This window comes from Theropithecus gelada, chromosome 10 (genome assembly GCF_003255815.1).
Source record: "Theropithecus gelada isolate Dixy chromosome 10, Tgel_1.0, whole genome shotgun sequence".
NCBI classification, from domain to species: domain Eukaryota; kingdom Metazoa; phylum Chordata; class Mammalia; order Primates; family Cercopithecidae; genus Theropithecus; species Theropithecus gelada.
In genome coordinates, this window is record NC_037678.1 from 73,845,899 (window position 1) to 73,988,984 (window position 143,086).

A 143,086-nucleotide genomic window follows, 5' to 3' on the forward strand; every position below is an offset into this window, starting at 1 on the left:
TTTAACATAAGCTGCTTAATTGCATTTATATTTACTCCGACTCATAATAAGAAGTTACTTTTAAGATCAAAGTGTGAGGTCAGGCATGGTGGCTCACACCTGTAATACTTTGGGAGGCCGAGGCAGGTGGATAGCTTGAGCTCAGAAGTTCGAGACCAGCCTGGGCAACATGGTGAAACCCTGTCTTCACAAAAGACACAAAAAAGTTAGCCAGATGTAAGTAGCTTGTGCCTGTGGACCTGGCTACTTGGAGGCTGAGGTGGGAGGATTGCTTGAGCCTGGGAGGCAGAGGTTGTGGCAGCAGCATTTGATCCAGAGCAACTCTGTCTTGAATAAGGGCTGGGCAAAATAAGGCTGAGACCTACTGGGCTGCATTCCCAGGAAGCTAGGCATTCTAAGTCATAGGATGAGATTGGAAATCAGCACAAGATACAGGTCACAGAGACCTTGCTGACAAAACAGGATGTGGTAAAGAAGCTGGCCAAAACAAAAATGATGATGAAAATGACCTCTGGTCGTCCTCACTGCTTATTATACACTGAGTATAATTCATTAGCATACTAAAAGATGCTCCCACTAGCGCCATGACAGTTTACAGATGCCATGGCAATGTCAGGAAGACCCTATATGGTCTAAAAGAGGGAGGAACCCTCAGTTCTGAGAACTGCCTATCCCTTTTCCAGAAAACTCATGAATAATCCACACCTTGTTTAGCATACAATCAAGAAATAACTATAAGTATAGTCAGTCCGGCAGCCCATGCCACTGCTATGCCTATGGGGTGGCCATTCTTTTATTCCTTTTTTTTTTTTTTTAATAAACTTGCCTTCACTTTATGGACTCGCAGGGCATTCTTTCCTTTTTTTTTTTTTTTTTTTTATACATTCAGAATTTTTATTTTAAAACAAAGAATCAGAGTAACATTAATAATATGAAATCCATATGGAAATATTCACAATCTTCTCAGTGAGAAATGGGAAAACAACTTCCCTGCCTTACTGCCAACCTACTGTTTGAGGAGCCAGAAGTTCACATGAAGTTGCAAGGTCACCTTTTCCAGCTAAACCCTACTCCATAGCTATGTGGGTTTTTTTTCTTTTTTGAGACAGTCTTGCAATGTGGCCCGGGCTAGGGTGCAATGGTGCGATCTCAGCTCACTGCAACCTCTGCATCCTGGGTTCACGTGATTCTCCTGCCTCAGGTTCCCCTGTAGCTGGGATTACAGGAGCCTGCCACCACACCCGGCTAGGAATTCTTTCTTTCTTACACACGATCCAAGAACCCTCTCTTGGAGTCTGGATGGGACACCTTTCCCGTAACAGTTGCAGTGAGCTGAGATCGTGCCACTGCACTCCAGCCTGCTGACAGACACCCCATCTCAAAAAAGAAAAAAAATCGAAGTGTGATTCTGAGCCTCTTTTAAAATACTGCTTAGGACAGCTGGGGTGGCCCATGCCCATAATCCCAGCACTTTGGGAGGCCTAGGCAGGAGGATCCCTTGAGCTCAGGAGTTCAAGACCAGACTGGGCAACATAGTAAGACCCTGTCTCTCTACAAAATAAAATTAGCTGGGCATGGTAGCATGCACCTATGCTCCTAGCTACTTGGGAGGCTTAGGATCTGCTTGAGCTGGGGAGGTCGAGGCTGCAGTGAGCCATAATCATACCACTGCACTCCAGCCTGGGGGACAAAGGGAGACCCTGTCTCAAAAAGAGAGACAGATAAATTATACTGCTGAAATTCATCTGAAGTCGCTCTAACTCACAACAAATGCTTACCCTTGCAGAGAACGCGTGATTTTGAGGTTGCTTTCACATATACCTGCTAGTATCCACTACGTCTCCACTTCCCACCGTGAGGCTGGGTTTCGTGTTCTGGTTCCAGGCTGTTCCCACACTGCCTGCCCCTGCAGCGAATCGCAGGTTTTGCCGCAATGCCAAGTCCCCAACTTGGCCAACAGGGGGCGCCCGGCCGAACCGCTAGGACCGAAATGGGCGAGCTTCCAGGCCCAATTCCTCAGGTTCAACGCGGGCGAGAGCTGCGGGCCCTGCCGGGGGAGCCCAAGGGGTCTTCGCAGAGGGTCTGGAGGCCTTTCAGGAAGGAAGCCAGGTGCAGTGACGACCCGAAGCCCAGACCCCAGGCCCGGCGCTGCAGCAGGCCCGCCTTCCCTGCTTGGCCCTTCCCTCTTACTATTTTTATTTTGAGCGAGGTTCTCGCTCTATCACCCAGGCTGGTCTCGAACTCCTGACCTCAACTGATCCGCCCGCCTCGGCTTCCCAAAGGGCTGGGATCACAGGCGTGAGCCACCGCGCCCGCTGGCTCCCGATCTTCCGCGGGGCCCAGAGGCCAAGGTCCCGGCCTTTCATTCGAAAGCGGAGTGGCCCTCTCCAGAGTCGAACGGAATCCCCGCCTCTCCCTGAGGGGCTCAGCCAGATCCAGAGGCGCATCCCGCAGTTTTCACCCCAGAAAAGGAATGCGGCATTTTTGATCCTAGGTCTAACCTGGCCTTCCGCTCCGAGACTAAGTGACTGTCTACGCCGCCGGCGGCCGAATCCCCACCAGCCCCACCAGAGGCTAAGCCCCCACTTCGCGCTCAGGGGAACGAGTCCCGATTTGTCGCTGTAGTGCCGACCCAGGCTGCCAGCCGCAGAGTCCCCGTTCCCTCCCCACCCGCCACCCTGCGGAGGCTGAGTCCCCACTTGTCGCCCAAAAGCGAAGTCCCCATTTTTAGCTTTAGTAGCCTCAGAGACCTGACTTCTCCAAGCTTCCGTAGGGAGGTGAGGATGGAGAGCATCTGGCATCCGGAGCCCCTGGCCCTGCCACAGCCCCGAGGCCTCTGGGGGGGTCAGGGGATGGGGGAAAGGGTTCGGGGACAGCAGGGGCGAGAAAGCCCCAAACCCTGAGCCATTCGCCCTGCTTCTGGCTTTAGAGGGACTTGCGCACACGTGGCTGAGAACATTCACCAAAAAGGTGTTACTGTTACCGGAACGGGGTCCCAATTCAGACCCTAAGAGAGAGTTCTTGGACCTTGGGCAAAAATGCCAGGCGATTCCATAGAGTAAAGTGAAAACAAGTTTATTAAGAAGGCAAAGGAATAAAGAATGGCTACTCCATAGGCAGAGCAGCAGCGTGGGCTGCTCAACTGATTACAGTTACTTCCTGACTATATGCCAAACAAGGGCTGGATTATTCAGGAGTTTTCCGGGAAAGGGGTGGGCAGTTCCGGGAACTGAAGATTCTTCCCCCCTTTTAGACCGTATAGGGTAACTTCTGAACATTACCATGGCATTTGTAAACTGTCATGGTGAAAAAAAAGAAGACACTTTTGTCATGCTAAAATATTATAATTAGCACATAATGAGCAGTGAGGACGACCAGAGGTCACTTTCCTGGTTTTTGGTTTTGGTGGGTTTGGGCAGGCTTCTTTATGGCATGCTGTTTATCAGCAAGGGGTTTGGCTTTTTGTTTGTTTGTTTGTTCTTTTCTTTTTTTCTTTTTTTGAGCCGGAGTTGTCACCCAGGCTGGAGTATAGTGGCACTATCTTGGCTCACTGCAACCTCTGCCTCCCAGGTTCAAGCGATTCTCATGCCTCAGCCTCCCGAGTAGGTGGGACTACAGGCGCGTACCTCCACACCTCGTTAATTTTTGTATTTTTAGTAGAGACGGGGTTTCACCATGTTGGCCAGGCTGGTCTCAAACTCCTAACCTCAGGTGATCCGCCCACCTAGGCCTCCCAAAATGCTGGGATTACGGGTGTGAGCCACCACTCTTGGCTAGTACCTTGTGCCTACCTTCTATCTCATCCTGTGACTTAGAATGCCTAACCTCCTGGAAGTAAAACCCAGTAGGTTTCAGCCTTATTTTACCCAGCCTCTATTCAACCAGTTGTTCTGGTTCAAATGCCTCTGACATTACCAAGAAAAATGTAGGCTATAATCACAGTCAGCACCAAATTAGAAAAACTTAATGAAACAGTCACCTGTGAAAACCAGAGACAGATGTGCAAATATACTAAAAAACACAGAATTGTTCACTTTAAAAGGGTAAATTTTGTAGTATGGTCATTATACCTCCATAAAGGTGTTCTTAAAAACAAACACATAAACAAGACTAGTTAGACCCCAGGTTTTCCCACTTCTTTCCCACTTCTGCAGATTCAAGGTTGGCTCTCTAAGAGGCTGACGTGGTGGAAAGCTCTGGGCTGAGGGTTCGTAGACACAGCCAAGGGCAAGATGAGAAACCATATGAAAACAAGAGAACTGAGTGAAAATTTGCCTCCTGAAGAGTAGGACTCTGAGCTGCCTTCTCTTCCTCAGCTCCCCAAACACTGGCAGCCAAGGTGTGTTCTCTGAGAAAATGGGAAGATTTTTCTCTGGGAATTCTGCCCTGCCCAGAAGAAATGGCCCATAAACACTGGGAGTGGGTGTCTCTTATCCCTGCCTCATCACCCTACAGCAGTGGGTCTCAAACTTGAGGGACACCCCCTACCCTCGCCCCACCTTCTCCTGGTACGTTTAACAGTGCCTGGAGATGCTGTGGGTCATCTCACCTGGTAGCAGGTGGGTGTTACAGGTATCTATCACATAGAGGTCAAAGATGCTGTTAAACATCTTACAACTCAAAAGACAGCTCTCACACAACAAAGAATTATCTGGTCCAAAATGTCACTAATGCTGAGATTGAGAAACACTGTCCTAAACTGAGGCCCACCCATCAGCAAGGCCTGCCCACATGCAGAATTCTTCCACATAGCTTTTCAGCACCTCACAATGAAATATGAGCAGATAGCAAAGTGCCCCCAAACAAAAAAACAAGGGTAAGAAGAGTGATGATTTAAAAGAGTTTGCCCAAGTGACAGGGAGATCAACGTTGTCCCTGACAAATGCATCTCAATGGTGAAGTCTCCCTGCATCCATTCCAACTCCCTTTGCCAAGGTCAAAGCTCACTGAGCAGTGGTCCAACCACAGGACTACTAGTTTCCAAGCAATCTTAAAACAGTGGGACTTTCTGGCTCAGCGGAGGTCTTCTCCACTCCAAACTGTATGCATGAATATTCTGACATTCTAGGATCTCAGATGAGCTGAGTCTTGCTAGAGAGAGCGAGCTCTAGAAACAAAGTAGGAGGAAGAATTCAAAACATCCAAGGAGAGGTGTTAGGGAGGTAATTCCTATGGCAGAAGTGGCTGAGAAACTTAAAGCAATTAAGTTGTCTCTGCTGGGGACTTTGCTGCCCTGGGCTCTGCTACCACGACACCAGGTTATCTCCAAAGGGTTGGTGATGAGCGATTGCACATCATAGCCTGGCTTAGTGCTGCTCTGTGGAATAGAGAGAAAGCCTAGAGCCCAGTAGGGTAGAGAGAACACAGAAGAGGCTGGAGGTGGAGCAGCTGACAAGGCGAGGGCCACACCTCTACCACCATGTGGCCGTATCTTCTTGAGGGAGTGAAGTAAGGAACTTTGCAGCAGGTGCATCGTGGAGCAGAAGAAAAGGGCAGGCTCATTCGTGCCCTGGCAAAAGTGGGGCCCAGATGCACTGCAGGCCTAGGCAGTGAGGCTGGGAGCAAAGTGATGGTGAGCAGGAATCCCACAGAGCTCTCTCCTAACTCTTCAGGGCTTTGGGGTGTTCTGGTTATGACCATAATATCTCACTCAGTCCCCAAAGGGCTCTTGCAGCAGAATTACCTCCACCCAGCAGATGAAAAAATGGAGGCAGAGAAAGCTTCAATAACTTGCTTATGGTAGTGTGGAGTGAAGAGGGGCTTGTCACCCTTTTCAATTAAGTTTTTAATTGGGCCAGGTGTGGTGGCTCATGCCTGTAATCTCATCACTTTGGGAAGCCAAAGTGGGCAGATCATTTGAGGCCAGGAGTTCAAGCCCAGCCTGGCCAACATGGTGAAACCCCATGATTTCAGCTGACACCTAAAAATGGGGGTTGACTTGATTTGTTTAACACTTCTGATTTCAGCTGACACCTAAAAATGGGGGTTGACTTGATTTAACACTTTTGCTTTGAGGAGCGTTCCAGTTGTCCTTATCCCGCATGGGCAGAAGTAACAGAGCCCCTGAATCTAGGCTCCCTACTTTCTTTCCCTGAGTCTGCCTCCTGGGGTGGTGGGGGAGAAGCAGAAGAATAAAAAAACTATGACCCATAGTCACCAGCTGGCTGCAGTTTTCCTTGTGGGCTGTGTAGACTGTGCCTCTCAGTCTGTCTGGCTTATATCTGGCAGTAATTCTCCCCTGCCCTTGGAGTAATGGGCGGGGCACCCTCAGGTCCCAGATACCTGGATGTGGGTCCAACTTCCTGCCTAAGAGTCTGAGATGGCAGAGACAACCTCAGCAGTTTCTCGAAAACAGGGCCTTTCTGCCCCAACATCAGTGCTGATGGAGAAAGGTCAAGGAACCAAGACTCTGACCAAACAAACTTAGGAGCACTGTTCATATTACACCACCCAAAGCTTTCAGGGACACGCTGCTACCATCCAGATCCCTATGGCCTCTCTCCCACCCTGTGCCACAAACTACCCCAGCACCAAGCTCATTGGTGTGGGTTCATAAGTGGAGGGCAGCATCCTTGAGATAGCGCCAGCTCACGTTATCCAGCTAGGGTGTTATCTGGCGTAACTGGATCCTCTCCATTGTGCAGGTTTACAACGTTCTGTGAGCAACACTGGATGTTTTGTAAGCAGATACCCACAGCTAATTATATATATATGTATATACTTCTAATTGGAGAGATAAATTAACAAGATGGCCCAAGAAGCTTCCCCAAATAAAAGCTTTGGGGACAAAAGCACCCCTGGATTTGAATGCCCTGTGACTTTTGATGGAGATTGCACATGTTATTTTTGTTGTTGTTGTATTGGGTCCTGGGCTTTTATTTTCTCTGAGCAAGCCATAACCATGAAAGATAATTAGTACAGAGCTCACCCTCCTCAGCTCTAGCAATAGGGACGTTCACTATCCTGATAACATTAGGGCACAACACTCTGTTATTATTACTCTTCAGAATAATGTTTGAGTTGAATGTCCAACAAGTGTTATTCAAATAGTATTAGCTAACGTATTGTGTTAAGAAGAATGAAGAAAAAGAAAAGGAATATTTCACAAAAAGTTAAAAACACATTTTTGTGCCACTTTTCCCTTAAAAGTTGCAAATGTGTGAACTCAAGAGGTTTCCAGTTACAGACATGTCAAGACCACCACGGAGAAAAGGCAAATCTTGATGAGGCAAAACCCAAGGGCAGAGCAGAGAGGGAATCTTCCCGGAGGCCGGAATGCTCTGCTCAGACACCAGACCCCACCTGGCAGTTTGTTAGGGTTATAGCTCTGCTTGGAAACATCATTACAAGTCATATTGTAAAATGCTGGGTGGGCAGTGTGCCCAGGGCTCTGCCACATGTCCTGAGGTCAGCAGTCTTCATAGTTGTGCCCCAGGCAGAGGGGATAGTGGGAGCAAAGACAAAGAGAAGTTCTAGTACCTCGAGTGAGAGCAAGTCACATTAGTGGGTAGGAATGGCTGCACTGAAAGAAAGAGGCAGAGGGGGCTGGAGGGCGTTGGAGCTCTCCAAGGCCTTAGATGGCACATTAGAGAGTCTGGGTTTTACCCCTAGGCCATGGAGTCCCAGTGAAGGGTTTTAAGTAGAGGGCAGATGAAGTCAGACCTCTGCTCTGGGGGCTGCCTTGGCTGCCATGCAAGAGAGAAACTGAAGGGCAGCAGCCCAGTGCCCAGGTGGGAGGAAAACACGGGGACCTTTGGAAAGGAGTATATGGTGTGGTCCAGGTTTTTCCCAAGAGGTCAGAAAAGTGTAGGGCATAAAAGCCTGGGCTTGGGAGTAAGAACAGTCAACAGGGCTGAATCCTGTCTCCAAGGACTGCTGGGCTACATCACACCTCAGCCTCCATTTTTTCATCTGTAAAGAAAGATAATAAGACAATCTGCCTCAAATGGTTGTTGTGATGATTCAGTAAGTCATTTGAAGGGGTTGGCAAGTGCCTGGCAGAAAGGCAGTGACAGGTAACTCTCAGCTGTGGCTGTCTCGAAGGGTGGGTTTCCTGAGTGTGCAGCCTGCGCGTGGCTGCTCATGGCTTCGCACTCAGAAGCGCCCTGTACTTGGTCTAATACTGTGCTGACACTATAGTGAAACTCTTTTTTTTTTTTTTTTTTTTTTTTGAGACAGAGCTGTGTCGCCAAGGCTGGAGTGCAGTGGTGTGATCTTGGCTCACTGCAACCTCCACCTCCCAGGTTCAAGGGATTCTCCTGCCTCAGCCTCCCGAGTAGCTAGGATTACAGGCATATCCACCCAGCTAATTTTTGTATTTTTAGTAGAGATGGGGTTTCACCATCTTGGCCAGGCTGGTCTCAAACTCTTGACCTCTGGTGATCCACCCGCCTCGGCCTCCCAAAGTGCTGAGATTACAGGCATGAGCCACCGTGCCCAGCCTATAGTGAAATTCTTAAGAATTTTTATCTTTTGGGCTGGACACGGTGGTTCATGCCTGTAATCCCAGCACTTTGGGAGGCTGAGGCAGGAGGACTGCATAAGCTAGAGAGTTCACGATCAGCCTGGGCAACACGGTGAGACCCATCTCTAAAAAAAAAAGTTTTTAATTGGGCGAGGTGTGGTGGCTCCTGCCTGTAATCTCATCACTTTGGGAAGCCGAGGTGGGCAGATCATTTGAGGTCAGGAGTTCAAGCCCAGTCTGGCCAACATGGTGAAACCCCATCTCCCCCATCTCTACTAAAAATGCAAAATTAGCCAGGTGTGGGTGGCATATGCCTATAATCCTAGCTACTTGGGAGGCAAGAGAATCGCTTGAACCTGGGAGGCAGAGGTTGCAGTGAGCCAAGATCATGCCATTGCACTCCAGTCTGGGCAACAGAGTGAAACTCTGTTTCAAAAAACAAAACAAAACAAAATTAGCTGGCCTTAGTGGTGCTTGTTTGTGATCCCAGCTACTTGGGAGGCTGAAGCAGCAGGATCATTTGAGTCCAGGATGTTGAGGCTCCAGTGAACCATGTTCATGCCTTTTCATTCTAGCCTGAGCCTGTGAAGAAGAAGAAAGAAGAAGGAAGAAGGAAGAAGGAGGGAGACGGAGGAGGAGGAAGAGGAGGAGGAGGAGGAGGAGGAGAGAAGGAGAAGGAGGAGGGGCAGTCATTGGGACAATGAGGTGTGTACATGAGCAGTGGAGATATGAACATATGCTGCCCTGTTTGCATATCCCATATATGATGCCCCATGAGCACAAAATTCCAGTGTGCCCATGATGCATGGGCTCAAAGCAAGACTCAAAGCCAGTACAAGGCAGTGGTGTAATATCTGTGGTTAAAGATGTAGGAATGCTTCCAGCCCGGAGGGGCTACACTTCCCATTTAATCCAGAACTTGCTTCAAATACTAAAAGAAGGCAGTGGTGTTCTAAGAAGCATGACAACTAAGGGACCCTACCCTATTCTTTTTCATTCAAGTTACTTCCCTGGATTAGCCAACCACATAGGCTGACAATAATGACCCGGAAGAAAAGGAAAAGATAGAGCAACCCATAATTCCTGTTTTTTTTCCAGTTATTTTTTACTCATCAGTAAGCCAAAGGCAGAGAACATTGGTAGAATATGCACGTGTCAAGATGTGAAGTAAAACCATTGAGTTAGCTTTGTGCAGCATTTCTACAGTCCTGATAAGCCTGAAATCCTGCACATGTACAAGCTACAAAATACAAATTGCGTCATTTCAGTGATTCCACATAGGAGTCAAGTACTCTTATACTTGCACTGAAACCTGGTTATTGCTCAATGTACAGTGAACAATGGGATGCATGCAAATAATTTAAAATTTTGAGTTTTCTCAAAATGACATTAAATAGCAGAAAGAGAAAGGCTTTATATTTTAGTACTTTAACTGTTTGTTTTTCTTGCTTTTTGGACAAGGGACCCCACATTTTCATTTTCCACTGGGCCCTGCAAATTATGTAGGCCTCTCTGCTGCTTGTATTATTAACCCCTGGGGGTGGGTGAGTGAGGACTGGGGAAAAAGCAGTAGAATCCTAATAGTCATTGGAGGCTAGAAGGACAGACATGTTATAGAATCCTTGCATTTGTTTCAGAGATACACCTTGGGTTCTATGTCCAAGCAGATGGGCCAGCCTAGCGGTGCTCAGGCCTGTCCCACCCTCCTCTTGGACCTTGTCTCCCCTTTGGTCTGAGTGAGCATCAGCATCCCTGCCCGCCCCCTGCCCCCGCCCTTCATCCCCACCAGCCTGGCTCCCTCAGTTCCTGCCCCAGCCTATGTGGGAGGACGAGTAGCTGCCTTTTTAGAAAAGCCAACATTAGGCCTGGTTCCCTAACAGCAGAGCCTGAGATGGGGCAGGCAGGGGGTGGGGGTGCTCTCAGGAGAAGAGGCAAGAAGCAGGACAGGGCAGGGGAAGGGGATGAGCAAAGACCCCACTGGAGTCCAGCTTCTGGCTGATCTCACAGGAAACTCTGGGATGCAAATGACATCAATAAATTGTTCCCTTTTTGACAAAGGCTGGGCTGTCATACCTCCTTGTCCATCCATCCGTGACTGTAGGCTAACCCGGGGATGGTGACGGGGTTACCTCAGGGTTCAGCAGCCCCTGCTCGGCCAAGGGCAATTCTCCTCCATAGAAGGGGTCCACTATGTGCCTTAGCCCTGGGGGATGGGTGCACTTGCTCTGAGAGGAATCTGGGCAGATCACCGGCAGTATCCACCACAGAATCTAACCCAGAACAAGGAAACCACAGCCCAGAAGTGACCTTCACAAGAAGGCACTTGGGGATTGAATGGTCAACTCAAGTCAAAGCCACATATCTCAACTTCCAGACCCAGACTCAATTGATCTCTTGTCACAGACCTGTCCAGGAGACACAAGGGCTCTGCATTTTTTCATTTGCTCCATCTGATACATGGCAGTGACAACACTGTCTCATTGGGCTGTTGTGAGGAATAGAGAGGTTGGGGCAAGAGTGCCCTGGGCAGGACCTAGCACAGAGCAGTGCGTAACACACATGCCACAAGGACAATAATTTTAAGACATCACTGTCATTTTCTTTCTCTTGCTCTCCGATACGAGACCTGCTCCCTCTTGCCTGAACATGTATTTATCTCAGGAAGCATTGGAATTGATCTAAGTGGCGTGTAAAGGAAAAAGCAAAATACTCTGTGTTCAGCATCTGACTTCCAAACTTGAATTTCTGAATTCTATAGAAATAATTGTGGAAAGCAGGGTTTGTTGTGAGAGAGAAGAAATCTGCCAATTCCTAGATCACTCCTTCAGACACTAAGGGCTACACCCAGCCAACAGACAGCAAAAACACATCAGCCCCTGAGGACAGGGGTCTCTGTTTCATTTGCTGATGAATCCCCGGAACCAAAAACTGGCTCTGACCCTAGTGGGTGCTCATTGTTATCTGTGAGAAGGAGAAAAGTGGAGTTATCGACAGCGTGGACAGTCAGGTACAAGGGAATCTGATAGTCCTATCTGGAGGGAATGTCTCTCCAGAGATGAAGGTGTTGTAGAAAGTCTTGCTCCTCTGGCAACAGAGAACAAGAGCAGGGCAAAGGGCTGCTGGGGGTCCTCACTCATCAGAGGAGAGGACTTGGGGCACCCCCAGCAGGAACCTTGCTCACCAGTCCTCTGGGCCAGGCTGTCCTGTGGCTGCACAGCTGCCCATGCTGCTTCTCACATGAATGGGGGCCCTGCACTGGGATGGCCCTGGTGGGGACAGGGATTCGCTGCTGCCGTCCTGCAGTGTGGATGCCAGAGAATGCAACTGAGATCCTCTCACTGCCTCATGCCCTGGGGACTGGAGAGGCCCTGCAGGAACCAGTTGGGTCAGAGACCAAGGTGAGGGACAAAGAGAAAAGCTTAAAAGCTTGAGATGAACTGTTGCATGTGCATTTTAGAGGTAGTTCCTTTGCCCCTTCCCTCGCCAAGGTTGCATGAGGACAGGCACTCCTACTCCTGACCCCTGAGAAAGTACATGGGCACGATCAGAGGCCAGGTCTGTCCTTGACAGCCATAGGAGACTTGCCCTGCGGCAGGCTCTTGATTCTGTTGTGTCATAAAATCCTTTGGCATCCTGGTAAGGTCCGTAGACCCCTTTTCATATTTACTTATTTATTTATTTATTTATTTATATTTTTGAGACAGAGTCTCACTCTGTCACCCAGGCTGGAGTACAGTTGTGTAATCTCAGCTCACTGCAACCTCCACCTCCTGGGTCAAGCAATTCTCCTGCCTCAGCCTCCTGAGTAGCTGGGACTACAGACACATTCCACCACACCCGGCTAATTTTTGCATTTTTTTAGTAGAGATGGGGTTTCAACATGTTGGTCAGACTGGTCTCGAACTCCCAACCCTAGGTGATCCGCCTGCCTTGGCCTCCCAAAATTCCGGGATTACAGGCGTGAGCCACCGTGCCCAGCCACAGACCACTTTTCAGAACATAGACTTTAAATCCATAAAATAAAACACTAGGATTACAAAGGAGACCAATGATCCTGAAATAGGCATCAAAATCACTTTAAATATTTTTCATATAATGACAATATATGCTTCCTAATTAAATAACAAGATTTCATGGCAGGTCTCTTATAATTTTGAAGCTGTGATAACATATAAAATATTTTGAGGCAACCTCATTGGTTTAATGGGGCAATAAAATATCTGTGACTCGCTGGCACAAAAATCACATGTCGTTCCTTACATTCGTGATTGAGGGAAATGCTAAATCTCAGTTGAGACTAGGAAAAGTGAAGGTGTAATATTTTCTCCATCACTATTCACAAACTCACGGAATTCCATCCACAGCTCTGGGGGTTCCAGGGACTCCAGGTTAAGAACTCCACACTCTGAGGCCTTGTGAATGTCTTCCAGAGGGTCCCTCTGATGCTTTGGTGATGGTTTTCAAAGCAGCCAAATCTGTGCCTCCCTGAAGCCAGGGAAGGAAAAGCTACTGAGGGAGGGGGTGGGAGCTGAGAGGGAACATTCATCTGTGTGGTCTCGGGACTCCTGCAGCAGGATTCACAGTGCAGGCTCCTGGGGACCGGCACAGACTGACTGATTCCAACACCCAGTGCCACTGCTGGGAATATGCATTTTATTTTTTAAAATATATTATTATTGTTTTTCTTTTTGTGGAGATGGGGTCTTGCTATGTTGCTCAGGCTGGTCTTGAGCTCCTGGGCTCAAGCAATCCTCCTGCCTCTGTGTCCCTAAGTGCTGAGATGACAGGTGTGAATGACCACATGCCAGAATCTGCACTTTAAACAGAAGCCCAAGTAATAACTTAAACAAACATCCAGAATTTCCCTGGTGCTTTGTCCCAGTTAGAGACTCAAGATAATGGGAGAGGGCCTGGGATGCTCCTCACACCTCTTCTGGCTAGAGTGCCAGTGGCATCATTGCTGGGAGATAAGCCTGCAGCTCCTAGCCCCTCCAGGGCCCCTCATGTATAAGTGATGCCTGAAATGTGAGGCTACGCTGCTTCTTTGCTGGGAAACCTGAGAAGAGGAGTGTGTGGCCGGATTGATGGGCCGGGAACTCACCGCCTTCCTTCACCCGTCTCTCTCCTGCAAACTTCATCCACCTCTACATTCAATCTCAAACCAAGAAGCCCTGGCTGCTGTCAGGTCTAGGAGGGGAGGCCAGCCACCATGAGGGAGGAAAGTGGCCCAGGCTGAAGGTGTGCATGTGTAAGCACGCTGCGTAAGCCTGTGCGGGACCCCGGCAGCCCTGCTCACCATGAGCCACCAGGTAAAGGGCCTGAAAGAGGAAGGTGAGTCCACGTCTTGATCCTGCATGTCCCGCCCACAGGGTTCCTGGGCAGCAGCAGGGGATGGGGGAAACACATGTGGTCTTTAAGAGGCATAGGGAGGAGCTGGGTTTGACTCCAGGGCCTGCCCCCTGCGCGCTGAGCAACCTCGGCTGGTTATTCAACCTCTCTGGTCCTTGTGCATGAGATGGGGATAGTCATCACCTCCTTGCAGGGCTACTGGAAGGATTCAAGACAACCTGTGCACCGCGCCTGTGTTCAGGCCAGCACTGGAGACTGTCCCGGCCGCTGCATGTTCCTCAGAGCCTGCTGGGGCCTCTCAGCTTTCTGTTGTCTCAGTTAGGGTTGCCTGTTCCGAGCCAGCCCCTCAGCAGATTTCTATCTGTCTCTGTCTCTGTCCAGGGCAGGGGGTGGGGGATGTTCTGACCTCATGACTGACAGTATCAGAGAAATGTCACAGGCAGGGGACTCTATAATTTGCTGAGCAAAACCACTGGAGCTGGGTCCCAGTTTGAGGCAGCCACAAACCAGCTGAGGGGTCCCACAGTGACAGAGAGGCTGCAGGGAGGGGGACTCACTGGAGGTCAGCCATTTGTCAGCAATCCTGTCTCTTACAGCACGAGGTGGAATGAAAGGGCGGGCGAGGAGCGGCTCTCCACGCAGAGGTGAGACGGGGTGGTGGGTCTCTGGGGAGCCTGTTGTGCCTGGGTGCCCTCTGCCCAGCCCAATAGTCCAGCTACCCATCTGACATTCTCCTTCATCTCCTTCCCTCTCCTTCAACACCCTGCATGGAGCCTTCCTGGGAGGCAAGCTGTTTAACATGGGAGAGGGCAGAGTACCACTCAGAGAAGGTGCTACTTAGCACTCGGTGTCAGGGGAGACTCCCAGGGTTAGTGACACTCTGAGCTGAGCCTTGGGAAGCAGTGAACCTTCACCAGACAGAGGGCAGGGAAGCTCCGTGCAGGCTTCTGGTGGGTGGTGTGGCCAGACCCACATCCAGGCTGCCAGACTCCAGGGCGAACACTCTTAACCTCCAACAAGTAGCTGCCATAATGGGTGCTCCATCACCTTCCCGTTGGGAATGTGACCACAGCTCTCCCGTGAGCTGGTGAGGGAGCCAACTTGCTCCAAGAGAAGCGGGAGAGCCCAGGGAAGCCACAGGTGGAGAGAAAACCCTTGGTTGAGACTGAGGGTTCAGAGGAGAGGGGCAGAAGCCACACTCACAGGCTGGGCATCTTCATATCACAAAATATTATGGATGTGGTGCTGTTTGCTTCCCCTTCACATCCCAGGCAGGGCTGGGTCCTGCACCCAACCCTAGTAGGCAAGAAACCAGAACCTCGGGAAGCAATGGGGTTCTGGGGGGTTGGAAGAGATCTCCCTCCTCCCCCATTCTGGGAGGGAAGGCCCTATCTGGGAGGGAAGGCCCTATCTGGCACGCCATCAGTGGGGAGCTGGCCCCAGGAGCCCCTTCGTCTGCCCTTTCCCCTCCTGTGACCCGCTGCTGCCTGGTTGTCAGGAGCCTGAGTCTCAGTGAGGCAGCTCTGTTACAAGGGGAGAGACCCAGGAGCAGGAGACATGGAGGAGCTGGGCAGAGGCTGACAGGGGATTCTGCTGTGGCATCTCAACAGCCCTTCCTGGCCCCCATCCCGGAACTTGCCTCAGCCACTGTCCCTTCTTCCTACCCCACCAGCCTGCCTCATCCATTCTTTATCTCAATCCAAAGATGTAGGACCAAACCTGAGAAAGTTCCATGCCCCAGGGTGGCCAGACGAGAAACCTTCCTCCCGGGGGTCGGGCCGCGGTGCTCCTGTGGTGACCACCGCCTGTAGGATGCTCGGGCTGGTTCTCCACACTCCACTCCTCTCGTTGTCATCCAGATGTTGTCCCTTCCGCGCCTAGCCTGGCCTCCCTCTGCCTCCGCTGCAGGGCTGTGCCGTGCGGGACTCCCCTGTGAGCAGTAGTCCTTGAGTAGGACTGAAATGGAAGACCATTTTGCCTAACACACAAACCCTTTCCTACTGAAATATTCCACGTCGCCTCTGCCATTTTCCCTTTCCCATAGAACACAGGAAATCGGTCAGAATTTTCACTTCACAGATCTAAGTGGTGAAGGGGTGCAGTAAAGTTAAATATTGAGAATATATTAAATTAACTGAAACCCAGCCCCATGAAGCTTTCCATTTTAAATCTCCTCTGGAGTCACCTGCGACGGGACCTGATAGCCTCATCCTTCCGTTTATACTCTACCAGGAGGGAATAAAAGTTTAAGAATACAATGTTCTTTTCTCAGAATAGCTACAGTTTGTTACTGTGTTCGTTGAAAAGAAGGATGAGAACTCTCCCTCCTCCTATATCATTTGGTAAATGCACTGAACTGTTGAAATGACTGGACTGGAGGGCGGCCGCAGCCTCTCCTCAGCCTGTGTTTTGCACTGTGAATTCTCTGACCGAGTCAGGTGCTACACAGGAGGAGGCCTGTTACGTTTAGGAGAGCGTGTCCTGGGCTTGGACGCCTTCCTAGCAAGACAGCTGCCTTTCCAGCTCCTAAATTATGCATTATGTGGAGTCTGCTGAAAACTGATTATGAAAGAGGAAAAAGCAGCTGATTTTCTATGTAGAAGTGGTCTGGGGAAGATTGAAGGGCAAATTCTGGTTTGTTTTCCACATTGCATGTGAATTTTGTTCAGTTGGAGAACTAAATTACAGTAGGAATTACAGCTCGGAAAAAAAAAAAAAAGTGTAACACCAAATTGTATCTACGGTTCTAGGAAGGGTGCTTGGTGTAGTTCATTATCACAATGAAAACCATTGTCTTAGCTGACTGAGGACACAGAGAGAGCTCACAAGAGGATGCAAACAATGACATTCCCATTCAGTCCTTTCAAGCAACACAGAGCTGATCTTTATGGGAGCCCAGGGAACCCTTTCCGTGATCCCTTGCCTTGATCTCTGCTTCTCTGCCCTTTCTGGGTGTTGGGCTCAGTCCTAGAGCTCTCTTAGGGGTCATGGCTGTGATAATATTTGTTTTGCTCTGTCCCTTTTCCAACAGGGGGAGGAGCATTTGTAAGACAAATCATCCCTCACTGGCTAACACTAACTAGCTTCCTACCTTGGATGTTATGCAAAAATAGTATTTCTTTATGTTGTCTTATCAAAGACTGGTTTTCCATAGGGAGTGAGAAGAAGGAAAAGGTTGGGGCAGGAGTGGGCTAAGGAAACCTGCTCTATGATTAATACAGGACAGGTTCTCTTAGCTCACTCCTGCAAATAGCACACAAAACTTTTCTTTTCTTTTCTTTTCTTTTCTTTTCTTTCCGTTTTCTTTTTTTCTTTTTTTTTTTGAAATGGAATCTTGCTGTGTTGCCCAGGCTAGAGTGCAGTGGTGTGATCTTGGTTTACTGCAACCTCTGCCTCCCGAGTTCAAGTGATTCTCCTGCCTCAGCCTCCCAAGTAGCTGGGATTACAGGTGCACGCCACCACGCCCGGCTAATTTTTGTGTTTTCAGTAGAGACAGGGTTTCACCATCTTGGCCAGGCTGGTCTCAAACTCCTGCCTCATGATCCACCTGCCTCAGCCTCCCGAAGTGCTGGGATTACAGGTGTGAGCCACCACACCCAGCCGCAAGACTTTTCAATGCACCTATGCCAGTTGTCTCATCAATCCCGGCAGTAACCTCAGCATTTAAAACTGAGTCTCAAAGACATGGAGATGGCCAGGCACAGTGGCTCATGACTGTAATCCCAGCACTTTGGGAGGCTGAGGTGGGCAGATCACTTGAGGTCAGGAGTTCGAGACTAGCCGGGTCAATGTGGTGAAACCTCGTCTCTACTAAAAATATAAAACTTAGCCAGGCGTGGTGGTGCATGACTGTAGTCCCAGCTACTCGGGAGGCAGAGGTGAGAGAATCGCTTGAACCCAGGAGGCGGAGGTTGCAGTGAGCCTACATGGCGCCATTGCACTCTAGCGTGGGTGACTGAGAGAGGCTCTGTCTAAAAAACAAAAAAAAAAAAAAAAAAAGGAGATTATTAATGATGGCTTCACACCCGTGTTGGTGCCTCTTTTTGCCTTTAAAATAAGTGCAGCAATCACAGCTAATATGCTCACAAGACCTTCCCTGTAGCAACTGCGGTGCACTGTTACCCTCCCCACATCACCTTCTTCCATGTTGCTAGTGTGACCCTTTGATGCAGACCTTGCCCCAGCAAACATGCTCCGTTATCACACCCTTACCCTCCGGATTTCAACCCAGTTCCCTGTGGGTGCGTTCCCCTCTCCTCCTGCCTCCCACACCAGAACACACCTGGGACACAGCTCTGCCTTGGTCACCTATGCCCCAGACTCCCTGGCATTTCTGCTGGGGCCCCTCAATCCCCTGTTTCCTCTGCCTGGAATCCTCCTAACTTGCTACCACAATCACCCCCTCCATTTCTCTACCCACTTCTTCCCTTGGCAAACGCCTATTCATCCTTCAAGATTCAGAGTAGCCCCTAGGTATGTATTAAAGACTTCATGGTAATTATTTTTAATTGAGCCATAAAATATTTCACACAGTAGATAAATCACAGGTTAATCAAGCATTATTCTATTACTGAATATTTAGGTTATTTCTCATTTTTATAATAGAAATAATGTTGCATTGAAGATTCTTGGGCTTGGGTTGACTCCTACAGGTGGAATTAATAGATCAGAAAGTATTTTTAGGCTGGGCATGGTGGCTCACGCTTGTAATTCCAGCACTTTTGGGAGGCCGAGGCGGGCAGATCACTTAAGCTCAGGAGTTTGAGACCAGCCTGGCCAACATGGCGAAACCCCTTCTCTGCTAAAAATACAAAAATTAGCCAGGTGTGGTGGCGCACACCTATAATCCCAGCTACTTGGGAGGCTGAGGCACAAGAATCTCTTGAATCCAGGAGCTTGAGGTTGCAGTGAGCCGAGATCGCACCACTGCCCTCCAGCCTGGGCAATAGAACAAGACTCTGTCTCAAAACCAAAAAAAAAAAAAAAAAAAAGAAAGAAAGTAAAGAAAAAAGAAAGTATTGTAAAGCTCTTGTTACATATTGCCAAACTGCATAAAGAGCTGCATTACAATTTTTATTGCTACCAGTAATAAATATACATTTTAACAAGTCTCATTAGTCCTGGATGGAAAATTTTAAATACCTAATACCATAAACAAGACTTGAAATCTCATTATTGATTTATTTTAAATTTGTTTTGATCATTAGTAAAACTGCATTTTCCCGTTTCCTAGTTGCATTTCCCCATTAGTAACTTACCTGTTCATAAGTTTTGCTTAACAGTCTTTGTGTCCTCCCCCATATTGATATGTGAGTTCTTTCCATTAGTCTCATGTTTGATTAAAAATTTTTCTTATTTGAAAAAAAAAAAGATTCAGAGTACGTGTTGGAGAGGAGAATTTTTTTCCTCTACCTTCCTAAGTTCAGTGACTACAGGCTCTGTGAATCAAACTGACAAAAGACAGATCAACAAGAGGGGGAAAAAGGATTGGATTATATATGTACAAATGAGTGTTCACAAGGAAGATGACTCAAGGAGGTGGTTAGAATTTGGGGCTTATATACCATCTTAGAGGTAAATGTCATCTTAAAGGGTGATAGAGTGTGGAGAAGAGGCTTGACAAAGGAAAAGCATTTTGGGGCTTCTGGGTAAGTTACGGAAGGTGACTAGAAAATGTATGGTAAATAAATGTTACTTAGTAAGGTTTGTTAAGCAGGTAAGAGTCTTCTCAGGTGCTAAGAGCTGTCTCTAGAGTAGTTATCTTCCAAGTATAGGAGAGGGAGACCCCTTCCAAATGGAAATATACGTCTTGCTTTTAGTCCGAAAGGGGAAAGGAGCGACACATATGTAATTACCTTCAGCTTCAAATAATCTTTATGCCGAAGAGGCATATTTTGGGAAGGTATCTTCTAGTCTCCTTCATAAACATCAGTTCTTTGTGAAGCATTTCCAACCATCCCGACGATAATTTATCACTCCCTTTCTCTTTCTGTATTTTTACAGTCTTTTCTCTTTAGTCCACCATTTTCTTCCTTCCTTCCTTCCTTCCTTTCTTCCTTCCTTCCTTCCTTCCTTCCTTCCTTCCTTTTCTTTGACAGAGTCTTACTCTGTCACCTAGGCTAGAGTCAGTGGCGCATCTTGGCTTACTGCAACCTCTGCCTCCCAGGTTCAAGCAATTCTCTTGTCTCAGCCTCCCGAGTAGCTGGGACTACAGGCGAGCACTACCACGCCTGGCTAATTTTTGTATTTTTAGTATTTTATACTTAGTATATTTAGTAATATACTAAGTATTTAGTATTTTGTGTTTTTCTTTTCAAAAACAAAATACAAGGCCAGGCACGGTGGCACACACCTGTAATCCCAATTACTTGGGAGGCTGAGGCAGGAGAACTGCTTGAACCTGGGAGGTAGAGGCTGCAGTGAGCTGAGATCTCACCACTTCACTCCAGCCTGGGTGACAGAGTGAGACTCTGTCTCAAAAATAAAATAAAATAAAATAAAAACAAAATACATTTATCTACGTTATTGTCCAAAGCTGGCTCCCTAACACCCCACAACCTGTTGATAAGACAAAGCTGATTTATTGCCTATAGCAGGCAAAGCTTTGGCAGTATCTAACAAGGGGAAGGTAAGGCCAGAACTTACTGAGAATTGGAAATTTGATCGAAGGCAGGTCTTTCAAAGTGAGAACTGGAATGAGATTGGGTAAGAATCACAACATAATAGTCCACAATAAACAGCATGGCCAGGATTTTGATGTGAGGCATTCGAAGAATCTTAGAGCCCAAATTGAAGAATTGACAGGTCTTTGGGAAAATCCTGTAATGAACAATCAACATTTGCCTGGGTAGGAGATGCCTAGAAAAATAAAGACACGCTCATGAAGCAGAGACGTAGCACAAAGTCATCTTAATACAGACACTAAGGTGTAGCTGGGCTGTCTGTGTCCAGACTCAGTGTGAGGGAAGATGGTTTAAGTTCTCAATTTCTCCTTGTGGTCATTCTTCAGCCCAAGCTGAAGGAAAAGCCATCAGTATGTCAATCTAGATATTCACCAGTATTTGAGGGGTCATCATTTCATATCAATTGTCTGTTAACAGTTGTTTCACATCCAGCTTCTGGTGGCAACTGTTTCAACCTGCATGTCAGATTTTCCAGTTCTATTTTTTTTTTTTTTTTGAGACAGAGTCTGTCTCTGTCACCCAGGCTGGAGTGCAGTGGCATGATCTCGGCTTAGTGCAATCTCCGCCTCCTGGGTTCCAGTGATTCTCATGCCTCAGCCTCCCAAGCAGATGGGACTACAGGCGCTCGCCACCATGCCCAGCTGATTTTTTTTTTTTTTTTTTTTTTTGGTATTTTTAGTAGAGATGGGGTTTCACCATGTTGGCTAGGCTGGTCTCGAACTCTTGACCTCAAGGATCCACCCGCCTTTGCCTCCCAAAGTGCTGGGATTACAGGCATGAGCCAACGCGCCCAGCCAGATTTTCCAGTTCTCTTTAGTGGATAACCCTTGCTGGATGATTAGAATAATGGCAGCAGTGCAGCAGCATTTAAAACTCTGGAGATCCCACCTCTGAATGCTGGCACACAGACAAATACTAAGAGAAGGATTATCATCAGAGTTTGTATAATCTACTTCTCAGCTGGGAGCTAAGAGTGCCCCGACTAAACAAGAAAGTAGATCTCATCCCGAATCTGGAGTCCATGTAACCAAATATGAGGTTACTCATCAAATTACCCAATTTCTGATTTCTTTGTTTACTTCCTAGATCTTTTTAGTAATATTAAAGATTTCAGAGAGGTCTGCAGGAATGTAAGTACAGCATTCTTCCTCTAAAACAGCACACATTCCCTGCCTTGGGAGATCAATATCTTATCTAAGGCAGCTCTGTTCTGGACCACCACCCACCCAATCTCATAAACCTCTTAACAAATGAGTTTTATGGCCTTACTGACATTGTCTAAATCATCTGCTATTCTCTCAACCACAGTATGCTACATTTACCCTACTATCCAGATCTCTTGTAAATTATGAAATGAAGGTTGGGTGCAGTGATTCACACCTGTAATCCCAGCATTTTGGGAGGCCAAGATGAGAAGATCACATGAGGCCAGGAGTTCAAGGCCAGCCTGGGCAACATTGCAAGACTCCATCGCTACAAAAAAATTTAAAAATTGGCCAGGCATGATGGCGCACACTTATAGTCCTAGCTGTTCAAGAGGTGGAGGCAGGAGGATCACTTGAGGCCAGGAGTTCAAGAGCAGCCTGGGCAAATAATGAGACCCCTGTCTCTACAAAAAAAAAAAAAAAAATGAACTAGACATGCATGGTGGCACACACCTGTAGTTCTAACTACACAGGAGGCTGATATGAGAGGATCTCTTGAGCTCAGGAGTTTGAGGCTACAAAGAGTTATGATGGCCCCATTACACTTCACTCTAGATGATAGAGCAAGATCCTGTCTCAAAAATAAATACATACACACATAAAGGCATGCATACATACATAAAGTATGAAAAGAAGTGTCTTGAGGGGAGAAGAAAGAAATCTAGAATATCCCTAGGGTACTTAGGATTTCAGTTCTCAAACCAGGGCCCAGTTTTTCTCCTTCTTCAATGAACTATCTACTGATCTCATTTTACTAGAGAACAAATTAATAGATGATATCATAGACAATTCTGAGAGTAGGTATTAGTTTACAAAGGTAAGAAGTTCCTGTCTTGTTTGTCAGTAAGTCAAGAGGCTTCTGTTCCTTATCCAGTATCCATCACCGGGGGCCATTCAGTCATCTGGTTTTGGCCAGAATACTCCTATGGGATTGTCATATAATGTTGTAAACTGTTGGTACCATTCATCACGAATAGTTTGGTGTCAAGCAGGTAATTGTGTAGTTTTGAGATCACTAAGTAGATCTAAAGCAAACAGAAGAGGAAGAAGAAGAAGGAGGAGGAGGAGGAGGGGAGGGGGAGTAGGGGAGGAGGAAAGGAAGAAGGAAGAAAGAAGAAGGAAGAAGAAGGAGGAGGAGGAGAAGGAGGAGGAAAGAAGGAAAAAGGAAGACAGTAGAAGGAAGAAGAAGGAGGAGGAAGGAGGAAGAAGGAAGAAGAAGAGGAGAAGGAGGAGGAAAAAACAAAACTGATGTCTTACTTGTAAGATCTTTGAAAGTAGACAGTCTCCAAAAATATACCACCTATTCCTCAATCCGCTTGTAATTCTGTCAGTGAAAGTCTGGTCACAAATACTAGCTCTCACAAAAGGTCCCCAGGTAGTGTTTCATGGAGGCAGGGCCCTTCTAGGACATGACGAAGCTTTTGGATTTCTCCCCGCCTGACCTGTTGCAGAGTTGCCATCTAAAAAGTCATCCAGTGGTTGAGTCCAGTTACCCAGGAAACCAACTGATTTCTTAAAAGGAACTGGAACCAAATTCAACTGGGTGGCTCCTGAAGAAAAATGTGCACTCTAGACAGTTCATGGGTTAACTGTAGCTGGGTACTAAACTCATACCAACGAGTGATTAAGGATGTAAACAGAAATATTAAAAAATAAGTCTTGTAAGTTACATAACTAAAGTAGCCTTAAGTCAGGGAGAGGACAGGAGGTAGGTAAAAGAATAGGAAACAGAGGAATATCGATTATAGAATAGCAATCTGCAGACTTGGCATAAGCTGTAGATCTTCGGCATAAGCTGTCTACATCTGAGGCTGTCTGCTTTGGGAGGTCTCCTAAGAATCTTTAGCTTGAGGTCACCAATATGAATGGTTTTCTAGTAATTTTAGGATGTAGCCCAGGCTGGAGTGCAGTGGCCGGATCTCAGCTCACGGCAAGCTCCGCCTCCCGGGTTTACGCCATTCTCCTGCCTCAGCCTCCCGAGTAGCTGGGACTACAGGCGCCCGCCACCTCGCCTGGCTAGTTTTTTGTATTTTTTTAGTAGAGACGGGGTTTCACCGTGTTAGCCAGGATGGTCTCGATCTCCTGACCTCATGATCCGCCCGTCTCGGCCTCCCAAAGTGCTGGGATTACAGGCTTGAGCCACCGCGCCCGGCCGGTTTATGTCTCTTGAGTTGAAGGACCTGATCAACTCTTTAAGAGTTTCGCCAGCATGTTAGTCGTTACCTAACAGAGTCCTTCCAACTAGGGTTCTGAAATAGTTCTTTGTTGAAGACAAAAACTCTGGAGGGTTTAAGAAAGCATTGGAGGCAAAACAAATAGTATCTGTAGGTGACACAGACTTAAACCGGTTGAGGGTAACTTATTCCTGAAAACTTTCAAAAGTGAAACATTTCATAACAATGAAACTGACAGGAAAATTTGGATGCTTCCATAGCATGCAAAACAAACAATGAAGGCATTCTAAAAGCTTTGGGTAAAATGTCTATAATGATTAAGCATGTTTTAACAGATAATGTACACTATATCTAATTTATAAAGATGGATAACCATAATTTTTACAGAGAAAAAATCTTGAAGTATAACATATAATTATCTAAAAACATAATGTACATGACATACCAAGAAAATATCAAACATATAAGAAAAATATATCAAGACTATATGAAGAATGTCAAGTAAAAAGATTCAGTAAGTAAGTATGGAGTAGGTCCTAAACATCTACATTTTAATAAAAGTCCATAGATATGTCTGATGTGCATCTCCAATAGAAAAGCACTGGCCTGAAGGAGGCTAGATTCAAATTAAAGAGGAAACATTGTGTCCAAATAAACATTTTAAATGATAACTGAATTATGACTGAGGATTCCACCGTTGTCTAACATCAGGCAGAGCACCACCAGGACTCTAACGAAAGCAAACAGACCATAGACAATGGAGGAATTAACAAATCTCTGAATATAGAACATATAGTTGCTGAAATGTTTGAACATTTTACCTACACAAGTTAACCTAGAGAAGGCTAAGCATCTCTTCTGATCTGACAAGCTTCCCGCAAAATCCTAACAACAATGTATCAAATCATCCTAATTGTTTCTGGCTCCTGTATTTTAAATAAGGTGAAAGAATAAGTCTTGTGGCCTTCTAGGGGCCCTCTGGGAAATCTCAAAGGTAGTCTAGGTAAAAAGGTATTCTGAAGGTTATTCAACTTCATTTGAGAGTCAATCTTGAAAACAAACAAAATTGTCTGGAGAATTGAACACAGGAATAACATTTGGCTACTCATTTGAAAGTGGCGATAAAACATTTAAAATATTTAAAAACAAGCATAGAAGGTAAGGTGATCACCCGCTAAGAACCTTAACTCTTTCATAAGTGAAGAAGCTTTATTATCTTAAATAAAATTTCCTTTCTGCAAACCTTCTGCTATTTCCTATTTCCATTTGGGTTTTGTCCTTCACAGATGTCTTTACTACTCTGGAACAACTAGGCATTTTACTTCAGGACAAAACTGTTCTTTTTTTCTTAACAAAAACACATTTTGTTACTTTGCATACAAAGTTGTACCTCTCTATCAAGATTGATCGTAATAGAGTGTCATTTAATTATAACTTTTAACCAAAGGATCTTCTGTTTCACAGAACAAACTGGGAGGATGGAAAATTGTCAACTGTCACACATCAGCATTTTAGATTAGCAAGGAACCTATGTAAGTCTAGAAACAGCATATTCAAGTAGAATTAAAAATGTAAGCTAGTCTTTTACTTAATGCTGAAAAACCAAAGAAGGCATAGTGGTTTTTATTAAATTAAACATAATAAATTAGTTCATTTGCCAAATTTTTACCTGATTTCCAGGATTTTAAAAATTTATTTGTGTTTTTTGGTTTTTTTGTTTTTGCATTTGTTTAGAAACAGGGTCTTGCTCTGTTACTCAGGCTGGAGTACACTGGTGCCCTCACAGCTCACTTGGGCAATCCTGCTATCTCAGTCTCCCGAGTAGCTAGTACTACCAGCACTTACCACTATGCCTGGCTAAATTTTTAGTTTTTTTGTACAGCCAGGATCTCACTATGTTGCCCAGGATGGTCCTGAATTCCTAAGTTCAAATTATTCTCCCTCTTCAGCCTCCCAAAGTGCTGGGATTATAGGCATGAGTCACCGCGCCCAGCCTAAGCACTTAATATCTTTTCAGCTAATTAAATGAGTTCTTTTATTTTGTTGTCATTGTTGTTGATGACTTTTTTAAAGAATATTTTTCAGTCAGGCATGGTTGCTTACGTCTGTAATCTCAGCACTTTTGGAGGCCAAGGTGGGCGGATCACTTGAGGTCAGGAGTTTGAGACCAGCCTGGCCAACACAGTGAAACCCTGTATCTACTGAAAATACAAAAATTAGTCAGGCATGGTGGCACATGCCTGTAATCCCAGCTACTTGAGAGGCTGAGGCAGAAGATTCCCTTGAATTTGGGGAGCAGATGTTGCAGTGAGCCGAGAGCACGCCACTGCACTCCAGCCAAAGAGGAAAAATATTTTTCCTATCCTTCTACAGTTTGCAACTCCTTTATCTTCAGAAAAACTTACCCTTGAGTTTCCTCAGAGCATTTCATTCAGTAATCATTTCATTTTTAAAAAATAGACTTCATTTTTTACAGCAGTTTTAGGATTAGAGAAAAATTTTGCAGAAATTATGTAGAGTTTTGGCCGGGTGCAGTGGCTCGTGCCCGTAATTCCAGCACTTTGGGAGGACAAGGTGGGCAGATCACCTGAGGTCAGAAGTTGGAGACCAGCTTGGCCAACATGGTAAAGCCCTGTCTGTACTAAAAATACAAAAATTGGCCGGGCGCGGTGGCTCAAGCCTGTAATCCCAGCACTTTGGGAGGCCGAGACGGGTGGATCACGAGGTCAGGAGATCGAGACCATCCTGGTGAACATGGTGAAACCCCGTCTCTACTAAAAAATACAAAAAACTAGCCGGGCGAGGTGGCGGCGCCTGTAGTCCCAGCTACTCGGGAGGCTGAGGCAGGAGAATGGCGTGAACCCGGGAGGCGGAGCTTGCAGTGAGCTGAGATCCGGCCACTGCAACTCCAGCCCGGGAGACAGAGCGAGACTCCGTCTCAAAAAAAAAAAAAATACAAAAATTAGCTGGGCATGGTGGTGTGTACCTATAATCCCAGCTACTCGGTGGCTGGGGCAAGAGAATCACTTGAACCCTGGAGGCAGGGGATGCAGTGAGCCGAGATTGCACCACTGCACTCCAGCCTGGGCAACAGAGCCAGACTCTTGTCTTAAAAAAAAAAAAAAAAAAAAAAAATAGCTCCGTGCAGTGGCGCATGCCTATAGTTTCAGCTGCTTGGGAGGCTGAGGCAGGAGGATCACTTCAGCGTGGGAGGCAGAGGCTGTAGTGTGCTGAGATTGTGCCACTGCACTCCAGCCTGGGTGACAGAACAAGACCCTGTCTCAAAAAAACAGAAATTAAAATTTAAAAAAATTACATAGAGTTTCCATGTACAACCTTCTTTCCTCCCCTCGCCCAATGTTTCTCCTAGCATGTCGTATTGGGTGTGCTGCATTTGTTAACAACTGATGGGCCAATACGGATACATTATTAACTAAAGCGCATATTTTACACTAGAGTTAACTCTTTGTACATTCCATAGATTTTGACAGATGCATAATAAATCATGTATCCATCATCACAGTATGATACAGAATAATATGCCCCCAAAATATCCTGTGGCCCACCTATTCAACCCCCTCTCCCTCCTGCTGAACCCTCGGCAACCACTGATCATTTTTTCCGCTGTCTCTAGAGTGTTCTCTTTCTCCAGAATGCTGTATAGTTACAATCATACAGCATATAACCTTTTCATATTACCTTCTTTCACTTAGAAATATGCATTTCAGTTTCCCTCATGTCTCCTCATCGCTTGAAAGTTCATTTCATCACCGAGTAATAGTTCATTGTATTTATGACCACAGTTGGTTTATGCATTCACCTATTGAAGGACATCTTAGTTGCTTCCACATTTTGATAATTATGAATAAGGCAGCTGTAAATATTTGTGTGCAGGCTTTTGTTTTGGGACATAAATTCCAGCTCATTTGGGTTAACACCTAGGAGTGCAAATGCTGGATTTTATGGTCAATCTATGTTTGGTTTTGTAAGAAACTGCCATACTGTTTTCCAAAGTAGCTGTACCATTTTGCATCCTCACTAGCAATACATGAGAGTTCCTGTTGTTCTACATTTTTTATAGCATTTTGTGTTGCCAATAAGTGTGTAATAGTATTTCATTGGCGTTTTAATTCACAGTTCCCTAATGACATACCATGTCGAGCATCTTTTCATATGCCTATTTACCATCTGTATACTTTCGTTGATGAGATGTCTGTTCAGATATTTTCTCTATTTTTTAATTGTGTGTTTTCTTATTCTTGAATTTTAATGTGTGTATTTTGGATACAAGTCCTTTGTCAGATACATGTTTTGCAAATATTTTCTCCTAGTGTGTGGCTTTTTAAAATAATTCTCTTAACAGTGTCTTTTGCAGAGTGGAAGTTTTTAATTTTAATGAAGTAAAACATCAGTTTTTGTCTTTAATGGATTATGCTTTTGGTATTGTATTTTATTCTTGGTTTTTGTTTTTGTTTTCATTTATGGTGTGGTATTTTAAAAGTCATTGCCAAATCGAAGGTCATTTCAATTTTCTCCTTTGTTGTCTTTTACGGTTTTATAGCTTTGTGTTTTACATTTAGGTTTATGATCCATTTGGAGTTAATTTTTGTGAAAGGCATAAGGTCTGTATCTAGATTTTTGGTTTTGGCCTATGGGTGTCCAGTTGTTCCAGCACAATTTGTTGAAAAAACTATCCTTTCTCCATTGTATTTTCTTTGTTCCTTTGTCAAAGGTTGGCTGTGTTTGTGTGGGTCTATTTCTGAGCTCTCTATTCTGTCCCATTGATCTAATTCTCTTTCACCAGTATCACACTGTCTTAATCACTGTAATAGTGTTGATGTGAATGAAGTAGAGCTTTATAGTCTTGATGTGGATTGTGTTGGATATTCTGGGTCTTCTGCCTTTCCATACAAACTTTAGAATCAGGGCCAGGTGCAGTAACTCACACCTATAATCCCAGCACTTTGGGAGGCCAAACTGGGAGGATTGCTTGATCCCAGGGCATTGAGAACAACTCGGGCAATATAGAGACTGTTTCTCTACCAAAAAAAAAAAATATATATATATATATATATAATTAGCTGGTCATGGTTAGTGTGCACCTGTAGACCCCGCTATTTGGGAAGCTGAAGTGGGAGGATTGCTTGAGACCAGGAGTTTGAGGTTCCAGTGAGCTATTTTCGTGCCATTGCACTCCAGCCTGAGCAACAGAATGAGACCCTGTGTCTAAACAAATAAACAAACACTTTAGAATCAGTTTATCAATATCCACAGAATAATTTCCTGGGATTTTGACTGATATCGCATTAACTCTGTAGAGAAAGCTGGGAAGAACTGACATTTTAATAATGTTGAGTCTTCTTATTCATGAATGTTCCATGTTCATTCCATTGAACATTCATTTATTTAAGTTTTTGAGTTCTTTCGTCAGAATTTTGCAGTCTTCTTCATATAGCTCTTACGCATATTTTGTTACATTTATACATAAGTTTTGTTTGTTTGTTTGTTTTTGAGACAGAGTTCTGTCACCCATGCTGGAGTGCAGTGGCACAATCTTGGCTCACTGCAACCTCTGCCTCATGAGTTCAAGGGATCTTCCCACTTCAGCCTCTGACGTAGCTGGGAATACAGACTTGTGCCACCATACCCAGCTAATTTTTGCATTTTTAGTAGAGACGTGGTTTCACCATGTTGGCCAGGCTGATTTGGAACTCCGGACCTCAACTGATCCATCTGCCTTGGCCTCCCAAAGTGCTGGGATTACAGGCATGAACCACCGTGCCCTGCCAAGTATTTCACTTTTTTAGTTCTAATATAAATGGTGTTGTGGTTTTAATTTTAAATTTCAATTGTTCATTGCTGGCATATAGGAGCAATTGACTTTTGCATATTAACCTTGTATCCTGCACCCTTGTTACAAAATGGCTTATTGGTTCTAGGAGGTTCTTGTGGTTTGTTTTGTTTTGTTTTGTTTTTGTCAATTCTTTGAGATTTTCTACATAGACAATTATGCTATCTGTGAACAAAGATGGTTTTATTTCTTTGTTCCCATTTAGTCTACTGTTAATATCCTTTTATTGTCTTACTGCATTATCTAGGACTTCCAACACAGTGCTGAATAGGTGACAGGAGACATCCTTGTCTTGTTCCCAGTCTTGGGGGAAAAGCATCTAGTTTCTCACCATTAAGTATGATGTTAGTTGTAGGGTTTTTGTAGCAATTCTTCATCAGGTTGAGGAATTATCCCCTCTACTTCTAGTTTGCTGATAATTTTTTAAATCATGAATGAGTGTCGTTTTTTTAATGTTTTCTCTGCATCTATTGATATGATCCTGTGATTGTTTTTCATTAGCTGTTGATATGATGGATTTCATCAATTGATTTTCTAATGTTGAGCCAGTCTTGCATGCCTGGACTAAATCCCACTTGACCTTGGTATACAACTCTTTTTATATGTTCTTGAATTCAATTTTCTATTTTATTAAGGATTTTTATATCTATGTTTATAAGAGATACAAGTCTGTTTTGTGTGACATTTTTGTCTGGTTTTTGTTCTAGAGTAATGCTGGTGTCGTAAAATGAGTTAGGAAGTGTTCTGTCTGCTTCTATTTTCTGGAAGAAATGTTAAAAAAAAATTGTACCATTTCTTTTTTAAACATTTGATAACATCACCAGTGGAATCATCCAGGCCTGATGTTTTCTACTTAAAAGGCTACTAATTGTCAAGACAATTTCTTTGATAAATATAGGCCTATTCAGATTACCTGTTTGGCTTTGTGTGAGTTTTGGTAGATTGTGTTTTTCCAGGAATTTGTCGAGTTCATCTGAGCCAGCAAATTTATAGGCATCAAGTTGTTCGCAATACTCCTTTGTTATCCTTTTTTTTTTTTTTTGAGACAGAGTTTTGCTCTTGTTGCCCAGGCTGGAATACAATGGCATGATGTCAGCTCACTGCAACCTCCGCCTCCTGGGTTCACATTATTCTCCTGCCTCAGCCTCCCGAGTAGCTAGGATTACAGGCACCCGCCACCACGCCTGGCTAATTTTTTGTATTTTTAGTGGAGACAGGGCTTCACCATGTTGGCCAGGCTGGTATCAAACTCCTGACCTCAGGTGATCCACCCTCCTTGGCCTCCCAAAGTGCTGGGATTACAGCATGAGCTACCATGCCCAGCCTCCTTTATTATCTTTTTAATGTCCTTGAGATAAATGGTGATGATCCCTCTTTTATTTCTGATATGAATAATTTAAGTCTCCAGCCTGGGCAACGGAGCAAGACCCTGTATCAAAAATAAATTGATAAATAATGTATGTTTTCTCACCTTTGTTCTTGGTTGGCCTGGCTAGAGGGTCATCAATATTATCAGTCTTTTCAAAGAATCACTCTATGATTTCATGCTTCTCTCCATCATTTTCTTGTGTTCAATTTCATTGATTTCTGCTCTAATTTTTATTATTTCTTTTATTCTGCTTACTTTGGATATAATTTGCTCTTTTTTAGTTTTATACAGTAGAAGCTTGGCTTATTGATTTTAGATCTTTCTTCTTTTCCAATACATGCATTCAGTGCTATGAGTTTCTTTCTAAGCACTGCTTTTGCTGCATCCCATAAATTTTGATCAGTTGTATTTTCATTTAAATGTAGTCCAAAACATTTTTTCATTCTTTTTTTTTTTTTTTTTTTTTTTTTTGAGACGGAGTCTCGCTCTGCCGCCCAGGCTGGAGTGCAATGGCCGGATCTCAGCTCACTGCAAGCTCCGCCTCCCGGGTTCACGCCATTCTCCTGCCTCAGCCTCCCGAGTAGCTGGGACTACAGGCGCCCGCCACCGCACCCGGCTAGTTTTTTGTATTTTTTAGTAGAGACGGGGTTTCACCGTGTTAGCCGGGATGGTCTCGATCTCCTGACCTCGTGATCCGCCCGCCTCGGCCTCCCAAAGTGCTGGGATTACAGGCTTGAGCCACCGCGCCCGGCCCATTTTTTCATTCTTTTGAGGCTTCTCTGACCTATGTGTTATTCAGAAGTGTGCTGTTTTATCTCCAAATATTTTGGTATTTTCCAGTTATCTTTCTGTTATAGATTTCTAGTCTAATTCCGTTATGATCTGAGAGAGTATATTGTATGATATCTCTTCTCTTAAATTTGTTAAGGTGTGTTTTATGGTCCAGGATATGGTCTATTTTGGTGCATGTACCATATGAGCTGGAGAAGAATCTGTTGTCGTTGGCTGATATGTTCTATACATATTAATTTAATCCAATTGATTAACAGTGGTATTCAGTTCAACCATGTCCTTACTATTTTCTGCCTGCTGGCTCTGCCAATGGTTGATAGAAGAATATTAAAGTCTCCAACTAGAGTAGTGAATTGGTCTATTTCTCCTTGCAGTCTTTTTTGTTTGTTTGTTTGTTTGTTTTGTTTTGTTTTGTTTTGTTTTTTGAGATGGAATCTCACTCTGTCACCCAGGCTGGAGTACAATGGTGCCATCTCTCCTCACTGCAACCTCGCCCTCCTGGGCTTAAGCCATTCTCCTGCCTCAGCCTCCAAAGTAGCTGAAATTACAGGCATGCGCCATGATGCCCAGCTAATTTTTGTATTTTCAGTAGAGATGGGGTTTCGCCATGTTGGCCAGGCTGGTCTTGAACACCTGACCTCAGGTGATTCAGCCACCTTGGCCTCCCAAAGTGCTGGGATTACAGGCGTGAGCCACCGAGCCCAGTCTTTCTCCTTGCAGTTCTATTGTGTTTTTGCCACATGTATTTTGGTACTCTGTTGTTAGGTGCATACACTTTAAGTATTGTATATCTTCTTGGAGAATTGACCCTTTTGTAATGCTCGTTCCTTTTATTTTTTATTTTTTATTTTTTGGTCTTAAACTCCTGGGCTCAAGCGATCTGTCTGCCTCTGCTTCCCAAAGTGCTGGGATTACAGGCATGAACCACCACACCTGGTCTTGCCCTTCTTTATCTCTGATAATTTTACTTGCTCTGAAAACTGCTTTGTCTGAAATTACTCTAGCTTTTTTTTTTTTTTTTTTTGATCAGGGTTAACACGGTTATCTTTCTCTGCCCTTTACTTTTAATCTATAAGTGTGTTTATATTTAAAGTGGGTTTCTTATAGACAACATATACTTGGGTCTTGGTTTTTGATCAATTCTCTGACAATCTCTTTCTTTAGTTGGTGTACTGAGATTATTTACACGTAAAATGATTATTGATACAGTTGGGTTAATGTTTACCATATTTGTTGCTGTCTTCTCTTTGATGTCCTTGTTCTTTGTTCCTATTTTTATCTTCCACTCTTTTTCTGCCTTTTGCGGTTTTGACTGAGCATTTAATATGATTCCAGTTTTTCTCCTTTGTTAGCATATTAATTTTGCTTCCTTGTTACTTTTTAAAAAGGGTTTGTTCTATAATTTGCATTTCTAACTAATTCAAGTCCACTTTTAAATAACACTATACCTCTTCATGGGTAGTGCAGGTACTTTATAATAGGTTATTCCCAGTGTCTCCCTCCCGTCTCTTTGACGTTGCTTTAATTCATTTAGCTTATCCATGAGCTGTGATTATCCAACATATTGTTGCTATTATTATCCTAAACAAACCCTTATCTTTTAGGTCAGTTATGAATTTAAAAAGAAGGATTTTATTTATTTATTTGTTTGTTTATTTATTTTTGAGACGGAGCTTTGCTGTGTCACCCAGGCTGGAGTGCAGTGGTGCGATCTCATCTCACTACAACCTCCACCTCCTAGGTTCAAGTGATTCTCCTGCCTCAGCCTCCCCAGTAGCTGGGATTACAGGCACGTGCCATCATGCCTGGCTAAGTTTTGTATTTTTAGTAGAGATGGGGCTTCACCATCTTGGCCAGGCTGGTCTCGAACTCCTCGTGATCCACCCTCCTTGGCCTCCAAAAGTGCTGGGATTACAGGCGTGAACCACCAGGTCCAGCCTATTTTTTCTTTATTTATTCCTTCTTGAATGCTCTTCCTTTATGTAAATCCAAGTTTCTTACCTATGTCATTTTCCTTCCCTCTGAAGAACCTCCTTTAACATTTTGAGGGGCTGGACAGGGTGGCTCATGCCTGTAATCCCAGCACTTTGGTAGGCTAAGGCAGGAGAATCTCTTGAGGCCAGGAGTTTGAGATCAGCCTGGGCAAGATAGTGATACCCCATCTCTAAAAAAAAATTGTTTTTTGATTAGCTGGGAGGCTGAGGCAGGAGGATCACTTGAACACAGCAGTTCAAGGTTATAGTGAGCTATGATGGCACCACTGCACTCCAGCCTAGGCAACAAGGCCCCTGTCTCTAAATGAAAATAAAATAAAACCTTTTTTTGCAAGGCAGGTCTACTGACAACAAATTATCTCCATTTTTGTTTGTCTGAGAAAGTCTATCTTCCTCACTTTTGAAGGATAGTTTTGATGGATACAGAATTCTGTGCTTTTTTCTTTTTCCTTCAACACTTTAAATATATCACTGTACTCTCTTACTTGCACAGTTTCTAGAGAGAAATCTAGTGTAATTCTTATCTTTGTACCAATAGGTAAGGTGAGTTTTTTCCTCCAGCTTTTTTCAAGATTTTATCTTTGTCTTTGGTTTTCTGCAGTGTGAATACGATATGCCTTGGTGGAGATTTTTGGCATTTATCCTGCTTGATGTTCTCTGGGCTTTCTGGATGTGTAGTTTGGTGTTTGTCATTAATATTAGAAAAGTCTTAGCACTCATTAATTCAAATATTTATTCTCTTCCTTTCTCTCTTTGCTTTCTGGCATTCCCATTATGCATATGTTACTCCTTTTGAAATTGTCCCACAGTTTGGGGATATTTTGTTCCATCTCTGAAATTTCTTTTCTTTTTGCTTTCAGTCTGGGAAGTTTCTATTGACATATCCTCTGCCCACTGACTCTTTCCTTGACTGTGACCAGTCTACTAATGAGCCCATCAAAGGTGTTCTTTACTTCTATTACAGTGTTTTTGGTTTTTACCATTTCTTTTTTATTGTTTCTTAGAGTTTCAATCTCTTTGATTATATTACTCATCTGTTCTTGCATGTTGTCCATTTTTTCCATGAGATCTGGTAACATATTAATCAGTTATTTTTATTTTTGTTTTCTTCAGATGGAGTCTTGCTCTTGTCGCCTAGGCTGGAGTGCAGTGGTGCAATCTCGGCTCACTGCAACCTCCACCTCCCGGGTTCAAGCAATTCTCCTTCCTTAGCCTTCCAAGTAGCTGGAATTACAGACGTGCACCACCACGCCCAGCTAATTTTTGTATTTTTAGTATAGATGGGGTTTCACCATGTTGGCCAGGCTGGTCTCCAACTCCTGACCTCAGATGATCCACCCGCCTCAGCCTCCCAACGTGGGAAGATTGCAGGCATAAGCCACTGCACCCGGCCTAATCAGTTATTTAGAATTCCCACCAAATCTCTGTCATAGCTGAGTCTGGTTCTGATGCTTGCTCTGTCTCTTCAAATTATGTCTTTCGCCTTCTAGTATACCTTGTCATTTTTTTTGTTGAAACTGAGTGTGATGTGCTAGAAAAAAGGAACTTCAGTGAATATGCCATTAATGTGAAGTGTTATGTTTAACAGGATAGGAGTTAGGCTATGTTTACCGTTTGCTGTAGTTGTAGGTGTCAGATGATTCAATCTCCCCTAAAGCCCTTGCTACTGTTTTCTCTATTCATTTAGGGTTTCCTTCAAAACTCCTTCTTAAATAGAATCTGAGCCTTGCAGTTCTTTCTGTTATAAACCCCTGACATTATACAGGGGTCCTATTGATGTGGTGGTAAGGTATAGGGGGGAGAAAAAATGTTCTATAGTTCTATAATTATATCTCAGTCTTTTAGTGAGCCCGTGCCCCTGGACTGTGACCTTCACAAATGCTTCTCAGCTTCCTTCCTCACCTCAGGTGAGACAGGAAAACCTGAAGGGACTAGAGGTGGGTACTTTTCTTTCCCCAGGTCAGTTATGCTCCGGTCAAACTCCAGTCAGCTAGGCTCACTTCGGCAAAACAGTTTCCCTTAAGGGCAGACCTTTGTTAAGATCAGAATGCTCTGGGCATATTTCAAACTTGTTGTTTTTCCTGCCAGAAGCATCAGGGAATTTTCCTTCAATCCCCACAGGCATGCGCCACCGCACGAAGCTAATTTTTTTTTTTTTTTTTAAAGACAGAGTCTGGCTCTGTCACCCCAGCTGGAGTGCAATGGCATGATCTCGGCTCACTACATCCTCCACCTCCCGGGTTCAAGCGATTCTTGCCTCAGTCACCCAAGTATCTGGGATTATAGGCGCGCACCACCATGCCCAGTAATTTTTGTATTTTTAGTAGAAATGGGGTTTTACCATGTTGGCCAGGCTGGTCTCCAACTCCTGACCTCACAGTGAAATTCAGTAGGGCTCCTGGAGGTAAAACTCATGAAAATGTGCCCCAACCAAGGCAGTCATTCTCACCCAGACCAGAGGCTTTCAAAATAGGTGGCCTTTGGACCTTGAGGGAGAAGAGATTTCTTTCCCTAGCCTTTGCAAGGTTTGTGGCTGAGGCCGCAATAACAAAAGACAGATTAACAAGAGAAAAGCATCCAATTTTATTTAATGTAAGTATTAGGGGACACACGAGCCTTCAGAAATGAAGACCCAAATATACAGGAAAAACTATATTTTTATGGACATTTGTGCAGAAGTATGATTGCAGGACAAAAGGGTATGAAAGTAGCAAGGTCTGTTTGTTCAGATTCCTCTTGGCCTCTCTGTGTGACTTTCCTTTCCTTGGGTATACGGCAGGACACCTGTCACAGGAGGTGTTCAAGGGAGAAGGGAGGGAGAAGTCCAGAGAGTGACCTTCCTGCTTCTGCAGTTTTCTTAGTTTCCTTCGGCTTAAAATACTCAATATACCAAGTTGCCATATTTTGGGGTGTCCTGTTCTGAGCCCCGCAGAGCTCACAAGCTCTCATAATCATCTTGGACGTTTGATTTCTCACGGCCAGGGACATTTTCCTGGGCCTGAGGCCGTTGGAACCAGAACTGTCCATTTCCTGCCCCTGCAGGTGACAGGCTGGGAAGGAGATCCTCGAGCAAGCGGGCTCTCAAAGCCGAGGGGACTCCCGGCAGGCGCAGAGCTCAGCGAAGCCAGAAGGAGCGTGCTGGGGGCAGCCCAAGCCCAGGGTCTCCCCGGAGGAAGCAAACAGGGCGCAGGAGACACGGAGAAGAGCTGGGGGAACAGGAGCGGAGCAAGGCAGAGAGGACCTGCCAGGGGAGGAGAAAGCGGGACGAGAGGGCTTCCTTCAAGGAGCAGACAGCAGCCCCAAAGAAGGAAAAGGAGATTCCGAGGAAGGAGAAGTCGAAGCGGCAGAAGAAACCCAGGTGTGTTGTGGCTCCGATCCTGCGCGCTGGCTCCGCGCGCTCCCGCTCCTTCGCGGCCCTTCTCCTGCCCCCATGAGGGGCTGATGTCCTCCTCCCTGGTGAGAGGCAGCCCGTGCCCTCGCTCTGGCTTCCGCGTCTCCCAGCCCTTACCACTGCCCCGCTCTGCGGTGGGTTCTTTATCCCAGAACCGGGATGAAGGTCGCAGGTCCTCGCACGAGGAGTGCCCACGGGCTCTCCACTCCAGTGTCTCATGGCACACTGGTGAAGTGGGGCGCGGGTGGTGAGGTGACAGGGCAGCAGGGTGGGACAAGACCCCGCGTCCCCTGAATTTCAGCTGGTGACTTACCCCAGCTCTTGAAGAGGAGGAGCTGAGAGACATGAACAAAATTGCATTCAGGAACCATCCGAGGGCTTAAGCACACCTCTTTCCGGATTCCGGATCTGGGCCAGCTTCCTATTCCGGAAACGTGGCACTGTCTAGGAGACCTTCAAGGATGCTACCAGCTCTGAAATTCTGGAGCTTGGAGGTTTTATTTGTTTTGCCTCCTTTGTTCCATTACCATTAGCACCAACTAGCACGTGTGGGTTAGTGGACAGGGCCAGCTTATGGCATCAGAAAGTGAAGATTTGGGGTTCATGTTTTTGCTATCAATTTTAGTAGCTGTCTCTCTCTTTGCCTCGCTTTTTCAATCATTGAGGATAATAGATGCCTTATTCGTTGCTCAGATTGTTTTAAGAATTCCTTGTGATAGGAGTAGGAAGGCTTTTGCAAGAGTTGGGAATATTAGGATTATGGTGAAGAGTTGACGTTCTTTCCCGGTGGTTTGTAGCAAATCCTCTTTGCCCACAGCCTCAGTTGGGTGCTCCACCTTCCTCTCCACCTTTACAGAGAGGCTCTTAAACAAGGCCACTGATTTTTTTTCTGTCACCATGCCAACCATGTTCATCCCAGACATGAACTAAAGAGGTAAAGGGTGCATAGTGCCCTTGGCCATTTAAAAGTAACGTGAATGCCCCGTTGATGGGCCCTGGGTGTCCTGAACTTTAGAGGGAGCCTGTACCATCCCAATGGGCCACAGACTCATTCGTCATTTTCAGCTGAGGGCCATGCCAGGGCATTAGAGAGATGAAAACGTTCAGTTCCTGTTGCCTAGATACTGACAGTGTGGCACAGGAGATAAGACATAGGCACTGGTAATCCTAAGACAAGGCAGAAAAGCAATATGCATGCAAGACGGGACTTGACGGAGCGCTGAATTCCTGGGGTGCTGGGCCTTCAGGGTTCCTCCATGGAGAAGGTGAACATCTCAGTGAGGCTTTGAAGAACAGGTGGAATGTGAATAGCAATGACTGAATGCCCAACCCCCCAAACGGTGGGAATACCCTATGCAGAGACTCAAAGGCAGCTATCATTGATTGGGCGTGCATGAAGTACGGCAAAAAAAAAAAAAAAACAAAACTCGGTGTTCTAGGCTTTTCAACCTTTAAGGGCATCCCAAACTTCTGCTTTGCTCCCCAGGAGTTAATCAGAAGATAAAACACCCCGAGACTGCTGCAAACCTGTCTCTAAAACCTGCAGTAACCCAAGCCCACACCCTGATACTGCCATTTATGAAACACACTCAGGCTGCCCAGCCATAACCCTTCCTTAGTCCTTTTCTTTACCTACCCGATTGGGCGCTGTCTCGCTCGGCTGAGAGTCACTATTTTTATCACTAAAGGAGTCAGAATAGGCTGGAGGCTGTAAGGAGCACACACAGACACTTGGATTTTGGGACAATTGAGCACATAGTATTATCTGGGAGATGGGGAGGTCCCCAGCTGGAAATTCTCCACAGCCCTGCTGTCCAATATGACAGCCACTAGCCACATGTGGTTGCCGAGCACTTGAAATGTGGCCTGTGTGCCTGAGGAACCGCATTTCTCATTTAATTGTAACTCAATGTTAATACCACTGAGTTGACATGAGCGTTGGTGAATTTACTTAATTTGGGCAGATGTAGTTTTGAAACTGATTTGATTTGAGTTTGAAGCCAAAACAGTTCTTCTACAAAAAGAAAAACTACTGTTGTCAATGCAGATACAAATATCGAAGGAAAATAATATTTTGCTACTTGATTCAGTTATTGGGAATCTTTTAAGTATGTCTAAAACAATTTGGGCAAATCTACTTTTTTCACCTATCAGCTTATGAAATATACAGATTAAATATATCTGATGAAAGTTTCACATCTGAATAGCCTTGCAGTGTGAGTACAAAATGAATACTGACCTTTGAAGACAGTATTTTTTTTTTTTTTTTTTTTTTTTTTGAGACTGAGTCTGGCTCTGTCGCCCAGGCTGGAGTGCGGTGGCCGGATCTCAGCTCACTGCAAGCTCCGCCTCCCGGGTTCACGCCATTCTCCTGCCTCAGCCTCCCGAGTAGCTGGGACCACAGGCGCCCGCCACTTCGCCCGGCTAGTTTTTGTATTTTTTAGTAGAGACGGGGTTTCACCGTGTTAGCCAGGATGGTCTCGATCTCCTGACCTCGTGATCCGCCCGTCTCGGCCTCCCAAAGTGCTGGGATTACAGGCTTGAGCCACCGCGCCCGGCCTTGAAGACAGTATTTTTTAAATGACTGAAATATCTCTCATAATTTTCTATTGATTACAGGTTAAATTCCAGTTTTTAATATATTTGATAAAATAAACTATATTATTAAAATTGCTTTAATCCATTGCTTTTTACCACTTCAAGGTGCCTACTAGAAAAATTTACGTTACAGCAAGTGGCTTGTGTCCTATTTCTGTTGGGGCACACTGAGCTGCACGTGGATGGGGACGGGGACGCAGCCCGCTGGGGCCCTGGGCTACGGGATAGAATTTTGGCCTCTGCTGCCAGGCCATGGGAGTCACCGATGGCTTCTGAGCAGGGGGCAGGAGTGCCATCTTGCCTGTGGGCGCCTCCTCACTCCACAGCACCTGAGGACACCACCTCCTTTCCATCTCCCCTCTGCCTCTGCCCTGGCTCTGCCTCCAGATCATCCTCCTTGGCCTCCAGCGCCTCTGGTGGGGAGTCCCTGTCTGAGGAGGAACTGGCCCGGATCTTGGAGCAGGTGGAAGAAAAAAAGAAGCTTATTGCCACCATGCGGAGCAAGCCCTGGCCCATGACAAAGAAGCTGACAGAGCTCAGGTGAGCAGGCTGCAGGCCAACCAGGGCCACCCGATTCCACAGCTCCTTCTGATGGGAATGGGAGTCCCTCCCTCCACATTTCCCCAAAGGGGCTTGATGTGAAGGGGGATGCTCCAGCAAGGAGCACAGCACTCAGGGAGCCCCATGACAGTCAAGGCAGCCCTGCTGTTCGCCAGCACCACAGGCCCTGGAGGGGGAGCCACGGAAGACTTAGAGGACTCCCGACCTGTGCCCATGCCTTCCCCTGCCTGGCTGCCCCTTTTGTCCCATGCCGCCCTCATCTTGTGGCTTCTGTGCCTCCCTCACAGCCCAACACAGACATGCCTTCCTCCAGAAGCTTTCTAGATCCCCTCCTCCTCAAAAGCAGCTCTCTCTCATGTTCCTGGAGCACCCAGCATCTCTCCATGTGTACACACTGTCACTCGTGTGATTTGCACAGTGAGTGGGAGAGAGTCTGTCTGAGCCACTGTCACATCCCCATTGCCTGGCACAAGGTCAAGCTGGCCCTCACGCAGCATGAATATTACTCTGCGAATGGCAGCAGGCCTCCTGCCCATGCCACTCGACTCCTGTTTTCTACTCAGCCACTTCTTTGGTTTCCATGTAAAAGGCTGATGCACAGAGCATTTGATGATTCTGGGGTCTTTGCTGCAGTTTTGAAATAACAGTAGGCTGGGCGCAGTGGCTCACACCTGTAATCCCAGCACTTGGGAGGCCAAGGCGGGTGGATCACTTGAGGTCAGGAGTTTGAGACCAGCCTGGCCAACATGGTGAAACCCCATCTCTACTAAAAAGACAAAAATTAGCTGCGCGTGGTGGCAGGCACCTGTAGTCCCAGCTACTCGGGAGGCTGAGGCAGGAGAATCGCTTGAACCCAGGAGACAGAGGTTGTAGTGAGCTGATATCATGCCACTGAACTCCAACCTGGGCAACAGAGGGAGACTCTGTCTCAAAAAAAAAAAAAAAGAAAAAAAAAGAAATAGCAGCAGCAGTCATATTACATACTTTTTGAGTTTCTGCTAAAAAGTTCCTATCCAACATGACCATTTTCCCCAAGGTCCCTCTGTTTTTTTGCCACAGCATTGGGGGTGACACTCCCCCCCGTTTCCTCTGTAGGAAGCTCATGCTCTCTGGCTCCTCTCATACCTGAGCTTCCTCATTCCTCAAGTCAAACTCCTCACCCTTTATTAAGCAGAGCAGTTTGACAGCCACATTTTGGCACTATTTATCCCAAGAGGCACAGTAAAGATCTAGCTACACCAATAATGGGCAGACCTTGACAAGGAAAACAAAGCTTACCCCACGCAAATTATTACGTCACCTCCTATAAGGCTGCAAGAAAAAACACCTTCTGGTAATGCCTCCAGGCCTATGCTTTAGGCCAGTGCTGCTGAGCGCCAGAGCTTTCTGCAATGATGGAAATCAGTCTAAATCTGCACTGTGTAACACATAGCCTCTACCACATGTGGTTACTGAGTGCTTAAAACAGATTAGTGTAACTGAAAAACTGATTTTTTTGTTTTAGCTTTTATTTAAACTTAAATTTATGTATAGCATAGTGACTATAATAACAATGTATTGGATACCTGAAAATTACTAAGAATAGATTATAAGTGTTCTCACCACATACAAGAAATAAGTATGGGAGGCAATGCATATGTTAATTAGCTTGATTTAGCAATTCATAATGTATACATATATCAAAATATCATGAACACCATAAATATACACGCTGGAGTCCAGTCCACCATGTTAGCTCACTGTGGCCTTGAATTTCTGGGCTCAAGTGATCCTCCTGCCACAACCTCTCCAGTAGCTGGGACTATGGGCATATGCCATCATACCTGGCTAATTTTTAAATTTTCTGTGGAGACAGGGTCTCGCTATGTTGCCCGGGCTGATCTCGAACTCCTGGACTCAAGTGATCCTCCAACCTCAGCTTCCTCAAGTATTGTGATTACAGGCATGGGCCACCACACCTGGCCCGCTTGTCAATTAAATAATAAAATAACAAATTAATTTAACAAATTTAAATAGTCCCACGTGGTGGGTAGCGACAGTGTGGAAGCTAGGCTCAGCTCCGGGCTGTCTTCCGTCTCAGCCTCCTCCTTTTTTTTTTTTTTAAGATGGAGTCTCGCTCTGTCGCCCAGGCTGGAGTGCAGTGGCGCGATCTCAGCTCACTGCAACCTCCGCCTCCCAGGTTCAAGTGATTCTCCTGCCTCAGCCTCCCAAGTAGCTGGGACTACAGGCGCCTGCCACCACGCCCAGCTAATTTTTTGTATTTTTAGTAGAGACAGGGTTTCACCGTATTACCCAGGATGGTCTCAATCTCCTGACCTCAGGATCCGCCCGCCTCGGCCTCCCAGAGTGCTGGGATTACAGGTGTGAGCCACCGTGCCTGGCCCTCAGCCTCTGCTTTTTTAATCCTTTCTCCCTGCTCCCTCCAAGCTGGGCTCCTTCTGCCAGCGGGGTAGAACGGCCACCTGTCACTCTAACAGAATCTCACTCCCACTCAAGTGTCACCAGAACACATCTTTTATTAACAGTGGAAAAAGTGTAGCCTTGATGCTTAGGGAAATGAGATCTCCAGCTGGCTGTAAGTCTCAGAGACTGTGACAATTCCTGAGGGCTCCCTCAGCTGCCAGAGGAGAAATCTGACATCTCCTCCCTGCCTCTGAGGGGCAGAGTTCCTGGGGCTGGCGGGATGGGCAGAAGCTGAGGCCTGAGAAGCCGAGGAGGCCAAGGCCTCTCTCACTGGAGCGGGTCTCCCAGCAAAGAGTGGTCTCCTCCCCCTGGGCCTCCCTCCCGTCTCTTCCTAGCTTCTTCCCTTCCCCAAGGCTCCTTATCCTGGACTCAGGTCTAAGGCTCTTCAGCTTCTGGGTCTCCACCCAAGCTAGTGCCTCTGCCTAGAAGATCCGTGCCTTCTGCCACCTTCCTTGCTAATTCTTGCATGCCTTGTAAGACTTGGGCCAAGTGCCCTCTCTGCAGGGAAGTCCCCATTGCCCCTCCCCACAAGCAGCTGATTGATTTACTGCCTCCCTCATCCCAAGGCACTGTCCCCTCTCTTGACTGGATGCTCTTGTTTTCAGAGCTGTGTCTCCTTCATCATTTACTATTAATTCCTTTTTATATATAGCCAGTCTTTGCTGGGCATGCCCTTTGTGCCAGGCACTGTTCTGAGTGTGGTATGTATAACAATTCATTTAATCTTCACAATCACCCTATGATGTAGGTACTACTATTATTGTTACCATTTTACTGATGAGAAGACTGAGGCACAGAGCAATTGAGTAATTTGCCCAAGACCACACAGCAAGTTAAGTGGCCCAGCCAGGATTTGGACTCAGGAATTCTGACTCCAGAGTTTGCACTGTTTGTTTTTCTGTTTGTTTGTTTGTTTTTGTTTTTGTTTTTTTTAGAGACAGGTCTTGCTATGTTGCCGGGACTGGTCTCGAACTCCTAGGCTCAAGTGATACTCCCACCTTGGCCTCCCAAAGTGCTGGGATTACAGAGCCTGCGCTCTTAATTTGCAGTCGTCTCTCCAGAATTACCAGACATTCAACAATGCACCCCCTTTGCTACCAGTATGATTTCTTCTTCTGAAAATAAAGTCTTCAGCTGCAGACAGCATCCCCATACTATCTCCTCTCTTTTAGAAATAGTAGTGTGGGGGCCCCAGTCTCTGGCCCAGTCAGGCACTGGCTGACCTGAGCATGGTTACTGTAGACTATCTAAAAAGGCTTGCCAGTGCTGGTGTGGTGGCTCACACCTGTAATCCCAGCCCTTTGGGAGGCTGACGTGGGCAGATCACTTGAGGTCAAGCGTTCAAGACCAGCCTGGCCAACATGGTGGTACCTCATCTCTACTAAAAATACAAAAGTTAGCCAGGTGTGGTGGTGCACGCCTGAACTCCCAGCTGCTTGGGTGGCTGAAGCAGGAGAATTTCTTGAACTAGGAAGTGGAGGTTGCAGTGAGCCGAGATCATGCCACTGCACTCCAGCCTGGGTGACAAAGTGAGACTCTGTCTCCAAAAAAATATGAAAACAAAAGGCTGGCTAGACATAAAAAGCAACAGCAGTGAGTGGGGCAAACCTGAATTCACACCTCTGCCACATCTGGAGACTTTGGTTGACTACTTAATCCCTCTCAGGCTCACTTCCTTCCCTTAACCTCTCTGAGCCTAGTAATTCTCACTTGTAAAATGGGAATAATAACATCTACCTCACAGGGTTGTTCAAACAATTTCAAAATATTTTTATTAAATGCCCAGCACATAATATGCAATTAATAAATAGCAATTACTGTTATTATTAAAGCTTGAACATCTTTTATGCCTGACACTATGCTGAGCCCTGAGAGATGAGGTTGGGGAACAAAGATGAATCAGAGAAGCATGTGGACATCATCAATAATGATACACAGTAGGATGTGAAGTTGGCATAACAGCTTCTAGTGCCCATGAATCGGGGATATTTGCTTTAATCATAGAATTAATCAGGTCTGTCTCTCAGCTTTGTCCGAAGCCTAATGTCTAAGAAAACTACCCAAACTGCTTGCTTTCTTCAGAGTGATTAGAGGACTTCCGTTTCTAGGTAGATGGAGTAGAGACGCTTTTCCCTATTCTTCCCACTAAGTACGACGAAAACCCTGAATGTTACATTTAAAGCAAATATAAGAAGATTTGAAAAGGTAGAAAGAAGAAGGCAAACTGGCTAAGAACCTCAGGACCAAAGGGATGACCAGGGCACGGAGTTCCTTGGATTTTCTTTTTCACCTTTAAATCCCAGACTGCTATTGGAAAAGCTGGCAACCCAAAAACCCCAATGGATGCAGCCCAAAAAATGCCCCAAGAAAAACCTGCTATTTCTAGCCAAAGGGCCGAGAAAGAAACAGACTGGCAAGACAGAAAACTTTTGGACAATAACTGTTCTCCAGCCAAATACCACAGACAAAACAATGGCCCCCATTCCCAACCCTGGCAGCAAAGGCAAGTGGGGAAGCCTGGATACCCACTTTTGCCAGGCCAAAGCAAGGTGCCCCAATACCCCTAACCAGGGTGTGTCAGAGGAGGCTGAGTGGGAAGCAGGGACCTTCATCCCCAGCAGGTAGTAATGGTGCCTCCCTTTCCCCATGGTTTCGGTGAGGACCATGTGGGGAGTCTGGACTCTCACCACCGCCTGGAAGTAACCAGGCTTGAGTGGAGGCCTGGTGAGAAGCCTGAACCCCATCCCTGCTTAGCAGTGACAAGGAGCTTCTCCTCAGCCTGAGGTGTCAAAGGAGGCCAAATGAAGACTCTGGACTTTCACTCCCACCTGGAAGTAACCAGGCAACATCACCTTCAATTACCATAGCGATGTCAGAGGAGGCCGGGTAAAACCTAAGATTTAGATCATATCTAGAGTCTTATAATATCCAAAATTCCAGGTTTCAATTAAAAATCACTCGCCATACCAAGAACCAGGAAGACCTCAAACTAAATGACAAAAGATGATCAACAGGTGTTAACACCAAGATGACAGAGATGTTAGAATTGTCTGACAAAGGTTTTATTTTATTTATTTTTATTTTTTATTTTTGTAGAGACAGGGTCTCACTGTATTGCTCAGGCTGGTCTTGAACTCTTGGGCTCAAGCAATCCTCCCACCTCAGCCTCCCAAGACACTGGGATTACAGACGTGAGCCACCACACCTTGCCCGACAAAGGTCTTAAAGCAACCATCATAAAAATGCTTCAACGAGCAATTGTGAACACATGAAACAAATGAACAAAACAGAAAGTTTCAGAAAAAAAAAAAAGAAATTATAAAGAGGAACAACTGGAAATTTTAGAAGTAAAAAAATACAATAACTGAAATGTTTAAAACTCAATGAGTGGGCTCAACAACAGAATGAAGAGAACAGAGTAAAAACTCAGTGAACTTGGAGATAGAACAAGAGAAATTACTCAGTCTAAACAATAAAGAGAAAATAGCCTGGAAAAAAAATGCACAGAACTTCAAGGATGTGTGGGACTATAATAAAAGACCTAACGTTAGTATCGTTGGAATTCCAGAAAAAGAGGGAAAAAAAGAGTGAGACTGAAAAAGTATTCAAGGAAATTATGGCTAAAATGTCTCAGATTTGGCAAAACTTACAGATTGAAGAAGCAAAACAAATCCCAAACAGGATAAACCCAAAGCAAAGAAATTCATTCCAAGACACATCATAGTCAAACTTCTAAAAACTTGTAGGCAGTCAGACAGAAACAAAATATTACCTACAGGGAAAAAAACACGATTATAATGACAAGAAATTTCTTATCAGAAACCATGGAGGACAGAACAAAGTGACATAACAATTTTCAAGTGCTAAATGAAAAGAATTCTCAGCCCAGAATTCTATATTTACAGTGAAAATATCTTTTAAGAATAAAGGAGAAATCAAGACATTCTCAGATGAAGGAAAACTAAGAGAATTTGTCACCAGACTTACCCTATAAGAATGGCAACAAGAAGTTCTCTGAACAGAAAGAATATGATTTTTTTTTTTTTACAAAAAAGGGGGAATTTTGGAACATCAGGAAGGAAGAAAGAACATGGTAGAAAAAAATATTGGAAAATGTCCCCTTGAGTTTTTAAAAATATATTTGACAGTTGAAGCAAAAATTATAACACCACATAAAGTAGTTCTCAATAAATGTAGAAGAAATGTTTAAGACAATTACATTATCAATGAGGAGGGTAAAAGGATATAAGGAGAAGCAAGGTTTCTACACTTCACTCTAACTAGTAAAATATCAGCGCCAGTAGACTTTGAAAGCTAAGTAGACTATATATAATATAATAAATAAGTATAACACCTAGAGCAACTACTAAAAAGCTATACAACAAACATACCCAAAGACTGGCTATATATAAAAAGGAATTAATAGTAAATGATGAAGGAGACACAGCTCTGAAAACAAAAGCATCCAGTCAAGAGAGGGGACCGTGCTTTGGGATGAGGGGGGCAGTAAATCAATCAGCCTGCTTGTGGGGAGGGGCAATGGGGACTTCCCTGCAGAGAGGGACATCTCCTGCCAAGAGGGGGAACAGGGAGAAGATCCCATTTAGGAGGACATACAGCCCAGCTCTTGACCCTGGGGTTAGGAGCCAGACAGGCAGCCTCACTAGCATCGAGACACTGAAACATCCCAATAAAGCCAGCCTCAAGGTTAGAATGCAACTTCACATGTATCAACTGTCCACACTTGTACCTTGGAGGCAGCAGGAACAGTGGGGTAGGTATTTTGTAGGAGCAGTGGTGACTGTAGCAATTGCAGCCAGACACACAGCTCCACAACACCTTCTTCCATCTGCCCTAAGATGGATTTCATTCTTCCCCCACATGATTGGGTTTATCTAGTGGTGACTGATAAACTAGCTCTCTGAGGTGTGGGACAGGAGGAGGAGCCCTGGTCATAGTATTTGCTGATTTCCATGGTCTAAATACTCCCACATGGCCAACTCAAAGCTACTAACAGTTTAACAACTGGTTGCCCAAGTTCCTGAAGATTTAACAATCTGTTCTCAAAGGCTGTCCTCACCAGGTCCAGCAACCACTTCAGAATATTTAATAGACAAATTGATTCATTTGTTTCTCATCCAACTTTACCAGGATGTTCATTCACTCACTCATTCAACATCCATGCATTCCACAAATACCTGTCTAATGATGCCTTACTTACAATGGTTCAACTTACAATTTTTCAACTTCACAGTGGGTTTATTGGATATACCCCATCATAAGTTGAGGGAGCATATGGGCTTATGATGGTTCAACTTACAATTTTTTTACTTAACAATGGCATTTTTGGGGTATTACGTACATTTTCTTTATTTTATTTATTTATTTATTTTTGAGACAGAGTCTCGCTCTGTTGCCCAGGCTATCGCCCAGGCTGGAGTGCAGTGGCACAGTCTCGGCTCAGCAAGCTCTGCCTCTTGGGTTCACATCATTCTTCTGCCTCAGCCTCCTGAGTAGCTGGGACTACAGGCGCCCGCCACCATGCCCAACTAATTTTTTTTCTCTTTTTGTATTTTTAGTAGAGACAGGGTTTCACCATGTTAGCCAGGATGGTCTCATCTCCTGACCTCATCATCCACCCGCCTTGGCCTCCCAAAGTGCTGGGATTACAGGCGTGAGCCACTGCACCCGGCTGTACATTTTCAACTTATGATGTTTTCAACTTGCAATAAGTTTATTGGAACATAACCCCTTGTACATCAAGGAACATCTGTATTAATTTTATATTGCTATTGCAACAAATTACCACAGGTTAAGAGTTTAAAATACCACTCGTTAATTAGCATACAGTTCTGTAGGTCAGAAGTCCAGCATGGCATGGCTGGATTCTCTGTTCAGGGTCTCATCACACCAAAATCACGGTATCAGTAGGACTGCAGTTCTCATCCAGGACTAAGGTTCTCTTTTGAGCTCACTGACTTTAGGCAGAATTCATTTCCTTCTCATGCTTCTTATGTAGCCCCTCCAAAGGGGCCCCAGATACAGAGGGTCAATAATTTTCCTGCTTCACATTTGATAAAATCTAATATCCCTTCATGATAAAAGCCTCCAATAAACTAGTCATCGAAGGAACATACCTCAAAATAATAAAAGTTATCTATGAGAAACCCATAGTGAAATTCATAATGAATGGGCAAAAACTGGAATAATTTCCCTTAAGAACTGGAACAAGACAAGAATGCCCATTCTCACTTCTCCTATTCAACATAGTACTGGAAGTCTTAATCAGAGCAATCAGACAAAAGGAAAAAATGAAAGGCAAGAAAGAAGGAAATAAAAGAAGTCAAATTATCTGTCTTTGCTGATTATATGATTCTCTACCTAGAAAACCCTAAAGACTCTGCCAAAAGGCTCCTGGAATTGATAAACGACTTCAGCAAAGTTTCAAGATACAAAATCAATGTACAAAAATCAAGAGCATTGGGGAGGCCCAGGCAGGCGGATCACAAGGTCAGGAGATCGAGACCATCCTGGCTAACATCGTGAAACCCCATCTCTACTAAAAATACAAAAATTAGCTGGGCATGGTGGCAGGCACCTGTAGTCCCAGCTACTTGGGAGGCTGAGGCAGGAGAATGGTGTGAACCCGGGAGGTGGAGCTTGCAGTGAGCCGAGATTGCATCACTGCACTCCAGCCTGGGCGACAGCAAAAAAAAGAAGAAAAAAAGAAAAAAAAAAAAGAGGACAAAGAATATGAACAAGCACTTCTCAAAAGAAGACATACAAGCCTCCAACAAACATATGAGAAAATTTTCATCACTAATCATCAGAAAAATGCAAATCAAAACCACAATGACACACCATCTTCCACCAGTCAGAATAGCTATTATTAAAAAGTCAAAACATAACAGATGCTGGTGAGGGTGTGGGGGGAACAAAAACACTTAGGCATTGTTGGTGGGAATGTAAATTACTTCAGCCACCGTGGAAAGCAATTTGGAGATTTCTTAAGAGACTTCTCTTCTGTTTTTAAGGGCTCATGTTATTTTATTACACTGGGGCCATGCAGATGACCCAGAATAATCTCCTTATTTTAAAATCAATAATCTTGGCTGGGCATGGTGGTTCACACCTGTAATCCCAGCACTTTGGGAGCCAGAGGCAGGTGACTGCTTGAGCTCAGGAGTTCAAGAGCAGCCTGAACAACACAGCGAGACCCTATCTCTAAAAATAAATAAATAAATAAAATAAAATCAGTAATCTTAATTACATCTTCAAAGTCCTTTTTGCCATGTGATATATTATATTCATGGGTGGAACACCAGCAAACGAAGGTCACAGGGGCCATAGTTCTGCCTCTACCATGCCTGTTATGTACCAAGTGCTCTTCTCAGCATTTGGGAAACTTCAGTGGATAAAACAGACAGAATGTCCTGCCTTAATGGAATTTATATTTTAACCAGAGGTATACAAAGACATAAGCCTTCGCACATATGTTTGAGCCTTCATAGTTCAGATTTCCTTTGGTTAGGTGCTAACTGAATTCCTGTGTTTTTGTTTGTTAGTTAGTTTGTTTGTTTTCTTTTTTCTAAGCAGGGAGGCCCAGGAATTTGTGGAGAAGTATGAAGGTGCCTTGGGAAAGGGGAAAGGCAAGCGACTGTATGCCTACCAGATGCTGATGGCCAAGGTGTGTGGGGTGGAGGCAGTAAATCTGTGGGGAGGGCTTGCTCAGCTTTGGAATCAGGCACCTGCCCAGCTTCGCCATTTGTGTCCAGCTGCCCCCAGAATCCTGGGTGTGAAGGCCACCTGACCATTCTGATCCATCTAGGAATGCAAACCAATCGTATCCTGCCAATTTCTCCATACTTACTGTGAGGGCTTCAATACATTTGAGACTTGTTTTCTCTCCAGTGAATACACTTAGAGAACTAATGATGTTAAAACCACTGGGATTTTATTTTCCAAACCCCAAATCGGGAGAGGTTGAGTTGGTAGAGACCCAGAAGGGCTATGGCATGATCAGGGTCACATGGATGATAAACAGCGATGTCCCCAGAGGGATGGGGGGCAGCTCTGTTTTGTTGAGTTGTATCATAATCTGGGCATCTGATTTAAGTTAGGACAATGTTTCGTGTTGGATATTTAATGTGAGACTTAATGAAGTATCTTTCCTTTACCTACTGATTTGAAAAACTACCATTCTCATTCACTTAATTATTGTACAGAGCCTGTTTCAGGGCTTTTATTCTGAACAATCATTTGATGTCATTACCTCAACTCTTAATTTTGATGCCTGGTAGTTCTAGGTTCCCCTTTTTACGTTTGGTTTTTTGTTGGTTTGTTTTTAGAAACAGAGTCTCACTCTGCCACTAAGGCTGGCGTGCAGCATCACCACTCCAGCCTTAGTAGCAGCCTTGAACTCCTTGGCTCAAGAGCTCACTGCAGCTTTGAACTCCTGGACTCAAGAGATCCTCCAGCCTCAGCCTCAGCCTCCTGAGTAGCTAGGACTACAGGAGCACCCCACCACACCCTGATAAAACTTTGGGTTTTTTTTTTTTTTTAATGTCTTGGCTGTCTTGCCTATTTTTCTATATGCATTTAAAAAAATCCCTTTGCCAAGTTCCACCATAGTGTATTGATATTTTGGTTGGAATTTCTTTTAATCCTGTATTTAATTTGGGACTCCTTATCTATACAATGTTTAGTCTTCACATCTAGAATACCATACATTTCTCAAGGCTATATTATATCCTTAAGCAAAGTTTGTCATTTTCTCCCTATAGATCTTTACCATGTTTTATTTCTGCACATTTAATAGCCTAGTTGCTTTTGCAAATGAGATCATTTTTCAATTATTTAATAACTAGTTATTGGTAGTATGTAAGAAAGCTACAATTTGTGTGCTAATTTTATATCTGGTTCTCTTATGGTACTCTCTTATTAATTCTAATCTTTTTCATCTGATTATGTTCATAAAGATGTTTTTGTTGGGTTCTCCTAAATGTGGCATCTCATTCCTATCCTAAAATGTGGGCTAGCAATCCTAAAACAGTAACAATTGATCACGGTGATCATAGTTCTCTTTGTCTTTGCATCACTTCAATGAGAATGACTCTAATGATTTTCACACTAAGCTGGTGGGAGTTGTTGGCTTGAAATAGATTTTCTTTGTCACCATAAAAAATTATTGTCTAGTTATTGTTTAGTAAGACTTCCACTTCATTGGAAATAGATAATTAGGTTTTATTAAACACCTTTTCCTTTATGTTATTAATTTTTTTATTTCTGGGATAACCTCAGTCATGGTACATTACTTCTAACTCCACGTTTGATTTTCCAATATTTTATTTATGATTTTTACATATATTTTCATAAGATTGATCTGAATTTGTGTGTGTTTGTACACAAGTGTATGCATGTGCAGTATCTTGGCAGAATTTAACATTAGGACTGCACTTGCTTTACAATTGTAAATGAATAGCATTACCTCCTCTTTATGCTGTAAATCAGTTTTGGGAGCATGATAATACACTTTTTGTTAATTTTAAAGATGATACCCTTACAATAGTAGAGATCAAGAGTCATTTTTATAGAATACCTTGAAATTTTTTTTCAAGTATTCAGTGTATTGATGTACTCAAGTTTTAACTTTTTCTTGGGACCATTTCAATAATTCATATTCTTCCTGAAACTTGATCATTTCATTCAAATTTTCATATGTGTTAACAGAAAGTCACATATAGTAGCCCCATAATTTTTGTAATTACTTTTTGTATCTGTTGGGTTTGAATCTTTTTCCTTTTTTTTTTTTTTCCCTCTGTTGCCCAGGCTAGAGTGCAGTGGCATGATCTCGGCTCAACCTCTGGCTCCCAGGTTCAAGCGATTCTCCTGTCTCAGCCTCCCAAGTAGCTGGGATTATGGGCATGCACCACCATATCCAGCTAATTTTTGTATTTTTAGTAGATATAGTGTTTCACCATGTCGGACAAGCTGGTCTCGAACTCCTGACCTCAGGTGATCCTCCTGCCTTGGCCTCCCAAAGTGCTGGGATTACAGGTGTGAGCCACTGTGCACAGCCTGAATCTTTCTTATTCCTAATATTATTTTTTCTCCTTTTCCAGTTATACTTGCCAGACAACTCTCTATGGGTGATTTTATTAATTTTGTCTAGAGACTATTTACCACTTACCAACTGCACACTCACATCTTATTTTTTCCAATGAAGAATGTGCTCTTCAAGTATATTTTTTTCTAGATTTTTACTGTGACAAACAATGCTTCAACAAACACCTTTATACATTTATCTTGGATCTGTGCGTTTTTTAAAATCACAACAAAACAATCCCTCAAATAGTCCTGCTAGTTCAAAAGTGTGCATATTTTAACTTTTACTTCACATTTTTCAAACTATTTTCCCCAATTTGTAGCAAATCATACTCACAGGAACAAAGTGGGAGAATGGCTTATCTTCACTAGTTACGAATGTTACATCTTTTTAACTTTGTGCTAATCTAATGGGTAAAAAAATAGGTTATTATTCTTTCTTTAATTTGTATTCACTGCTTTTTTTTATTGCAGTAAGAACACTTGAGATTTACCTTTTTAACTAATTAAGTACACAATACTGTGTTGTTAAGTATAAACATTGTGTCGTACAGCAGATCTCTAGACAAATACATCTTTGATAAATGATTCTGTTCAACCACATTTCTGTTCACACAGTTCTAGCTTCCCCCTTAGGAAAAGGATTGCCTCTCCCCACCCCCATCCTCCATATTTACTTTTCCACATTATTTTTAGCTCTTTGCTGCTTTCTCTTTGCAATCTCAGATATTTATCAGGTTCATTCTCAATATCATTGAATCCGTTTTCCTCTGTGTCAATTATAGTCTTTATTTTGTCTAATGTTTTCTTCATTCGATTACTAAGCTCTTAGCTTCCTTGTAATCCTTCCATATCTCATCTGTATTCCTTTCAAATTGGTATCCTTTACTTTAGAAGCCATATTTCTTGCATCGTGTTAGGACGGCTGAACTGCTCTCTAGAATTTATGTCTCTATCTTGGAGGAAATGTTTTCCACAGATATCAAAGACTGGCGTTCCTTTTTCCCTGTTCTGCAATAATATTTCCCAGGCCTCACTGGTTGTTTTCATTTTCATCACCCAGATCCTGATTTCATTGACAGGACATGTAGCTTGCCTATGTCTTGCTCCACCATGACTTGAAACTTTTTTCCTATATATAGCTGGAGGGCAAGACAGCATGACAACTAACAACCCATCCTAGGACCAGCAGCAACCACCTCACACAGCCCTGAGAAAGGGGCTTGGAATCTTCTGCCATGCCCCAGCCCAGTTTTCTGACTTTTACAACCAATGTAGGATAAGAGAATTTGTGCCAGAGCATCTCCCAGGCCTCTGTCTGCCTCTGCTCCAGTTCCGGGGTCTCACTTTTCAGTCCGAGATACCCACAGCCTTGAGGGGCTGTCAGGTGGTTGCCAAGGAACCGACCGGCAGGCTGTGCCTCCAGGGGCCTCACTTGGCAATGTTCATTACCCCTGCTGGTCCTCAGCCTTGCAAGCCTATATTTTATACTGATTTTATCAGCACCCTGACAGGGGATCCATCTCTCGGGGGAGGACTCGCATTAATAAAGCTTATGAGACTGCTACATGAAACCAGATGCTGGATTATTGACTTACAAGAAGAAATAAATGATGCAAGATGGAAAATTTGAAGTCCACAGCAGCCATGCCTTTTATTTTCGATAGCTAAGTTATACAAGAAGCTAAACCATCATGCCAATTCCTATCTGTGAATTTGCAATGAAAGTGACTGCCATAGAAACCAAAATACTCAGGGCAAATGCTCTCTTTATAGGCAGACCTACATAGGAAGCCAAATAGCCAAAGAGTATTTTTGGGTTTGGGAGGTTTTCTTGTTTTTTTTTTTGAGAGGGAGTCTCGCTCTGTCGCCCAGGCTGGAGTACAGTGGCACGATCCCGGCGCATGGCAACCTCCGCCTCCTGGGTCAAGTGATTCCCCTGCCTCAGCCTCCTGAGTAGCTGGAATTACAGGTGCCTGCCACCACGCCCAGCTAAGTATTGTATTTTTAGTAGAGACAGGGTTTGACCATGTTGGACAGGCTGGTGTTGAACTCCTGCCCTCAGGTGATCCACCAGCCTTGGCCTCCCAAAGTGCTGAGATTACAGGCATGAGCCACTGCCCCCAGCCTGTATTTATTTTTAGTAGAGACAGGGTTTCACTATGTTAGCCAGGCTGGTTTCAAACTCATGACCTCAAGTGATCCACCTGCCTTGGCCTCCCAAAAAGCTGGGATTACAGGCATGAGCCACCACACCCAGCCCAGAGTATTTTTGAACACAGACTCAGAGCTAGGGAGGGTGGATGAAGCAATGAGACTGGGCTGCCCAGTGTCTGTGTTCTGCCAATCACCATATCCCCCGTATCTTTGCCACTGCTATCAACCAGTCTGCTCGTAGGCTTCTCTTCTCTTTTGCATCTGGGACCATTTCCCACTTCTGAGAGCTGGTTCCCTCCTTTATACAATCATTCAATCAGGAGATGGTCAAAACCGTATCTGGAAAACCAGGTCTGGAAGGCTGTCTGATGGTTCCCAAAATTTTTGATGGATGCGGTGGCTCATGCCTGAAATCCTAACACTTTGGGAGGCTGAAGGCAGAAGGATCACCTGAGCCCAGGAGTTTGAGACCAGCCCGGGCCACATGGTAAGACCTTGTCTCTACAAAAAATAAAAAAATTAGCTGCATGTGGTGGCTACTCAGGAGGCTGAGGCAAGAAGATCACTTGACCCCAGGAAGTCAAAGCTGCAGTGAGCCATGTTTGTGCCACTGCACTCACGGCCTGGGCAACAGAGTGAGACCACGTCTGAAAAGAGAAACATTTCCCTTTCATCTTCTGATGACTTTATTTTTTGTCCCTTCTTTTCACAGGTGCGGACTTTAGTGACTTTACAGGGGAAAATCTCATGTCCTCCATGAACAAGTTCTGAGGAGACCTTTTAATAATAGGAACTGGGCCAGGCACAGTGACTCATGCCTGTAATCCCGACACTTTGGGAGGTCGAGGCGGGCAGATTACTTGAGATCAGGAGTTCAAGACCAGCCTGCCCAACATGGTGAAACCCCATCTCTACTAAAAATACAAAAACTAGCCAGGCATGGTGGCACACACCTGTAATCCCAGCTACTCAGGAGGCTGAGGCAGGAGAATAGCTTGAACCCGAGAGGTGGAGGTTGCAGTGAACTGAGATTGTGCCACTGCACTCCAGCCTGGGCAACAGAGTGAGACTCAGTCTCAAAATAACGATAATAATGATGATAATAATAATAATAATAATGGGAAGTGAGCTTAGGATCTGCTCTCTACTACCTCTTATGCTTTCTATGAGTATTTCTACCTCAGCTTTCTAAGAGTATTTGTTTTATTCCAAATGGATTTGTTTCCAGAGTGTGGGGTTGGTGGAGAGCAGCCCCTTGGAGAGTTGACAAAACAACACCCAGCCATAGAAAGACAGCTGATCAGGTTTCTGTTTGGTACACGGTCTGGGTGTCGAGCTGGGAACAGACCACAGGAGCGGGCAACATGCCTTTCTGACTCTTTTCAGAAAAGCGAGGCTGTTGTTTCCCCAGGAGAAGAATGTTCAGTCATGGGTTGAGATCTCCTTATCAGTTGCACCACCCTTGCAATTTTGCGACAGTTCCTATCAGAGAGAGGCACTTGGCTGTCTGCCAGACATAGGTCTGAGAGTTGTCCGGAGTTCCTTTCTCCTTTGAATTTTTGTTTTAAGTTGAAGGAAGTCATATCAGAGGTTGCTAACTCAATTGGACCCTCCAAACCAGAAATCGTACAGAGAATTTCTCACTTTATCTATAAACTGTCCAAACCAGAAATTTTAGCAGCACAGTAAGGGGTGGCCCTCGCTTGCCTCTCACTCCACGCCTGACGTTGGAGAAGTAAAGGTTTGAACCCTTGCCTCTGGCAGCCTGGGCTCAAGGACAGCAGGAGCTGGGGACTACAAGACAGCAGCCTCACTCATGCTGACCTGTTGGCCTCCTCGTGCCCCTCATCATGCCCCTTTGTGCTCTAGGTTGACATGTTAACGTACTGAGAGTTTTACCTCTTTTATTTCAGAAATGGGTCAAATTTAAAAGAGACTTTGATAATTTTAAGACTCAATGTATCCCCTGGGAAATGAAGATCAAGGACATTGAAAGTGAGTATGCTGGTGTCACTGTTTTTTTAATTGGTTTCCTAAAGCATTTCCCAAGAGCTTGGATTGTTTCCTTGGCCCTCTGAATAGATTATTTCATTGGTTCTGTTGTATTAGGAAAAAAGAATGGGTTTTGAACTTGTCAGACCACGATTTGTTATTTATTTATTTGTTTGTTTGTTTTTATTTATTTTTGAGACAGAGTCTCACTCTGTTGCCCAGGCTGTGAGTGCAGTGGTGTGATCTCGGCTCACTGCAACCTTCACCTCCCAGGTTCAAGCAATTCTCCTGCCTCAAGCTCTTGAGTAGCTGGGACTACAGGTCTGGGCCACCACACCTGGCTAATTTTTTTGTATATTTAGTAGAGACAGGGTTTCACCATGTTGGCCAGGCTGGTCTCGAATCCCTGACCTCAAGTCATCCACCCACCTTGGCCTCCCAAAGTGCTGGGATTACAGACGTGAGCCACTGCACCCATCCCAGACCAATATTTAAATTCTGCTTCTTCACTTTCTTACTGTGGGCACTTAAGCAAGTTAGTTAACCCCAAAGAGCCTCAGGTTATTTATCCAGGAAAAGAAAGGGAGATCCAGGTGTCATTCTACAGACTGATGTGAAAATTGAATTCATCACACACATAAAGTGCTCAATAGTGTCCATGTTTTCCTTCTGCAGCACTCATACCCACCATCTTTTCTCTCTCTAGGTCACTTTGGTTCTTCAGTGGCATCATATTTCATCTTTCTCCGATGGATGTATGGAGTTAACCTCGTCCTTTTTGGCTTAATATTTGGTCTAGTCATAATCCCAGAGGTAAGAAAAGAACTTCCTAAATCTTTGGATAGAGTTAAGGCTTATGACCACCATCATCAATTATCAACCAAATACTTCCTATTTTACAAAGAATCAGTCATTCATTTAAAATGCTATTAGGTTGGTGCAAAAGTAATTGTGGGTTTTGCCATTAAAAGTAATTTATAAATTACTGCCATTAAAAGTAAATTTATAAAATTAAAAGTAATGGCAAAACCCACAATTACTTTTGCACCAACCTACGACCTAATGTACTCACATCAATTACCCAGATAGTTAAGTACAAAGAATGGAACCAAAATACTTTGTTCCTTAATTAATAGGTGAATCTTAGATTTTTCTACTTCTCATTTTACCTTAAGATCAGTGGAGAATTTATGTTTCCGTGAGTTTTTTCTTTTACCCTCAAACAAAAGAGAGGGATAGAATACATTATATCATTATTTATCACCAAAAAAACCCTTGGATTTGAATATCTCTCCTCACTATTCTCCCATATATAATATTTTAAGGAAGTTTTATTTTAGAAACAGGGTCTCACTCTGTTGCCCAGGTTGGAGGGCAGTGATGTGATCAAGGTTCAGTGCAGCCTTGAACTCCTGGGCTCAAGTAGCCCTCCCACCTCGGCCTCCCAAAGTGTTGGGATTACAGGCATAACCCACCACACCTGGCCCCAGATGTGATCTTATTATGGACATAAATAGATTCTTATCTACAGATGATTAATTGAGAAACAAAAAAGGGGTAGTAAGCAATTTGTGCAAAGTCACACAATAAGTTCATTGTGAATTGGATCCCAGGTCCCCAGAGTGAAGGCCTGGGGTCTTTTCCAAGGAGCCTGTGGCTCACTAAGCACTGAGCACAGCAATTGCTACAATTGCTACAGTCCTGACTGAAATACTTGGTGCCAGTGCTGGGTACACAAGTGGGTCTACTTCAACAGCTTTCAGAGGAACAATATGTCTGCATTTAGTATGTTCTTCCTCACAGGTGTATTAATTGGTTCTTTGATGACTTACTGACTCCTATTTTGTTATAAATGGTTCTGTGAGCATATTGGAGTCAATTCTATCTGCAGTTACATGCTTAACTTTTCTGCACAGCCACTTTCAGGACATTAAAAACCTTTCACATCATGTGAATTAAATCAGATTTATTGGAGGAGGTTGACCATGCATTATAATAGCCTTTGGTAGCAAAGGAGTGTTACATTATTTATAAAATTGTTGAATTCTTTTCTAAATTACCCAAAACGTGTGCTTACAAATATGTCATTAACTAGCCTTAGTACTCTTTCATATACACACCCAGAAGTCAAGGGTTCTGAGTTCACTGAGCCCTACATATATTCCTATGCCAATATCACTTTCTGACCCAGAAGTTAGCATTTTAAACTTCACTGTCAAGCGTACACAAACACTCTGACACCAAGTCTGGTTCTCCCCAGGGGGACAATATTGTCAAAAGCTAATAGGAAGTTTCATTTCTCTCCGCCATAGTCAGGTAAATATGAAATGTTTTCCTCGGTAGTCAATGGGGAAATTTACCTTCACAAAGCTCTTGGCTTTCTTCTTGGGATCTTTTTATTCCATGAGAAGAGAGCACATTTAAATGCCATAGGCCTATGAGACATCTCTGGAATTTTGCTACGCAGTGGTCCATGAAAGGCAGTTTTGTGGGAAGTTGAGGAATTTTAAGGACACTCAGTTGTTTTTTTAAAGAAAACATTAAATTTGGTATAGTTTATATACGTTTATAAATATTTTTATGAGGGAACATTTATTTGAAACAATAAAAACTTAGTGATTGGTGCATTCCAATGAAGCAGCCAAGATCTGAACCATTCGTGCTAGAGCACCTTGATTTGATTGGCAGGTGATTGGGAAACCCGTGTCGGAGTGGGCTGAGAGTAAGAGAGAGAGAGAGAGAGAGAGAGATACCTTGCAGGAAAGAGGAGCCTTGGCTTGGGAAGAGGGAGAATGGAAGAAGGGAAATAGAGGAGAAGGGAAGAGGTTTAGACCAGATAGGAGCCTGTTGCAGTAGGTCAGTGCTAGATCCGGGTAATATCAATGGGAATGGATTAAAAGAGAGGAATCAGAGTGAAGTGCACGGGCAAGTCTTGATGACAGGTTGGATAACAGCAATTAGGATGTGCGGTGTCCTAAGATGCCTTTTTATTTAGGATGATGGGAAATTGGCCATATAGGAATCAGACACAACCAAATTCACTGCATATATGAAGTGTCCTGTTGGTCAAAGACACAGAGAACTTCAGGGCCCAAGGGTTTTCAGCATAAGCTAAGGTTCAGAGATATCCCCGTGACTCATGGATGTTTTAAAATGAAGCATAGTGAACCAGAGGGTCCAGGGATAAGAATAGTAGAAGTGCTCAAACATGACTTTTAAAAATATTATTATTATTATAATTATTATTATTATTATTATATATTTTTTGAGACAGAGCCTCATTCTATCTCCTGGGCTGGAGTGCAGTGGCACAGTCTTGGCTCACTGCAGCCTCCACCTCCCAGATTCAAGCAATTCTTGTGCCTCAGCCTTCTACGTAGCTGGGATTACAGGCACGGACCACCAGGCCCAGCTAGTTTTTGTATTTTTAGTAGAGTCAGGGTTTCGCCATGTTGGCCAGGCTAGTCTCGAACTCCTGACCTTAAGCAATCTGCTCGCCTCAGCCTCGCAAAGTGTTGGGATTACAGGCATGAGCCACCGTGCCTGGCCTTGAATGCAACTTTAACGAAACTTCTCTTTATGTTCATTTTCCTTTTGCTACAAACCCTTAATACCACTTTATGAAATTAAACAGCTCTGAATGTAAGAATGAGCCTTGTTTATCTTTAATTGCCATTGCCTGCACAACCCAGGATATCTACATGATCCCTGAGGAACCCTCAGTTATGCTGCAGGAGCTGGCTGGCAAGGCCCCACTAGATGACAAGTTTATGTACTTCTCTTCCAACACTGGCTGTATGTGAAAATCACCTGGGGGACTTTAAGAAATACCAGATCTTGCCGGGCGCGGTGGCTCAAGCCTGTAATCCCAGCACTTTGGGAGGCCGAGACGGGCGGATCACGAGGTCAGGAGATCGAGACCATCCTGACTAACACGGTGAAACCCCGTCTCTACTAAAAAATACAAAAAACTAGCCGGGCGAGGTGGCGGGCGCCTGTAGTCCCAGCTACTCGGGAGGCTGAGGCAGGAGAATGGCATAAACCCGGGAGGCGGAGCTTGCAGTGACCTGAGATCGCACCACTGCACTCCAGCCTGGGCGACAGCGAGACTCCATCTCAAAAAAAAAAAAAAAAGAAATACCAGATCTTAGGCCCACCCCCAGTTAAATAAATTTGACTCTCTGAGGGTATGGTCTCGTTATCTCTGTTGTAAAAGCTTCTGTGGTAAGCAGACTTCTATGATAACCTCCAATGGCCCTTCTCTCCTGGTATTCATGCTCTTGTGTTATCCCTCCCTTTGAGTATAGGCAAGACCTAGAGACTTGCTTTTAACAAATAGAATATAGAATGGTTAGGTTATGAAAGATTGTGATTTCCATCTTGCTGACAGAATTCTCTGTTCATTCCCCTCTTGGCTTGGGTGCTTTAATGAAGCAGTCTGACAGATTGGAGAGTCCCACCTGGCAAGGAACTGAGTGTGGCCTTTGGACAATGGCCAGCAAGGAACTGAGGCCCTTAGTCCAGCAACCCAGCAACAACCACATAAGCACTGTTTTTTTTTTGTTTTTTTTTTTTTGAGACGGAGTCTTGCTCTGTCACCCAGGCTGAAGTGCAGTGGCATGATCTCTGCTCACTGCAACCTCTGCCACCCAGGTTCAAGCAATTCACCTGCCTCAGCCTCCTGAATAGTTGGGATCACAGGCATGTGCCACCATGCCCGGCTAATTTGTATATTTTTAGTGGAGACGGGGTTTCAGCATCTTGGCCAGGCTGGTCTTGAACTGCTGACTTCATGATCCACCCGTCTCAGCCTCCCAAAGTGCTGGGATTACAGGCATAAGCCACCATGCCCAGCCTCACATCAGCACATTTTAAGGCAGATTCTTCCCCAGTCAAACTTTCAAATGAGACCAAAGCAGAAATTTTGGTTGCAGCCTTGTGAAAGATCCTGAAGCGAAGGACCCAGCTAAGCCATACCCAAAATGCTAGCTACAGAAACAGTGAGACAATGAATGTGTGTTTTTTTAAAGCCTCTACATTTTAGGATAATGTGTTATATAGCAGTAGATGACTAATACAGCTCCCCCAGGTGAGTCTAATATGCAGCTAGGGTTGAAAACTGCTAATGTACATTATAAGGTCTTTAAGTAAGCTGTGCTCTAGGTTTACATAGCAAGCATTCAGTCTGTAAACCTCATATGATACTTCCCCTTAAAAATATCTACTAAATTATTTCAGACATATGAAAAGAATATAATGAATGAGCCTACCTGCTTATCACCATGCCTAAAAAATAAAATATTACATATACACTGAAGTCCTCTAATTAATTTTCCCCGATTTTATTACCTACATAACCCTCACTGTCCTGAACTTTCCATTTCAACTTACATTTTGAAATTTATTGACTTAAATACAGTCATTTCTTATTTTCTAAAATCACAGTGTATCTAAAGGTGTATCGCCTTTTGCATTATAGTATAATTTTTTTTGTCTCATTTACAGCAAAAGTTTGTCTTTTTTAGTTATTTTGTTCAAGAAAAAACTTTTGGCTTTGCTGATTCTCTCTGAAATGTCTTTTTAAAAAAAATTCAGTCTTTGGGGGGCACAATTTGCATAAAGTAAAATTTACTCCTTTTAGGTATACAATTCAATGGCTTTTGACAAATGATCAGGTAACCACCACACAACTGATATATAGAACATTTTCATCACCCTCTAAATTTCTCTAGTATCCACTTTGCAAGCAATCTCCTCTTCCAACTCCCAGCCCTTGACAACCAAGGATTGATTTCTGATTCCTGTTCCTAAAGTTTTGTCCTTTTCAGAATATCATATGAATAGAAATATGTAGTATGCAGTTTTTTTGTGTCTAACCTCTTTCAGTTGGTACAATGTCTTTGAAATTCATTCATGTAGTTTTATCAATCATTTGTCCCTTTATTGCTGAAATGGAATTGAAAATTACAATGGCATTGTAATATTCCACCATGTGGGTATATCATATTTTGTTATCCATTCACCAGCTCTTGGACATTTCAGTTGTTTCTATTTGGAAACTATTATGAATAACTCTACTATAAACATTCACATTCAGGTCTTTTTCTTATATATCTTTACTTTTATATTACTAATTTCTCTTATATGTTTCATTTCATTCCTTCTAATTTCTTGGGGTTTGTATTCATTATCTATTGCTGTGTAACAAGTTACTCCCTAATTTTTTGCTGAATACAACCACCATTTATGATTATTTCTGTGGGTCAGAAATCCAGAAGTGGTTCTGACTTGGGGTCTCCCACAGGCTACAATCTAGGTTTTGACCAAGGCTATAATTATTTTGAGGCTGAACTGAAGAAGATCTGCTTCCAAGATCACTCACAAGGCTACTGGCAGATCTCAGAAGACACGATGTCAAGCTTACTCACGTGGCTTCTGCAGGCCTCAGAAGATCTGCTTCCAACCTTACTTATGTGGCTGTTCCCAGGGTTCAAGTACTCAGTGGCTATTGGCCAGAGACATCAATTTCTTACTACCTGAGTTTTTCCACAGGCATGCTCGTAAGGTGGCAGCTTTCTTTTCCCAGAAGGAGAGAATACAGGAAAGAAATAGAGCAAAAAGAAGCTTCCCACATAGAAGCCACCGTTTTTTATAACCTAATCTCAGAAATGACATTCCATCACTTCTGCCATATTTTATTCCTTAGTAGTGAGTCACTAAATCAAGCCCACACTCAGTGGGAGGGTATTATTGTACACAATAATAAATACCAGAGGCAGGGATCATGTGAGCCACCTCACAGGCTGCCTACCACATTCAACCCTCTGGTCCTCAATGATTCACATCCCTTCCACGTGCAGAATACACTCACCCCCTCCTCAAGGCCTCTAAAAATCTCATTCTGGCACAGCATCAGCTCAGATTCCAAACTCTCACTCTAAATGAGTAGTTCAGGTGCAGATGAGGCTCCATGGGAGTAGCTCTTTAAATACAACTCCTTGGGTGCAGTTCTCTTTACCATGAGACTAAAGAGATGTTATCTGCACCAACACAACAAACATAAAATGGTGGGACAGGCCTAAGATAAATGCTATAGGCATGTCTGTGTTCAAACAGGAGAAAAATGGGAGGCACAAGGGAGTTATTGGTCCATAGCAAGTCTATAACTGTATTAGGCTGTTTCTGTCCTGCTATGAAGAAATACCTGAGGCTAGGTAATTTATAAAGAAAAGAGGTTTAATTGGCTCACGGTCCTGCAGGCTGTACAGAAAGCAAAGCGCCAGCATCTGCTTCTGTTGAGGGCCTCAGAAAGCTTACATCATGATGGAAGGTGAAGGGAACTAGCACATCACTTGGTGAGAGCAGGAGCAAGAGAGTGACTGGGGAAGGTCCTAGACTTTTAAACAACCATATCTCGCGTGAACTAACTGAGTGAGAATTCACTTACCACCAAGGGGATGTTTCTAAGCCATTTATAAAGACTCTGCCCTCGTGATCCAATATGTCCCACCAGGCCCCACCTCCAACATTGGGAATCACATTTCAACATGAGATTTGGAAGGGACAAACATCCAAGTGACATCAATAACACAACACGCATTTATAAATTTTCCTCTCAATACCATTTTAGTTGCATTCCATATACTTTGATGTACATTGTCATTATTTATTTTTAGGTATTTTCTAATTTCCTTGTGATCTACAAGTTATTTATGAATATATTTTCAAGACCTTAATATATAGAAAGATTAGCGGCATTTTTTACTGGTTTTTAGTATAATTTTATGTGATCATTGTGTATATTTTGTATGAAACTGATACTTTTTCATTACTTGGGACTTGCTTTATTTGCTTAGAATATGGTTAATTTTCCTCAATTTTTATATTTTTTGCATGGCTCAAAATATTACTTGCATTCTACAAATTGTCGATAATCTTACTAATTTTAGAGCAGCATGATCAATTGCTGAGTGAGATCAATTTAATCTTCTGCTGTTGTCTTTTTCTCATTGTAATTATTATTTTTTGTTTTATATATGTTGCTGCCATATTATTGGGTACATACAAATTTAAGATTGTTATGTGGTGAATTATATTGATATATTTTCAAATGTTAAACCAGATTGCATTCCTGCAATAAACCCAACTAGGTTATTATGGATTATCTTTTTCATATATCATCTGATTTTGATTTGTGAATATTTTATCTAGAATTTTTGCATTTATTTTTGAGATATTAGACTGTAAATATCCTTCTTATAATGTTCTTATCATATTTGGGGATCAATATTCGACCTCATAAAGTGATTTAGGAATGTTTCTTTTTTTATTATTCTCTTGAAGAATTTGTGTAAATTTTCCTGTGGTAGGTTTAGGTGACTTTTTAAAAATTTACTTATTTTAATTGACAAATATAAATTGCATATATTTATGTTGTACAAAATGATGTCTTGGAATGTGTATATATTGTAGAATGGTTAAATCAAGCTAATTAACATATGTATCACCTCATATACCTATACTTATCATTTATTTTTGGTGAGAACACTTAAAATCTACACACAGAAATGCACACGCAAATGCACACACATATATGTAATCCCAGAAGGAGAGAGAAGATGGAATGGCACAGAAACAGTATTCAAAGAGATTATGGCAGAGAATTTTCCCAATGTGACAAAAAACAGTTTTAGTATTTAGTAAGTGCTGCAGATCCAAAGCTGGATATCTACTGCTTTGGATTTCTATTGCTGTGTAACAAATTACCACAAAGAGGGTCTAAAGCAACACCCATTTATTAGCTCACAGTTCTGTAGGTCAGCAGTCTAGCATGGTGTGGCTGGATTCTCTGCTCAGGGTCTCACCAGACTGAAATCAAAGAGTCAGCAGGTGCTAAGGGTCTCATCTGGGGTCTGGAGCCCTTTTCCAAGCTCACTGATTGTTGGCAGAATTTATTTCCTTGTGCTTGTAGGACTGAGGTCCCTGTTTCCTTGCTGGGTGGCAGATGGTGGCTATGCTCAGCCTCTCGAGGGCTCCCACATTCCCCATTACATGGTTCCCTCCATCTTTAAGCCAGCAGTAGTGTGTTCAGTCCTTCTCATGTTTTGAATGATCTGTGACTTCTTCTGCAACCAGCCAGAGAAAACTCTTGGCTTTTAAAGAGCTCATGTGATTAAATTAGGCTCACTCAAATAATCTTGGCGTAATAACTCATTCCCAGGTTCTGTCCATACTCAAAGGGGAGGGGATTATACAAGATTGAGGGTCATTTAAGGTCATTCTTAGAATTCTGCCTACCACATATACAAAAAGCAACAAATCAACAATGACAACAAAAACTTCACTTGGGGAATTGGGGAGATTGGGAAATGTTGCTCAAAGGATACAAAATTTCAGTTAGATAGGAAGTATAAATTCAAGAGATCTATTGTACAACATGGTGACTATAGTTAATAATAATGTATTGTATACTGGAAAATCTCATGCCTATAATCCCAGCACTTTGGGAAGCCAACGTGGGTGGATCACCTGAGGTCAGGGGCCAACATGGTGAAACCCTGTCTCTACTAAAAACACAAAAATTAGCCAGGCGTGTTGGCCGGCACCTGTAATCCCAGCTACTTGGGAGGCTGAGGCAGGACACGTGAACCTGGGAGGTGGAGGTTGCAGTGAGCTGAGACTGCGCCACTGCTCTCCAACCTGGGTGACGAGAGTGAAACTCCATCTCAAAAAATAAAAACAAATTAAATTAATAAGTACATAAAAAAGAAGAAAATAGGTGTGGCCCACTCTGGGAAGGAAAGCATTTACCCCAGTATATGAATGTCTCTGTGTGTTTGTATTTCCTCCACTCATACTTGTGTCATTGTGTTTCTGCACAAGGTACTGATGGGCATGCCCTATGGGAGTATTCCCAGAAAGACAGTGCCTCGGGCTGAGGAAGAAAAGGCCATGGATTTTTCTGTCCTTTGGGATTTTGAGGTACTATTGTCAACATGCCAATGAACTTCCATTTGTGATTATAAAGCCTAAAGATTGCATGGATAAGTATGAAATAGTGCACGCAATTATTGAAAAACCATTGCTTTAATAAAATAGGATCCCAGCACTAAGCTAAATGAGCTTGCAAACCATGTCTCTGCACAGTCCTCCAGGGTCTCCTTCATGCACTGATCTCTCCAGCCACACTCTGATGGATGTGGGCTCCCCATGCGGCCACTGCGCCTCTCTGTCTGCCAGGTCTCTGCAAGGTGATCTCACAGTATGGTTTTCTTTCCTCATTCCCACATTAAGACCCCAGATCTATCTCCACTCCAGGCTTCCCCCAAGTTTCACATGACATCTTCAACTGAATGTCCTACTTGCTCTTCAAATGCAACACCTATCCAGCCAAAACCCACATCTCTTTTTCCCATCTCCTTTACTGGAATCACCATTCATCCAATCATCCATGTCTGAAGGCTGAAAATCATCCCACACTTCTCCCTCTTCCTCACCAACCAACCCCACTGCCATCCAACCAACCACTAAATCTGAGCCTACCTGCTAAATATTTCTTAAATCTTTTGCAAACCCAATTGTATTAGTTCATTTTCAGACTACTACTTGAGACTGGGTAATTTATAAATAAAGGGTTTTAATTGACTCACAGTTCCGCAGGGCTGGGGAGGCCTCAAGAAACTTGCAATCATGGTGAAAGGCAAAGGGAAAGCAAGGCACTTCTTACATGGCAGCAGAAGAGAGACAGCGCAGGGGAAATGCCAGACACTTATTAGAACAACCGGATCTCACCAGAACTCCCTCACTATCATGAGAACAGCATGGGGGAAACTGCCCCCATGATCCAATCACCTCCCACCAGGTCCCTCCCTCAACATCTGGAGATTGCAATTCAAGATGAGATTTGAGTGGGGACACAGAGCCAAACCATATCACCAGTTAAGAACCTTGGCTTTCATTCCATTTGGGAATGGGAATCAATGACTCTCTGAGGAGGAAGAAAATCAATGACTATCTGGACTGAGTAAGAAAAAGCCATGGAGTTTTTCATCCTTCGGGATTTCAAGGTGCTATTGCCAACGTACCAATGAACTTCCATTTGTGATTGTGAGGCCTAAAGATTGCGTGTGTAAGTGTGAAACAGTGGACTTAATTATTGAAAAACCAGTGCTTTAATCAAATAGGATCCCATCATTAGGCAAAATGCTTTTTTCCATGTCTTTTACCTTCACTTTGAATAATGTCCTCACTTTCCCAGGACTACTGTCAGAATCATCTACCTCTCCTCCCTGCCTTGGCTTGGCTCCTAAAATTTCCATTCCCTTTGTTGCTGGAGTGACCTTTATTAAATGCAGATCTGACCCTGTCACTCCCCTACCTCAAATTTTCATTGATTCTCATTCCCAGCGGAATAAAAGCCAGTGTTCTTAATTGGGTTTACAAAACAACTGTTCATGACCAGGCTGCTCCCTACCTCTCCAGTCCCATGTCCATGTAATACCTCACACTTTAGTGCCCCAATGCCACCGAGCTTTGGGGAAGTCCCTGCATGCATCACACACTGTCATTGCCTCTCTGCCTTTGCTTATGGCCCTCTGCCTGCAGCACTCTTCCCTCCTTTGTGGGCTTCATACCCCCATGCCTCTGGAGGCTTAGTCTGCAGCTCCAAGGGCTTGCTGAGGCTGGGAGGCATGGTTGTAGTGCCTCTCACAGCAAGTCATTGCTGCTGCCATCCTTCACTCTCAAAGTCAGATTGGAAACCCTTCAGAAAGTTATTTGGAACAGGGGTTCCCAACTATACTATTACTAAGGAGTCCTTTATTCCTTTTTTTTTTTTTTTTTTTAAAAGACAGAGTCTCCCTCTGTTGCCCAGGTTGGAGTGCGGGGGCATGATCTCTGCTCACTGCAACCTCCACCTCCCAGGTACAAGTGATTCTCCTGCCTCAGCCTCCCAAATAGCTGAGATTACAGGCGCCTACTATCACACCTGGCAAATTTTTGTATTTTTAGTAGAGATGAGGTTTCACCACGTTGGCCAGGTTGGTCATGAACTCCTGGCCTCAAGTGATCTGCCCACTTCAGCCTCCCACAGTGCTGGGATTACAGGCGTGAGCCACAGTGCCCAACCCCCATCCCTGATTTTATCCCAAATGTTAACACTCTCCTCTCCCTCCCATGTCTCCATGTACTCTGTGTAATGAGGAAATAGAAAGAATGAAGAAGAGAAAGAAGGGGAGACATGGAGGGGCTCTGGAGCTACTGGAGGAGGTGAAGGGAAGAGCAAGAACATCTGGAACTCTTCCTTTGGCCCCTTAGACTCAGTTAAGACTCTGAGAAAGAAATCCCTGGTAGAATGGACGTGTCTGGTGACCACCAGCTCTAAGCTTATCAACCCAAAGCATTTGGCTTTGCTGTCCCCAGGGCTATATCAAGTACTCTGCACTCTTCTATGGCTACTACAACAACCAGAGGACCATCGGGTGGCTGAGGTACCGGCTGCCTATGGCTTACTTTATGGTGGGTGTCAGCGTGTTCGGCTACAGCCTGATGATTGTTATTCGATCGTAAGTATGACCGTCTCATCTATAGGCTTTGACTTCACAGCCACAGCTCACTCCCCTGGCCACTCTATGCCTACCTCCCTTCTGGTGGGGCATTCAGAGAGAAAACAAGAAATGAACACAGAAAGCATATGTACATTATAATTTTTGGTATGAAAGACATGAACCAGGTCATGTGGGTTGTTCTGGGAAACAGGATTGAAACTACCCCTTTGGATGAGGCTGAGAACGCCAGCCATGCTGAAATTCTGGGGAGCAGCATTTTAGACAAAAGAAGAGCATATGCAAAGGCCCTGAGGCAGCAAATAGCATAGTGTTTGCTCCAAACTGCCAAAAGGCCAGTGTGGCTTGAGAGGGAGCATAGTACCTGGTAAGGTAGGGCTGGAGGTTTGTCAGGCCTGTTTCTGCTTTTCTCCAGAGCTCAGCTTCCTCCAAAAAACTCTTCTGCTCCTCCAAACTCTACCTTGTGTGTCAGAACCAAGGCTGGCATATAGAAAGATACAACCAATAAACTTATACTAAATAAACATATGTGGCAATGATTAACCATGGCGGCCTCTCTGGCCCCAACTCTACTTGTCTCTGTGGTCAGAAGTGGCCTTTTAATATGTCTGTAACACTTAATTCATATTCTCTGAAGAAAAAAACGTGGCCCAGCCCATGGATTGATCGCCTTCTTCAGAATCAGGGGACCCCATCAGCTGTGGCTGGGGGTTGCGGGGTGGAAGGCACTGTCTCCTACACAAACCTATCCACCCGGGTCCGCTCTCCCTTCAGCACAGACATGAGGGGTCGCTTCTCCCAAAACAGTGTGGGTGGCTGTGCCTCCAGGAGAGGAGTGGAGCTCTGGGTAGAGTGAAGCCTGGGTAGAGCCCCTGAAAGGGCAATGGGGACGCGGGGCTTGGCTTTCTACCACATGGTCTCAGGCGGAAATGCTGCTGTTCACAAGGCCCTGCCCATCACCCAACAGTGACCACTGGGTGATCTCGGACTGCACAGCGCTATCAGGCAAAAGGAACAGAACAAGGAGACAGGTGTGCTTTTATTCTTAGCCCTCATGTTGTTGCTTTTTCCATGTTCTCACCCCAGATAAGTATAGAAATAGGGAATGTTTTTGTGACAAACCAAAAAAGCTAACTAAGCCCTGTGGAACAGCAAATCCAGAAAGCCAACATATTAGGGAAGATGACAAACCCCTCCCTGTATCTTACAGCACCCCTGCTTGGAATTCTGTGATTCCCACAGGGTCAAACTCTAGGGAGCATAGGTTGAAGACAGGTAGGATGAAATAGGAAGGTCCAAAGTGCTTTCAGCCAAACTTGCTTAAGAAAAGGATATATGACCTGATTGTATTAGGATGGTGCAAAAGTAATTGATGGTTTTGAAATTAAAAGTAGTACCAGGCCAGGTGTGGTGGCTCACACTTGTAATCCCAGCACTTTGGGAGGCCGAGGCAGGCAGATCACTTGAGGTCAGGAATTCAAGACCAGCCTGGCCAACATGGCAAAACCCCATCTCTACCAAAAATACAAAAAAATTAGCCAGGTGTCGTGGTAGGTGCTTATAATCCCAGCTACTCAGGAGGCTGAGACAGGAGAATTGCTTGAACCTGGGAAGCGGAGGCTGCAGTGAGCCAAGATCAGACCACTGCACTCCAGCCTGGATGACAAAGCGAGACTCTATTACCAAAAACAAAACAAAAAAAAAGTAGCACAACAAAATAGCACCAGCCACCTCAGCGTGTTTTGCATTTTATATCAGAAATATATATAGATATGTTCTATCCAAGCAAATAGATGGCGTAGAAGGGAATGCTCTTTTGAGAATAGACTCCCAGTAAAGAGTTCTCAAACTGCATTTGCAGGTGAGTCAAGCCACAGGAAATTAGGTATAGGGAAGAAAACATGGTCACGTGTCCTGTCTCCTGCAGGCCTTTTATTACCTAACTGACACCATGTGTGCTTGCAGGGGACTCTGAATTTGTGGGGAAAGGTGCCCTGACCATCCTAAAAGCTGTCTTGGTTCAAGTCCCTGCCTGGCTTGTTTTGTCGCTGAATGTCAGCTACCTGTTCATCTGTTACCTGTGTCCAAGACTGGCTTAGACCAAGATTCCCTGGGGGTGACACAGCAGAAAGAGGGCAGACGTTGCAACAGTCCTGTGTGCCCTACAGGATGGCCAGCAATACCCAAGGAAGCACAGGCGAAGGGGAGAGTGACAACTTCACATTCAGCTTCAAGATGTTCACCAGCTGGGACTACCTGATCGGGAATTCAGAGACAGCTGACAACAAATATGCTTCCATCACCACCAGCTTCAAGGTAGTCACCCCAGGGCAGTTCCCACTTCCGGGGGAACTCTAGGTCCCTCTGATCATTGAAAGACTTCTCCCAGCTGGGACATAGAAAATAAGGTCCTCAAATAATTTGTGGCAAGAGCCTTCCCAGAAATGTGAGCCCAGTTTTCAAGCCCTTAAGTAAGAATGCTCGTGGCTGGTACCCACTGCCTGTTTCTTTTCTTTCTTTCTTTCTTTCTTTTTTTTTTTTTTTTTTTTTTACAATGTCTCTCTCCCATTGCCCAGGCTGGAGTGCAGTGGTGTGCTCTCAGCACACTACAACCTCTGCCTCCTAGGCTTAAGCGATGCTCCTGCCTCAGCCTCCCGAGTAGCTGGGACTACAGGTGCCTGCCACCATGGCCAGCTAATCTTGTGTGTGTGTGTGTGTGTGTGTGTGTGTATTTTTAGTAGAGATGGGGTTTCACCATGTTGGCCAGGCTGGTCTTGAACTCCTGACCTCAAGTGATCCGCCCTCCTCCATCTCCCAAAGTGCTGGGATTACAGACATGAGCCACCACGCCCAGCCTGTCTGTTTCTTAATATGACAGAGTATCCTGGATGCTGAGACCTGGCGCTGCCTGTTTCTACATGAAACACCTTTCTGCTGGAATAAGTGGAAGGATGCATTTGGGGAAAGCATTTCTCAACCTTTTCTGCGTGCTAGAATCACCCAAGGAGCTTAAAAGGTCTCCTGGGATCCACTAACAGAGACTCTGATATAACTGGCCTGGAGTGGGGTCCTGACATTGATTTTTCAAAAACTCCCCAAGTGATTAGAATACCCAGAAAGAGTTGAGAATCCTGGTTTGGAGGTGTGGGAATAAAGAATTCAACCCTGATGGCTGCACCAAAATCTCAGAAATCACCACTGAATAACTTATTCATGTAACCAAACACCACCTGTTCCCCAGAAAACTGTTGAAATGAAAAAAAAAAAAAAAAAAGGATTTGAACTTGGTAGTTGGAAAATAACAAAGAGAGAGAAAGGGAGACAGAGTGAAAGCTTGGTGATGGAAGGCTAGCAATATGGTCTGTGCAGATCAGTCCTACAGGGGCTGAGGTGGGCAAACCTTTGCAAGTATGTAGGATTCTGACTGAGAGGGTTCCTTCACAGACCTTGCCTCTACTTTATTTATTTATTTATTTATTTATTTATTTATTTATTTATTGAGACAGAGTGTCACTCTGTCACCCAGGCTGGAGTGTAGTGGCAAAATCTCAGTTCACTGCAACCTCCGGCTCCCGGGTTCAAGTGATTCTCCTGCTTCAGCCTCTTGAGTAGCTGGGATTACAGGTGCACGCCACCACGCCCGGCTAATTTTTTTTTATTTTTAGTAGAGTCATGGTTTCACCACGTTGGCCAGGCTGATCTCAAACTCCTGACCTCAAGTGATCTGCCCGCCTTGGCCTCCCAAAGTGCTGGGATTACAAGTGTGAGCCACCGTGCCCGGCCCATGTCTCTACTTTAAAATCACAATTTATTTTCTAAACAAGAGATTTTAAAAATATATATATGAAGTGCTGCTGACAAAGTTTCCATCATTGTCCAGTGAGACTGGGTGTTGTTTATTTATGCGACTGGTATAAAAACAGGCATGGGGCGTTCTGAAAACAAAACAAAACACAGTTCCATGAGATTATAAAAGAGCCAGAAAGTTTCCTGTGTGTACATGTCCAAAAAAAAGTACAACAAAGCAGAAAAGCCCTTCTGAGGGTCCATGATAAATAAAGGACTACTGTAGAGTTCTAAGTTGCAGTTGAAACATATGTATAATTGAGTGGTTGGGTTTGCATATTAAAAAAACAAAAAGTATTTTTAGTAGAGATGGGGTTTTACCATTTTGGCCAGGCTGGTCTCGAACTCCTGACCTCAAATGATCCACCTGCCAATCCCAGCTACTCGGGAGGCTGAGGCAAGAGAATCGCTTGAATCCAAAAGGCAGAAGGTGCGGTGAGCCAAGATCGCACCACTGCATTCCAGCCTGAGTGACAGAGTGAGACTCTGACTCAAAATGAATGAATGAATGAATGAATGAGATGTTAAAAAAAAAAAAGATGAAATTAACCCTATGTTTCTTTCAATCCACATACAAATAATTTCTTTACAAGAGAGGTTTGAGGAGGCCTATAGAACTATAGCTCATATAAAATAACCATCCAGCTGGGAAGCAAATGAATGAAGGCCAAAGTTGTAATGCTGAAGCACTGCACATTGTACTTCGCCCCTGTGATTGTAAAAACCATTCCAAGTTCTTCCTTTTTTCTTCTTTAATCAAATTTTTTTTTTTTTTTTTTTTTTTTTTTGAGACAAGGTCTCACTCCGGCTGGAGTGCCGTGCTCAGTTAAATTTTTCTATTTTTTGTAGAGATGGGGTCTTTCACTATGTTGCCCAGGCTGGTCTCAAATTCCTGGCGTCAAGCAATCCTCCCTCCTTGGCCTCCCAAAGCACTGGGATTACAGGTGTGAGCCACTGCATCCAGCTCCCATGTCAAGTTCTTTATGGCTCAATATTTCTCCTGTCTGATCAGTTTCCCCCAGGACCTAGCGAAGCTCACATTTACACTGCAACTGTGCTTGGTTCTCTTTTCTTTGTCCCTCTCCTCTCTTGAATTCCTTCCTGCTGTCCACTGACTGATGCCTGCAGATGGCAGGGACACCCACTAGGAAAAGGGCTTGAGCTCAGCAACTCACAGCATGGGTTTCCCAGCCTAGAGCCCGGTGGGCTTTGTAGTGCATGGAGCAGGGAGCTGACCCTGTCTCCTCTCCTTCTTCTTATAGCAATGGGGGGCTTATGGCCACTTCCATCCAAAGCCAGGGTAGGGGTGATTGGGGGCTTCGACTTTTCCTCCAGGACTGTGAGAAAGGGACAAAGGAGATCAATGTCTTTGAAACACTTTGAACATGTGAGAAGTAAAATGACTTCTTTTGTGAGTTTATTAAAAGAGACATAATATACTTGTATAACAGAATACAGGTGAAAATTCTGTGAATTAAGACTTTGGGGTCTGGGAGAGTTCATTTTTCATCCTGGTTCTACCACTTACTCTCTGTGTCTAGGGCACAAGTTTAATAATCAAAAATCAATTTTTATATACTAACAGAAAACAATTAGAAAATAAGTTTAAGGCCAGGCACAGTGGCTCATACCTGTAATCCCCACACTTTGGGAGGCTGAGACAGGTGGATCACCTGAGGTCAAGAGTTCGAGACCAGCTTGGACAACATAGAGAAACCCTGCCTGTACTAAAGATAGAAAAAATAGCCGGGTGTAGTGGTGGGCATCTCTAATTCCAGCTACTCAGGAGACTGAGGCAGAAGAATCGCTTGAACATAGGAGGCAGAGGTTGCAGTGAGCTGAGATCACGCCATGCACTCCAGCCTAGGCAACACAGTGAGACTCTGTCTCAAAAAAAAAAAAAAGAAAGAAAGAAAAAAAAAAAGAAAAAAAGTTTAATTTCTATTGATAATAGTACCCAAAAAAACCATAAAATTCCTAAGTATAAATTTAGCCAAAATAATGTACAAGACCATTACACCAAAAGTATAAAATAATGCTGAAAGAAATTAAGAAACCCTAAGTAAATGGAAGATACACTATGCTGATGGATTAGAACAGAGGTTGGCAAACTATGGCCCACAGGCCAAATCCAGCCTACTGCCTACTTTTACAAATAAAGTTTTATCGAAACAAAGCATTCCAATGTATTTACACCTTGTCTATGGTCGCTTTCATGCCACAATGGTTGAGTGGTTGTGAGACAGATCATATGACCAGCAAACCAAAAATACTATCTAGCTTTTTATAAAATGAGTTTGCCAACCCTCGATTAGAAGACTCAATATTTTAAGATTCAGTTGGAATCTATTTGACCTATAGACTTAGTCCCAATCAGTTACTGAAATCTCTCTGGGCCTTAGGGTCTGTAATATGGGCAATAACAGTAACTATTCTACTGGTTTGTTGCTGGGATTAAGAGGGACAATGCAGCCGGGCACAGTGGCTCATGCCTGTAATCCCAGCAGCTTGGGAAACTGAGGCAGGCAGATCACCTAAGATCAGGAGATCGAGACTGGTCTGACCAACGTGGAGAAACCCCATCTCTGCTAAAAATATAAAATTAGCCAGGGGTGGTGGCGCATGCCTGTAATCCCAGCTACTCGGGAGGCTGAGGCAGAAGAATCACTTGAACCCAGGAGGTGGTGAGCCGAGATTGTGCCATTGCACTCCCACCTGGGCAACAAGAGCAAAACTCCGTCTCAAAAAAGAAAAAAAGAGGGACAATGCATGGAAAGTACCATGTCTGACTCATGGTGACTATTTAAGAAATCTAAGTTTTTCTTATACGTACTGGAATAGCAGTAACAACAAACGTATTTTTTACAGAAAATAATTCTCCATAGGGCACAGGGCATTACATCATCTCCTCTGTATTACTTCATTTCTGGAAATACAGAAAGTACTATTTTCAGGGACCCAACAGCCATGGTTCTGGCATTTCTGGCCTGACATTTATGCACCTCTCATTTTCACACATTAAGGAATCAATAGTGGATGAACAAGAGAGTAACAAAGAAGAAAATATCCATCTGACAAGATTTCTTCGTGTCCTGGCCAACTTTCTCATCATCTGCTGTTTGTGTGGAAGTGGGTACCTCATTTACTTTGTGGTGAAGCGATCCCAGCAATTCTCCAAAATGCAGAATGTTAGCTGGTATGAAAGGAATGAGGTAAGAACACATCTCTGATGAAGTGAAGGTTGACGGCAAATACTGAAAATCACTGGTTCCTATGCCATTCATTTGATTTATTGAAAGTCTGGATTATAGGCTTATTTTAATAAGTGAAATTACATCCCTTTCCAGTCAAATAGCATGAATATCCTGAACAAAAAGTCACCTGTTATTAGGTTTTCGGAACTGGCTTTTACAACTAGAAAAAGTGGATTAGCAACTGGATAGCCAACTGTACAACACCAATTATTAACGAGGTGATCCTTTCCTCACAGCTTTGCAGTTCCTTACGTCGTAAATCAAGTGCTTATTAATGCATTGGTGTGATTCTGGGCTCTCTTTTCTATTCCTATTTGTCTATTCCTGCACAAATAAGAAACTGATATACTATGCATTTACACTATGTCTTAATATCTGATAGAGTGAGTTTTCTCATCAAGCTCCACGATAAAATGCATTAAGGTTTTATTGTGATAACATAGAATCCATAAACCTCTTTTGGGAATTTGAAATCTGTGGTCATTTGTGAAAATGACTACAAATTCGTCCTGTCATTTTATGCACATCCCTTTGCTTTCCTTTGCACATTCATGAAGAGGTGGCATCTGTGTCCCCCATCTTTTGAATCCACCTTAGCTTGGTCATGTGAGTTGGTTTAGCCAATGCAACAATAGCAACCATGAAACGTGCAGAGATTTGAAAAGTGCTTGTGTATTGAGACTTGCTCTTTTATTGCTTTTGGAAACCCTCACACCTCCATCATGTGAATAATCTCTGGCTAGCCTCCTGAATGATGAGACACATGGTCCATCTCCCCACCCTGGCCAATAGCCAGTAAACCACCAGATATTTGAATGGAGCCATCAGCTATCAGCAGGTAAGGCCAACAAAAGAACCACCCAGTTAAGTCCAGTTAAAAAAAAAAAATGCTGCCCCACAGAATCATGAGCTAGATAAATTAATAATAAGAAAGAGTTTATCTTGCATTCAAACTGCAATTTTAAAAAAAGAAGACAGCCTATCTTCTCCCAACAAAGCAAGAAAGGATATAAAAAAGGAAATATGGAATTGATAGGAGGACAAATATAAAGCACAAAATCAGATTTAAATCTAAATATATCAGTGATTCTAACAGATGTAAATGGATTTGATGCTACAGTTTGAAGACAATAATAATTAGATCAAAAACTTAAAGCTAGGCCGGGCGCGGTGGCTCAAGCCTGTAATCCCAGCACTTTGGGAGGCCGAGGCGGGTGGATCACGAGGTCAGGAGATCGAGACCATCCTGGCTAACATGGTGAAACCCCGTCTCTACTAAAAATACAAAAAACTAGCCGGGCGAGGTGGCGGGCGCCTGTAGTCCCAGCTACTCGGAGGCTGAGGCAGGAGAATGGCGTGAACCTGGGAGGCGGAGCTTGCAGTGAGCCGAGATCGCGCCACTGCACTCCAGCCTGGGTGACACAGCGCGAGACTCCGTCTCAAAAAAAAAAAAAAAAAAAAAAACAAAACAAAACAAAAAAAAACAAAAACAAAAACAAAAACAAAAACTTAAAGCTATGTGCTATTTATAATTAACTCATCTAAAACATCAGGACACAGAAAGGTTTAAAATAAAAGAATGGGGCCGGTGGTTTCTGCTAAGGGTGGCCTAGGTTATTTGGATCAAGTAACCAATTAAAAGCACTAAAAATGCTGGTTTAAAGAAAAAGCAGACCTTGAAAACACTGAGGATCTGAAAACACAGTGAGAGACTCCCAAGACCAATTTTAAGTGAAAGCCTGTGACCAGAAATATAAGGGGAGTATCAGTGCCAAGTCTCTTATGCTCTGAAGGCAAATGCTGACTTTTCAAACACTTGTTCCTGTGCTCTAGTTCCATCCCACTAGGGCCAGCGTCTTAGCCTGTGTTGGGTTAATTAGGTTCCTTCAGCCTTGATGTGGTGACTCTGTCCTAAGGTGGGAAGTTTCAGTTCATTTCAGGAAATACCAGGCAGCAGCAGGTGTTCACTTATCACCTCAGTTCACTATATACATGCTTATCACTTTGAGAGGGGGTGGAACAACTTCACTATGGGCTTAATGCTTTTTGACATGACTGACTCCATTTTGAGACATTAGGATCACAAATTATGACGTATCAGTTTGCTAGGACTGTGATATTATTACATATTTCTTATTATATATTGGTCTGCTCCCAGTTTCTGGCACACAGCCCCTAAAACCCTTGGAATCTCTAGAGTGATCAGTGTTTTTGTGTACACCAGTAAGATGACTGGTGGCTGGAAGCTCCTGGATAACCTCTGCATGTGGGCTGCCTGCCAGGGGAACCAGTGATTAGAAAATTGGAACTTTCAGCTGTATCCCCTCACCTCCAGGGAGGGGAGAGGGGCTGAGGTTGAGTTGATCACCAATGGCCAGTGATTTAATCAATCATGACTACATAATGATGCCTCCATAAAAACCCAAAGGGCAGTGTTTGAAGAGCTTATGGGTTGCTGAACACGTGGAGTGTGGCAAGCCCAGAGGGTCTGGAAGCTCCAAGCACCTTGCCCATACCTTATCCTACGGATCTCTTCCACCTGGCCATTCCTGAGTTATAGCCTTTGAGATAAACAGATAATCTAGTAATTAAATTGTTTTCCTGAATGATTTGCTCACTCTAGCAAATGACCAAACCCAAGAAAGGGGTTGTGAGAATCTCTGCTTTATAGCCAAATCAGACAGAAGTTGCCAGTAACCTGGTGACCTAATACTTGTGATTGGCATCCAAAGTGGGGGCAGCCTTGTGGGACTGAGCCCTTCACCTGTGGAGTCTGTGCTCACTCTGGTTAGTGTCCTAATTGAATTGAATTTTACGCTACCCAGCTGGTATCAGAAAATTGGTTGGTATGGGGAAAAATGTGGTGTCAGAAGTGTCAAATGTGTCTGACACATTTGGTGTCAGAAGTGTCCTGGAAGTAAAGTGTTGAGAGTATAGAACAAAAAACATATAGGCTGCCACAACAAAGCACCACAGACAGAGTAGCTTAAACAACAGAAATGTATTTGCTCACCGTTCTGGAGGCCGGAAGTCCGAGATCAAGGAGTTGGCAGATTTGCTTTCTCCTGAGGCTTGCAGGGGCTGTCTTCTCCCGGTGTCCTTCTGTGACCTTTCCTCTGTGCATGTGCACGGAGACAGAGAGAGATGTCTGGTGTCTTTTCCTCTTCTTAGAAGAACACCAGTCTTATTGGATTAGGTCCCACCCTTGTGACCTCACTTAACCTTAATTACCTCCTTAAAGGCCCCATCTCCAAATAGTCACATTGAGAGTTACAGCTTCAAGATACAAATTTGTGGGAGGGGGAGGAGGAGACACGATTTAGTCCATAAAGTCCAAAGAGACAAAGTTTCCAAACCAGGACTTTTCCGTATTAGGAGGAGGGGAAAATCTCCCTAAGTTGACCTCACCACCTCTCTCCCAGGAGTTAAGGCATTCAAGGTATGGGTGAACCTGATCTGACCCTCCTCGCACCTCCAGTAACTACTGAGGGGGCAGCTTCCTGTTTAGGCTGGAAGTGGAAAAGAGAAGGAAAAGGTGCTGTCCCCAGAGCCTATGGCCTCAGACCTTCCACTGAGCAGACTTGTATCTGGGGCTCTCAGCCCTTGACTTTGGTTTGAAGCGTTGTACATGGTAGTGTACCAGGCACCTGGCAGAACCAAGCTTAGAGCCTCTCTAATTCAGCATGTACATATCTAGGCTTCAAAGAACTCCATAAATAATTATTAAAGGTCAATGACCAGAAAGAAGTTATAGGTTACCTGGTATACAAGAAAATAAGGCAATGATAGACTTGCTCCTTTTACCTACATGCCAAGATTTATTTTCCTTTTTCTTTAAAGTCCATTAACTTTACTTAAGAATACGTCTTGGTGTTGGTCATTCTGGTTTGATATTCTCGGATACACAATGTGTTCTCTCTCTTTTTTTTTTTTTTTTTTTGAGATGAAGTCTCACTCTGTCGCCCAGGCTGGAGTGCAGTGGCATGATCTTGGCTCACTGCAATCGCCACCTCCCGGGTTCAAACAATTCTCTTGCCTCAGCCTCTTGAGTAGCTGGGATTACAGGTGCATGCCACCATGCCTGGCTAATTTTTGTATTTTTAGTAGAGATGGGGTTTCACCTCCTGACCTCAAATGATCTGCCCACCTCACCTCCCAAAGTGCTGAGATTACAGGTGTGAGCCACCATACCAGACCCCAAAGTTTTTTTAAATGTTAGGCAGATTCAAATCTTGTTTTTCATTTAAGGGAAGATTTATTGAATTACAGTTGTTTTAATTTGTTCTGTTCCCATGTTTGGGTTTTTTTCTTCAGGACCTCCTATTATACCTGTGTTGAATCTTCTTTGTCTCTCTTCAATACATCTCATTTTCTCTCAAATCCTATTAACTTCTTTCTTCATATATTTTTTACTTTTAAAATTCTCCCCCTTTTTATCTTTTTCTTGTAATTATCATTATGTTTTTTAATTGTGATTCTCTTAGGTATTCTTCAATTTTAATATAGTTTTCCCTTAATTTTTTTTTTTTTTTTTTTGCAGTATTCTGTTACCAGTATTCTGGGTTTTTCTAATTTTTGTTTATATTGTTTTGTGACCTGTATTTTCTTAACATCTTTCAGTCTTCTGTTTTTGAATACTGATTATAATTTTTTTTTTTTTTTTTTTTGAGAGACGGGGTTTCGCTCTATCGCCCAGGCTGGAGTGCAGTGGCGCGATCTCGGCTCACTGCAAGCTCCGCCTCCCAGGTTCACGCCATTCTCCTGCCTCAGCCTCCGAGTAGCTGGGACTACAGGCGCCCGCCACCACGCCCGGCTAGTTTTTTTTTTGTATTTTTAGTAGAGACGGGGTTTCACCATGTTAGCCAGGATGGTCTCGATCTCCTGACCTCATGATCCGCCCGTCTCGGCCTCCCAAAGTGCTGGGATTACAGGCTTGAGCCACCGCGCCCGGCCGATTATAATTTTTTTTAACTGTTTTGCATAACTTACTTTTTGGTGCGTTTTCATTATCTGAAAGGATTTTAATCTACTTCTTGTTCTCTTTTCCTTGTAATAACTTTGTATGGGATTTGACCTAGAAAAAAACTTTTCTGCTGTTCATTTTCATATAAAATTAGTTTTGCTGAAGTTTTAGTGAGCCATGGTTCAGGAAAACTTTCCTAATTTAACAGAGCTCCCTCTTCCACTGTTTTTGTGAAGTCTTCAAAATATATGGTGGCTTGCTTTCTGAGAGCTCCTGCCTCTCATCCCTTTTCTACTTTTTATCTAGACCTTCCCATTCCTTTCTCTATATTCCCCCTGTCTGCTTAATTTCAATTCTATTCTCAGAATAGTCTCCTTCATGTTGTGCCCTGTCCTATTAGGGAGCTTGACTGATCAATTTCAAAAGTTCAAGAGGCCCAGGCTGTTTTAGCTCATCTCCAGATTAACCAAGAATGACCTTGCACTCACCTATTATCGGACTGAGCAGAGTTCCTCACAGTTTCAGCTGCTGTTCTCTGATTGTTCCACTATGCTTTTCATTGAGTACCTATTAGCCATTTTGACATCCTCCTGTTCTCAAATTCACTGGACACCCCACTGTTTTCTCTTGGCCTTCTCTCATCCAAACATGAATTCTGTAAGAACTTGTGGCTGTTGGTAATTTGTATTGTATTGTAACCACTTGTATTTAAGGATTCATTAGGACATCTAACTTTGATGTCTATGTGATTTTTCTTTTATTATTTAATTGCTTCATCCAGTTTTACATGAGAATTCAGGGAGATTCAAAAATCATGTTGTGGCTATCATTATCTTCCCAGAACTCCAAGTTATTATTTTTAGTATGAAGATGCATTCACCATGAAAACCATCATTTTCTCTTAGGATAAAGTCCTAGATGACCTTCCCTGACTTACCTTCCCAGTTGTACCTTTATTTTTCTTTATTATTATTATTTGAGATGAAGTCGCGCTCTGTCATCCAGGCTGGAATGCAGTGACACGATTTCAGTTCACTGCAACCTCCACCTCCTGAGTTCAAGTGATTCTCTTGCCTCAGCCTCCCAAGTAGCTGGGACTATAGGCACGCACCACAATACCTGGCTAATTTTTATATTTTTAGTAGAGACAAGGTTTTGCCATGTTGGCCAGGCTGGTCTCAAACTCCTGACCCCAGGTGATCCACCTGCCTCAGCTTCCCAAAGTGCTGGAATTACAGGCATGACCCACCACACCTAGCCACCAATTGTACCTTTAGTCACTCTTCCCATCTTCACTAAACTGCAGCAACATTGGCCTCTGTTCTGCTGAGATGCTTTCTCACACACTCTTGAATAATTTCAGGTATGAGTTTAAATGTTATATCCTTATTTCTATTATATACTTAATGTACTTACCCTTTGCAGCATTTTTACCTTTGTAATGATTATGTAATGATTAACTCATTATGGAATTATTTACATCAACTTTAAGTCCTTGTGGGCAGAGTGTGTATGACTTTTTATTCTTTGTTGCATCTTTAGAATTTGGCACAGTGACTCACACATAGTAAGTGCTTAATAAATGAGAGATGGAGGAAAGACAAAGGAGATAACTATTAACTGAATACCTACAATAGACCTCTATATGCATTATTTATGCCTCATAGCACCATGGCAGGATAGGCACCCTTAGTCCTAGTTTTTGCATAAATATCTGAGGACCAGAAAATTTAAGACACACACTTACTAGCAACGGAGTCAGGATTAGGACCCAGTACCTGTCCGGCTCTGAGTCTCTCTCTGGGGCCTCATTCCTGATTGCCTAAACTTACCTCTAACCTACTCTGGATCAGTGCAGCTGGACATCAACTCAGGCACTCCCAACAGTGGATTAGAGGCCCCAGTGTAGCTCCTGACCTGGTCAGAATGGGTTTAAGATATGGAAAGACAGGGACTTTGGGGGCCCCTCTGTAGGATGGGAGAACTGAGGAATAGAGTAAGAAGGGAAAAATGTCCCTTCCACAAAGCCTCACTGGGTCACTGAGCTGTGAGAAGGACTCAAAAGATGCCCAAGATGAATTCTACTCTTAAGAGGATTGCAGTTTCCTTAGGATGCAGGCTTGACAAGAATAAACCAAAGCACAAACAACAGTAGGCAGGAATACCATGATCAAATAAGATGTTTTAGGTTACAGATAGAACTGTCCATGAGAGCTGAAGAGGTAGTGGAATTTTGTGGCAGAGAAGGGAATTAGGCTGAGCATTACACAAACATATAACGAAGGGCAGTGGTAGATATGGGGCAGTGATGGCTCTCCAGGTAAGAACTATATGGACAGGTATGGAGATGATGAGAAACCAAGCCAAGGGTTGGTGTGAGAGAGAGTGGGAGAGTCAGGACAAGCCTAGAAGAGCTGACCAACTTGCAATTTGGTCAACAGTTCAGGGATTTACTTTCCACTGGGTGAGCAGTTATTTTTGTTTGTTTTTTGTTCTTGTTTTTGTTATTTTGAGATGGAGTCTTGCTCTGCCGCCCAGGCTGGAGTGCAGTGGCACGATCTCACCTCACTGTAGTCTCCGCCTCCCGGGTTCAAGCAATCCTCCTGCCTCAGCCTCCTGAGTAGCTGGGATTACAGGTGCATGCCACCACGCCCAGCTAATTTTTTGTATTTTTAATACAGATGGGGTTGAACCATGTTAGCCAGGATCCCCTGGCTATCTCTTGACCTCATGATCCACCTGCCTTGGCCTCCCAAAGTGTTGGGATTACAGGCGTGAGCCACCGCACCCAGCCGGGTGAGCAGTTTTAATTGCAGAGAGATGTCCTATTGTGGTCAGATTCAGTCATATGAGTCGGTATTCTCCCAAAACTGGAGCCAAAATTGAATGCTTGATGCTTACCATGCTCTGGGATAGTAGATTTACATATATTATCTCTTCTGATTCTCACCACAAGGACTGTCATCACAATTTTACCCATGAAGAAACAAGAAGGACAGAGAAGTGATGTAACTTTTCCTAAGTTACAAAGACAGCAAGTGTTAGAGCTGGGGCTTAAACCCAGAGAGCTGACTCCAAATGCACACTCTCTCTATTTTGGTTTGTTTGTTTGTTTATTTTGAGACAGAGTCTCACTCTGCCACCCAGGCTGGAGTGCAGTGGCACAATCTTGGCTCCCTGCAACCTCCACTTCCCAGGTTCAAGCGATTCTTAAGCCTCAGCCTTCCGAGTAGCGGGGACTACAGGCACCCGCCACCATGCCTGGCTAAGTTTTGTATTTTTAGTAGAGATGGGGTTTTACCATGTTAGCCAAGATGCTCTCAATCTCTTGACCTCGTGATCCACCTGCCTCAGTCTCCCAAAGTGCTGGGATTACAGGCGTGAGCCACCGAGCCTGGTCAGAAAGTGTTATTTTCATCAATACTAATAACAACAACCAAGATAGCATCTGGTCACACAGCAATTATGATATGCAAGCACAGGCCGACTGCTCAGGGCATGTTGATGCCTTTGCCAGGGTCACACCGCAAGCTATATAGACCCCAAGGCATCTCCAGGGGCAGCGGAGAGGGCAGCAGAGAAGTGGAGATCGATGGCCATGGGAGTGCAGGGATGGCGGCCAAACAAGTATAATGTTGATGACACAACCTAGGCTTTCCTGATTCCTCAGGTAGAGATCGTGATGTCCCTGCTTGGAATGTTTTGTCCCCCTCTGTTTGAAACCATCGCTCTCCTAGAGAATTACCACCCACGCACTGGACTGAAGTGGCAGCTGGGACGCATCTTTGCACTCTTCCTGGGGAACCTCTACACGTTTCTCTTGGCCCTGATGGATGATGTCCACCTCAAGGTAAAAACCACAACGCCCTCCACCCCACTGCAATTCCTGGTGCCCATAGTATTTTCTTTTTTAATATAATAATTTCATTATATATAATTCATATTAATTAAATAAATATAAATTCAGAAAAATAAAATTAAAAAAAAAACTCCTCAGAGTCTATGACCCAAAGATGACCATTGTTAACCTTTTCCTATTGTTTTTTACTGTCTTCTTCTCTGGTTGTATTTTTTCATACCATATACATGTCATTTGATACCTTAATATTTTATCTTCAGCCTTTTCCACACTGTTTCAGAGCTGCCATAAATGATTAACAGCCAAGTAATTGTCCTCTAAGGTGCTATGTCATGACTTAACCATTCATCAATGCTCACCACACAATTATGGAGCACCCACAATGGCAGGCCCTGGGGTAGAGCAGACAGGAAGACACAGTCCTGTACCAAGTGTGTTCACACTCTGGGCCAGGAGACAGACTTCATTACAGCACTCTGTGGGATGTGCATCAGTAGGGGTAAGCCCAGGGCAGCATGGCAGCGCACAGGAGAAGCTCCAGATCCCACACCCTGGGAACCTTAGCAGACATTGAAAAAGGCAGAGGGAACAGCTGGGTCAACAGGGAACTAGATGATGGCTGAACAATGGAGTGGAGCAGAAGAGTTAAAAAAAATAGAGCAAGGGAGGGCCTGATGATGCTGATGCCCCTCTTCTCCATCTCTTCCCTCCTTATTATTGAGTTGTAGGAACTTTTTCCTGATGCTAACAGAAAATTGTTCTAAGCATGGAAGTGACTGAATCTGGCCCTAACCTCCCCTCCCGGCTCATCTCTGGCTTCCCTCCTACCCAGGAGACTGCTCTACTCTCCTGAGCCTCACATTTCTGCCACAGGGCAAAATTCTCTCTTGCCTCTCTCTCTACCCCTCTCCTCATGTTTGATTGGTTGACTAATCCTCCTTGAGGTTTTGGCCCAGATGTCACCACCTCCAGGAAGTCTTTTGTGGCCCCCACTGTGTGATGTGGATGCTCCTTCTCCCAGAGATAATTTCCCACAGCTCGTATCGCTCTGTTCTGTAATTGCCTGTTCATCTCCATCATTTACTAGACTCTAACCTTTCTGAGCAAAGCTCCACTTCTCTTGGTCACTCCTGTATCACCAGTACTTTATATGCACAGAAGAAACCCTGAATAAATTATTTTCAAGAGAATAATGAATGACTGGATAAATACATGAATGGATGGATGAATGCCTGGATGGATGGATGGATGGATGGATGGATGGATGGATGGATAGACAAATGGATGGATGGACAGACAGATAGTGACTTAGGGTAGAAGATACCTTCATGGGAAAGACCCAAAGACTACAGCCTCTCCTGTACATATTGAAAGCCTGTGGAGGGAATTTCTGGAAGGACTCTGTCCAGGGGTAGAGCAGAAGCTAGATGGTAGGGCTGTGGTATTTGCTCGCTTTCATTGTTCTTATAGAAACAGTTGGACCATCCCTGGCTCCTTCCTACCCCACACCTCCATCTTCTGTTCTAGCTTGCTAATGAAGAGACAATAAAGAACATCACTCACTGGACTCTGTTTAACTATTATAACTCTTCTGGTCGGAATGAGAGTGTCCCCCGACCACCACTGCACCCTGCAGATGTGCCCCGGGGTTCTTGCTGGGAGACAGCTGTGGGCATTGTGAGTAGTCATGCTCTCTCTGAAAAGGTGACCCCTGTTCTTGGTTCTTTGTTATTGCCTCCTTGATGTTTCCATTTGCAGAATAAGCCTGAAAACTTACCAGCTGTCCATCCAGCAAACATTTCATAATCATCTTGGAAGAAATAAAATTACCAAAGCAGATCCTGTGCCCCCCAGGAACTCCAAATCTCTTTGGTATCTCAAAGGTTGTGATGGTGTCTGGTAGATATTTTCAATTTTTCCAGAAAAATAGTAAATTATATCTATTCTACAAATGCAGAGAAAGCTTTGTCCTTCAGTTTTTGGTCCTTCTTCTATGTGCCTCTGTGCAAAACCTGTTTTATTTTCTCTATATATCAAAAAGAGAGAGAGAGAGAGAGAGAGAGAAATCCGACTAGCAGGAGGTGAAAAAAGCTAGGCATTGTCCCCAGTGACTGATGGTCACATTTAATCTTAGTGGGGGCAGCTGGCACTTCAGAATAAGTGGGGAAGCAAGACCTTCGGGTCCCAGTGATGCTGACTACGATGCATTGGGCATAGCCAATTTAACAGGCAATTTATATACATAATTACTAAGTTTCCCAACTTAGTAATTTGTTGGTATCAATATCAGATTGAGAATGATATCAGCATCAGCTTCAAGAGGTTCAGAGATTATTCCAAAGCCATACAATTGGTAATCTGTCGTGTTGGGACCTAAATTAAGCATTTTCCAGAGCCAGGGGTCGCCTCTCTTGACACACAAAGAATCAGAGGGTCACAGAGACAAAGTCAGGTGGGTGGGAGAGAGTTTATGAGACTCTCAACGAACTCTCAGGGAGGGTGGAAGAAGTGGGCAAGGTCTCCAACCGCCCCCTCTTCCTATGTTTCTCTGCAGGAATTCATGAGGCTGACGGTGTCCGACATGCTGGTAACGTACATCACCATCCTGCTGGGGGACTTCCTACGGGCTTGTTTTGTGCGGTTCATGAACTACTGCTGGTGCTGGGACTTGGAGGCTGGATTTGTAGGTCACCACTTCATGGACATTCTGCTCAAAGGAATTTCAACCATCCTCTTTGATACTTATAGCGAGATGCATTCTTGGGCATTTCATTTCTTTGGAGGCTTAATGCCAGTCTCTGCTCTGTGGAGTAGTAAAGTGTTTAATTTGTTTTGCCTTTAAGGGTCTTATTTGCCTTCATAGGGGAAAGTGCTTTTTCCCAATGTAACGAACAATGTGACCTTCTATTCTAGGAAATGGAGGCATCTGGTCTAGGGGAAAGTGGACCACATGCTCCAGTATTGAGTCAATGGTTGATAGGGAATTGCACCTGAGCAGCCTCAACTCTCACTAGGGAGGCTGAAATCTGACAGTGGAGGCGAATATTTTGGGAAGTCCTGGAACACACCAAGAACGCAATAACCACTGGTCCTGTCTTCTATATGACGCTTTGAGAAACCTCCTTTGACTCGTATTCCCTTATAGCCCTCTTCTTCACCTACCTGGTAAATGTGTGTCATTTCCTCTCAGTAGTGGCCTTCTATGCTCTGGCAGAACCTCTGGCTCAGACACCTGTGCTGGACGTGTCTCTTCCACGACACCTCACTGGCCCAGCCTGCAGTCACTGGTGTGCATGTAAGTTACCTACCTCTTACCTGAGCTCCTGGTGAGAGGCTCCATAGGATGTTGACCTGTGTAGCCCTCATCCTGGCCTGGCCCAGGTAAGGGCCCCAGTACAGGTTTCTATCACATTTTTTTTTTCTTTCAGTCATCAGTCTCAGTTATAAACAAGTCTGCTGAGCTCCTCAGCAGCCAGGAGAGCTTCATAATCTTGTCTGAGAACAAAGATGAAAGAACTTTGTGCTCAAAGAGGATGACATCTTTGATAGAAAGACACAATATTACTAAGAGGTCATTGTTCTTAAATTTGTTTGTAAGATCACCACGATTTCCAAATAATACTAAAGTTAATTTGAAAAATAAGCATGTGAGAATATCCAGAAAAAATATTTTAAAAGAAGAATAAGGCCAGGTATGGTGGCTCACACCTGTAATCCTAGCACTTTGGGAGGCCAAAGCAGGAGAATTGCTTGAGTCCAGGAGTTCAAGACCAGCCTGGGCAATCTAGCAAGACCCTATCTCTACAAAAAATAAAAAAAATTAGCTGGGTGTGGTGGTGCATGCCTGTAGTCCCAGCTACTCGGGAGGCTAAGGCAGGAGGATCCCTTGATCCCTTGATCCCTTGATCACACCACTGCATTCCAGCCTGGGCAACAGAGTGAGGCCCTGTCTCAAAAAATAAAGAAAAAAATAAAAAGAAGACTAAAAGGAACTAGACCTACCATAATACTAAAGCATATGATAAAGCTATAATAACCAAAACTGGTACTAGAAAATAGACCAACATGTCAATGGAACAGAACAGAAAGTCCAGAAATAGATACTATCTATATAGGCCTTTAGTTTATGATAAAGGGAGACTTTTAAATGCACTGGAGGGAAAGGATTTTATTAAAATATATATAAATTATATAAAAATGTGGGAGACTATATCCCTCATTCATCTCACCTAGATTAATTGTAGGTGAATCAAAGTCTTAAACATCAAAAAAATGAAAATATAAGTTTCTAAAAGAAAGCATGTACAAACTTAGAATCTTGAAGCGAGGATGATTTGTCTAAGCAGGACATGAAACCCAGTAGACAAGTGTTTTTTTAACATTTTAAAATGTTAAAATTAAAATTTTGGGTCCGGGTGCAGTGGCTCACACCTGTAGTCCCAGCACTTTGGGAGGCTGAGGCAGGTGGATCACTTGAGGTCAGGAATTCAACACCAGCCTGGCCAGCATGGTGAAACCCCGTAATCGCTTGAACCAGGAGGCAGAGGTTGCAGTGAGCCGAGATCGTGCCACTGCACTCCAGCCTGAGTGACAGAGTGAGACTCCATCTTAATAAATAAATATCCAAGACTTCACCCCCATGGATTTAGCGTATGCATGTTTCGTCCTTCCATCCATGCGTGCTGGCCCTTCCTTTGTCTCTTTCCTAACTTCCCATCTCTCCTTCTTGTGTTCTCATTTCCCTTTATCTCCATTTCTGGAAGACGAATTAGGATGTGGGCTTTAGCATGCTTCATGAGGACCCTCATATTCTCAGTGCTCACAGATTTTATGTTCTTTCAAATATTGGACAAATCACGAAAACTGAAAATCAGTTAGGCTGAAAATGTGAACCAAGCTGGGCACTTTCCTTTCCACGAACTGCTCTCAGACTGGAGGAAGAAGAGAAGGAGAAAGAAGAGTTGGAAGGATGATTTGGTTTTTGTTTGATTTTAAGCTTTCTTTTCTTTTGACTCCTCATTTAATTATTTGCATTTCATTATTTATTAGATTTCTCCTTGATTATAATTTCAAGGTATGTTTCCGATTAAAACATGATAAAATGTTCTCTTAGAGGCAAGGGTCTTCCCAAGAACACACTATCAGCCTGCAAGTCCTGAAAGATAGAAACTCTCACTTTTTTTTTTTTTTAACTGAAACAGGCATTTTAAAAGTTTCAGCTTTGAGAATGTCAAATTTTTTCGTTAAAAGTTGAAAACATATTAAAGAAACAGAGTGCTAAATCTAAGGTTCTTCTCTAGTTACCAGAGCAAGCTCTTAGGGATGGAATGGCCTTGGCTTGGCCAGTTGGTTAGTAGTAGGGTTTGGCTGAATTCATCCAACATGCTTTCTTTTTTTTTTTTTCTCTCTCTCCCTCCCTCCCTCTCTAGCCTTCATATGCTGAGTTTGATATTAGTGGAAATGTGCTGGGTTTAATCTTCAACCAAGGAATGATCTGGTGAGTTATCCATTTCATCTGGTGATCGCCTCATCCAAGGAGTCAAAAAACCGGAGTCCAAGACTTTGCAACTTAACTAGTTGGAAGAGGCTGGATAAGTCATCTTGCCTCTCTGAACTCCCCTCTTTCACATGAAAAATCCAGAGCAGGACTAGATGAGAAGCAGGACAGTTTCTGGCCCACCCATATGCTACCATAGAAGTAGAGAGAAAGGGAGAGACGGGGGGGTAGGGGAGAAAAGGAAAAGAAAGAAAGGCAGGAGAGAAGGAGGAGAAGAGGGAAGAAAAAGGGAGGAAGGAAAGAAGACAAAGGAAAGGGAAAAGGAAGGAGTAAAGAAGAGACGAGGAAAGGAAAACAAAGAAGGAGGGAGAGAGAAAAGAAGGAAGAGAAGGTGGAAGGTAAATGAACTACGGAACTCCCTCCTTTGAAAAGCGAGTTTGAGGAGGTACATAACTTTAGGTAAAGACTTTCAAGGTGCCAAGGGCTTGCTGCAAGCCACTGTCCAATTCTCTTAATTGAAGGACTTCAAATACTCTTCTGAGCAGCAGTGCTGTTTTATGGAAACCAAGGAGAAACAGGCAGGAGACAGTATAATTTGCTAGATGCCTGGGGGCGAAGCAGTGGTAAAATCCTGGCCAGAATGTAAGCCAGGAATGCTCGGAGTGCCTCCCTCTCCTGAGGACTACATGGTTCTGGCTTGATGATCAATATTCTGGTTAAATGGGAGGTCCCTTACCTGGGGACTTGCCAGGAAAGCAGCTGAGCCTCATGCCCCTAACCCATCCGTTGCATTTCCTTCTATCACCTTTCCCTTGCCTTCCCTGCTGTCCAGCCAACCAGGTGTTCGGTTTCTGCCCTTCCAGGATGGGCTCCTTCTATGCTCCAGGCCTGGTGGGCATTAACGTGCTGCGCCTGCTGACCTCCATGTACTTCCAGTGCTGGGCAGTGATGAGCAGCAACGTACCCCATGAACGCGTGTTCAAAGCCTCCCGATCCAACAACTTCTACATGGGCCTCCTGCTGCTGGTGCTCTTCCTCAGCCTCCTGCCAGTGGCCTACACCATCATGTCCCTCCCACCCTCCTTTGACTGCGGGCCGTTCAGGTGCAGAGTCTCAGTTGCCCAGGAGCACCTCTCCTCCCGAGGCAGTCTGCTCAGAGGGCCTTGGCCCAGAATTCCAGTTCTAGTTTCATGCCAACTTGTAAAAGGCCATGGAGCTTTGAGTGAATCATCGATGTTATGCAAGAGCATTTTCTGCCAGGATGGAAATGTTCTGTTGTTCTGTGTCTGTGCTATTCATTTCTTTTTTTTTTTTTTTTTGAGACGGAGTCTCACTCTGTCACCCAGGCTGGAGTGCAGTGGCACGATCTCAGCTCAGCTCACTGCAAGCCCCGCCTCCCAGGTTCACGGCATTCTCCTACCTCAGCCTCCCGAGTAGCTGGGACTACAGGCGCCCGCCACCATGCCTGGCTAATTTTTTTGTATTTTTAGTAGAGATGGGGTTTCACCATCTTAACCAGAATTGTCTCGATCTCCTGACCTCGTGATCTACCTGCCTTGGCCTCCCAAAGTGCTGGGATTACAGGCGGGAGCCACCACGCCCAGCCTGTGCTGTTCATTACAGTAGCCACCAGCCACCTGTGGCTGTTGAATGATTGAAATAAGGAACTGAGAAAATGAATTTCTCATGTATTTATTTTTCTAATTTATTTATTAATTTTTAATTGATAGTTGTACATATTTTGGGGTACATGTGATATTTGGATATGTGTATACAATGTATAATGATCAAATCAGGGTAACTGGGATATCTGTCACATCAAACATTATCTTTTTAAAAATTGTTTTTAACCGAGTCTCGCTCTGTCACCCAGGCTGGAGTGCAGTGGTGCGATCTCAGCTTACCGCAACCTCCGCCTCTCGGGTTCAAGTGATTCTTGTGCCTCTGCCTCCCAAGTAGCTGGGACTACAGGCACACACCATGATGCCCAACTAATTTTTGTATTTTTGGTAGAGACGGGGTTTCACCATGTGGCCCAGACTGGTCTCAAACTCCTGGCCTCAAACAATACACTTGCCTCAGCCTCCCAAAGTGCTAGGATTACAGGCATGAGCCACAGCGCCTGGCCTAAACATTTATCTTTTCTTTGTGTTGGGAACTTTGAAATCATACAATAAATTATTGTAAACTGTCATCTCCCTGCTGTGCTATGGAACACTGGGACTTCTTCCCTCTAACTGTATATTTGTACCAGTTAACCAACCGTACTTCATCTCCGCTCCTCTCTATCCTTCCCAGCCTCTGGTCACCTCATTCTACTCTCTACCTCCATGAGATCCACTTTTTTAGCTCCCACATGTAAGAACATGCAATATTTGTCTTTCTGTGCCTGGCTTATTTCACTTAACATAATTACTTCCTGTTCCATCCATGTTGCTACATGACAAGATTTCATTCTTATTTTAATTTCAATTAAAATAACCACACATGGCTAATGGCTACCATATTTGACAGCACAGTTCTACCCTTTTAACACATAGATAACTTACTACCTGGGATTAGTTTACCACAGGATAAGTAACAGTAGATATTCTGAGGATGAATTACCATACACTTACACGTGCCATTTAAATGTGAAGCAGCTGCAGTGGACTCTTGCCCAACCTCAACTGAGCTATCTGCTTTCTAGAGCATTGGCCTGAGGGTTCAAGATATAAGTCAAGCTAGTTAGGAGACTGGATATTGTATAAAAGGACAAATAGTTATGTAAGGAGGTAGATCAAGAAATAATGTGTATCTACTGTTCTCTTTCCAAATGAATGACCTTCTGAAAACAAAGCCCTCTGCTGACTCCATAAAGAGAGGTTCTGTAGTTAAAGCAGTTTGGGACATACTGCCCCTTCTGTCTGCCATTATCTCACTTAGAAATGCTCGATGCACACTCCTTTGTTAAAAGCTCTGAAGAATCATGTAATGAGGTAACACCTGTAAGCTAGTGTCTCCATCCTTATTGACCACAGAACCCTTTCTGCATGGATCACTCATCCAGGGCTGGAAATAGGGTGAGGCAGGTGAATGACACCCTACACTGCACATGAGCAACCCTGAGGGCATTACTTCCTTAAATTGTGCACTCAGGGCCTCACCTGCCTCACTCTAGTCCCAACCCTGCCTACCAATGAGGAGAAACACTGTTCCGTGAAAGGGTTGTATATGCAAAACAGCCCCTAAATGCCCAAAGAGCCTAGAATCCAAAGGAGGAAGGAGACAAATGCAGTTTGTCAGCTTTGAGTGATTTATTAGGGGTAACTTACAGACAGAAGTATGGTCGCAAGCAGCCGCAAGACAAGTAGATCTCCACACCTCAATCCCCCAGGCCCAGGGCTTATATCTTGGGGAAAGTATGCGTGCTCTGGAAGGAATGCGTAGGTGGCTCTGAACATCACAGCCTATGATTTCTGCAGCAGCATCAAGGGTTGTTTTGGAGGAAACTTACAGGGAACAAGGGTTCCTACATAAAGAGTTATACATCTGCTAGACATGTGGGAGGCACTCCCAGACTCAGGGTTAGTTAGAAGTTACAAGGCAGATTAGCATGTAAAATAAAGTCACTCATGTCCCCCACAAACACACTTTGAGAAATGCTGATCTGCTTCTTCTCAGTTCATAAGGAACTTACCTAAATAAAGACCTGTGATAGTTGGACCCCAGGGATGTTAGCAGGAGTGTTCCAGCAGGGTGTGATCTGGAAAACAGGGTTCACACAGAAGGAGGGGATCAGTCTAGAACAGAAGGAACGTGCTGGACTGCAGGCGGCCTGAGATGCCAGGCTGAAGGGAAAACTGCATGGAAGAAGCCTCTGTTGGCTTCTTCCTAAGCAAGGTTTGGAGGGCTGGGCCCTGGGTGCAAATGCCAGCACCTCTTTTCTCAGTTTCCCATCTGTCACTGGGTAGGAGGTCAGCAGGGACAACTATACTATGATAAGAACCATCTCCTACAGTCGTATGGAAAGCTGAACTTATAAGAAAGGAACTTGGCTAGCCATGTATGGTGGTACGTGCCTGTAGTCCCAGCGACTTGGGAGGCTGAGGTGGGAGGATTGCTTGAGCCCAGGAGGTGGAAGTTATAATAAGCTATGATTGCACCACTGCACTCCAGCCCGGGCAACATAGCAAGGCTCTGCTTCAAAAGAGAGGAGAGAAGAAGAGAAGAGAAGAGAAGAGAAGAGAAGAGAAGAGAAGAGAAGAGAAGAGAAGAGAAGAGAAGGAAAAGAACTTGGGTATTTAGCTGAAGAGATTCCCAAGCAATGTATTGAAGGTACAGCCTGGTTTCTTCATGCTGCTTACAGAAAATGTGCAAGGAAAGAGGTACATTGAGTAAGTAACTGATAAACCAAGAAAGTACCAGGATTTGATGATTCTGGAAATTCTCAGCCTTATCTAGATTGCAAAATATGCTAAAACTAGATTCACTGTCATGAGAATGTGCTGTAAAAAGAAAGCCAAGAGTGAATCTGGACAACCTTTTACTAGTGTTTCTGAAGGATCAAAAGATCTGAATATCATTAACACAGAAAACTCTGACTAATCATGTGACTAATGGATCCCCTCAACCATCACATCAGAAGTCAGGAATAGAAACAGGATTATCTGGCTGGGCGTGGTGGCTCAAGCCTGTAATCCCTGCCCTTTGGGAGGCTGAGGTGGGTGGATCACGAGGTCAGGAGATCAAGACCATCCTGGCTAACACGCTGAAACTCCGTCTCTACTAAAAATACAAAAAATTAGCCAGGCACGGTGGCAGGCACCTGTAGTCCCAGCTACTCGGGAGGCTGAGGCAGGAGAATGGAGTGAACCCAAGAGGTGGAGCTTGCAGTGAGCTGAGATCACGCCCCCGCGCGGGGGCAAAGGGGAAAGACTCCAACTAAAAAAAAAAAAAAAAGAAATAGGATTATCCAGAAAAGATCATGTGGACCTCTCTTGTTTAACAGAGTAAATTCTCATGACATGTATGAAAAACTCACAAGGTTTTTGAGAATATTATATCAGCAGAAACACTGCCAACTTGGACTGAAAGAAGCAGAAGGAAGACAAAATAAAGGCAGACCACTGGCCTCCCAGAATTCTGTGGCAGGAAACAGACTGATAAAATTTACTCAGCTGAAACATGTGCTATCCTTCAAGAAGAAGGATTCTTCCATGAGCAGAACTGTGAACCTAGAGGGCAAAGCTATGGCACACCAGGGCAGAGTCTGGAGCCCAGAGGATTATTTTCAGGACTTTAAAACTTAATAGAGCTTGGCTGATTGGATTTCAAAATTGCTTGGAACGGGTGATTCCTTTCTTCCTCCCATTTGCTCCCTTTTGGTAATGGAGTGTTTACAACTTTTATCCTACGCCTGTCCCACCATTTTATTTTTGAGAGTAAATAACTCATTTTCTAGTTTCTAGAATCTTGAGATAGGGATATCATCATGGATTAGTCAGGTGGGCCCTAAGTCACAAGTGTTCTTATAAGAAGGAGGGAAGCTGGGCGCCGTGGCTCATGCCTGTAATCCCAGCACTTTGGGAGGCCGAGGCAGGCGGATCACAAGGTCAGGAGTTCAAGACCAGCCTGGCCAACACAATGAAACCCCACCTCTACTAAAGATACAAAAAATTAGTCAGGTGTGGTGGAGCGTGCCTGTAATCCCAACTACTAGGGAGGATGAGGCAGGAGAATCGCTTGAACTCGGGAGTTGGAGGTTGCAGTGAGCTGAGTTGATGCCACTATACTCCAGACTGGGCAACAGGGGAAGATTCCATCTCAACAACAACAACAACAAAAAAAAAAAAAAAAAAAGAGGGAGAGGGAGATTTGACTGCAGAAACCTAGAAGGTGATGTGACCATAGAAGCAGGCAAAGATTTAAAGATTCTATGCTGTTGGTTTTGAACATGAAGAAACCCCCATCTCTACTAAAAATAGAAAAATTAGCCAGGCATGGTGGCAGGTGCCTATAATTCCAGCTACTTGCGAGGCTGAGGCAGGAGAATCACCTGAACCCTGGAGGCAGAGGTTGCAGTGAGCCAAAATCATGCCACTGCACTCCAGACTGGACAACAGAGCAAAATTCTGTCTCAAAAAATACATAAATAAAGAAACCCTAATGGAGCTTGGCTGACTGGATTTCAAAATTGCTTGAGATTGGTGATTCTTTCTTCCTTCCATTTTCTCCTTTTTGGTATTGGAATGTTTATAACTGTTATCCTATGCCTGCCCCAGGTTGGTTTCAACCCAGTGAAACCCTTTCAGACTTCTGGCCTCCAGAACTGTAAGTTATTAAATTTAAGTCACCCGTATGACAAACAGCAGGCACTGGAATCTGATACACCATCTAATTCAATGACAAAATAATCTACATTCAATTGTCACATAAAAGTCTAACATGTAAACTTAACTTTTCTCATTTTTACATGGTGGGTATGCACTGGAAATAAAAATAATAATAAATTAAACATTGTGATACAGTCATGTGCCTGGCACTTGAAATGCCATCATGCTATAACTGCCTCATTGCAATTTGTGGTGTGGTGGGCAACTGTTGTAAGCAATGAGATGGCCATAAATGGTCTCTGACAACTGCTCTTCCCTGTCATTATAGCACAAAAAATGAATGAGTATAGCTGTGTTCCAATAAAACTTTATTTACAGACACTAAAATTTTAATTTTATACATCCATTTTTACATGTCACAAAATAGTATTCCTATTTTGATTTGTTTTCAACTACTTAAAAATGTAAAAATGATTCTTAGCTCACAGACTATATGAAAACAGGTGACAGATCAGGTGCAGTGACTCATACCTGTAATCCCAGCATTTTGAGAGGCTGAAGCAGGTGGATCACCTGAGGTCAAGAGTTTGAGACCAGCCTGGCCAACATGGCGAAACCCCATCTCTACTAAAAATACAAAAATTAGCCAGGTGTAGTGGTGCCTGCCTGTAATCCATCAGGCATTGTGTGTAAACTCCCGTGGCTGAGACAGCAGAATTGCTTGAAACCCAGAGGCAGAGGTTGCAGTGAGCCGAGATTGCACCACTGCACTCCAGCCTGGGCAACAGAGAGAGACTCTGTAAGAAAGAAAGAGAGAAAGAGAGAACAGAGAGAAAGAGAAAGAGAGAGAGGGAGAGAAAGGAAGGAAGGAAGGAAGGAAGGAAGGAAGGAAGGAAGGAAGGAAGGAAGGAAGGAAGGAAGGAAGGAAGGAAAGAAAGAAAGAGAGAGAAAGAGAGAGAAAGAAAGAGAAAGAAAGAGAAAGAAAAGAAAGAAAGAAAGAGAAAGAAAGAAAGAAAGAAAGAAAGAAAGAGAAAGAAAGAAAGAAAGAAAGAAAGAAAGAAAGAAAGAAAGAAAGAAAGAAAGAAAGGAAAAGAAGAGAAGAGAAGAGAAAAGAAAAGAAAAGAAAAGAAAAGAAAAGAAAACAGGTAACAAGCTGAATTTGTCCAGGAGCCATTGTTGGTCAACTCCTCATCTATACTTTACACAGAAAATGTTTAGCTGCAAAATGTCAAAGGGCACTTATAACTTAACAGCACCATACTCAATGTTTTGTATCAATTCTCATCTATATCCTCTAAACAATCTTCTGAGATAAATACAATTATTATACTTAAAATACCATATTATACTATAGTATTATTATATTACATTATACAGATGAGGAAACTGAGGCAGAGAAGTTTTCAATATCTTGCCCAAAGGTATTGAACTTCTGTAGATATTGGACATCCAACAGAACATACTATAATGATGAAAACATTACATATCTGCATTTCTAACAGAGCAGCTACTAATCATATGACTACTGAGCACTTGAAATGTGTAACTAAGAAACTGAATTTTAAATTTTACTTCATCTTAATTTTTATTTTTAATAGCCACATCAGACAGCACAGCTTTCGTGGGAAGAACCAGGGCAGGATACGAAGCAAAAAGAGAATAATTGTCAGGCCGGGCATGGTGGTTCACGCCTGTAATCCCAGCATTTTGGGAGGCCGAGGAGGGCGGATCATTTGAGGTCAGAAGTTCGAGATCAGCCTGGCCAACATGGTGAAACACCATCTCTACTAAAAATTCAAAAAACTAGGCGGACGTGGTGGTGCTCACCTGTAATCCCAGTTACTCGAGAGGCTGAGGCAGGAGAATTGCTTGAACCCGCAGGTGGAGGTTGCAGTGAGCTGAAATTGCACCACTGCACTCCAGCCTGGGTGACAGAGTAAGACTCCACCTCAAAAAAAAAAAAAAAAAAAAAAAAACAAAAACAAAACAGAGAGAGAGAGAGAGAGAAATTGTCCACGTGTCTCACAAGTGATAAATGGGGGAGCAAGGATTTAAACCAGGAATTTCAAACTCCATATTCCACCTCTTGGCACCAAAATTACCAACCAAGAGCCAGTAGCATCCAGGAGGCTCTCGGCCAGCATTCGTAGAAGTAAATCTGCATAATGGTTCTTAAGTATTTGAAGAAAATAAAAATTATAGTTGCGAACTGTCCAGGAGCCTGTCCTAGGTGATCCAATATCTCCTAGACTTAAAATCTGTAGGTTAATTCTAGGTATTTCTGAGAGACACTCAGGTTATCCAGCACATCAGCTTCTGCAGAACTGTTTCCAGGCCCAAAGGAAGCTCCATGTTGGTCTGGTAGCTAAAACACAGGCAATTTCTCCAGTTAGAGTATATGAGAAAAAAACCATTTTTTTCTGGCTGAGGAAGGTGTCAGACACAAAAGACCAGTGAAGACTGAGAGGTTGTAAGTTACTTAGGATAGAAAGCTGGTGACCCATGTGCCGACCCAGCTGTCACCCTAGCCAGAATGGCAGCCCCTCAAGGGGAATTTTTTACTTGCAGTTCATTTGGAGCAGAGCTCTGGTTCTTCCAGGAAAGCAGTGGCAAGCAGCAGTCCTGGACCTGGTTGAGGGGGCATGGATACAGTTGTGAATGCCACAGGCACTTGGCAGCATGTTATCATGTGTCCTCTCCTTTTTCCAGTGGGAAAAACAGAATGTATGACGTCCTCCAAGAGACCATTGAAAATGATTTCCCAACCTTCCTGGGCAAGATCTTTGCTTTCCTCGCCAATCCAGGCCTGATCATCCCAGCCATCCTGCTGATGTTGTAAGTTAGCCAGGACCCATGGCTCCACCCCGTGAAAACCTCTCCTTGAATTTGAGACTTCCTTGGCAGGTCCTTTTCATCTTGCCTTCTTAGTCTGCACTCCCCAGGAGCAGACTCCATGATGAAGATTCAAGTGCAAGTATTTTATTGGGGAGGGGGTGAGGACTTGAGACAAGGAAGGGAAAGGAAAGTGCATGGATATCACTGTGAGGATTCTGGGAGGCAGTGTGCCTCAGACTTATCCCCTGCTAAGGGCAAAGGATCCGGGGCATTTGTAGACCAGCTCCCAGCGTCATTCATGGGTAAAATGGCTTCAAGGGGTGTGAGTGAGGGGCCCAAGATGGAAGGGAAGCTTCTGGTAACAGAGATGAGAGCACCAGCAAGTGCAAGTCTTTCGGAGCATACTGAAAATTTGCGTGAGCCCTGACATTATCTGCAACAACTCCCACTAAAATGCTCACTAGAAATATCAAAGACCTGTGGGCTCTGAGCCTCTCAGGAAGCTGGACGGTGATTCGGCCTGATCCTGGCTGGGCCCACGGCACTACTTGATTGAGCAGCTTATGCACTGGAACAAGCTGGTTCCTTCATCACTGTCCCCCTCAACAACTGTTAGAGAACAAGTTTGAAAATCTCTGTATCCCCAGCGCCAGCCTAATGCCTAGAGCATAGTACACAAACAGTAAATGCTCAAGGAAGGAACTAGGGAAGAAAAGCAGGAAGCCAGAGTCTTGGATTGGAATTGCTGCCATCAAAAAACGTGCTAGTAAAAATGTTAGCATTTTTCTTTATTTAAAAAAACATATTTTGGCATGCTTTTTAAAAAATTATGAAATATTCCCAGCATACAAATGAGTACAGACAACCATGTACACTATCACAAGATTCAACAGATGTGAATATTTTGCAATATTTACTTCAGGTTTATCTTTCTTCTTAATAGAAATAAAACATTACGGATGCACTTCAAGCCCCACCCAATCCTTCTTTCTTCTTCCCTCCCCAAAGGTAACTATTATTCAGAGTATATTTAATTGTTTCCCTGCATATTTTGTACTTTTTAATCATATGTGTGTATACTACTGTTTCCAGAGTTTTAAACCTTTTCATGAATGACTCACATTACATGCTTTTCCTCAATCAACATTATGTTGGGGGATTTATCCATGTGGATACATGAGCACACATTTGAAGGCTCTTCTATGTTCCATTGCATGAATAAGCCACAGTTCATTCATTCCTCTGCTTAGAGAGTTAGGCTGTTTCCAGTTTTCAGCTATTGCAAACTGCACTGCAGCCAGCATTTTGTATATATCTCCTTGCACGATTCTGAGAGTTTCTCTAAGGTGGACATCTAGAAGCAGAATTTTGGGTCATCAGATGTTTCTTTAATCTTTTTAGATCTTACAGAATTGCTCTCCAAAGTGGTTCTATTTCCTTTTGACTGTTATTTATAAATTCCAACTCTCTGGTGAAATTCTCCAACTTTCTATTTTCTTGAACATAGTGATTACAATTATTTTTAAAATCCCAGTCTGATATTCCAATATCTGAACCACCTGGGTGTATTTTTGTTGTCATTTGTTTTCCTCTTGTTTATCATCAGCTCTACTTTTAGCATGGCATGTAATTACCAGATTTCAGACATGTGGATGAAAAATTATAGAGGCTATGAATAATGTTATCTTTCCCCAAAGGGATGGGTTTCTTTCCAGAAAGGCAAATGAAATACTAGGAGATCACTTAATCCTGTCAAGGCTTGATGTTTTAGCTATCTATTATTACATAAGAAACAACCCCCAAAATTGAAAAATAATATTTTATTAATGAATCTGCAATTTGGGTAGGATTCAGCAGGAATCATTCTTTTCCTCTCTACTCAACATCATCTGGGTCAGCTCAGCTGGAGGCTGGAGGGTCCACTTTCAAGATGGTCACTCACATGACTGGCCAGCTGGCACCAGCCATCACCTGGAAACTCAACAAGGGCTATGGACTAGAGGCCTCACTTCCTTCCCACAAGCTGCTTGGGCTTCCTCATAGCATGGTGGCTGAGTTTCAAGAGCAAGCATCCCAAGAGAATGCAGTGGATATACATGGCATCTTTACTTACTCCTGCCATACTCTATTGGAGCAATCACAAAGGGATACCCAGGTTCAAGAGAAAGAAATATAGACTCATCTCTTGATGCAATGGCAAGATTCTAGAAGCACATGTAAGATGGGAGTCATAGTATTGTGGCCATCTTTGGAAAATAGTTTGCCATTGCTAGCTTTGGGCTTTCTCAGGGCTGATTTATTTCAGTTTCACCCTATTTCCAAGACATTAACCTTACGCATACAACGTGATCCTTACTGTTGAGCAGTCTTTTAGGGGTCTCAACTGAAAACCTACAGTGTTTACCAATTCCCTCTTGTGACAGTTACTACAGGACTGAACGAAGGAGGACAAACACAGAAATGAAGACAAATAAAAAAGGATTTGTTTTAAAGAAGGGGTCAGGGAACTCCTTGCTTCTAGTGAGCAAAGGCAGCCCTGAGCTTCTACAGCCCTTCATATTTATTGGGTAGAAAGAGCAGGGAGAAGGAGGTAATGATTGGTCAGCTGTTTGATTGATCACAGGTTCACATCATTGCTAACAGGCCTCAGATGTGCCTAATCACAAGTAACACTGCGCCTGGGGTGTGACTGCCCTCAGCATTCCTTCTGGGCGCCGACATAGTGGTCAGCTTGCCAACATCCTGCATTCATGAGAACAGTTTGCTGTTTACTCATATAGCCTCCAGTGGTATACTGAGTTGATCACAACCCTCATTCTTTCAGCCTCCAACACCCTCCACCTTGGCAGGGCTTGAAACCCATTCTCTCTTTTCCCAATTCTGCAGTCTTTGCTTATACTCTTTCTCCAATAGTACTGCTACAGCCACTGTGAAATCTCTGCTCTGCTCTTCAGCCTCCCTGGTGTCATTTTCTTCTGGACTTCCTGAAGCAATTGAAGAATTGGTCAATCATTTGAGGGCAATATGTACGCAGAGTTTGGCTTATTTATCAGCAATTTGTTCTTCTCTGGGATTCTGTCCCTCAAGTCCCAAAGACTCTGGCAGTAATTAACTCTGACCTGCATCTTCTCCACATTGTAGGATTTCCACTTTCTGCTTGGACTCTGCTTCTAGGTCACAAATTGGAAAATACTCTCAGGGAGAAACCCTGGAGGAATGTAGAGCTCACCTCACATGCTTCCCTTCTCTCAAGCTTCCAGCCCCTTTAGTCTGCCTGTTTTGTCACTCTCCCATGTCTTAAACTACAGTTTTGTAAATTTTGCTCAGCATTTACAGTTGTTTTTCTCTGCAAAGCTGGACCAATACAAGTCCTTCAGTGAAGACCAGAAAAAGAAGTCTTTGCTCTCTTTGTTTATTTGATTTTCCACAGTCAGGTTGCCTAGCACCAGAACAACAACAAAAATAATCTGTGATCATGTTTGTTAGAAAGAAGACCGGGCATGGTGGCTCACACCTGTAATCCCAGCATTTTGGGAGGCCAAGGCAGGCAGATCACCTGAAGTCAGGAGTTCGAGACAAGCCTGGCCAGCATGGTGAAATCCCGTCTCTACTAAAACTACAAAAATCAGCCAGCTGTGGTGGTGTGTGCCTGTAATCCCAGCTACTTGAGAGGCTGAGGCAGGAGAATCACTTGAACTCAGGAGGCAGAGGTTGCAGTGAGCCAAGACCACGCCACTGCACTCCAGCCTGGGCAAGAGAGCAAGACTCTTGTCTCAAAAAAAAAAAAAAAAAAAAAAAGTCAGAAAGAATTGGCATGCCTATGTTGTTAAGTTTTCCAATCCAAGAATACCATATTCCGTATCATTTGTTCATTTATGTCCCTCAATAATATTTTTAAGTTTTCTTCATAAATTTCATGCACATTGCTTATTAAATATATTCCTCTGCATTTCATCTTTTTATGTTTTATACTAAATTAGGATAGCGCTTTCATCACACTTTCTCACTAGTTTTTGGTTTTTCTATGTAAATGTTATTTATTTTCTATATATAAATTTTGTATTCAGTCACTGATATACCTAGACTTTGTGTCCCCATCCACATTTCATCTTGAATTGTAATCACCACAGTCCCCACATTTAAAGGGAGGGACCAGGTGGAGGTAATTGGTTCATGGAGGCAGTTTTCCCCATGCTGTTCTTGTGATAGTGAGTTCTCACAAGATCTAATGGTTTTATAAGGGGCTCTTCCACTTTGCTCGGCACTTCTCCTTCACGCCACTTTGTGAAGAAGGTGCCTTGCTTCCCCTTCACCTTCCACCTGTAAATTTCCTGAGGCCTCCCCAGCGATGCTGAACTGTGAGTCAATTAAATCTCTCTCCTTTATAAATTACCCAGTCTTGGGTAGTTCTTTAAAGCAGTATGAAAACAGGCTAATACAGTCACCCCACGAGTGTATTGTTTATAATATTTACTCAACCAAAGTTCTTGAATCTTCCAGGTCATTTTCTCATTTGTAAACAATGAAAATGTTATATTTTATTTAATTCTTAGATCTTTTTTTCTCTGTAGGATTAGTTAGTAGCTTCCATGGGAAAAACAAGTTAATTCATATTTGGTGATAAAATATATTTTTGTATTTTTCCTGCATTTACAGGGTGGGGAGTGCTTTTAATGTTTTCAGTTAAGCACAGTGCTGGTTTTTTGGAGGGCTGAGATAAGTGTATTCATGAAATAAGGAAGAAAACAACCAGGGAATGTAAGTCATTGTAACATAGGTATAAGAAATCAGGAAATTAGGAAAGTGGAGTAACTTTCCTGATTATTGGTTTCTTATAGAAGTAAAAAAAAAAAAAAAAGTGACCTCAAAAGGCGGTGGTGAATTTAGGGCCACCACTAGCCCATATAGTACCTTGTGCAAATTTTTTAAAGGTGCCCACTCCTTCAGACAGAGGTAGGCCCATGCCAAGGGGCACATTTGACAAACAGAATATGGATAGATTTTAGCCAACCGTCACCCCCTTAGTCAGGTGCCTTTTATGCAGTAAACAGCCTGTATAATGGCTATCTATGCCAGAATCTTTTTCCTTTGGTGTAGACCAGGGGTCATCATAGTCCACAAGCTAAATCCAGACCACATTTGATTTTGTTAAGTAAAGTTTTATTGGAACACATTCATGCTCATTCATTTATTTATTATCTATGACTGTTTTTCACAAAAAAAGACAAAATTTACTTGTTGTGATAAAGAATGTATTGTCTAGAAAGACTAAAATATTTATTGCCTGGCCCTCTGCAGAAAAAGTTTGCTGACCCCTAATGCAGACAATAAGGTACCACTTTCAAATATGCTTTGAGACTGAATTTAAAACATCTAATCAGTAAGACTTAAAAACTATGACAAATAATAAATCCAAAAAATATTTAGACGAAGAAGGGATTAGGATTGTAGAAGACAATAAATATTGAACTTGAGCCTTGATAAATTCAAGGCTCAGGAAAAGGAGTTGATGGCATTGGATAGAACTTTTAGAGTTGTTCAAGTCTACTATTTTCTGGTTGACCTTCTAATTGTTTCTATTACCGAAGGTAAAGCATTGAATTTCCAACTATTATTATTGGATTGTCCATTATCTCTCCCTTAAATTCTGTTTTTCCTTCATATGTTTTAAGGCTGTGTTGTTAGGTGCATATATGTTTTTACTTGTTACATTTTTTTGATGAAATGACCCTTTCACAATTAAAAAACAATCCCATTTGTCTCTATTTTTGCCTTAATATGTTTCCCAACCTTTTACTTTCAATCTATTTTTATCTTAAAAATCTGAAGTGTGCCTTTTTAGGCTGGGTGTGGTGGCTCATGCCTGTAATACCAGCACTTTGGGAGGCAGGAAGATTGCTTGAGCCCAGGAGTTTGATACCAGGCTGGGCAACATGGCAAGACCCATCTCTACAAAAACTTTAAAAATTAACTGAGTGTGGTGGCACGTGCCTGTAGCTCCAGCTACTTGGGAGGTGACCAAGGTGGAGGATTGCTTGAACCGAAAAGGTTGAGGCTGCAGTGAACCATGTTTGAGCCACTGCATTCCAGCCTGGGTGACAGTGAGACCTTCTCGCTAAATAAATAAAATAAAATATAGTCTGCTTCTTTGGAACAGCATATAGCTGAAGCATAGTGTTTATCCATTCTGTCACTCTGTGCTTTTTATATGGAGTGTTTGATTCATTTACATTTAATTACCAATAAGTTGGCATTTATGTCTGCTGTTTTCTGTATGTCTTATGTATTTTTGTTATTTTATTCCTCCATTACTGCCTTCTTTTGGGTTAAAGATTTTAGTATATAATTTTAGTTCCCTTGTCATTTCTTTTACTATATTTTGTTTTAGTTATTTTCTTAGTGATTGCCCTGGAGATTGCAATTAATATAACAAACTACTTTGGATTAATACCAACTTAATTATAATAGTATACAAAAACTTTGTTCCTATACAACTTCATTTCCTCCTCTCTCCTTCAGGTTGTTTCTGCCATACAAATTACATCTTTATACATTTTATGCCAACTAAATAAGACAGGAGAAAAAAGAGTTACAAAGACTATATTGATATTAGCTTTTATATTAACCCATGTAGTTACCTTTACAAGTGCTCTTATTTCTTCATGTAGATTCAAGTTACTGTCTAGCGTCTTTTCGTTTTAACCTAAAGAGCTCCCTCTAGCATTTCTTACAGAGTAGGTCCACTAGTGATTACTTCTCTTAGTTTTTATCTGGGAATGACTTAATTTCTCCTTCATTCTTGAAGAACAGTTTTGCTGGATTTAGAATTTTTGGTTTATAGTCTTTCTCCTTCAATCTTTCAAATATGTCATCCCACTGCCATTTGGCCTCCAAGGTTTATATGGAAAAACAACGGACTGTTAATCTTTCTGAGGCTTTCTTGTATATGATTATTTGTTTCTCTCTTTCAGGATTCTCTCTTTGACTATGGCTTTTTTTTTTTTCAATTTGCTATGATATGTCTAGGAATAGATCTCTTTGAGTTTATCCTGAATGGAATTTGTTGAGTTTCCTGTGTAAATTAATATTTTTTTCATCATATTTGGGGATGAAATCTGATTAAAAATAGTCATTATTTACTCAAATATTCTTTCTGACCCTTTCTGTCTTTCCTCTCCTCCTCAGATTCCCATTAGGCATGTGTTGATACATTTGATGTTGTCCCAGGAACATTTCAAAGTGTCACATAGGCTCTGTTATTTTACCTCATTCTTTTTTCTTTCTGTTCCTCAGACTGGATAATCTCAATTGATCTATTTTGAAGTTCGTTGATTTTTTTTTTTTTCCAAGACAGTATCTCACTCTGTCACCCAGGCTAGAGTGCAGTGGTGCAATCTCGGCTCACTGCAGCCTCCACCTCCCAGGCTCCAGCAATTCTCCTGCCTCACCCTCTCGAGTAGCTGGGATTACACGCGTGCACCACCACACTTGGCTAATTTTTGTATTTTTGGTAGAGATGGGTTTCACTATGTTGGCCAGGCTGGTTCTTTCTTCTGTCAACTCAGATATGTTGGGAACCTCCAAGAAATTTATTATTTCAGTTATTGTAGATTTCAACTCTAGAATTTCTATTTGGTTCTTTTATTTATTTCTTTTTGCTAAAATTGTTTATTTGGTGAGACACCATTTTGATACTTTCAGTTCTTTAGAAATGGTTTTCTATAATTCTTTGATCATATTCTTTGATTGTATTTAACATAACTGATTTAAAGTCTTTGTCTCTTAAATGCAGCATTGAGGTTTCCTCAGGAATGGTTTCTATTGACTACTTTTCCCCCTGTGTATGGGCCAGACTTTCTTTTTTCTTTGTATGTCTTACTAGTGTTTTTTGTTTGTTTGTTTGTTTTTTGAGACAGGGTCTCGCTCTGTTGCCCAGGCTGGAGTGCAGTGGCAAGATCTTGGCTCACTGCAACCTCCACCTCCTGGGCTCAAGTGATTCTCCTGCCCCAGCCTCCCGAGTAGCTGGGATTACAGGCACCTGCCACTATGTCAAGCTAATTTTTTGTATTTTTAGTAGAGACGGGGTTTCACCATGTTGGCCAGGTTGGTCTCGAACTCCTGACTTCATGATTCGCCCACCTCAGCCTCCCAAAGTTCTGGGATTACAGGCGTAAGCCACTGCACCCAGCCATGTCTTACTAGTTTTTGTTGAAAACTGGGTATCTTAAATAATATTATATGGCAGCCATGGAAATCAGGTTCTCCCTTCCATGCGTTTGTTGTTGTTGCTGTTTGTTGTTACAATTGTTGCTGTTATTCTTGTTTAGTAGCTTTTCTGAACTAATTATGTAAAGTCTGTTTTCTTTGTTGTGTGTGGCCACTAAAGTCTGTGCTCTGTTAGCTTAGTAGTCACCTACTGACTGGACAGACATTTTCTTACATGTCTGGAACCAGTAAGACTCCCAGTATTTCCCAAGAGGCTCTGTGTATGTACTGGGGTATGCCTTCGACATTCAACCAGGCAGTTTACAACGCTACCTTAGCTCTCACTGACTGCTTGTTCAGAGACTCAAGGTTACCAGAGGTGAGAGCTTAGGGCCTTCTCAAGTCTTTCTTGGACATACAAACAGCCCTGGACAGGCACAGAGCCTTACACATCATGCACACAGTTCTCTAGATTCCCAGGAACATTTCAAAGTGTTTTAAAGCCCCCATTGGACATCTCATTCCCCAGTTCTCCTTTTAAGCTTTTTGGTTAGCCTATTGTTTGCCCCAGCTGTCATGCAACACTTCGCACAGCCATGATGTTCAACAATTGCCTCTGACTGCTTTTGCCAATCTCAGAGAAAAGGTTGTTCACACTGATTGGGCTCTGAGCCAGGTTAAATAAAGATAGCCTTGTGAGTAGTATCAACCACTGGATAAATCAAATAATGACAATTCTCTGGGTATGAGAATTTTAAGGTGCTCCAAATCCATTCTACCTCCTCCAGTGACTGCCAGGCTACTGATTTTCACCAAAATTTTGGGCTGTTGGTTTTCAAACCTACTACAGAACTGGGTAGGACAGGGGATACAAGGCAACTTAGATGCTGCAAAACTCACTGTTCTCAGATTTAGCTGTTTTCCTTGAAAAGGCACTTCCAGGTCGGGCACAGTAGCTCACACCTATAATCCCAGCACTTTGCAAGGCCAAGGCAGGCAAATCACAAGGTCAGGAGTTTGAGACCAGCCTGGCCAACATGATGAAACCCCGTCCCTACTAAAAACACAAAAAATTAGCTGTGTGTGGTATTGGGCGCCTGTAATCCCAGCTACTTGGGAGGCTGAGGCAGGAGAATTGCTTAAACCCAGGAGGCAAAGGTTGCAGTGAGTCAAGATTGCGCCACTGTACTCCAGCCTGGGCGACAGTGTGAGACTCTAAAAAAAAAAAGAAAAGAAAAGAAAAGAAAAGACACTCCCTAGATTTGCTGCAAACGTTTGGTTAATTTTGAGTTCTGAAAAAAAATTGATTCTGACTATTTTTGCTGGCATTCTCACTGCTTTTAAGGAAGAGAGGATTTTCAGAGATCTTTGCCAATTTTGCTGACATCCAATTGAACTTTAGATTAGCCTTGGATGGGCTTAAAGACTTTGTTAAAACCTTCCCTCTTTGACTATCATCTTTGTTGTTCCTTAGAAATATCTCTTTGTCTCTGTCTGTTTATGGTTTGAAATTCCCAAAAAGTATTTCAAGAAATGGCTGCTCCCCATCAGGGCTCTCTTCAGCTCCAGGATAGTCTGATGAAACCAGACTCCCCCAACCCTGTGGTCAGTTTCCTGGCTGCTGCTCAAGGGCTGCCAGCCTGGAGGGGAACTGGAGCTCCACACTCTGCAATGGCGCCTCTCCTTCAGCACCCTCTCTGGTAGCTTACTGGAAATGAACATGGACTCACAGAGATTCCAGGGCCCTAAGGGGGCCGGAGTGAATGTAGAATCCTTTCATTTGTTCATCTATTCATGTAACACCCATTCTTGAAGGTCTGCTCTGTGCCCTGAATACTGTCATTGCCAACAGCAAACCCTTGCATGTTGTTTTATATCCTTGATTTCCAATTTCCTCTGCTGCTGGCATGACAGGGATGACATGATAGTGACCACTTGGATTGCCCTGTGCCCTCCTGGAGAAATTCTGAAACCCAGACACCAAACCTGACCCCGAAGGCACCAAAGAGAAATGCTAAACTCGTAAACAACCTTGGGAGGTACATAGCCACCCATGAGCATTTTATCTACCATTTGCTGGGCATGTGATCTTGAGCCAGACAAGTCATCTCTCTGACCTCTGATTCCTCCCTTAAAAAAATGGGCTAATTAGGTGAATGGCAAGGCCTGGCCCAGAGTAACAGCCTTGCATAACAGAAATTGGTCTCTTCACCTGTCCTTTATTCTTTTCTCCCCTCGCCCACAGTTCTCTGAATCCTTGCTTCAGAAGGCTCACTTGACAGCCTCTGACCTACACCCTGCCCCAAGGACCATGGGACTCCTCTTCTCTGGCTGGAGAGGGCTCACAGGCTCTACTGAGGCAGCTATGGATGGCCTAGCCCTGAGAGGGAAGGTTCTGGAGACCAAAGCTGGAGCAGCTGAGGCTTGAAAGTCATGGAGAAAAGCTACTAATAAGGATGGACGATAAAAGCTAGCAGATAATAGGCTGGCAAAGCATCCACTCCAGGTGGCACCCTGGCTTTTGTGTGTCCTGTGTAGTCATAACCCCAGATCTTAGGTCCTGTGAAAAGAAAGCCTGGGCTGCAGCCTCAAAGGACACCCAGACATCCAGTGAGCCTATGGGGGCTGGACTCTAAAACACATAAGGTCAGGGCCAAACATGCTAGGGCACTTTGAGCAGGAGGCCTTCAGAGCGTCTGCAATTGTGCTTCTTAGGCAAACTTAGAAGAGGTCTCTTAACACCTCCACCTCTCCCCTCTCAGGACTTGAAAATTGTAGAAAAAGTACTGGTTTCCAATGTGGGCTGCAGAGTACTAATGGGTGGGATGACCTTGGCAAATTATTTAACCTCACTGAGTCCCAGGACCCAGGTCTTTAAACATAGAAGTCTACTCTCTGCTTCATGGTATTTTTATCAAAGTCAATGAGATGGGGTGGGGTGGGGGTGGACTATGCACATGGCACAGAGCTTGGCACAAGGCAGGTGCACAGGAAATGTGACCAGCTTCTTTTGCAGTCAGTAAACCCTGCCACCCTCTGACCACCTCAGATTTCCCAGAAGAGGGATGATTCCTCCAGCCAACCTTTACTGAGCACTCTCAGAGCTAGAGCTATATAGTCATGCCCATGCGTAATGAAATAGAGAGGATGCAGGGGCATCCAGGACCTTCTCCACACTGAGAAAAGAAGATGGTAGGACACCCACCCTCTACCTAAAGCCTCAGTAACTATTCCAGGAATCCTGCCTTGATTCTCCAAGAAAGGTGCCCAGCTCCTGTCATCTGCCAAGATCACAGGACCACAGGAGGCATGCTTTTCTCTTGCAGCTTGGCCATTTACTACCTGAACTCAGTTTCCAAAAGTCTTTCCCGAGCTAATGCCCAGCTGAGGAAGAAAATCCAAGCGGTGAGTCTGTTGGAAGTTTCCTCCTGGAGGGTAAAAAGAAATCACGTTTTTGGTTTTTGCTAATTTGCTTTGTGAGCCCAGCTGTGTTATCTAGATGGCTTTCTTCTAAACCAAATACCAAAATATCTGTATCATAGCAAGTAGCCTTGTGAGATTCAACAGCATGCATTTATATTATTGAGGCTATTTGGTGATTTGTGACAATAATGACTTAAATGTCGACGGGCTGCTAAAGAACAGGAGAAATTCAGTGAGTTCAACCAACGCCCATACAGAAAAACCCAGTACCCACAGTAATTCCTACAGATTCAAGTGAATATTTAAATACTAAAAGAAATGTTGTCAAAATGACGTATTTCTTGTGCCCTTTAGCCTAAAAGATCTCCTGAGTCTCCTTCACACATGGGAAGCCTCTCTCAACATCCCAGCCGATACCCTACTTCTGACTGCTCTCTCCTGACATATACACACACTCCCTAAAATTCAGACCCTAACCCTCCCTAAGCCCTGTCCTTGCTTTCTCTGTCCCTCTTCCGGAATGAATCTCATCTGTCTTGCTACTGGTCCCCCATCCACACCTTCTTCTGGTTTTTTGTTTGTTTGTTTTTGTTTTTTAGATGGAGTCTCGCTCTGTCACCAGGCTGGAGTACAGTGGCACGATCTCAGCTCACTGCAACCTCCACCTCCCAGGTTCAAGTGATTCTCCTGCCTTGGCCTCCCAAATAGCTGGGACTACAGGCACGTACCACCACACCCAGCTAATTTTTGTATTTTTAGTAGAGATGGGGTTTCAACATGTCGGCCAGGATGGTCTCCATATCTTGACCTCGTGATCCACCCGCCTCAGCCTCCCAAAGTGCTGGGATTACAGGCATAAGCCACCGTGCCAAGCCCCTTCTTCTGTTAATCTCGCTGGGCTCCTGCCCAGGTACAGAAAACCACTGAAATAGAGGATTGGAAGGGTTGCTGTCCTCAGGCCACATGTTCCTTCAATAGCTGTGCGAATCTGAGAGCCTCAGGCTGCCCTCTCCAATCAGTTGTGAGGACCAGTAACAGGCAGTTTAAGGTAGTTACCAAGAACTGAAAACAGGCCAGGCATGGTGGCTCACACCTGTAATCCCAGCACTTTGTGAGGCCGAGGCCGGTGGATCACCTGAAGTCAGGAGTTGAAGACCAGCCGGGCCAACATGGTGAACCTGTTTCTACTAAAAATGCAAAAAGTAGCCAGGTATGGTGGCACACACCTGTAATCCCAGTTACTTGAGAGGCTGAGGGCCGGAGAATCGCTTGAACCCAGAAGGCAAAGGTTGCAGTGACCCAAGTTCATGCCGCTGCACTCCAGCCTGGGCAACAGAGTGAGACTCTGTCTCAAAAAAAAAAAAAAAAAAATCACTCTCAGCACCTCTGAGCCTCAAATACCCATTTCCTGGGCCAGGACCAACAGTTCATTATTTTGTGCAGCTCCGTGAAGTTGAGAAGAGCCACAAATCTGTGAAAGGCAAAGCCACAGCCAGAGATTCAGGGGACACACCTAAAAGCAGCTCCAAAAATGCCACCCAGCTCCAACTCACCAAGGAAGGTAAGCTCTTTGTCATGATGATTATGTTTTACAAGGCCACATGGAAAGGTGTAAAGAGCCTATGAAACAGTGTGAAATCAGACTGTTCTGGGATTGAAATCAGAATCCTAACAATTATTAGCTGATGAAGTTGGGCAGGTGAATATAGGGGTCAATCATAGCACCTGCCTCATGGGATGGTGAAGATGAGATGAAATCATGCATGTAAAGTGCCTACCAGAATTCTTGGCACAGAGAATGAGCCAGTGAATACCAGCTGGCAGTAGTGCCGTCATACACCCCTTAATAACATTTGGATCAACCATGGAACACATATACAGCGGCCCCGTAAGATTATAATGGAGCTGAAAAATTCCTATTGCCAAGTGACGTAACTGTCAACATTGTAGCAAAACACATTACTCATGTCTTTGGTTTTTTTTTTTTTTTTTGAGGCAGAGTCTCGCTCTGTGGCCCAGGCTGGAGTGCAGTGGCCGGATCTCAGCTCACTGCAAGCTCCGCCTCCCGGGTTTACCCCATTCTCCTACCTCAGCCTCCCGAGTAGCTGGGACTACAGGCACCCGCCGCCTCGCCCGGCTAGTTTTTTGTATTTTTTAGTATAGACAGGGTTTCACCGGGTTAGCCAGGATGGTCTCGATCTCCTGACCTCGTGATCCGCCCGTCTCGGCCTCCCAAAGTGCTGGGATTACAGGCTTGAGCCACCGCGCCCGGCCTCATGTCTTTGTTGTGAGCTGATGTAAACAAGCCTACTGAACTGCCAGTTACATAAAAGTCTAGGCCAGGCCTGGTGGCTCAAGCCTGTAATTCCAGCACTTTGGGAGGCTGAGGTGGGCGGATTACGAGGTCAGGAGATCAAGACCACCCTGGCTGACACAGTGAAACCCCGTCTCTACTAAAAATACAAAAAATTAGCCGGGCGTGGTGGCGGGCGCCTATAGTCCCAGCTGCTCGGGAGGCTGAGGCAGGAGAATGGCGTGAACCCGGGAGGCAGAGCTTGCAGTGAGCTAAGATTGCGCCACTGCACTCCAGCCTGGGCGACAGAGCAAGACTGCGTCTCAAAAAAAAAAAAAAAGTCTAGCACATACAATTATATACAGTACAGAATACTTGATAATGATAATTGTGTTACTGGCTTATGTGTTTACTATACTATACTTTAGAGTAGATTCCTTCTACTTATATAAAAAATAGTTAACTATAAAACAGCCTCATGCAGGTCCTTCAGGAGGCATTCCAGAAGAAGGCATTGTTATCACAGGAGATGACAGCTCCATGTGTGTTATTGCCCTTGAAGACCTTCCAGTGGGACAAGATATGGAGGTGGAAGACAGTGATATTGATGATCCCAACCCTTTGTAGACCTAGGCTAATGTGTGTGTTGTATATCAGTTTTTAACAAGAAAAATTTAAAACATAAAAAGAAAAAAAATTCTTAGTTTAAAAACAGAAAAAGCTTATCAAATAAGGATATAAAGAAAAATATTTTTGTACAGGTGGTCACTGTATTTGTGTTTTAAGCCAACTGTTATTATAAAAGAGACAAAATGTTTTTTAAAATTTAAAAGTTATAAAATAGAAAAGTTACAATAAGCTAAGGTTTATTATTGAAGAAAGAAAACTTTTTTTTTATTTTGAGATGGAGTCTCGCTCTGTCACCCAGGCTGGAATACAGTGGTGTGATCTCGGCTCACCGCCGCCTCCACCTCCAGGGCTCAAGTGATTCTCCTGCCTCAGCCTCCTGAGTAGCTGGGATTACAGGTGCCCACCACCATGCCTGGCTAATATTTTGTATTTTTAGTAGAGACAGGGTTTCACCATGTCAGCCAGGCTGGTCTTGAACTTCTGACCTCATGATCCACCCGCCTCAGGCCTCCCAAAGTGCTGGGATTACACGCCTGAGCCACTGTGCCTGGTCTAGAAAAAATGTTTGTAAATTGAGTGTAATCTAAGTGTACAGTGTTTATAAAGTCTGCAGCAGTGACAGTGGTGTCCTAAGCTTTCACATTCACTCATCACTCACTCACTGACTCACCTGGAGCAACTTCCAGTCCTGCAAGCTCCATTCATGGTCAGTGCCCTAGACAGGTTTACCATTTGTCATACTTCACATACTCTACCCTTTCTATGTTTACATACACATATATTTACCATTATGTTCCAACTGCCTAAAGTATTCGGTACAGTAGGTGTTGTGCAGGTTTACAGTCTAGGAGCAATAGGCTAAACCATATAGCCTATGTGTATAACAGGCCATGCCATCTAGGTTTGGGTAAGTACATTCTATGATGGTCACACAACAAAATCATCTAATGATGCATTTCTCAGAATGTATCTGCATCTTTAAGCAATGTGTGCTATAGTTTATATTCTCTGAAAAGAGAAGCACTGGAATATCTAGAATAATAGAGTGAGAAAAGTCCACATAAAAAGTTCCCAAGAAAGTATCTTGGGGCTATTGCTTCTCGGCCTTTTGGCTAAGGTCAAGTGAAAATATCCTGGGGCTTCAAAGTGGAGTGATCATAGACCATCTCAAATTAGGAGTGAGGACAGTTCAAGTTGAAACAGACCATCTCTGAGGTGATCCCATTTTCCAAAGATCATCTCTGTTTTAAAATTAAACAGTATCTGCATGCAGACACTTTAGCCTTGGATGTAAGAAGTGAATGAGATGCATAAGGAATGACTGACAGTTTAGGAATCTGAACTTTATTTTTTTGAAACAGAGTCTCACTCTGTTGCCCAGGCTGGAGTGCAGTGGCGCAATCTCTGATCACTGCAATCTCTGCCTCCCAGGTTCAAGCGATTCTCCTGCTCAGCCTTCTGAGTGGTTGAGATTACAGGCACCTGCCACCATGCCTGGTTAATTTTTGTATTTTTAGCAGAGATGGGATTTCACCATGTTGACCAGGCTAATCTCAAACTCCTGACCTCAAATGATCAGCCTCAAGTGATCCACCTCAAATGGCCTCCCAAAGTGCTGGGATTACAGGCATGAGCCACTGCACCCGGCCTGACCTTTTTTTTTATACAAGCATTCCAATTTCTTAGTAACTGGCATTTTATTTATTTATTTATTATTACTAAGTATTAGCTATAATAAAATGATACTAGCTGCTGCAACAAAGAGACCCAAAATGGCTAGTGGCTCAGACACCATAAAAGTTCACTTCTCACTCAACAAAAAGTTCAAACTGGGTGTTTTCACCTGACAGCCACAAGTGCTGATATGGGGACCCTGGCGCCTTCCATCTTGTGGCTCTGCCTGCATCAAGCTAGTGCAAGGGGAAGGGCTTAGGGGACACACCTGGATGTGGTCCCATCAAAGCCTGGAACTCCAGCATAGGCCACACTCATCCACAAGGGAACCAGAGCCCATTTCTGTGTCCCAGAACAAGAGGGACTGGGTTTAGTAGAGAGCAGTCATTGTCCCTAACTTGGAGATAGAGGAGGGGAAGGAAACAAGTTAATGATGGATTGGAAAGTAGATTTGATTCCAAACAATTCCCACAGCCCCTTCCCTTCCATCATTACATTTGACCCTGGCAGTCACCCTGCAAAGCTGCTGTTATTCTTGTCTCAATTTTATACTCTAGAAAACCCGGGATCAGAGAGTCTAGCCTAAGGCCGGGGTTCAAAATCAAGTTCTCTAGCCAGCAGACCATACTCCTCCAACAGATGTGTTTATGCAAAAGCCAGGCCAAGGTGACCCCGAGACAGCTGAGCACAATCTGACAGCTCTCACATCACCAAATGGACTAAAACCTACACACACCGCAGGGCGGCTCCAGAGAGCTCCAATTCAACCTGTACAAAATCTCTCACTTCCTTTTTCTTGTCTTGGTTCATTTTCCAGAGACCACGCCTCCCTCTGCCAGCCAAAGCCAGGCCATGGACAAGAAGGCTCAGGGTCCTGGAACCTCCAATTCTGCCAGCTGGACCGCGCTGCCTGCCTCTGGACACCTTCCTATATCTCGGCCCCCTGGAGTCAAACCAGATTCTGGACACGCCCCATCTCAGACTCATCTGTGGAGGTCAGCCTCTGGGAAGAGTGCTCAGAGACCTCCGCACTGATGGATGGGACTCCAGGGAGCCTCCATCCTGGGGCTGATCCTCAAGTTCCCCAGTTTCACATATACCAAATTGAGGTTCTCTCCCCTCTTTCCTCTCAGATACATGCTCTCTCTCCTCTCTTAGAATGTGTGAACTTTGATTCCTTCAGGCCCTTGTCAGCTACCAAAGGAGGAAGACAGTGGCTTCACCTATCTTTTAGGGAACCTGGAGGCATCTCTGCACTAACTGCCCTCACCAATATCTTGGTCCAGACAGCTCTGAACCCCACACTCGCAGTAGTTGACATCGCCTCCAGATTTTGGGAGTTGGGGAAGGGCCATGACCACCCTCGTAGACTTTTTCCATGGGACACAGTTTAGGACACGGGTTTCTGCCAGCTTCCCTAGCTGGGAAGGGGATGCGGAAGGGCCTACATTTCTCAATCCAGAGGAAGTGAGCTGGTTTAAATGGAAGGTCCAGGCCAGGCACAGTGGCTCACACCTGGAGCCCCAGCACTTTGAGAGGCCGAGGTGGGTGGATCGCTTGAGCCCAGGAGTTCAAGACCAGCCTGGGCAACGTGGCAAAACCCCATCTCTACAAAAAAATTAGCCAGGCATGGTGGTACGCACCTGTCATCCCAGTTACTTAGGAAGCTGAGGCAGAAGGATCACTTGAGCCCAGGAGGCAGAGGTTGCAGTTAGCTAAGATCATGTCACTACACTCCAGTCTGAGCAACAGTGTGAGACCCTGTCTTAACAACAACAACAACAACAACAACAACAACAACAAGTCTGGCCAGGAGTGGTGGCTCACACCTGTAATCCAAACACTTTAAGAGGCTGAAGTGGGAGGCCAGGGGTTTAAGACGAGCCTGAGCACCATAGCAAGACCCTTGTCTCTACAAATAAATAAATAAATGAAAGTGAATGAAAATAAAGGTAAATGGACCAAAGACCAGTCATGGTGAGTGGGATTGGTGGGAAGACTGGTGATACCCCAGTACCCAGCCCAAGCGAAGCTCACACCATGGAGCACAAAACCTGGAGTGCAGCCTCCTAACAGTGAATCACAGGAGCAAGTGAGCTGCCCAGTGCCTCTTATCTTGGAAGGAAACCTGCCTTACCCAGGGCAGAAAAATCTCTTTTATGCACCAAATTCTAAAAGGAATTTGATAACCTGATTATTGTACAAGGGACCTCGAAGATGGTTTCTTTGAAGAGTTTTGCAAAAGGTACAATGCAGAGCATCGTCTCTGGGGATTCTATGTTCACTTAGTGTCATATCATGGTTCTATGCAGAATATTTCTTAGGGGGAAGAAGCCGGGGGCCAGACCATTAAGGCCTTGATGGCAAGGGCAGAGCCTTGATAGGGTGGGAGTCGCAGTCCAGGACTCTGCAACAGCCCAGCTATCTTGCGGACAGCTCCTTCCTTTCCTCCACTCTGTGCTCCCAGAGCCAGGTGAGCAGTGTGGCCTCAGGATCAAGGGACCCTCTCACCCATGTCTCTGAGTGTTCTAAAGAGAGTCTGCCACCTTAACCTCATCAGCTGTTACAGCCACCACCCAACCAGGTCCCCAGGGGTTCTCAGGAGAATCCTCCAGACCCAGAAAGTCAGGTAAAGTCCTGGTAGAGAGATGAAGATTTTTACAGCAATTCCATAAGCTGTATAATTAAAATAATTTCTAACTTCCCTCCCAAATCCTTTCCCTTCTCAATCCAGCACCAAAACTTCACATATACGAACTGCAATGGAATAATAGGGACACGTGACCAGGAAAAACAGGATAAATTATTTCACACCAATCTATCTCCTGGCAAGGCTAACGAAGATGTTGCAATGCCTGATTTCCATGGAACCCAGGTCCAACTCCTAAATCCAAAACTGCCTGTGTGTCATATGCCTTCCCCCAAGCTAACCTACCTGAGGCCTCAATACAGGGATCCTGGCACTGTAACCCAACCAATCAGGACCAGAAGGCCCCAAGATGGCCACCACACCAACACCTGGCCTTCTGCATCAGAATGCCAGGCCCTGAGGAAGGGAACACTCTGCCTGCCTGAGCCATTGGTCCCCTAGTGATTACTGTCAGGCCTCCACTGGTTACTAATACACATAAATACCCACCACAAACACAAACAAACCATCCTGATCTGAGGAAGTGTAATTTTATGTGACGGAATATATGTGTTATCTAACGCTGCATAACAAATTATTCCCAAAACATAACAGCCTAAAACAATAAACAATTATGTATTATTGTACGTAGTTTCTGTTCTGTGGGTTATAAATTTGGGAGTGGCTTAACTAGGTAGATGTGGTTCTGGATATTTCAGTCAAATTCTCAGCTAGGGCTACAAATTATTGGAAGGTCTAACTGGGACTGAAAGATCTGCTCTCAACATGGCTCACACATGACTATTGGTAGGAGGCGTTTGTTCCTTGCTGGCTATTGACAGGCGACCGTGGTTACTCTCCATGTGGGCCTCTCCATAGAGCTGCTTGGGTGTCCTCACAACATGGCTGCTGGTTTCCCCCAGAGCAAGTGATCCGAGAGGGAGAGCAAGGAGAAAGCCCAATGCCTCTTATGACCTAGTCTCGGAAGTCACACTATCAATTCCACCACTTTTACTCATTAGAACTGAGTCACTAAGTCTAGCTCACACTGGAAGGGAAGGGAATAAGGCTTCACTTCTTGAAGGGAGGGTTATCAAAGAATTTGTGGACATACTTTAACAGAAAAGTTTCTAATTCAAATAATTACAAGACCTCTATCAAGAAAACTCTGGCCAGGCGTAGTGGTTCATGCTTGTAATCCCAGCACTTTGGGAGGCCGAGGTGGGGGGATCACTTGAGGTCAGAAGTTTGAGACCAGCCTGGCCAACATGGTGAAACCCCATCTCTACCAAAAATTCAAAAATCAGCTGGGTGTGGTGGTGCGCACCTATAGTCCCAGCTACTTGGGAAGCTAAGGCAGGAGAATCACTTTAACCCGGGAGGCAGAGGTTGCAGTGAGTTGAGATCATGCCACTGCACTCCAGCCTGGCAACACAGCGAGACTCCATCTCAAAAAAAAAAAAAAAAAAAAGAAAAAGAAAAAAGACTTTCAGAATTACAAAATTATACCCATTTTTGTCTTCTTTTTTACTTCGCTTGCATCCGGGAGGCAGAGGTTGCGGTGAGCCAAGATCGTGCCATTGCACTCCAGCCTAGGCAACAAGAGCAAAACCCCATCTCAAAAAAAAAAAAAAAAAAGTGGCATTAGGTTGATAGTGCCTCCAAAACGGGAAGAAAAAGGCAAATAAACAAAAATAGCACAACAAATATAAAGCACGTAAGATGAAAGAAATAAACCAAACTATATCAGGAATCAAAATAAATGCAAATGGACTAAACTTCTAGATAGAAGGCAAAGAGTATCTGATGGAGATTTTAAAATCCTATATGCTGTTTTCAAGAGATGCCTTTAAAACTAAGGATAGGGGACAAGCATGGTGGCTCATGCCTGTAACCCCAGCATTTTGGAGGCTGAGGCAGGTGGATCGCTTGAATCCAGGAGTTCGAGACCAGCCTGGGCAACACGGTGATACCCCATTTCTACAAAAAATACAAAAATTAGCCAGTGCACGCCTGTAGTTCCCACTACTCAGAAGGCTGCGACGGGAAGGATCGCTTGAGCCCAGGAGGCAGAGGTTGCAGTGAGCCAAGACAACACCACTGCACTACAGCCTGGGTGACAGAGTGAGGGACCTTGTCTCAAAACCAAAAATAAACAAAACTAAGCTAGGAACTGTATCCTTTTTGATTCCTAGGGAATAAAAACTGAAGTATAATTTTCAATGGCAAAATCACCAGGTGTGATTTTGTACCATCAAATCTTCTAAGCAAGTTTGTTTTTAGAGTGTGAGGATTGCTATTAAAGACAACTGTCTGCAGTGTTGTGCCAGATACTTTATCTTTCAATGTAGTAGTAGTTTGAAAAACATGTAGAAAGGCCCAAGGTCATAGTTGGGGTAGATGAGGTACACAGAGGATACAGAAAACTCTTATCACTGAACTGTGTCTGTCATATAAAACCAAACTCCAAATCTGTCTGTGAAGATTCAACAAATTGATGGAGGTAAGACTGTAACGTACCAAGCATTATGCTAAGTACTCAATAAATAACAGCTATCATCACAGGCATGGATAAGATCTAACATCCTCAGGCTCGGGGGATAAACACAACAGCACCCTGTGCCCTATAATCCTAATCAACGGCCAGGCTGCAGAAGCTGCCACGTCATCATTGCCAAAAAAGACAAGGAATGCTGGGCTAAACCACCTTCCCAAGGTGCCTTCCATTCTTCTGTGTCTTTATAAAGAAATGTTGCGTATACATCTAACTCACTGCCAAAGAATGTTGCAGGGTTTCTTTCCACTTTTGAGAAAAGAGCCCAGGAATTGCTAGAAAGCCTTTTAAATTTTATATGAGCATTTTCTCACTCACAAAATGAGTATAAAGTGCCACCCTCTTGTGGTAGTTTCATGCAATTTCCTTTCCCGAAGCTCTCCCAAGGCACTGAATTAATTAATTAATTTGTTTATTTATTTATTTATTTTTGAGATGGAATCTCGCTGTCGCCTAGGTTGGAGTACAATGGAGTGATCTTGGCTTACTGCAGCCTCCAACTCCCAGGTTCAAGCGATTCTCCTGCCTCAGCCTCCCAAGTAGCTGGGATTACAGGCACCCACCACCACGTCCGGCTAATTTTTGTATTTTTAGTAGAGATGGGGTGTCACCATGTTGGCTAGGCTGGTCTTGAACTCCTGACCTCAAGTGATCCACCCACCTCAGCCTCCCTAAGTGCTGGGATTACAGGCGTGAGCCACCGTGCATGGCCTGGCACTGAAATTTAAATAGCACATTCCACTTCCATAGGTCCCCATCAGTGTTGCCAGAGTAAAAACCCTGGGCTAATGTACACCAACATGACATAGTTAGCCATAGGCTGATCTAAATGAAAAAGGTCAGATGATATACTGTATGGTTCTTCCCAATGGGCAAATAGTCTTATGGACAGAGAAAAAGAAATAGGTCCCATGTGCCACCTGGCTTTAAGGTGGAACCTGGAGCACATCTGGGAAACTCATGGCTCCCACTCAGCCCTGCTGTCCCCGCAGTACATTTGCTCAGTGAGAGCCCTGTGGGCAATTTGTCCTGCACATCCCCTCCAAATTAATCTCCAAACACTGCTTAATGGAAAAGCAAGAGTCTTATCAGACCCAAACCACTCATCCTGACTTTCATTCAAGGTTTCTTACATTCTAGATCCTTCAGTCTTTTGTCCAACTACTGACCAGGTTGCATTTTACACCTCTAGCAGGTTCTTCTCTTGTTTCTGGCTTTTACTTCCACTATCTTTCCATCCTCCATCTCTAAATGACCTACACACTCTTCTATGAATACCTAAATCCCTTCTTGCTATGAAGTCTACCTCAGGAACACTGGGCCAAATTGTCTTCCGGTCAGCTTGCATACAACTGCATCTTAGCACCTGATTATATTCAGTCTCCCAGGATTGCAAAGTCTCTGAAGTCAGAGGTCACAGGTTAGTACAGGTTGAGTATCCCTTATCCAAAATGCTTGGAACCAGAAGTGTTTTGGATTTCGAATTCTTTTTTCAGATTTTAGAATATTTGCATAATACTTACCAGTTTGGGCATCCCTAATTCAAAAATCCAAAATCTAGAATATATAAGGAACTCAAACAACTCTTTAAGGAAAAAAACATAATAATCCAATTAAAAAATAGGCAAAAGATCTGAATAAACATTTCTCAAAATAAGATATACAGGCCGGGCGTGGTGGCTCATGCCTGTAATCCTATCACTTTAGGAGGCCAAGGCAGGCAGATCACCTGAGGTCAGGAGTTTGAGACGAGGCTGGCCAACATGGTGAACCCCATCTCTACTAAAAATACAAAAATCAGCCAGGAGCGGTGGCTCACAGCTGTAATCCCAGCACTTTGAGAGGCTGAGGTGGGCAGATCACGAGGTCAGGAGTTTGAGACTAGCCTGGCCAACACAGTGAAACCCTGTGTCTACTAAAAATACAAAAATTAGCTGGTGTGGTGCCGGTGCCTGTAATCCCAGCTACTCGGGAGGCTGAACCCGGGAGGTGGAGGCTGCAGTGAGACAAGGTGGCACCACTGCACTCCAGCCTGGGTGACAGACCAAGACTCTGTCTCAGAAAAAAAATAAATACAAAAATTAGCTGGGCCTGATGGCACACGCCTGTAGTCCCAGTTACTCGGGAGGCTGAGGCAGGAGAATCGCTTGAACCCGGGAGGCGGGAGTTCAGTGAGCCAAGATGGCACCACTGCACTCCAGCCTGGGCGACAGAGGGAGACTCCATTTAAAAAAAGAAAAAGAAAAAGACATACAAATGGCACAGGTATATGAAAAGGTGTTCAACATCATTGATCATCAGAGAAATGCAAATCAAAACGACAATGAGATATCAGCCTACCCCAGCTAAAACGGCTTTTATCCAAAAGACAGGCACTAACAAATGCTGGCAAGGATGTGGAGAAAAGGGAATGCTCACACACTGCTGACAAGAATGTAAATTAGTACAAACAGTGTGGAGAACAGTTTGGAGGTTCCTCAAAAACTAAAAATAGGACCACCATATGATCCAAGAATCCCGCTACTGGGTATTTACCCAAAAGAAAGGAAATCAGCATATCGAAAAGATATCTGCACTCCCATGTTTATTGCAGCTCTGTTCACAATAGCCAAGATTTGGAAGCAACCTAAGTGTCCATCAACAGAATCAATCAATAAAGAAAGTGTGGTATGTATACAAAATTGAGTACTATTCAGCCATAAAAAATAAGATCCTGGCCAGGTGCAGTGGCTCATGCCTGTAATCCCAATACTTTGAGAGGCCGAGGCAGGAGGATCACCTGAGGTCAGGAGTTCAAGACCAGCCTGGCCAACACGGTAAAACCCCGTCTCTACTAATAATACAAAAATTAGCTGGGCATGGTGGCACACACCTGTAATCCCAGCTACTCCGGAGGCTGAGGCAGGAGAATCACATGAACCCAGGAGGTGGAGGTTGCAGTGAGCTGAGATCACACCATTGTACTCCAGCGTGGGTGACAAGAGCGAAACACCATCTCAAAAAAAAAAAAAAAAAAAAATCCTGTTGGCCAGGCGTGGTGGCTCACACCTGTAATCCCAGCACATGAAGAGGCTGAGGCGGGGGGATCACGAGGTCAGGAGTTCGAGACCAGCCTGGCCAATATGGTGAAATCCTGTCTCTACTGAAAAGACAAAAATTAGCCAGGTGTGGTGGCGCCCACCTGTAGTCCCAGCTACCCAGGAGGTTGAGGCAGAAGAATCACTTGAACCCGGGAGGTGGAGGCTGCAGTGAGCTGAGATCGCGCCACTGCACTCCAGCCTGGGCAACAGAGTGAGACTTCATCTCAAACAATAAAAATAAAGAAATAAGATCCTGTCGTTTGCAAAGACAAGGATGGAACTGGAGGTCATTAAGTGAAATAAGCCAGGCACAGAAAGACAAACTTCACATGTTCTTACTTATTTATGGGAGCTAAAATTAAAACAATTGAACTGATGGAAATAGAGAGTGGAATGATGGTTATCAAAGGCTAGGAAAGGTAGTGCAGTGGGGAAAGTGGGGATACTCAATAGGTCCAAAAATATAGTTAGATGAATAAGATCTAGAGAGCACAATGGGGTGACTACAGTCAACAATAATTTAATTGTACAATTTAAAATAACAGAGTATAATTGAATTGTCTGTAACACAAAGGATAGATGCTTGAGGTGACAGATACCTCATTTACCCTGATATGATTATTACAAATTGCAAGCTGGTATCAAAATATCTCATGTACTCCATAAATATATACAAGTACTATGTACCCACAAAAATTAAAACTAAGAAATTTTTAAAACATAATCCAGGAACGGTGGCTCACATCTGTAATCCCACTTTGGGAGACCAAGGCAGGAAAATCACTTGAACTCAACAGTTCAAGACCAGCCGGGACAACATGGCAAAACCCTGTGTCTACAAAAAAAATTAGCCAGGCATGGTGGTGCACGTCTGTAGTTTCAGCTACTCGGGAGGCTGAGGTGGGAGGATCGCTTGAGCCCAGGAGGTCAAGGCTGTAGTGAGCTGTGATCGCACCACTGCACTTCAGCCTGGGTGACAGAGTGAGACCCTGTTTCAAAAAAATAAATAAAAAATAAAAGAAAATCCAAAATCTGAGAGGTTCCAATAAACATTTCCTTTGCACATGTCAGCCCTCAGAAAGTTTCAGATTTTAGGGACGGGCACTGTGGCTCACACCTGTAATCCCAGCACTTTGGGAGGCCAAGGTGAGTGGATCACCTTAGGTCAGGAGTTTGAGACCAGCCTGACCAATATGGTGAAACCCCATCTCTACTAAAAATAAAAGATAAAAATTAGCCAGGCACGGTGGCGGGTGCCTGTAATCCCAGCTACTCCGGAGGCTGGGACAGGCGAATCGCTTGAACCTGGGAGGCAGAGCTTGCATGAGCCAAAATGGCACCACTGCACTCCAGCCTGGGCGACAGAGCAAGACTCTGTGTCCAAAAAAAAAAAAAAAACAGTTTCAGATTTTAGAGTATTTTGGATGTCAGATTTTCAGATTAGGGATACTCGACCGTATTACCATTGTTCTCTTTACTCTCCCAGATCTCCACCCTTGCGCCTTAAGCTCCTCCCTTGCTCCCTTAAGATCTCTGCTCAAATGTCCCGTCTTTACTGAGGGCCTCTTTGAGACAGCACAACATTCCCTACACTGTGGACTCCGGATGCACTACACACTGATGTGACTTTCTGAAGCCACCAGAACATAAACTCCATAATGGCAGGAACTTGGCAGAACTTTTACTACTGTACCTCATCATTTAAAGATACCTGGCTCACGCCTGTAGTCCCAGCACTTTGGGGAGTCTGACATGGGAGGATTGCTCGAGCCCAGGAGTTAGAGGCTGTAGTGAGCTATCCTGGCTCCACTACACTCCAACCTGGGTGACAGAGTGAGACCCCAATTGCTCCATGTTGCATTCAAGATAAATTATTTGGCTCTCTCTTCCGGTTCACTAAACTGTCTTCGGCTGCGCCTAATTTGCTAATAAGTCATTTGCATTTCTTTTTAATTTAAGCGCGTTTCTCACGTCTACAAGTGCCATGTCTGTTTCTTCCTGTCTTCCTGCTCCCCTGACCGTGGCACAGATGAAGCTCCATGCCTCAAGAACCCGGACCAGCAATCTTTTTCTTTAAAGGATCAAATCCAAATAGTATTTTGGATTTTGTTAGTCTCTGTGTCTTTTTTTTTTTTTTTTTAATTGAGATAGAGCCTCTCTCTGTCGCCCAGGCTGGAGTGCAGTGGCGTGATCTCGGCTCACTGCAACCTCCACCTCCCAGGTTCAAGTTATTCTCCTGCCTCAGCCTCGTGAGTAGCTGGGATTACAGGCGTGCATCACCACACCTGGCTGATTTTTGTAGTTTTAGTAGAGACTGGGTTTCACCATGTTGGTCAGGCTGGTCTCGAGCTCCTGAGCTCGTGATCTGCCCACCTCAGTCTCCCAAACTGCTGGGATTACAGGCGTAAGCCACTGCGCCCGGCTTTTTTTTTTTTTTTTAAACAACCCTTTAAAAATGTAAAAATCGTTTTTTGCTAATTGGCACTACCAAACAAGCCACAGGCCAGATTTGGCCCATGGCTGATAGTTTGCCGGCCCCTGCTATAGAGGTCCCACACTTGACTGGGCACAGTGGCTCATGCCTGTAATCCCAACACTTTGGGAGGCCACGGCGGGTAGATCACTTGGGGTCAGGAGTTTGAGACCAGCCTAGCCAACATAGTGAAACCCCGTCTCTACTAAAAATACGAAAATTAGCCCGGTGGCTCATGCCTATAATCACAGCACTTTGGGAGGCCAAGGCAGGTGGATCACCTGAGATTGGGAGTTCGAGACCAGCCTGACCAACATGGAAAAAACTCGTCTCTACTAAAAACACAAAATTAGCCGGGCATGGTGGTGCAAGACTGTAATCCCAGCTACTTGGGAGGCTGCGGCAGAAGAATCGCTTGAGCCTGGGAGGCGGAGGTTGCAGTGAGCCAAGACTGCACCATTGCACTCCAGCCTGGACAACAAGAGGAAAACTCCATCTCAAAAAAAAAAAAAAAAAAATTAGCTGGGGGTGTTAGCACACACCTGTAATTCCAGCTACTTGGGAGGCTGAGGCAGAAGAATCACTTGAACTCAGAAGGTGGAAGTTGCAGTGAACCAATATCATGCCACTGCACTCCAGCCTGGGTGACTCAAAAATAAAATAAAATAACAGCAAAATAAAAATTTTTTAAAATAGAGGTCTGGTCAGGCACGGTGGCTCACGCGTGTAATCCCAGCACTTTGGGAGGCCAAGGTGGGCAGATCACCTGAGGTCAGGAGTTTGAAACCAGCCTGGCCAATATGGCAAAACCCCGTCTCTACTAAAAATACAAAAATTAGCCAGGCGCAGTGGTAGAGGCCTGTAATCCCAGCTACTCAGGAGGCTGAGGCAGGAGAATCACTTGAACCCAGGAGGCGGAGGTTGTAGTGAGCCAGGATGCCGCCATCGCACTGCAGCCTGGGCGACAGAGCAAGACTCTGTCTCAAAAAAAAAAAAGAAAAAAGAAAAAAGAAAAAAAAATAAGAGGTCCCACACTCGACCCAATGTGGTGGTCAGTACAGCACAGGAAACCCAGCACAGCATTGGTGAGGCAAGAGCTAGGATCAAGTCCCCGCTCTTAATGAGTCTAGTCCCCATTATGCAGGAGGCAGGTAATCTCAAAGGTCATGCATGCCTCAGTGAGAGAATCCACGGATGCCAAACAGCATGAAACCACTAGAGACCTGCAGAGACTTTGAGCAACTGGCTGGGCAGCGTATCTCACAGGACAGAGTCACAGGCCTAAGGGGCCAGCCCAAAATCAGCCAGGTTACAGCAGAGATTAATGGCTCCCAGGACATAGCACTAGAGTCTGAGCACAAAGACTTGAGACATCGTCCCCTTTTCCCTGAATCTAGGGCTATGAGAATGTGTTCATTATCACACGCGTTTGAACCAGAGCAACTCCATCTTGAATAGGGGCTGGGTAAAATGAGGCTGAGACCTACTGGGCTGCATTCCCAGACAGTTTAGGCATTCTAAGTCACAGGAAGAGACAGGAGGTCAGCACAAGATACAGATCATAAAGACCTTGCTGATAAAACACGTTTCAGTAAAGAATCTGGCCAAACCCACCAAAACCAAGATGGCGCTGAGAGAGACCGGGTCGTCCTTACTGCTACACTCCTGTCAGCCCCATAAAAGTTTACAAATGCCATGGCAACGTCAGGAAGTTACCCTATCTGGTCTAAATAGGGGAGGCATGAATAATCCACCCCTTATCATCAAGAAATAACCATAAATATGGTCAACCAGCAGCCCTCGGGGCTGCTGTCTATGGAGTAGCCATTCTTTTATTCCTCTACTTTCTTAATAAACTTGCTTTCTCTTTACTCTATAGACTCACCCTGAATTCTTTCTTGCCTGAGATCCAAGAATACTCTCTTGGGGTCTGGATCGGGACACTTCTGCCATTTTGAAAAGAGTCAAAGAAAGACAACTCTTAACAAGACTGTTGTACTGATGATCACAGAAAAGACTGAGATATCAAAAATTGGCAAATTTACACAATGAGCGAATTTTCCAGTTTCCAAGAACATTTAATCAGAGTGACAGAAGTGTCCATCTACTGCCACTGAAGTTGCAAAACGGAATTATGTAACTGTTTCACTGTGTGAAGCTAAACTGTGTTTGGAGATTATGTGTCTACCTCTGTCAGTTAATGGATGAAGTATTAGAAATGAATCAGAGTAAGCGGGAGTGTTAAAAAGAGATGTGGCCAGCATGGTGACTCACACCTGTAATTCCAGCACTTCAGGAGGCCGAGGCAGGTGGATCACAAGGTCAGGAGATCAAGACCATCCTGGCTAACATGGCGAAACCCCGTGTCTACTAAAAATACAAAAAAAATTAGCCACATGTGGTGGCAGGCGCCTGTAGTCCCAGCTACTCGGGAAGCTGAGGCAGGAGAATGACGTGAACCAAGGAGGCGGAGCTTGCAGTGAGCCGAGTTGCGCCACTGCACTCCAGCCTGGGGGACAGAGCGAGACTCCGTCTCAAAAAGAAAAAGAGATGTACAGGCCAGGCATGGTGGTTCACACCTATAACCCAGTATTTGGGGAGGCCGAGGAGGCAGACAGCTCAAGCCCAGGAGTTTGACATCAGCCTGGGCAACATGGCGAAATCCTCTCTCCAAAAAAATTAGTCTGGCATGGGGGTGTACGCCTGTAGTCCCAGCTATTTGGGAGGCTGAGGCAGGATGATCACTTGAGCCCAGGAAATCAAGGCTGCAATGAGCAAAGATCGTGCCATCGCATTCCAGCCTGGGCTACAGGATACCCTGTCCTAAAAAAATTTTTAAAATGAGGTTTTGGTAGCTTCTATGCAAGATGATAATTGCAGAGAACTGAGACTCAACTGCAAACAGGTGATACATTTTGTTGTGCTATTTATTGATTAAAGGACAAAAGAGCAAGATGAAAGATCACTAATATTTTTTGAGCTCCCGCTACATGCCAGGTACCACACCATTGTCACACCTGGCCCGCCAGAGATCTTCAATAAATGTTTGTTAAAGGGATGAACGAAACCACAACCTTCATTCTGCAAAGGAAATGAAAGCTCAGGAAGATTCAGTGATTAAGATCACATTGTAAGTACTGGCAGAGCTGGGGCTTGAACCCAGGTGAGCTGATTCAAATTTACTGCTGCTTAACAAATCACCCCTACATTTAGTGGCTTCAAACCACAATGTACTACGTGTCACAATCAGGGTAGACAGGATGCAGATAGTTCTGCTGGTCTTGTTTGGGGTCTTACATGCCTGCACTTAGATGGTGACAGGGGCTGGGACAACAGGATGGCTTCACCCACACGTCTATCTTGGCCATTTTTGGAAACTACCATAGGTGACACTTTGCGCCACTGTGAGCACCCACAAATAGCACCTGATTGGATATTCTACCTTAGAAAGATCATTCTGGCAGTAGAAAGTGCCTTGAAGGGGAAACTAAAGGTTTTGTAAAAAGTCTACTTTGGTGATGAAGACCTGAGCCTAGACAGGAGCAGTGCACCCAGCAAACAGTCCAAGGGGAAGGCAAAGATGGTCTATTCCACCACAGGTTGCAGAGATGCCCACTGGATAACTGGATAACAGTGTCAAGGATAACAGGAGTCCTGTGTTATCCCACTGGAGTCAGATTACAAGTATGGGTGAAATATTTTATTGAAGGGATGGAGATGAGAAAACCGAAGGAATCCTTTTAGTATTCATACCACATCCCTATCTGATCACAAGCATTGGTTACCTCATCAGCAGAAGCACTTTTCTTCAGCCATCTCTTTAAGTCAGCAAACTACTTCATGGCAGCTCCTTTGTAACCAGAGGACCCAAATTTTTCCAGGGTACGACTGGTTACCTTTTGGCTCACTGATTGACCCTCAGGTTTTTTATATTCTGACTTACCACAAAAAAGTGTTTATATAGATACATATATGTGTATATATGAAAAATATTTGTGTACATATTTCTATATATGTATGTACAGCTGAGACAAAAGTTTTACAATGAACAGCACCTTACTCTATGCAACATACTCTTATTTCTACTCGCTTTAATCCTTTTTCTTTTTTTTTTTTTTTTTTTTAGGAGACAAAGCCTTGTTCTGTTGCCCAGGCTGGAGTTCAGTGGCAGGATCCCAGCTCATTGCAGCCTCCGCCTCTCGGGTTCAAGCGATTCTCCTTCCTCAGCCTCCTGAGTAGCTGGGATTACAGGCATGCGCCACCACGTCCCGCTAATTTTTTTATTTTTTGGTAGAGACGGGGTTTCACCATGTTGGCCAGGCTGGTCTCGAACTCCTGACTGCAAGTGATCCGCCTGCCTCGGCCTCCTAACGTGCTGGATTATAGCCCACCCAATCCTACTTTTTAAAAATGCTGTCCATTAATGCATTCTGACTTCTTGCTTGAAAGCCCCTGGTTTAGTGAATAAGCACCTGTAACCCCAGGAAGATTCAGGATTAAGGACAGAAATAACGAAGTAAATTGAAGTCTTAGCATTAATATTTTCCATTACATTTTGGAATCGTCTAATTTTATGTATTGATGACGGTTAAAATAATTCAACATGCTAATGTATGGATTAATTTTGCAATTCTATTTTAAAATGTTAAATGGAATAACGATTCAGATTCGTTAAGTCGACATGTGTAACAGAACTCAACCACATCTGTAAACTATATTAAAATTATGTGAGTAAGATTTACCGGCCATATTTTTTAGGTTTGACATATTAGATTTGTGAGTGAACTATGTACTTGGATTTTGTCGAGTAACTCAATCGATTAACAAAATAACAATTAAATGTATAAATATAGTTTATAGCTATACAACATTTTAAAAAATCCCCTTCGAATGACTCTTTAAAATATATCAGGGGATATGCTACTTAAGCATAACTAGGTTTTGGATTTATAACGTTAATATTAATTATTAAAGCAAAACTCATTTCTAAATAGTCGCCTGAGAGCCCAAAAGACGCCCTCGAGGACAGGGAAGGAGCTCCGATTCACTTGGCGCTCGCCGGTGCCCAGAATTCAGGGCCGCTCAAGCGGAGCAGCAACACGTGGCCAGCAAAAGAAGCCGGGTCCCGTGCAGCACAGCAACAAGAAACTGGCCTAGGAGGACGTTGGAGCGTCTTTCTTTCGCACGTCACTGCCTGACACCGTCATTTTAAAAAAATAATAAATAAAATTAGTAGTACGAAGAAAGCTGCGCAAGCGACGTTCCCAGCAGGGTCTGCGCCACAGCGCGCAAGGAAACGCTCCCGTTCCGGGTGGGAGGAAAGGATGAACGGCCCACCCAGCGCCGGGGAGGCTCGTCCCCGAGTAGGGGACGGGAACGGATGGGTCCCGGGGACTTGGGGCGCAGGGTCTGGGGCCCGAGGCCACGGGCGCAGCGGGCAGCCGGCTAGGCAGCGGTCTCTGGGATGGACGCCGTGCCCTACGCGGAGCCTCCCACCCCGACTTCACCCATCTCTGCTGCCCGCAACTTATATGACAAGAACATCTGGAACCGGACTATTATACCGAAAGGTCCTACCCATGTCTTTTCGCCGCCAGCAAGGCCCGACTCCGGGCCGCGCGTCCCCGGGAACCGCGCCCGCCCACGCAGCTGCAGAGGCCAGAGAAGGCCTGCTAGCCCGCGCTCGGCGCCACCCAGCCCGCGCTCCGGGCGATACCACCCCGGGCGGCCCCTCTAAAGGCCGGGAGATGGTGTCGTCCCCGGCCTCCGATTGGTCTGCGGGGCGGGGGCGTGGCCTCTGGAGCCTGGTTCCGCGCGCCGGAGCGCGCTAGCCGCATTGCGAGCCGAACTCGGGAGCAGGCGCCATGGTGAGGAGTGGTTGTGGGGCGCGGGCGACGCGAAGGTGGGGGCTTCGGTCTGGGTTCGCGCTTCAGACAGAGCCTGGGCCTGGGCCTGCGCCTGGGCCTGGGCCTGCTCTGGGAGCGGGTTCCGGCAGACGCGGAGGTTGAGCTGACGCTCGCGCCCCGGCTCCCGCTCCAGGTGCTGTTGCACGTGTTATTTGAGCATGCGGTCGGCTACGCGCTGCTGGCACTGAAGGAAGTGGAGGAGATCAGTCTGCTGCAGCCGCAGGTGGGTGAGATCCATGGGCTCCTCAGGCGGCCCCGCAGACCCTCACCGCGCAGGTCCCAGCATGCAGCGCGCGCTCCCACGTGGCCGGCCGAGAGGTTCGGGGCGGGGGGCGGGCTTGGAAAGCTCTAGATCCGGGGGTCTTTACCTTGACTCATGGGAAGAATCGCTCTAGCAGTTAGAAATAAGCCTCCCGGACCCCGCGCCGGAACGATTAAAGCAGAAGCTGGGTTGTGGGGTCCCGCTGTCAGCGTATTTTAAGAGCTTCCAAGGCTGAGAACCGCTGCTTTACTGCGCCGCAGAGGCAGGAGGGAGGGAAGGAAACCACTCAGCCTCTTTCTCCCCCACTAGGTGGAGGAGTCCGTGCTCAACTTGGGCAAATTCCACAACATCGTTCGTCTGGTGGCCTTTTGTCCCTTTGCCTCGTCCCAGGTTGCCTTGGAAAATGCCAACGCCGTGTCTGAAGGTGAGTCGGCCACCACCAAGTATCACAGGGAGATGTGGTTCCTTCCGGTATCCTCTCGGGCAGCTTGTGATAGTATTTGCGGTCCTTGGCCGGCTGTGAGTCTGATAGGTGTGAGGCAGTATTTGAGACATAACTGTGTAATTTGAAATAATTGTCTTCACAGAGCTCAAGATCTGGGAACTGTGATGGACCAAACTGTTGAAAGCAGACGATGTGGGATGCGTGTTACGTTTCCTTGTGGGCACTGTAGTGACAAATTATTTATTTTTTGAGACAGAGTCTCTGCCCTCCAGGCTGGAGTGCAGTGGCAAGATCTGGGCTCACTGCAACCTCCGCCTCCCTGGTTCACGCGATTCTTCTGCCTCAACCTCCCGAGTAACGGGGATTACAGGCGTGTGCCAGCCACCACACCCGGCTAATTTTGTGTTTTTAATAGAGACGGGGTTTCACCATGTTGGCCAGGATGGTCTCGATCTCCTGACCTCGTGATCCCCCGCCTCGGCCTCCCAAAGTGCTGAGATTACAGGCGCGAGCCACCGTGCCCGGCTTGACAAAGGGGGTTTCTTAAAGGGGGTTGGCTTAACACCTACCTGTGCCTGAGTTTTTTGCCTAAACACAATCAGGTGTCTAGTTTTCTGCTTTTTTTTTGCTTGGAAAGGGCAGTTGGATAAACACAGGCTAAGAAAAAAAGGTTTGGTTCCAGAAGGCAAATTCTACTAAATGCTCAAGGGTGTGTTACAAGCTGCTATTTATTGCACGATTGTGCTATCAGACCTGAGTGCAATTGTTCCCATGGCTGGGCCAGGCTCTGCAGTGATGACTTGCGAATCAAATCTGTCAATCCCCTGAGTGCAGTCACTGATGTCTCCATGTCTCTGAGCAATGCCTGATGGGGAGGGGTCTAGGTATGCCATCCCAGCATGCTCCGTGGAAGCAGGGTAATCAGCTGAGGAGATGTTAGAATTGATCATCCTTCAGCCTGTGAGTGGGAACTGTGTTCTTTCCTCTGAGGGGTTGTTCATGAGGACCTCCGCCTGCTCTTGGAGACCCACCTGCCATCCAAAAAGAAGAAAGTACTCTTGGGAGTTGGGGATCCCAAGATTGGTGCTGCAATACAGGAGGAGTTAGGGTACAACTGCCAGACTGGAGGCGTCATAGCTGAGATCCTGAGAGGTGAGACCATCATCCGTTATATTCATGTTATCCTTGACATTTTCGGGGAGGAGGTTCTGGAAACGTGGGTGCTTGTTGTGACTTCTGGGAAGGCCTTGGACTTGGCTGGTGCCCATGGGTGCAGGAGCTAGCTCAGAGCCCCTTGTTGCTCACCGTCCTGCCCTCTTCTTAGGAGTTCGTCTGCACTTCCACAATCTGGTGAAGGGTCTGACTGATCTGTCAGCTTGTAAAGCACAACTGGGGCTGGGACACAGCTATTCCCGTGCCAAAGTTAAGTTTAATGTGAACCGAGTGGACAATATGATCATCCAGTCCATTAGCCTCCTGGACCAGCTGGATAAGGACATCAATACCTTCTCTATGCGTGTCAGGTAAAGTGCAGGGGCCACCCATAATACTGGAGCCTTTGGTCTGTAGTTTAGCTAATTCTGGTCTTGATGAGGACTGACCATCCTGTGGGTAGAACCATGTGGACTGGGGCTGGGTCTAGGCCTCCTGGTGCTTACCACAGGCTGTGTTCTTACACTGACTGTATAGAAAGAGGAGGTAGAGTAAACCTACCCTATATACACCTCAGCTCAGGCCCTGTGCCTGGTCTGTATTGTGAATGGGGGAACATAGAATGAAGATTTGTAGCTCTATGGTTTTTGATGAAGTAGCTGGGCCAGGGAGTGACTGTGGCTCTTTGCAGGGAGTGGTATGGGTATCACTTTCCGGAGCTGGTGAAGATCATCAACGACAATGCCACATACTGCCGTCTTGCCCAGTTTATTGGAAACCGAAGGGAACTGAATGAGGAAAAGCTGGAGAAGCTGGAGGAGCTGACAATGGATGGGGCCAAGGCTAAGGCTATTCTGGATGCCTCACGGTCCTCCATGGGTCAGTGCAGAGCCTGGCAGCCTGCATAAGGTATGGGGCTCTGAATATCTGGCCTCCTGCATTCACACTTGGTTTTTCCTAGGCATGGACATATCTGCCATTGACTTGATAAACATCGAGAGCTTCTCCAGTCGTGTGGTGTCTTTATCTGAGTACCGCCAGAGCCTACACACTTACCTGCGCTCCAAGATGAGCCAAGTAGCCCCCAGCCTGTCAGCCCTAATTGGGGAAGCGGTGCGTCACGGGACACAAAAATGGGAGAATAAGGACTGTTGCCATGTGCACCTGCACTGCTGTATTTCTTCACCCACTTGTGTCTTCCCTAGTTGTGCTTGATGGGGAGGGGGGAGCAGGGCTGTCATGCAACTGGCAGGTCAGCAGTTTGTTTCTCTGACTGCTTCCTTGACTCTTTCCAGGTAGGTGCACGTCTCATCGCACATGCTGGCAGCCTCACCAACCTGGCCAAGTACCCAGCATCCACAGTGCAGATCCTTGGGGCTGAAAAGGCCCTGTTCAGGTACCAGTGAGGGCACCTGCCCACAATCAGGTGCCACTTCTGGTGCCCACTGCTTGTTGGGGGATCACGGTGATGGCTGACCAGGGCTCCCTGACCTATACAGGCCTCTGCTATGGGGGTGATGGCCAGTCCTGGTGTCTGAGTGATTCCCAGGGCCCAGCAAAGGGACCAAGTCTCCAGGTCAGCGACATCGGATGCCTTCCCTCTGCCTCTGGGAGCTATGGGTTGGCATGCATTGGGGTAGAGATCCAATCTGGCCTGAGGCTCACTCAGGACTTGGGGGTGAGAGGAGGGGAGGAGCTGAGCTGCCTTGCCTAATGGGGTTGAAATTTCTGATCTTAAACTCTCCACTGAATATTTTCTCAGAGCCCTGAAGACAAGGGGTAACACACCAAAATACGGACTCATTTTCCACTCCACCTTCATTGGCCGAGCAGCTGCCAAGAACAAAGGCCGCATCTCCCGATACCTGGCAAACAAATGCAGTATTGCCTCACGAATCGATTGCTTCTCTGGTATGGGTGGGGGGGCTGGCAGTTGTGAGAAGGGGCTGGCTGGCTGGCTGGGTGGGGAGGCTCACAACCATAGCTTCCACGATGATGGCAATATTTTTCGTCAACAGCAGTTCACCTAGTGAGTGTTGAGACTCTGGGTCTGAGTGAAGCTGAGGGCAGAGGGAACACAGGGTGGGGGTAGTTTTTCTCTTTGGGCTGACAGGCTTTGTTACTCACGCACATCCAGAGGTGCCCACGAGTGTATTTGGGGAGAAGCTTCGAGAACAAGTTGAAGAGCGACTGTCCTTCTATGAGACTGGAGAGATACCACGAAAGAATCTGGATGTCATGAAGGAAGCAATGGTTCAGGTTAGTTGGGCTTTGCTGGGCGTGGAGAGGCATAGCTAGCTGTTGGAGGTGATGAACTGTCTGAGCCTGACCTCGTAGAGTGGAGGCAAAAAAAACTGATTTAATGAGCCTGATCCAATAATGCCAGAAAGGAGTCCTCAGAGCACCAGAGGTCTTCAGGCTCTTTTAGCACTTTTCTTTGACCAGGCAGAGGAAGCGGCTGCTGAGATTACTAGGAAGCTGGAGAAACAGGAGAAGAAACGCTTAAAGAAGGAAAAGAAACGGCTGGCTGCACTTGCTCTCGCATCTTCAGAAAACAGCAGTAGTACTCCAGAGGAGTGTGAGGTCAGTAGGCAGCATGACCCTGGCAGAGATCCTAGGTTGTAGGATTTTCAACAGCAGAATAAAGGATGTGCTGCATCAAGCCATGGTCTTGAGTCCAGGCTTTTGGACTGAAACAAGGACCTGAAACATCTAAAACTACCTCTTGATTCTATAGGAAGGATATAGGTGCTGAACTTGCTCAAGAGCCCAGAGAGCTGGTTGTAGCTCACACCTGTTCCCTGGGCATGTGTGTTCTGTCCTCGGCTGCTTCCCAGGAGTCCTCAACCTGGGGTAGTGTAAATTCCTGCTCTGCTTATTCTCAGACGTGTGTCCGGAGGTGGTAGTGTTTCACAGTGGGGATGGGGGCAGGGAGGTCCCCAATGTGCTAAGCTACAATCATTCTCCCTGAGATTTTCATTTGGCACCCAGTTTCTTAAACAGTGTTTCAGGGCCCTCTCTGGAACTTGGCATGAGGGTTCTGTTGCGACCAGCATGGTGGGTGTTTCTTTAGGTTTTTTTTTAATGGGCTGAGGTAATTTCTCATTACATGTTTTCCTTCTAATTTGGGACAGTCTTTGGGATGGAGTTCTAAAGTTAATACCCACACAATTAAACTATGCCAGAAACACTGGGCAATGTTAGTAACTACAGAGTTTTCCCTGCTTTGGCTACTTAATTGCTGAAGATGTAATGGGGGTGTGTGTGGTGGCACTGTTCTCACAGCCTGTTCCCCTGTCCTTCCCTTTAGGAGACGAGTGAAAAACCCAAAAAGAAGAAAAAGCAAAAGCCCCAGGAGGTTCCTCAGGAGAATGGAATGGAAGACCCATCTATCCCTTTTTCCAAACCCAAGAAAAAGAAATCTTTTTCCAAGGAGGAGTTGATGAGTAGTGATCTTGAAGAGACCGCTGGCAGCACCAGTCTTCCCAAGAGGAAGAAGTCTTCACCCAAGGAGGAAACAGTTAATGACCCCGAAGAGGCAGGCCACAGAAGTGGCTCCAAGAAAAAGAGGAAATTCTCCAAAGAGGAGCCAGTCAGCAGTGGGCCTGAAGAGGCAGCTGGCAAGAGCAGCTCCAAGAAGAAGAAAAAGTTCCATAAAGCATCCCAGGAAGATTAGAATGCAAATGGACATTCTCTGGGAGGTGGGACACACCATAGCCCAAGGTGACATCTTCCACCCTGTGCCCTGTTCCCCAATAAAAACAAATTCACAAAAGTTGGTTCATGTTCTTTATTGGACACCTTACATGAGTATGGACAAGGCCTATGGGTGGGGCAAGGCAGCAATGACAGCCTCAGTGAAGTCATGGCAAGTAGCATAGCCACCCATGTCAGAGGTTCGAACCTGTGGGGGAGAATCATCATCATCCATGTGGCCTGGGTTCCAGCCTAACAATTCCCATCACCACCCAACAGTCTCCCCTAAGGAAGTGGGCCCAAGGACAACCTAGGCTCTACCCAGCAAGGTGACCATGGTCCACTGCCTAGAGGCACAAGGTCTCTTCCCTGGTGCACTGCACTGAAGGGTATGGGGAGTGTGGTCCTTGCAAGGCTGGAAGAAATAAAGGGCTCTAGCTCCCATGGGGGTGCAGGTGACCGATGACAGACTTGATGAAGTCGGTTGTGGTGCTGTAGCCGCCCATGTCTCGAGTCCGCACCTACAGCCACCACCGGCAACAGCCGTGGGGAGGGAGAAAAGAGAGCCCATGAAGGGAGGTAGGGCAATGTGATTGAGGAAATGGAATCCAAGAATGCGTGACAGCCAGAAAAAAAGAGGCAATGCACAGGAATGGAAGGAGGAGCCAGGTTGGGAAGCACATGGACCTGCCCACTCCTCTTAAGCCACTATTAGTTGTGCTGCAGCCAGAGCAGGACAGGAGGCTGAGCAGGCAAAGATGATGGGAAATGCAGATCAGAGGCGCGATGTGGCTACCTTCCTTGGAAGAAATAGAGACAAGACCAGGTGGAAGGAAAGAATCGCAGCGGAAAGGAGATGGGTGTGAAGGTGAAGCTGATGCTTCAGCCTGCCTGTATCCCTTGCTGTTCCACCCCCAAGGAGAGCTGCAAGTTCTGCATTCAGATGGCCCATGAAAAGGGCAGTGGATGGAGCAGGAAAGAGGGAACAGCAGATGGGATCTAAGAGGCAAAAGAGATCAAGAGGATGAAACAGCCAAGAGAAGGGAGGTGAAGAACAGCCCTGAGAGGGATGCAGGGATGTCAGGGAGCAGATGTTCTGGGAACCTGGGGGAAAAAGAGACCCCCGTTCAGGTTCCCCAGAGAGTAGTACCGAGGTGCTGACCCCAGAACTACTCTAAACCCTGAAGCCAGCACTACTCTTCTAAACTCACCTTGCCAACTTTGATCACCTTCTTCACTGCATCTGCAATCATGTTGGAGTGATACTCAAGACTGTGGATATGGACAGGAAGAAACTGTGACTCCCCCAAGACACCTCCCACTAATTTCCCCACCGGGCTCCTCCTCACAACACCCAACCACTGCCCACAGCCTCCCGTGACCTACTTGAGATGCCGCAACATGTTGGAAGCCGACAGCAGCATGGCTGTGGGATTGGCTATATTCCTGCCCACTGCCTGGGCAAATGGGTGCCGGGCACCCTGTGGAAAGAGGGGCAGGCTAGACACTGGGAGGAGCCAGGAAGGGTACACAGAGGCTTAGGTTGGAAAAGGACATTATGGGAGGGGAAGGTCAGGCCACGGTCACTGAAAAGAGGCATGGTGGGCAGCGTGGGGGAAGAACAGGCTAAGATCACTTAGGAAGTGGAGACACTGGGATGGGGGAGAAATGGCAGACTTGAGGTCAGAGAAAGGGCACGTAGGAAGGGCCGAAGGAGAAAGCAGCCTCACTCACCGTCTCAAAGACTGCATATTCTGCACTATAGCTCTCACCAGGGACCACACCAGCTCCCCCAACCAGGCCAGCAGCCAGATTGTCAATAATGTTCCCATAGAGATTGGGCATCACGAGCACATCAAACTGGTAAGGATTCTGCACCAGCTAGAGGATGAAAGGTGTAGGAATGAAGTAAATTCCACTCCCCACCCTCCTCCTCCGCCCCGTGAGTGGAGATGTGGGGAGGCCTCACCTGCATGCAGCAGTTGTCTATGATCATTGTCTCAAATTTGATTTTGGGGTACAGTTCAGCAACTTCCTCGCAGCACTGCAGGAACAACCCATCCCCAAGTTTCCTGTCCATGGGCCAAAGGGGACAGAATCAGCCGAGAAAGTACAGGGGCTACCTTCCCAGGAACCCATCCTACACAAAGCCATGTCCCTCACATGATGTTGGCCTTGTGGACAGCAGTGACCTTGCTCCGCCCTTTCTTGGTGGCATAGTCAAAGGCGAACTTTGCAATCCGCTGAGACTTGGCTCGTGTGACAATCTTCAAACACTCAATCACACCCCTTGCACTCTGGGTAAGAAGACAGCAGCAGCTAGGTGACACTGGGAAGGGAAACGAGGAGCTCCACCTCTCTCCCACCTTCATCCTTGCCCTTCCCCAGTTTCTGAGGCCTCACCTCATGTTCCAGAGAGCTGTACTCCCCTTCGGTCTGCTCTCGAATGATCACCAGGTCTAGATTGTTGTGCCGAGTCATATACCCAGGAAGTGACTTCACATGGACTACGTTGGCAAACAAGTCCAACTTACGCCTGAGGGTGGGCAGGGCCATCAGCTCCGCTCCTGGTGCCCTGACACCTCTCGACCATTCGCCCCACCCAGACCACCTACCTCAGCCGCATATCATAGGAGGCTAGCTCCCCCTTATACTCCATCGGGGTATGAATCTTTCCTGTGTAAACAAAGTGGGAAAAGGAGTGTCAGGCACTGGCCAAGCCCAAGGGAACCCAGACCAGTGTCTAACCCCCTTAGGAACATAATGTAACCCAGACTCCCATCTCCCATTCCCAAATCAGTAATTTTTAAATTGTTGCTGGGGGCAAGGGACAAAAGAGAATAATGTGGTTACAGCCAGAAACATTTCATCTATTGCCGTGTGTGTGTGTGTGTGTGTGTGTGTGTGTGAGAGAGAGAGAGAGGGGGAGAGAGAGACAGGGTCTCACTCTGTCGCCTAGAGTGCAGTGGCGCTATCTGGGCTCACTGCAACCTCCACCTCCCAAGTTCAAGCAATTCTCCTGCCTCAGCCGCCCCAGTAGCTGGGATTACAGGCATGTGCCACCACACCTGGCTAACTTTTTGTATTTTTAGTAGAGGCGGGGGTCTCACCATATTGGCCAGGCTGGTCTCGAACTCCTGACCTCAAGTGATCCGCCCGCCCCAGCCTTAATGCTTTATTTTTAGTCAACATATTTAATTTAGGCTGAAACTTCAAAATGGAGAATGGATTTTTTTCTATTTATCAAAAAAGAGCCTGGGTTTAATAAGAAGTTGAAAAACAATGCTAGCAGATCTGTGATCTTTTAGATGTTTCTGTGCCTTCTCCTTATTTGACATTTTTTAATCCAACAACTACTGATGAATGTCAATTATATGTCAGGCAATAAGGATAGCAACTAAAACCATACAACTCCTGCCCTCGAGAAGCAAACGGTACACTGGGAAAGACAGATAATATGAAAGACATGATAAATACCATGGGAAACTTGCATAGCAACACAAAGAGGAAATCCTGTCCAGTAATATCAGGATATAGCACAGAAGAGCTAGCACTTCAGTCACGCCTTAAGTTATGTGAGCACAATGGGCTCAACAGTGATCCCCGAAATGACTGTCCATGCCGTGAGCCCCAGAACCTATATATGTGACCTTATTTGGGAAAAGAGGCTTTGCAGATGTAACTAAGTTAAGGATCTTGAAAAAAATCGTCCTGGATGAGGGTTGGCCCTAAATCCAGTGATAAATATTTAAGGAGAAAAATGATACAGAGATAGAGAAGGAAGAAAACCACAGATACTGGGGTGATGCATCTACAAGTCAAAAAACAGCAGGAGCCACCAGAAGAGGCAAGAAAGGATTCTCCCCTAAACCTTCAGAGGGAGCAGGGCCCTGCCAACCCCTTAATTTCAGACTTATGGCCTCCAGTACTGTGAGAGAATACATTTCTGTTATGATAGGCCACCAGGTTCATGGTAGTGTGTTATGGCAGCTATGGGAAACTAATACAGTGAATGAGTGAGAAGGACTCTAACAGGTAGCTTCAAAGAAAGAATGTTCTGGGTACAGGGAACAGTATAAGTCAGGTAGTACATACTTGGCATCTAACACACAATCTAGTGTGATTGAAGCACAGAACAAGAGTTGTGGAACCAAGGCAGAAAAGTTAAGGGCCAACTTATAAAGTACTGACTTTCCTACGGTAAGGCTGACCTGGAAAAGTCAGGCTGTTCTTTCCAAGAAAAGAGATACGGAAGATGAACTGTAGGGGCAGAACTAGAAACCAAAAAGTTCAAATGAGGAGATTAAAGCATGGAAGACAAAAGAAAAGGGGCAGCTAGGCAGGGTGGCTCATGCCTATAATCCCAGCACTTTGGAATGCGGAGGT

The 143,086-nt window shown here is 44.5% G+C and overlaps 3 protein-coding genes and 5 non-coding genes across 14 annotated transcripts in view; 7 read left to right on the plus strand and 1 right to left on the minus strand.

The window, feature by feature from the left end:
* The first annotated feature begins 13,752 nt into the window (after positions 1 to 13,752).
* Positions 13,753 to 117,971, plus strand: TMC2 (transmembrane channel like 2). Its single transcript, XM_025399899.1, has 20 exons — positions 13,753 to 13,795; positions 14,410 to 14,457; positions 36,924 to 37,239; positions 40,258 to 40,410; positions 50,491 to 50,581; positions 57,069 to 57,150; positions 57,854 to 57,960; positions 67,030 to 67,128; positions 69,568 to 69,710; positions 71,879 to 72,026; positions 76,580 to 76,768; positions 85,444 to 85,623; positions 87,160 to 87,309; positions 88,187 to 88,315; positions 91,062 to 91,129; positions 91,993 to 92,232; positions 100,153 to 100,278; positions 111,810 to 111,888; positions 113,350 to 113,467; positions 117,321 to 117,971. Exons 1-20 carry the CDS (start codon positions 13,762 to 13,764, stop codon positions 117,536 to 117,538), a joined length of 2,718 nt encoding a protein of 905 aa, XP_025255684.1. The 5' UTR covers positions 13,753 to 13,761; the 3' UTR covers positions 117,539 to 117,971.
* Positions 117,972 to 132,566: 14,595 nt separating this feature from the next.
* Positions 132,567 to 138,779, plus strand: NOP56 (NOP56 ribonucleoprotein). 4 transcript variants are annotated; one of them, XR_003121477.1, is made up of 13 exons: positions 132,567 to 133,106; positions 133,279 to 133,368; positions 133,717 to 133,831; positions 134,843 to 135,004; positions 135,177 to 135,375; positions 135,696 to 135,883; positions 135,966 to 136,117; positions 136,300 to 136,400; positions 136,767 to 136,915; positions 137,142 to 137,263; positions 137,450 to 137,587; positions 137,742 to 137,857; positions 138,315 to 138,777. XR_003121477.1 is itself a non-coding variant. In XM_025399398.1 (12 exons), the coding sequence occupies exons 1-12, from the start codon at positions 133,104 to 133,106 to the stop codon at positions 138,678 to 138,680; spliced, it is 1,791 nt and encodes a 596-aa protein (XP_025255183.1). In that variant the 5' UTR covers positions 132,567 to 133,103; the 3' UTR covers positions 138,681 to 138,779. The 4 variants fall into 4 exon arrangements, 3 of the variants coding, with proteins under 3 accessions (XP_025255183.1, XP_025255184.1, XP_025255185.1); XM_025399398.1 differs by lacking the exon at positions 137,742 to 137,857 and having other exon boundaries at positions 136,300 to 136,406; positions 138,315 to 138,779; XM_025399399.1 differs by lacking the exon at positions 137,742 to 137,857 and having other exon boundaries at positions 138,315 to 138,779.
* Positions 134,640 to 134,714, plus strand: LOC112633899. The gene has a single exon (XR_003121659.1). It is a non-coding gene; the product is annotated as a small nucleolar RNA SNORD110 (small nucleolar RNA).
* Positions 135,494 to 135,625, plus strand: LOC112633883. The gene has a single exon (XR_003121643.1). It is a non-coding gene; the product is annotated as a small nucleolar RNA SNORA51 (small nucleolar RNA).
* LOC112633895 lies at positions 136,463 to 136,548 on the plus strand. Its single transcript, XR_003121655.1, has one exon. It is a non-coding gene; the product is annotated as a small nucleolar RNA SNORD86 (small nucleolar RNA).
* On the plus strand, positions 136,992 to 137,062 carry LOC112633876. The gene has a single exon (XR_003121637.1). It is a non-coding gene; the product is annotated as a small nucleolar RNA SNORD56 (small nucleolar RNA).
* On the plus strand, positions 137,307 to 137,379 carry LOC112633875. Its single transcript, XR_003121636.1, has one exon. It is a non-coding gene; the product is annotated as a small nucleolar RNA SNORD57 (small nucleolar RNA).
* Positions 138,776 to 143,086, minus strand: part of IDH3B (isocitrate dehydrogenase 3 (NAD(+)) beta) — a 6,043-nt gene continuing 1,732 nt past the window's right edge. Inside the window, exons 5-13 of one of the 4 annotated variants that reach the window (XR_003121478.1) lie at positions 141,316 to 141,376; positions 141,104 to 141,236; positions 140,864 to 140,997; positions 140,670 to 140,772; positions 140,435 to 140,581; positions 140,087 to 140,181; positions 139,912 to 139,972; positions 139,022 to 139,221; positions 138,776 to 138,908 (exon numbers count right to left, since the gene is read on the minus strand). Coding sequence is in view for 3 of the 4 variants with exons in the window: in XM_025399401.1 (XP_025255186.1) it covers positions 139,135 to 139,221; positions 139,912 to 139,972; positions 140,087 to 140,181; positions 140,435 to 140,581; positions 140,670 to 140,772; positions 140,864 to 140,997; positions 141,104 to 141,236; positions 141,316 to 141,376 (821 nt within the window). In the remaining variant the exon portion in view is untranslated. Of the gene's footprint in view, positions 139,700 to 139,911; positions 139,973 to 140,086; positions 140,182 to 140,434; positions 140,582 to 140,669; positions 140,773 to 140,863; positions 140,998 to 141,103; positions 141,237 to 141,315; positions 141,377 to 143,086 lie in introns of all 4 variants that reach the window. The other 3 variants (XM_025399402.1, XM_025399401.1, XM_025399403.1) reach the window with 3 other exon arrangements.

What these genes read in the sequence shown, in the direction of transcription:
- TMC2 (XM_025399899.1), top strand. Translation starts at nt 13,762, where the DNA reads ATGAGCCACCAGGTAAAGGGCCTGAAAGAGGAAG. An exon ending in TTCAACCAAGGAATGATCTG is followed by an intron (nt 91,130 to 91,992) that starts GTGAGTTATCCA and finishes CTGCCCTTCCAG; the next exon opens with GATGGGCTCCTTCTATGCTC. An exon ending in CCAGCCATCCTGCTGATGTT is followed by an intron (nt 100,279 to 111,809) that starts GTAAGTTAGCCA and finishes TTTCTCTTGCAG; the next exon opens with CTTGGCCATTTACTACCTGA.
- NOP56 (XM_025399398.1), top strand. An exon ending in ACCTTCTCTATGCGTGTCAG is followed by an intron (nt 135,376 to 135,695) that starts GTAAAGTGCAGG and finishes GGCTCTTTGCAG; the next exon opens with GGAGTGGTATGGGTATCACT. An exon ending in CAGCCCTAATTGGGGAAGCG is followed by an intron (nt 136,118 to 136,299) that starts GTGCGTCACGGG and finishes GACTCTTTCCAG; the next exon opens with GTAGGTGCACGTCTCATCGC.